Raw genomic sequence first — 120,362 nt, forward strand, 5'->3', positions numbered from 1 at the left:
CTCCCCTTCCCGGGTTCAAGTTACTCTCCTGCCTCGGCCTCCCAAAGTGCTGGGATTACAGGCGTGAGCCACTGTGCCCATCCCAGAACAAAGTTCTTTTTATCTTAAAATTTTTGTTTTTGTGGAAAGAAAATTTTGAGATTGAGTAATTAGCTGTGGAAGTCAAGATAGCTCCCAGAGGATGTCCAGATGTTGGCCGAGTAGAAAGGAGAGGATCTGCCAACCAGAACATGAGGACATAGCAAATTCAGAGGGCATGTTTCTAGGAAACTACAAATAATTTGATACGCTGGCAATAAAAGGGGAACAAGAGAGTGACATCATTGTAGAGATAGCAGGAACTAAATCATGAAAACAAGGAGTTTGGACTTGAGTCTATAGGCATATATCAGTTGAAGTGTGGAGTGCTCACTTGATTTGAGGAGCTGAAATTGGAAACAATAGACTTGAAGTAATTGAGACACGCTTGCTGAGTGTATTTACTGACAATTGCAGCAGAGGGCACAGTAGATGAAATTGAGATATTTAAGGAGACAGGATTTTGGGGGCTTGGAGAGTGAAGGAAAAGATTTGGTACTGATGCAACCATTTGAAGTAGGTACACAAAGAAGGAATGAATATTTGGGAAGAATGGAAACCAAGGTGAGTTTGGCTTTTAGATGTGTTGAGTTTCATTGGACTGTGGGACATCTGTGTCTAATGACAAGGATAGCAGTATGTCCTTTTAATACAGCAGCTTTATTTCCTGTTCCTTGTGAAGTTTTCAACTACTTTCATTAGCTAGAAATGAAGCGACTCAGACAACTAATGTCTCTCTCATCCTTGTGGTTAGATTTTTTTTCAACGGAGTCTCGCTTTGTGGCTCAGGCTGGAGTGCAGTGGCACGATCTCGACTCACTGCAACCTCCGCCCCTCCAGGTTTAAGCAATTCTCTGCCTCAGCCTCCAGAGTAGCTGGGATTACAGGCGTGTGCCACCACGCCCGGCTAATTCTTTGTATTTTTAGTAGAGACAGGGTTTCACCATCTTGGCCAGGCTAGTCTTGAACTCCTGACCTCGTGATCCACCCGCCTTGGCCTCCCAAAGTGCTGGGATTACAGGCGTGAGCCACCGCGCCCAGTCTGTTTTGGTTAGAATTTCAAGACCTTTTCTCTGACCCTTAAACCTTATTTTCTTGTTTGTCAGCTCTTCGGGAATTTCATTCTGTCACCTCACCCTGAGTCTAAAGCACCCCCATAACCAAGTCATTTATTGTCTCAGATCCCAGTAGGTAACCGAGGATTCTGAGGAATCTGAATGATCTGAGTAAGACTGTTGAAAGAAGTGGCAGAAACAAGGATCTTAGAGACTGAGACCACTATTGTTTCTTTGGAATCAAGCTAATTTCTTCAGTGGCTTTAATTTCCTCACTTATGAAGGGAGGAGGTATAGGTGAAAGGTCCCTTTTTGTGATTTGAGCATGAGAAGCACCTGTAGGCCTAGTAAAAATTCCTCATACGAGAGAGATGGTTAACCCAGAATAAGAAAGCTAAGACTGAACTATATCCATTCAACCACACAGAACTTGTAGCCCCTGGAAGGACCAAGTGAGGCCATTCACAGTGGAACTAAACCCAGATTTTCAGAACCTGATTAGGCTGGGTGCGGTGGCTCACGCCTGTAATCCCAGCATTTTGGGAGGCTGAGGTGGGCGGATCACTTTGAAGTCAGGAGATCAAGACCATCCTGGCTAACACGGGGAAACCCTGTCTCTACTAAAAATACAAAAAATTGGCTGGGCGTGATGGCACACGCCTGTAGTCTCAGCTACTCGGGAGACTGAGGCAGGAGAATCGCTTGAACCCATGAGGCAGATGTTGCAGTGAGCCGAGATCGCGCCACTGCACTCCAGCCTGGGTGACAGAGCGAGACTGTCTCAAAAAAAAAAAATAAATAATTCAAGTATAAGCCTAAGTAGTTGATCCTAAGATCACTGTCTATCCCAGTTAGAGCAGATTGCATCATTTGATCTTTATTAAAGACTTTTGGTTGGGCACGGTGGCTCGAACCTGTAATCCTGGCACTTTGGGAGGCCGAGGCAGGTAGGTCACCTGAGGTCAGGAGTTTGAGACCAGGCTGACCAACATGGAGAAACCCCATCTCTACTAAAAATACAAAAATTAGCTGGGTGTGGTGGCAGATGCCTGTAATCCCAGCTACTCAGGAGGCTGAGGCAGGAGAATCGCTTTTGGACCCTGGAGGCGGAAGTTGCAGTGAGCTGAGATTGCACCATTGCACTCCAGCCTGGGAACAGAGCGAGACTCCGTTTCAAAAAAAAAAAAAAAAAAAAAAAGACTTTTATGTTTAAACCAGCATGAGTGACTATACGATAATACAGGGCAAAGGGTTTTTTTTTAGCTTGTAGTAATCATTTTAACTTGATATCTCTGGAATTTGTCCCAACCCTGGCAGAGACCTGAAAGCACTGACTTTGTTTTCAAAGCTTTTTCAATTCAAGAGTGCCTCCAAAATGCTAAGTAGGAATGAAGACTTCCAGACGCTTCTATTCTTGCCTTTACCCAGAATTCTCTTGCTTCAGTATTTTCCCCATTTTCATGAGCCCGTGTGTGAAATAGGGTAAGGAACTGTGGAGAAGAAAGTTTTTTATTAGCCTTCCTCGGGGTATTCCATTCTCAATCTATCCTTTCTCAGTCCCAAAAGGCCTACTGAGCTGAACTGCCTAAGACATAGTCATTCACCAAATAAATTTAAGTACACATATTTAAAGAGATACAATTCCAGATGCAATGGGAGACAAAAAAGTAAAGTTGTCGGGGCCATCAAGAAGCTTTCACAAGGTGAAGGGAGGGCTGGAGTATCTCAGAACATTGTTACTTAAAGTATGGTAGTGGGCCAGCAGTATGGGTGTCACCTAGGAGATTGTTATTAATAAAAATGCATAAATTCAGGCCCTACTGTAGACCTACTGGACCCAAATGTGCGTGTTAGTAAGATCTCCAGGTGATTCTTAGGCACAGAAAAGTTTTAGAAGCACTGGCCTGGAAGTGGGAAGTACTGTGAGAATTCAGGGTAATTGTGCTTTTTAGCATTTTACATAAAATTATGTTGTTGAATTTTCATAATCCTATGAAATAGGTGCTGTTACTATCTTTATTTGACAAAGAACTTGAGATGAAGTGTCTTGCCTGGCTGGCACAAATAGAGGTGAGCCCAATTTCCAATCTCTTCTGACTAGAAGAATGTCAGAGAGGGACATTTAGTACAAAGGAATAACAGACGGAAAGTTGCAGGTGGTATTTGAAGTACCAAAAATACCACAGTTCCATAATGTGAGTGTTGTTTGTGAGGGTGAATAGTGGGAAATACAATTTGAAGTGTAGGTGAAAGCCAGGTTATTCAACTCAAACTCCACAGTCATGTGGTGCTGACATTTCTTCATTTGAGTATAGAGATGGGAAACATGCATATTTTTTTCTGTGAATAACATGTAACCTACGAAAAAGGCAAGTTTTCTTTTCTGAAAGAAACTTACTCATTTTTGTTATTTTTTGAGACGAGGTCTCATTAGGTTTCCCAGGCTGATCTTGAACTCCTGAGCCCAAGCAATCCTCCCACCCCAGCCTCCCAAAGTGCTGGAATTGCAGGCATGAACCACTGCACCCGGCCAGAAACTTCTAAAACTCAGAAAAGTTGTTCCTACTCACTTCCTACCCCAAGGTAAACTGTGATACCTCCTGGCTTTATCCTACTGATTTTATACCCTATTATGTAGAACTGTGTCTAGAAAGAGTGGCCTATCCCTCTGTGACCTTCTTGGTCTACTGCAGGAGTGGTTTCTGTGACAGACTGCATTTGGAGGTTTGATTCACTCTGGGGAAGGTAACCAGGATAGGCAAGAGATTTAAAAATCTGTCAACATGTATTTGGCAGGTATAACCTGAAAAAAAAAGACCAGAGGCGTAGGAAAGCTATCTAAATGGTTAAGAAGACAAATATTTACAAAGCATATACCATCTGCTAGCCCCTGGGTGGTAGGTGTTGAACAAGACTCATTTCCTGCATCATAGAGATTTAAGACTCCAATAAGGGACTGAGTGCGGTGACTCACGCCTGTAATCCCAGCACTTTGGGAGGCAGAGGCAGGTGGATATTTGAGGTCAGGAGTTTGAGACCAGCCTGGCTAACATGGTGAAACCCTGTCTCTACTAAAAATACAAAAATTAGCCACGCCGTAGTGGCGTGTGCATCTGTAATCCCAGATACTAGGGAGGCTGAGGGAGGAGAACCACCTGAACCCAGGAGGCAGAGGTTGCAGTGAGCCGAGATCAAGCCACTGCACTCCAGCCTGGGCAACAGAGCGAGACCCTGTCCCCCCCAACCTCTTCCCCCCCAACAAAAAAATCCAGTAGGGAAGACAGACATTAAAACAGTACAAATAATTAAGTAAAAGTGCTTTTAAACGGTGGGGGGGGGGGGGAGAGGCTTATGAGAAGGGGATCAAAAAAGGACAGCAAAAACTTCATTGAGGATAATGTTTAAACTGAAACTAAAGAATCAATAGAAGTTAGCCAGGCAATAATCTGTAGTCCCAGCTACTTGGGAGGCTGAGGTGGGAGGATCACTTAAGCCCAGGAGTTAGAGGCTGTACTGTGCAATAATCGCACCTGTGAATAGGCATTGAACTCCAAGCTGGGGGAGGAGGGGGAAGTCAGGCAAAGAACAAGAGTAATCCAATTATGTGCCAAGGCTTTGTGGTTCAACAGCTTGGTGTGTTGGTGACATTGATAAGACTACTATAGCTAGAGTTGAAAGAACAAATGGCAGAGGAAGAGAAGACTTGGTAGGTAAGCAGGGACCAGGCATTTTAGTGCCCTGTTAGCCATGTTACAGATTTTGGATTTTGTTTGAAAGGCAATGAAGAACCTATAAGAATTTTTCAAAGGCTGACTGAGTGCTATTTCTCATGCCTGTAATCCCAGCACTTTAGGACGGCAAGGTAGGAGGATCACCTGAGATCAGGAGTTCGAGACCAGTCTGGCCAACATGGAGAAACCCCGTTTCTACTAAAAATGCAGAGATCAGCCAGGTGTGGCGCGTGCCTGTAGTCCCAGCCACTCAGGAGGCTGAGGCAGGACAATCGCTTGAACCCAGGAGGCAGAGGTTGCAGTGAGCTGAGATCGCACCACTGCACTCCAGCCTGGGCAACAGAGCAAGACTCTGTCTCAAAAAAAAAAAAAGAAAGAATTTACCAAAGGCTTGAAAGTAGGCATTGCATAAGTTAGTAAGTCCTAATAGGGCATGATGTGGAAGACTACTGAATGGAAGTGACTGACAGATGAGTGGGTGGATGCCACTATTAAAGGTAAACTGAAGACCAAGTGTGGTGGTTCACCCCTGTAATCACTTTGGGAGGCCAAGGTGGGTGGATCACGAGGTCAGGAGTTCGAGACCAGCCTAGGGTGGATCACGAGGTCAGGAGTTCGAGACCAGCCTAACCAACATGGTGAAGCCCTGTCTCTGCTAAAAATAAAAAATTAGCCGGGTGTGGTGGCACATGCATATAATCCCAGCTACTCAGGAGGCTGAGCCAGGAGAATCACTTGAACCCCGGAGGCAGAGGTTGCAGTGAGCCAACATTGCACCACTGCACTCCAGCCTGGGTGACAGGGCGAGATCGAAACCCTGTCTCAAAAAAAAAAACAAAAAAAAAAACCCAGTTTATATCCTATCTCCTTGCTGGGTGTGGTGGCTCATGCCTGTAATCCCTGCACTTTGAGAGGCCAAGGCAGGTGGTTCACTTGAGTTCAGGAGTTCTAGACCAGCCTGGCCAACATGGTGAAACCCCATCTCTACTAAAAATACAAAAAATTAGCCAGGCGTGGTGGCGGGCGCCTGTAATCCCAGCTACTCAGGAGGCTGAGGCAGGAGAATCGCTTGAACCTAGGAGGCATAGGTTGCAGTGAGCTGAGATTGTGCCACTGCACTCCAGCCTGGGCAACAGAGTGACACGCCAGCTCAAAAAAATAAAAATAAAAAATCCTATCTCCTCACATTTCCATTCAACGTCAATACACCTCAGTTTTTTTTTTTTTTATTATGTGAAAACAGCTGCAACAGCTGCTGTCCATTTGAATTGTTGGAAATGTAGATCTACACTAACCTAGAGAGAAGCCACTAGCCACATGTGGCTATTTAACATTTTTGTTTTTTTAGACGGAGTCTCTTTCTGTCACCAAGGCTGGAGCACACCATCAGCTCACTGAAACCTCTGCCTCCCAGGTTCAAGTGATTCTCCTGCTTCAGCCTCCTAAGTAGCTGGGACTACAGGTGTGCACCAGCACGTCAGGCTAATTTTTGTATTTTTAGTAGAGACAGGATTTCACCATGTTGGCCAGGCTGGTCTCGAACTCCTGGGCTCAAGTGATCCACCTGCCTCGGCCTCCCAAAATGCTGGGATTACAGGTGTGAGCCACCATGCCCAGCCAAATTTAGTTAAAATGTAAAATTCAGTCTCTGCTGCACTATTCACATTTCAGGTAACTAGTGGTTACCATATTGGACATGGCAGATAAAGAACATTTTCATTATTGCAAAAAGTTGTACTGGACAGCACTATGCTAGAGCCAGAACTAGCCAAAGATCAGATAAAGCAATATGAATGAACTGAAAACCCAGGCCGGTGCCCGGTTGGTTTTGAGTAAGATTCATTGGTTGGGTGAGTGGGAAGCAAGCTGACCTTTGGAACAGTGACATCACAAAGCACAGCTCACAACGGCTCTGGAACACCTAGGCCCCCAGACCACTCCCCCTAACTCATATTTAGATTCCTGAAGCTTCTGCACATGTAGTTCCTGGAGCTGCTGCTTATTAAAATGTCAACGTCTTCATCTTCTAGCTGGGACAACCTCTTAGAGTCTCTCTCTCTGAGCACAGTATGGAATTGGATACAAGCAACTTTTTTGGGAGAGATTAGTGCACCTCAGCAAACAAGTTTGGGACTATTAGATAATTTTGCTCCGGCTGTGCAAATCATCTTGAGGATTTCTTTCTTGATTTTATTGGGAATAGGAATATATGCCTTATGGAAACGAAGTATTCAGTCAATTCAGGTTATACTCTTTTGTTACAAACATTTATATAGTTATAAATTGAAATTTGATTAGTTCTTTCCCATATTGCTGCCACCAGTTTTAAAATCATGCAGATGTGCAAAGGCGAACCTTTGTCTCTTAAGTTGGCAGAAACTAGGTTATCCTTGAAAATCTCCATCAATTAGGCTTTGGGCATAAAAATGTTCTTTCTCACAATGGTCTTTGGCTTGTCTTCTATAATAAAATAGACCAAACATGTTGGTAACCTGAAAAGACAGCCTTACCCTCAAAAATTTTTGATCACTTATTCATCTTTGAGTGCTACTGTGTTTATAGAATAGGCACGAAAGTATAGCTAGGATCACGAGTATGGCCTTTCTTACTATGCCATTGTTCTGTAACTGATAAGGAGGCATATGTATTAAGTCATCACAATGTGTTCATTATTGTGTTTTAACAAAATAAGGCTCCATAAGTATATAGGAGCTCTTTGGGGAGTAGGAATTTAACTGGCTGGGATTGTGAGAGACAGGATTTTACATACTTCTGTGTAGTCACCAATAATAATAGTTGACATACAATATAGTCGAATGCTTTGAGAATCTCAAAAATTCCACGAAATGGATGGAGGTTATTTTCACATGACAAGTGAAGAAACTGAGGTGCACTGAGGTTCACCAGAAACTTAAGGTGACAGACTTTTAAAACGGCTTTCTTAGAGTGACAAGTTTACTTGATAAATGCAGAGAGAAGTTGTTACTGGATCATTTTTTAGCATTCACTTATTTTCATATGTCACTATTGTTTAGTAATCACGGTCACAGGTCCTTTCTATTTTAAACCATCACAATCCTGCATAGTAGTCAGGGCAGAGATTATTTGCTCCATTTTGTAAATGAGAGAACTGGATTATCACCCACCCAAGTTCACATAGTTTGTAAGAGCTGACAAAATTGGAGTTTGAACTGAATTTTTAGGATTTGAAATTCAGTTCTTCTCCAAAATCTCATTTAATGTAAACCAACTGACCTAAATCTTGAACAGGAATGTGTGTGTGTGTGTGTGTGTGTACACGCACGCACATATATATGTGTATTGTGAGGATTAAAGAAGATATTGTATGTATAAATCTTAGCACATATATTCAATAAGCAGTGCTACGGTGAAACCCCATCTCTACTTAAAATACAAAAATTAGTCGGGTGTGGTGGTGGCATGTGCCTGTAGTCCCAGCTACTCAGGAGGCTGAGGCAGAAGAATTGCTTGAACCCGGGAGGCGGAGCTTGAAGTGAGCCGAGATCGCGCCACTGCATTCCAGCCTGGGCGACAGAGCCAGACTCCGTCTCAAAAAAAAAAATAAGTGGTGCTAGTTGTTATAATAAGGAACAAGATGATTTTTTTTCTTATCCTAGCAAGAATCTGTCCTACTGTACATATGCTTTTATTATTTATTTATTTATTTATTTTGAGATGAAGTCTTGCTCTTGTCCCCCAGTCTGGAGTGCAATGGCATGATTTTGGCTCACTGCAACCTCTGCCTCCCAGGTTCAAGCAATTCTCCTGCCTCACCCTCCCGAGTAGCTGGGATTACAGGTGCATACCACCACGCCCAGCTAATTTTTTGTATTTTAAGTAGAGACGGGGTTTCACCATGTTGGGCAGGCTGGTCTCGAACTCCTGACCTCAGGTGATCCGCCCACCTCGGCCTCCCAAAGTGCTGGGATTACAGGCATGAGCCACCGTGCCCAGCATATGCTTTATTTTTATTTTTTATTTTTTTTTAATGTTTTAGAGACAGTGTCTTGCTCTGTTGCCCAGGCTGGAGTGCAGTGGTGTCATCATAGCTCACTGCAGCCTCAAACTCCTGGTCTCAGGTGATCCTCCTGCCTCAGCCTCCTGAGCAGTTGGAAGCATAGGCATGCACCACCAGGCTTGGCTAATTTTCAAAATTTTTTTGTAGAGACAGGGTCTCGCTACGTTCGCTATGTTGCTCAGGCTGGTCTTTAACTCCTGGCCTCAAGCAATCCTCCCATCTGAGCCTCTCAAAGTGCTGGATGCAGTGGTCCACACCTATAATTTATTTTATATAAATAAAAAATATATATATATTAATTTTTTAAGAGACAGGGTCTGGCTATGTTGCCCAGGCTGAAGTGCAGTAGCCATTCACAGGTGCCATCATAGCACACTAACTCCTGGGCTCAAGTGATCTTCCCACCTTAACCTCCCTAGTAGCTGGGACTATATGTGTGTGCCATTGTACCCAGATCTCTCCTTGTATATTTTAAAAACCTTTTCCATGACCAAGAAATCCAGTTTTTCAGACTACTATGTCCTAAAGTGTACTTGGAATTGTGAATTTCTGGATTCCTGTCCTGGCTCTGCCACTTCCAATATATAACCTTGGACAATGACAGAGTTCAAACTGGAAGGTATATAGTTATCCAGTTGTGTTTTTTCTGCATAAATAGGTCATGCAGAGGCAAAGTAACCTCCAGACATTCAGAAAATAGTTATCTATTATTACAATCTTGATTAAATGCAAATAATAATCCTGCCTGACCTGCCTACCTCTCCAGTTTGCAGTGAAAATCAAAAGATGAAATAGGTGTGAAAATATTTTGCTAAGGCCGGGCACAGTGGCTCATGCCTGTAATCCCAGCACTTTGGGAGGCCAAGACAGGCGGATCACGAGGTCAGGAATTGAGACCATCCTGGCTAACACAGTGAAACCTCGTCTCTACTAAAAATACAAAAAATTAGCCGGGCATGGTGGTGGTCGCCTGTAGTCCCAACTACTCAGGAGGCTGAGGCAGGAGAATGGCATGAACCTGGGAGGCGGAGCTTGCAGTGAGCTGAGATGGCGCCACTGCACTCCAGCCTGGGCGACATAGTGAGACTCCATCTCCAAGAAAAACAAAAACAAACAAACAAAACATTTTTGCTAAATGGGAGACTTGTTATTGGAATGAGGAATTATTGTTACTATTAAGTTTTTGTTTTGTTTTTCTCTTATAGATAGTAAACTGTAGCAACTAACACTCAACTTCTGTTGTTCCATTTTAGAAAACGTTGTTGTTTGTAATCACACTCTACAAACTTTACAAGAAGGGCTCAGATATTTTTCAGGCTTTGCTAGCCAACCCAGAAGGAAGTGGTCTCCAAGTTCAAGACAATAATAATCTTTTCCTGTCCTTGGGTCTGCAAGAGAAAATTTTGAAAAAACTTCAGACAGTGGAAAACAAAATGAAGAAACTAGAGGGGATAATCATTGCTCAAAAACCTGCCACGAAAAGGGATTCCTCCTCTGAGCCCTACTGCAGCTGCTCTGACTGCCAGAGTCCCTTGCCCACATCAGGGTTTACTTCCCCATTTGAAATGTGATGGACTCCAATCTTTTCCAGGAAAGCACTGTTTCCCTCATGTGTGCAATGGTGTATCAATAAAGATAGAGAACTCTATTGAAATTACCCTGCAAAGATTGGCTCTCTATTTAGTAGGGCTGAGCTTCTACTTGTATGGATGGTGGGGTATAGTGGGGTATAGTGGTAGTTAAAAATGTCTCTAGGATTGTGGTGTACACTCAGCAGGCTGGAGACCATAAGCTGCCATAGATGGGAGAGGATAGCTGGGCTGGAATCTAAGGCTGTAGGAAGAGAAGGGAGGGTGGTCAGGTACATGGCCTTGAGGTCCATGCTGACGAGGTTAGACTAAATATAATAAAAAGTAAGAAAGTGCTGTTTGAGGGCCCTGCAGTGGACTGTCCTTTAGAGGTAGGCTGACCCCTGTGCTTGTCTTTGGCCTAAAGGTATACATGCAGTCCAGGAGTCTCCTGCATTAATTACTCAAAAGTGGGCAAGGGTGGGAGTAGATACAGAGTCACATAAAGGAGACTGATTTTATCCAACTTTTACTGATACCTACTCTATGCTAAGCATTGTGATAATCCCTAGGAATCTTTCCTGAGTGCTTCAGGAGCATTCAGTTTGACTGGATGGACAAGTAATTTCAGACCAGGGAATTATAATACAGTGGAGTCATAACTTTTTTTTTTTTTGAGTCAGAGTCTCGCTCTGTCACCCAGTCTGGAATACAGTGGCAGGATCTCTTCTCACTGCAACCTCCACCTCCTGGGTTCAAGTGATCCTACTGCCTCAGCCTCCCAAGTAGCTGGGATTACAGGTGTGCACCACCACGCCTTGCTAATTTTTGCATTGTTAGTACAGACAGGGTTTCACCATGTTGGCCAGGCTGGTCTTGAACTCCTGACCTCAAGTAATCCGCCCACCTTGGCATAACAAAGTGCAGGGATTACAGGCATGAGCCACCACACCTGGCCATAACATCTTGAACTGAGGAGAATTCTCCTTGGCAGGGAGGGAAGAATGGAGAGATTCCACTCAATGAGTGTGTACCCTGAGAGAGAGAGAAGGCCCACCTGGGAGGTGGCAGAAAATGGTTCTCTCAGCAGGCCTCAGATTCCACCAATCTTATAGTGTGTGCATTTTTGCCCCAATAAATGAGATCATGGTCATTTGAAACACTGTGTAACTATCTGGCACCTAAATGAAATATTTCATACCCACAGAGGAGGTCTACAGAAAAAAAAACATTTCATTTGGTATGCAGATAAAGTGATTTGTTGCCATGCTGGGGAAAAACTGGCTATGCTGCTCAAGAAGACACAATGTAAGGCTGGGTGCAGTGGCTCACGCCTGTAATCCCAGCACTTTGGGAGGCCAAGGCAGGAGGATTGCTCGAGTTCAGGAGTTCGAGACCCACCTGGGCAACATAGTGAGACCTTATCTCTACAAAAAATAAAAAAAAATAGCTGGGTGTGGTGGTGCACACCTGGAGTCCCAGATACTCAGGGGGCTGAAGCAGGAGGGTCACTTCAGCCTAGGAGATTGCTGCAGCAAGCAGCCTGGATGGCAGAGTGAGACCCTGTCTTAAAAAAAAAAAAAATAGCAGTCTCCAAAGTGGCATCTTCCTAAGGGAAGAGTAATCTTGACCATTTGTAATTTCTGCCTGATCCACTGGAGTTAAAATGCCACCCCTGGATGAGACTTCACTGTTTCGCGTACTAAATGCAAAAACAGGTGGGTGAATACAGGGTGGGGCCAGGAAAGGCTTTGAAAGGAAGTGACATTGAGGTGTCCCATAAATGATTACACAGGCAGACAAAGAAATGGAAGATAATATTCCTGAGGGGGATCATCATGGAAGTATATTTTTATTTTATTATTATTATTTTTTGAGACAGAGTTTTGCTCTTGTTGCCCAGGCCGGAGTGCAGTGGCGTGATCTCAGCTCACTGCAACCTCTGCCTCCTGGGTTCAAGCGATTCTCCTGCCTCAGCCTTCCAAGTAGCTGGGATTATGGGCGCCTGCCACCATGCCTGGCTAACTTTTTGTATTTTTAGTAGAGATGGGGTTTCACCATGTTGGCCTGGCTGGTCTGGAACTCCGGACCTCAGGTGATCCACCCGCCTTGGCCTGCCAAAGTGCTGGGATTACAGGCATGAGCCACTGCACCCTGCCCAGAAGGATATATATATACACACATATATATACATATATATATATATATACATATATATATATATATATATATTCTTTTTTTGAGACGGAGTCTCGCTCTGTTGCCCAGGCTGGAGTGCAGTGGCACAATCTCGTCTCACTGCAACCTCCGCCTCCCGGGTTCATGCCATTCTCCTGCCTCAGCCTCCCAAGTAGCTGGGACTACAGGCACCCACCACCACGCCTGGCTAATTTTTTGTATTTTTAGTAGAGACAGGGTTTCACCGTGTTAGCCAGGATGGTCTCGATCTCCTGACCTTGTGATCCGCCCACCTCGGCCTCCCAAAGTGCTGGGATTACAGCTGTGAGCCACCGTGCCCGGCCAAAAGAGAAGGGTTTTGAAGAGTGACTGATGTCAGGTAATGAAGGACCTCGAAGGTCATACCATATATACCATATATAGGTTGGGCTTTATACTATCATAAATGGACCATTATAGGGTTTTTGTTTTTTTTTCTTTTTTAACAGGGAGTAACAGAGAATTAGTAGCCTATATGAGAGACAGAACGTATGAGCTAGAAAGTAGAATGAGCTAGATGCAAAAGAAATAACAGCCGCTCTTGTAAGGGTACCCAGGCAGCAGTGCAGTGGCATGATCTCCGTTCACTGCAACCTCCGCCTCCCGGGTTCAAGCGATTCTCCTGCCTCAGCCTCCAGATTATACGCGTCCACCACCATGCCTGGTTATTATTTTTTTTTTTGTATTTTTAGTAGAGATGGGGTTTCGCCATGTTGGCCAGGCTGGTTTCAAACTCCTGGCCTCAAGTGATCCACCCCCCTTGGCCTCCCAAAATGCTAGGATTACAGGCGTGAGCCACTGCACCCAGCCAAGGGGGATCATTATTTTCTTGAGTCTGGAGCACTTATGGCTAGAGCACTTAAGGGACCTCGAATGCTTGGTAAGCAGAGAGTCAAGGCAAGATAGGGAAAAAGCTTGAGAGCAACTGTATCATTTAGGTTAGACAGGGTAGATGGACTACCCTACAGCAATGTCTATCACTCTAGGGATAATAATCTTTATCCTTCAAATTCAGCCATTTTCCTTTATTTTTATAGAGATGAAGTCTCACTGTGTTGCCTAGGCTGGTCTCGAACTCCGGCACTCAAGCAATTATCCCACCTTGGCCTCCCAAAGAGGGAGGTGTGAGATTACAGCTGTGAGCCAGCACACCCTGCCAGTCTTTGTCCTTTAGCAAAATCCTGCCAACAGCCTGTTTTGAGGTTCCCATTTTTAGACTCCACACAGGCCAGCCCTTCTATTAGTACTGTCTTTCTGAAAAGAGAAACAAGTGATTATTCACTTTCCATAATTCACTAGTTCTCCACTGCCACCACATTAGTCTGCACTACCATCTCTCACCTGGATTCTTTTTTCTTTTTTTCTGATATCCTTGGCAACTGCTGAATCACCTGGATTCTTGAAATGGCCTCCTAACTGCACTCCCTCCTTCCATTCCCCATTAAATTTATTCTCCACGTTGTAGTGAGGATTGTCTGCTCAGAACTCTGCGATGCTCAGCTCAAAATCCTGCAGTGGCTTATTCTTTCATTCTAAGTAAAAGTCTTTTAACTAAAAGACTGCATGATGGCATGGATCTGCACTCCCCCTCTTCCTTACTCTTTCCACAGCCTCTTGCCATTCCTCAGATATGATAAGCATTGGCCAATCTCCGGGCCTTTGCACTTGCTCTTCACTCTGACTGGCAGTTTCCTCAGATATCCACACAGCTTCTTCTCTCACTTTTTTGGGGGGACTCAAATGCCAGTTAATCTGAGAAGGCTTCTTTGACCAACTTATGTAAAGCAGCACCCCTCACACCAACATGCTGTATTGGCTTTTTGCTGCTTTTTCTTCATAGCACTTAACATCACTTCCACGTTTACTATTAAATATTTGCTTATTATTTATCAAACACTGCATCCACCCCAGCTAAGAATGTAAGCTCCAGGAGAGGGGCTTTGGTTCACTGCTATATCCCTGCCACCTGGAAATGCGTCTGGCATTTCACAGACATTCAGTATTTATTGAATGAATGAATTCCAGTCAGTCTTGGCTTTTTGACACCTCGGCCTCCTACTCTCCTATCTCTTCAGACACATGGTGACAGTTCAATGCTACGATGCCCTTCTCCCAAGCAGTAGCTAACCTTTATTGGGCACTCAGGGCCATCTACATTGCTAAGAGCTTTACATGAATTTTCTCATTTGATCCTAACAATACGAGAAAGTGAGTACATACTAAGTTATTCTCATTTTACTGATGAGGATCTGATGCACAGACAGATTAAAGAACTTGCTAATACATGGTGCAGCCGTGGCTGGCAATCAAGCAGCTTGACTCTAAACCTGTGCCCTTAGCCACAAAGCTTGGGTGGTAGAAGCTCCTGTGAGGCTTTGGACTCACAGACAGCTGAAGTCAAGAGTGAAGAGGGCATAGCAATGATGGCCTGACGGAGAGAAAATTTTGAAAAAGTGCTTACCCCTCATATATTTAAGTTGGTATCTAACTAGTTCCATCATAAATTCAAATAGCTGCAATGGACGTAAATTCTTGCAAATTGTAAATACTGACATTTTAAGATAAAACTGTTAAATCATTGCAACTTTTCAGGATAAAGAATTTTAAAAACTGTTAAATCACTCTTTATAATGTATCCAAGAGAATCTACATAACAACTGAATAACCACCATTATCCATTAAAATATACACTAATGAGCTCTCCAACATTGTTCTTTTATTATCTCTAACATATTTAGATTGTACTCTAACAAAAAATGTTATTCAAATGTAATACTCTGATGTTTGAACAACCTTTTATTGATCACTCCTTTGCAATAAAAATATGACATATGTAGTAAACCTTAAAAAAATTTCGTTTAACTTTATGGCTCTACGCTGGAATTCTTCTGAAGTGAGTAATCATCATGATAATCTTTAGTATATAATGGATCAAAATGACACGATTACAAATATTGATAATACACAGTTATAAAAGTTGAAATTCTATTGGGAACACATCTCTTAGTGAGATAGATGGGGCTGACCCACCAATTAATTCATTTATCTGGATGAATAGTTCCTACTGGTAGATTAACAGGGTTCATTTTCAATTATGTTGTTTTCACAGATATAAGTGCTGAGAAGTGGTTTTACATAAATAGGTGAGAATGCTAGTAGTTTTGTTGTAAGCATGTCAATCAATCGTTTGGTTTCTTTCCGAGTTGCATGCCAAAAACCAAATGGTGTTCCTTCATCAGCTGACAATTCATGGGCCACCATTAATTTTGTTGAAAGCAAAGAACTGGAAACCATCTGACTTGAAAAGAATTTGTTATCCTGTTATTAGAATCATTCACTTTCTCTAGTGACTTTTAATTATACTAACTACTCTCAGAGGCATTTAGGCAGGGTTGAGAAATTCAAGATATTAATTTCAACACATCTTTAGCATCACAATATCACAGTAATTTAAATATATTTTAGTTGTAGCTATTTAACTCACTTTATTGTAAATAATAATTATGCTAATTAGCAACGATAGTATGTTTAACCAATTAATCATCAGATTAACTTTCGGTCAGAATAATTGACTTCAACTTTTAAGTCAAAGCAATGTACAGGCGTCCCAGTCACCATATTTCACTTCTGAATTCCAAGAGAGAAATGACATTGCGCCTTACTGATGCAAATATGTACCTAGATAAAGTAAGACGCTTTCATTTCAGGTATGTCTAACCCACGCTATCCTTGCTTTGTTCCAGGGCACTCTCGCAGGGAAAACGCCGCCTCTGACTACACTTCGGGTGGTTGAGACGAGATCTTCAAATACACATTCTTAACGCTACCGTCCACCCTCTCATACGCTTGAATTCCGAACACCCCAATACTGGCTCAAAGACTCCATTTCTAATGCCTGGTCTTGCTTTTGAGGTAGCTCTAACTCAGAGGCATGATTTTCAGAGCCTGGGAAGTCGGCTGCTGTCCAGTCCTTCCTAGCCACCTCAGGCGGGAGCCGCGGCCCACTCAGTCAGTTCCGGCCCCAGCCCCGACTACCTGTCGCCTTATTGGGGGAAGGAGGGCAGATACCGCAGCCCAGTCAGGGTAAGCCGCTGACCCAGGGGATGGAACTGCGGCTCTGGAGATTAGAAAGAGGAGGACTTCGCCGCGTTCACTGGCCCAGGAGGAAAGCCAGAACCCTAGGCTGGAACCCAGCGTCAAGACGTGGGGGAAGAATGTTGATGCAACACAGCTCAGCCGGGCCCGGAACTCGGCGTCTGGGTCCCCGCCCTCTTTGGGCCGGAAGTGAGGAAGGTGGGGCTGGGGCTTTTCCTGTAGAAACTAGGAGGGACTAGGGAGAGTCTGCAAGGGGAGGAGTGTGTCTGTGACACTGCCAGCAGCGCGCAGAGGGAGGGATGGGGGGCGGGTATCGGCGTAGGGGCCCTCGGAAAGAACGGATATTGCTGTGACACCGCGGGAACGCTCTGAGGGGACGAGTGTCGGTGTGGCACCGGTGCACGCTGAAGGAGCCGGCGGAACCGGGTGGCCATGGGGATGTGGGCATCGTTGGACAGTTTGTGGGAGATGCCGGCAGAGAAGCGTATCTTCGGGGCCGTGCTGCTCTTCTCCTGGACAGTGTATCTTTGGGAGACCTTCCTAGCACAGCGGCAGGTGAGCCTAGACAGGGTCCAACCTGACCCCCATACCCGGCCAGCCTTGGACTAGCCTTGGCTTCGACCCTGAGACTCTTGGTTGCTCCAGTCCCCGCGCCAGTCTTGTCTCTGTGGTCCCTGCTGAGCCTCGTAACTTGGCCCGATGGCGGACTGTGGCTTCGAGGGGGGTCTTGGTGCGTCAAGCAGGTTTTCTGTAACGTTATCATGGGACCCAATCCCGTTAGGGCCTGGAGGAAGACTTGGGCTCTTGTGCCCTCCGTGCAGCTTCCTTGGGATCCTTGAGCCCAGACTTGGCCTCCTTTATCTTTGAAATAAGCCTTTAAAAGGATTTAGACACCCAACTTCCTCATGACGTTTTATGTAATCATGCCTAACCATAGGATTTTGCAGTCCTTCCAAGAACTTGCCCTCTTATTTCTCCTTAAAGTGCATATATTGTTTCTGCTTGAAAAAAAAACAACAAAAAGAACCAAAAAAAAACCTTCTCGGGCCGGGCGTGGTGTCTCATGCCTGTAATCCCAGCACTTTGGGAGGCCGAGATGGGCGGATCACCTGGGGTCAGGAGTTTGAGGCCAGCCTGACCAACGTGGCGAAAACCCGTCTGTACTAAAAATAGAAAAATTAGCCGAGTGTGGTGGCGGGCACCTGTAGTCCCAGCCACTTGGGAGGCTGAGGCAGGAGAATCGCTTGAACCCAGGAGGCGGAGGTTGCAGTGAGCCGAGATTGGGCCACTGCACTCCAGCCTGGGCGACAAGAGTGAAACTCAGTATCTAAATAAATAAATAAATAAAATTAAATAAAATATATTTTTCGTTTTTCATAAAATCATTATTTTAGTTTAAAATATTAAAATGGTAAAATAGAAAGTGAAAGTTAACAATTTACCTGAGATAACCATGGATTAGAGATCTGAACTTTTATTTGTTTATTTTTAATCTTTCTTTATTTATTTAATTTTAGAGTCTAGCTCTGTCACCAGGCTGGAGTACAGTGGCGCGATCTCGGCTCACTGCAAGAAACTAGAAGGGACTAGGGAGAGTCTGCAAGGGGAAGAGTGTGTCTGTGACACTGCCAGCAGCGCGCAGAGGGAGGGATGTTCAAGAGATTCTCCTGCCTCAGCATCCCGAGTAGCTAGGATTACAGGCATGTGCCACCACGCCCAGCTAATTTTTGTATTTTTAGTAGAGATGGGGTTTCACCATCTTGGCCAGGATAGAATCTTTATTTATTGTATTTAGAGACAGGGGCATACTCTGCCACCCAGGCTGGAGCACAGTAGCATCATCATAGCTGAAGGCAGCCTCGAACTCGTGGGCTCAAATGACCCCTCCACCTCCACCTCAGCCTTCTGAGTTGCTAGGACCACAGGTGCGGATCACTGTGCCCGGCTAATTTTTTGATTTTTTTGTAGAGATGTTGCCCGGGGTGGTCTGGAGTTCGTGGACTCAAGTCATCCTGCCGCCTCCACCTCCCAAAGGGCTGGGATTACAGGCATGAGCCACCATGCTCGACCTCCCCTCAGCTTTTATTGGCACACAACAATATATAGGGAAAGCATGTTGTAGTGGCCCATTATTTTGTTTGGTATCCATTCTCTGTATTACATTTCCTGGACCGAAATTACCCTTACCTTTTATAATTTAGTATAATGAGAAAGTTGATCTTTCTCCTTTTTTTTTTAAGAGATAGAGTCTCTGTCACCCAGGGTGTAGTGCTGTGGCACAATACGGGCTTACTGCAACCTCTGCCTCCCAGGCTCAAGTGATCCTCCCACCTCAGCCTCCCAAGTAGCTGGGACCACAGGTGCACACCACCACACTCTGCTAATTTTTGTATTTTTTGTAGAGATGGGATTTCACCACATTGCTCAGGCCAGTCTTGAACTCCTGGGCTCAAGGAATCCTTCTGCCCCTGTCTTCCAAAGTGCTGGGATTACAGGCATGACCCACTGTGCCCGGCTGAAAGTTGGTCTTCTCTCACAGACCTGATATGTTTCCATGTGGTGCTCCTCAAGTTTCTGGCATTTAGGACCAAATTTAATGAGCAGCCTCAGTATCTGTTCGTACTCACAGTTAGCATGTGTGCTTCTCCTTTCCATGAATTTGTTTTCCGTATTATAGGAGGTATGTAATACCCGGAATGAATAGTACATGTAACAAAGTTGTGATGTTACAACTTTGGTTTACATATACAAACTGAAGTGTGATGACAACCCTGATTATAGTTTTACCAGTCAGGTTACCTCAGGTTCTCTTGTTCTGCTTTTATTTTCCTGCATCAGTCGTTTCATGTATTTGATCAAGTGCAATATTTCTGTAGGTGTAAGGCAAATTCAACAGATACAAGTGGCAAGCCATAAACCATTCAATGTTTGATCATAAATGACTATTGTAATAAACAATCGACTGTTTCACTAAAGTGTTTTCTTTAAAATATTTCAGAGAAGGATATATAAAACAACAACTCATGTACCACCGGAGTTAGGACAGATCATGGATTCTGAAACATTTGAGAAATCTCGACTTTATCAACTGGATAAAAGCACTTTCAGCTTCTGGTCAGGACTCTATTCAGAGATTGAAGGCACTGTGAGTAATTTACTTCTTGGAGAGACTGTCTGGTTGTTTTCATTTTCATATTTTTGTAACACAAAAAAGGGTACCACACTTAGAAGTCCCAGAATGCTTTCTTAACCTTTGTTATTGATAGTAATGGCTGTTGAGCAAAAAAGACAGAAATATAACTGCTTAGTCAGTTGAAAACTATAGAATATGGGAACTATTACCCTGAACCCAGGTAGGAAAAAGATCCTCTTCCATTAGGATCCAGCTGAGATGTCATGTCTTCTAAGCAACCATTTGAAACTCCCTGCCTGACGAATGTGGATAGGGTAGCATCCTATCATTATTCCTATTGGAGTACTTATCCCATTATGTTGAATTTGCCTGGATTTTTTTTTTTCTTCTGGCACAGTCTCGCTCTGTCACCCAGGCCGAAGTACAGTGGCGTGATCTTGGCTCACTGCAACCTCTGCTTCCTAGGCGCAAATGATCCTCCCACCTCAGCCTCCCAAGTAGCTGGGACTACAGTTGCATGCCACCACACCCTCTCAGAGTGCTGGGATTACAGGCGTGAGCCACTGTACCTGGCCTGATTTGACTGTTTAATTGGCAGACTGGTAGTTCCTTAAAGAAATAGTTAAGTCTTGTTCATCATTTTATACCTAGTGCCTGGCATGTAATCAGCATATAGTTCCTATTTATTGAATGAAATAATATGGGGTTTTTATGTTGCTTTTTTTGTTTTGTTTTTGTTTTTAAGCAGTGTCTTGCTCTGTCACCCAGGCTGGAGTGCAGTGGCATGATCTTGGCTCACTGCAACCTCCGCCTCCCAGGTTCAAGCGGTTCTCCTGCCTTAGCCTCCTGAGTAGCTGGGACTACAGGCGCTGCCACCACACCTGGCTAATTTTTTGTATTTTTAGTAGAGACAAGGTTTCACCGTGTTAGCCAGGGTGGTCTCGATCTCTTGACCTCGTGATCTGCCTGCCTTGGCCTCCCAAAGTGCTGGAATTACAGTCATGAGCCACTGTGCCCTGCCACTTTTATTTTTATCATCCTGATCATCATCATCATTATTTCTCTAGAACTTTTAGATCCACTAGTACCACGAAGAGAAAGATTCCTAAATTTAAAAGAATTATGGTCAGCTACCATCATTGTTTCATGAGTTAAAGAAACTGGCTTTATGTAGCGGTGTTAAATGACAGAATTGTCTAGCTCATCACAAAGTTTTTCTTAACAAATATGGAATAATAAGACTAGTGTGGTTAGATCCAAATTATTAGGAACTGCACTTATTTCTTCAAGGTGATGGAAAATGGCAATGCTTCTAGAAGAGTTAAATTTTGGTATTTAGAAAAATTAATAAATGATTTGGAAAACAATCTCATTGGCTTTGGGGATACACAGCTATTGCTCTTAAGTAATCTTTTCAATAATGACTTGGCTTTAATTTATCCGAGCATTTCTTCTGTTAGGGACAGGTCACAAGTAGGAAATCATCCTTCAGAGACAGATGGAAGTAGAAGTGGTTAATTTAGACACTATCCTTTTTTTTTTTTTAAATAGACGAAAGAGAGTTTACTTATGTATTTATGTAATGGCCTTGGTCCAAAAAAGACTAATGGGAGCTCAAAAAAGAATTATAGTAACTTTAAAAAGTACATTAAACAAATCCAAGATCTTAAATGTATTATTCTCCCCAAAAGCTAGCTCCTTCCAAACTTGATTTAATATTTTGCATATTTTCCCTCCATTGCTTGGTAAGAGTATTTGCCTCTTCTTTCTGCAATCGATGTCTGACAGCTGAGTTTTGCTGTTTTGTCAACTGACATTTCCCCTTCTGTTCCACCAGTTCCAGAGAATTGTTGAACAACTTACAACACTACCTGAAGAAGTAATATTCAGAGTTCTTGTTCTATACTGATTAATAGCTCCCATATTTTCTTCATCTCTGAAACGTCTGAATTCTCTGTTTAATAATGACAAGGCAATTAGATGAGGTAGACACTATTCTCTTTCTGATGTTTGCTTCTTGGAAGTCCTTTGACTTTACCCACCACAGGGCCATAGTAAAATAATAGGAAAAGCATTTTCAGTCTCCTTGGTTGTCCCTGGTAAATAGTGCCAGGAAAGATAGACAGTAGCTTGGTAATTATGGTTGGTGACCATAGGAATGGCTGTTTGTTCTAGGAGATGACAGAAATAGGGAGAATACATACATAAAGTGAGTGCTTTGTAATGTACTGTGACTCAAACTAGAAGCAGTACTGATGGGCTAAGGTTGGGAATAGTAATAGTTAATAGTCGTCATAATTTTCACTTCATGCATAGTTTTTATATTTATTGTTTGACGTTTACAACAGTGAAGTAGAAAGGATAGGCATTATTATTCCCTTTTTATGAATGAGGAAGCAAAGGCTTGGATAAATTAAAGGGCTTGCATGTTTAATTGCCAAAGGACATGCTAATAAGTAGGATAACTGGGTTTCAAACTCTGTTCTGCTGAGTCTTTAAAATGACATTGAAAAAACCATTCTTGAAACTCTAAAGACTGCAACATGAATGTGCTAAATTTATCTCTGGGGATTTTCTGGCTGCATTTATGCTTGGCAGGAAGAATATTTTGGGTAACTTTGAAACCTTGTTTTGTTTGGAAACAAGTTCATTAATTTCTGTTTTGTGTTGATTAAAATTAATAGGTTTGTATGTTTTGGTCACAGAGATCAAGTGAGAAGATTAGCTTCGACTTTTTTTTTTTTTTTGCCATAGTGCTTTCTACCTGAGGGAACCTAAATAGAGTCATTGTGTGGCCAGTTATGGTTGCCACTGTTCACATAAATATGACACTGCACCCAGACAGAAAATGTCCAGCCTCTCTGAGACACTTTCTCTAATATCTCACAGATATCAATAAAGGGCCCACTGAAGAAATGGAGTGGCTGGGGAGCAGAGTAGGTCAGGGTTGAAATGTTTAAATTGTTGCTTCTCTAATTTTTGCATGTTTCTATGTGAGCAGTTTCACCTTCTTGAGCCTAAGTTTTCTCATCTTTAAAATGAGAATTGGGCTGGGTACAGTGGCTCACGCCTGTGTTCCCATCACTTTGAGAGGCCGAGATGGGGGTGGATCACCTGAGGTCAGGAGTTTGAGACCAGCCTGACCAACATGGCGAAACCCCGTCTCTACTAAAAATACAAAAATTAGCCTGGCGTGTTGGCGTGTGCTTGTAATCCCAGCTACTCAGGAGGCTGAGACACGAAAATTGCTTGAACCCGGGAGGTGGAGGCTGCAGTGAGCTGAGATTGCAACGCTGCACTCCAGCCTGGGTGACAGAGCGAGACTCCATCTCAAAAATAAATAAAAATAAAATGAGAAGTGTGTGGATGTTAAGCCGTACCTTGTATGGTTTGTGGCAAGGACTGAGTGAATGAGGTAATGTAAATGAAGCTCAATGCATAGCAATTACTTAGTCATAACCTCTCAGTTAAAGTAACCTTTCAGTTAAAGAGTTTCAGTTGCCTCATCTATTAAATAGAGATGATTATACCCTTTTCCCTGCCTGCTTTTCAAGACTGTAGTAGTGAAGCCAGGCATGATGACTCAATCCTGTAATCATAGCATTTCAAGAGGCTCAGGTGGGAGGATCACTTGAGCCCAGGAGTTTGAGACCAGCCTGGGAAACATAGTGATACCCCATCTTTGCAAAAAAATTTTTAAAAAATCAACTGAGTGTGGTGATGTGCACCTGCAGTTCCAGCTACTTGGAGGCTGAGGTGGGAGGGTTGCTGGAGCCCAGGAGATCGAGGCTGCAGTGAGCTGTGATCGCACCGCTGTACCCCCGCCTGGTGACAGAGTGAGATCCTGTCTCATAAAAAAAAAAAAAAAAGAATGTAGTGAAATAATATATGTCAAAGCACTGGAATTATTTTTTCTGGGATCATTAATTTTGCCATACGACAACCCTGGGAGCATGCTTAGTGAAATTGTCAACACAGAGACATTGTACAGTTCACCATGCTTTGTTTTTCAGTCCCCAAAGAAACGAAACAAGGTTTGCAGTATCAATTTTCAAATGCATTTACAGATCATTCAGAATTCATATTAAAACTACCCTTGATGCTTATTTAAATACTGGACTTTTAATAATAGTTGCTCTAGCCTTTACTAAAAGCATTATAAATCCTTAATTATACATTATTTATTAGTATTGGGAATTGGCTGAAAGAAATACCATCCCAGGTCAATTAGATCAACAGCTAGAGCGTATGTCAGACAGTGGTACCAAAGCATGTCTTTTGGGAAAACAAGGTTTATGTCTAAGATTGAATTAGTTGTAGTAAAGTGGAAATACCTGGAGGTAGTGTTAGGGGAGGCTTTTGAAAAACAGTTTATTGGGGCTGAGTGCAGTAGCTCACACCTGTAATCCCAGCACTTTGGAAGGCCACAGTGAGAGGATTGCTTGAGGCCATCCTGGGCAACATAGCGAGACCCCATCTGTACAAAAAATTAAAATTAGCCAAGTATGGTGGCGCATACCTGTAGTCCTGGCTACTTGGGGGGCTGACATGGAAAGATCCTTTGAACCCAGGAGTTCAAAAATCAGTAAACCATAGATCATAGATCATAGATCATGATCATAGATCATGACACCGCTCCCCAGCCTGAGTGACAGAGTGAGACTCTGTCTCTTAAAAAAAGAAAACAATTTATTAAAGCAATGATTTTCAAACTTTAGTGTACATCAGGTTTACCTAGAAACTGCTGGGCCCCACTTCTAGCTTCTGATTTGGTACATCTGGGGTAGGGCCTGAGACTTTGCATTTCTAAGAAATTCCCAGATGCTGTTGCTGCTGTCCAGAGACCATATTTGAGACCCATGATATTAAACCAATCCAATGTACTGGTAACAGTCTAAAAGATGGATAGTTTAAAGTGTGGGTGAGATTGTGGGAAAACAGAAACACTGGAGTACTGCTAATGGGAGTGTAATTTGTTATAAACACTTTAGGAAATATCCTGATAATACCAAATAAAGTTGAAGTCCACCATGGATGGATCTAAGAAAATTTACAGTATAAAAAGCTCATTTTTGTATTTCTTGTAGAGACAGGTTTCACCATGTTGTCCAGGCTGGTCTCGAATTCCTGAGCACAAGCAATCTGCCTGCCTTGGCCTCCCGAAGTGCTAGGATTACAGGCATATGCTACCACACCCGGCGGTTTAAACTTTCTAAGTTTAGTTTGTGATTTTGTTGTGGTCTTTTGACAAAAGTTTTTTTTTTGTTTTGTTTTAGAACAGCTTTATTGAGATAATTCGTGTACCATACAATTCATATACCATACAATTCATCCATATATAGTGTACAGACAAAAATGTTATTTTAACCACCTAAATTTAGTATCTCAATGGTTAGTACTCATCTAAATGCATAATTTATGCTAAATGTGAAATAGGTCTGTTTTTTAAAAAATTATTTTGTTTTGTTATTTTATTTTATTTTATTTGAGACAGGGACTCACTTTATTGCCTTGCTGGAGTGCAGTATCACAATCACGGCTCACTGGAGCCTTGACTTCCCAGGCTCAGGCAATCCTCTCACCTCATTCCCCCAAGTAGCTGGTTCTACAGGTACGCACTATCAGGCCCAGCTAATTTTTAAATTTTTTGTAGAGATAGGGTCTCAACTCACCTTGTTGCCCAGGCTGGTCTTGAATTCCTGGCCTCAAGTGATGCTTCTGTCTCAGTCTCCCAAAGTGCTGGGATTACAGGCATGAGCCACCGTACTGGCCTCTTTTTTTTTTTTTTTTTTTTTAAATAGAGAGATGATTATTTTGTCCTTTCTTTCTTTATACCATGCTTTCTCATATGATAGTTTCTAGTACTGTTCAACTGTGATCAAAGTATCTTTGTTTTATAGCTTATTCTTCTCTTTGGAGGAATACCTTATCTCTGGAGACTTTCTGGACGGTTCTGTGGTTATGCTGGCTTTGGACCAGAATATGAGGTTCGTGATTCATTAGCATATATTTGTCATGGTATTTCTTTTCTACTAAAGTTAATTTTTTGGCTTCTGCCAATGTTAGACTTGCCTCTCTGTCTGCATAGTCCTTGGTTACCCATGCTGTATTGGCATAACATTAGTTATGATAACAAATCCCAGAATATCACAGGCTTATTTGCAATGGTTTATTTCTCAATCACGTAATAGTCCAGTGTGAGTATTTTTAGTTATCAGGTGACTTTCTTCCATGTGGTAAGCCAAGAATCCAGGCTTTTTATCTTAGGGATTTGTCTATATGATTTAAGGTACCTTTCATATAGTGCCTGTGTAATAAAAAAGGAATTGTTTTGTTTCTCGTTTACTTCTCTCAAAAGTAAACTTTTTTGAAGGCAGGGATGATGTTTCAGACCTTGTGTTATCCACAGAATCAAGCATATTGCTTGGGATATAGTAAGTAGGTGCTCAGCAAATACTTGTTGATTTGTTTGCTAGTAGTTCATAAAAACTGGATTTTTGTTTTTTCTTTTGTTTAGATCACTCAGTCCCTGGTGTTTCTGCTGTTGGCTACACTTTTCAGTGCATTGACTGGTTTGCCATGGAGTCTTTATAATACTTTTGTGATAGAAGAAAAACATGGTTTCAATCAACAGGTATAATAAAGAATACAAATGTTCTCTTTTAAATGTGAAAAACTTCTGTGCTTTTATCCTGTACTGTTTATAATTTAAACATAATTTACTATTTCAGAGTATGAATTGAGAAAAAAGGAAACTACAGATTTGGTAAAGATCATAGTTGAAAGTCTTGGGGGCCACGGTGGCTCAGGCCGGTTGCTCTGGCACTCAGGGAGGCGAGGCTACACGTTTGAGGCCAACCTAGTCAACATTGATTTAAAAAAAAAAAAAAAAACTTAAGGCCGGGCATGGTGGCTCATGCCTGTAATCTCAGCACTTTGGGAGGCCGAGGCGGGTGGATCCTGAGGTCAGGAGATCGAGGCCATCCTGGCTAACACCGTGAAACTCTGTCTCTACTGAAAATACAAAAAATTAGCCGGGCTTGGTGGCGGGCGCCTGTAGTCCCAGCTACTCGAGAAACTGAGACAGGAGAATGGCGTGAACCCGGGAGGCGGAGCTTGCAGTGACCTGAGATCTCGCCACTGCATTCCAGCCTGGGTGACAGAGTGAGACTCCGTCTCAAAAAAAAAAAAAAAAAGAAAGTCTTGACTGGGTACAGTGGCTCATGCCTGTAATCCCAATACTTTGGGAGGCTAAGGCGGGAGGATCACTTGAGTTCAGGAGTTCAAGACCAGCTTGGGTAGTATAGTGAGACTTCATCTCTACAAAAAAATTCTAAAAGTTAGCCAGTTGTGCTGGCATGCACCTGTAGTCCCAGCTACTTGGGAGGCTAAAGCAGGAGGATTGCTTGAGCCCAGGAGGTTGAGGCTACAGTGAGCCATCATTGTGCCACTGTACTCCAACCTGGGCAACAAAGCCAGACCCTGTCTCTTAAAAAAAAAAAGAAATTTATGTTATAAACTCCTTTAGCACTAATGTCTATTGTTTTTCAGCTACTAATAATCATTTGTTTGTTTGCGACAGGGTCTCGTTCTGTCACCTAGGCTGGAGTGCAGTGGCAGGATCATGGCTCACTGTAGCCACGACCTTCCAGACTCAAGCAATCCTCCCACCTCAGCCTGCCTTGTATCTGGGACTACAGATGAATTATACTACACTGGGTTAATTTTTTTGTTGTTATTTTTAGTAGTGACAGGGTCTCACTATGTTGCCCAGGCTGGTCTGGAACTACTGGGCTCAAGCAATCCTCCCATCTAGGCCTCCCAAAGTGCTGGAATTACAGTCGTGAGCCACTGCACTCGTCCTCACTTAATAATGTTTAAATGAATTTTCAGCTGTAAAATGGAAGACATTTACCCATTGTCTTAAGCTGCCTAATGTCATATAATATAGTTTCACTGCATGTTAATTTTAAAAATTGCTTTAATAATGTATCCTTTGTATTTATTTATCAGTTATTTTAAAAAGCAGAACCAGTTTCTCAGTTTCTTGTGGTAATGTTTTCTTTTTGCAGACTTTGGGGTTCTTCATGAAAGATGCAATCAAGAAATTTGTCGTGACTCAGTGTATTTTGTTGCCTGTGTCTTCACTTCTACTTTACATTATTAAAATTGGGGGTGACTATTTTTTTATTTATGCCTGGCTGTTCACGTTAGTTGTGTCTCTGGTGAGTAAAATCTTTATTTCATTTTCCTTTACAAAAGTTCCTTGGTGAGATTACTGTAATCTTCATTGGCATGTAAACAGTTCTTAAGAAGCAGCTGAAATATAAACAGGTGCTTATATACATTTCCTCCCTGGTTTCTGCTTCTGATTATAGAAACAGGAGTGTTGACTGACCATAAATTTCCTTCTCCTTATGCTAACTCTTCAAGTCATAGAAACTAGTTGTTAGTCACTTTTAATGATTCAGTTGTCAGGCAGTTTTGGGTTGTGCATTTGTGAGTTGCCACCAGAATGACTAAGTGTGATAATTTAATGACTCCTGACTAACTTCCACTGCCTAAAATCATGGTTATTTTGAAGAGAAATGAGATTTAAGAGGGACAAGAGAAAGAAAGCATATACTTAACTGGCTTTCTTCTGCTTCCCTTCCCTTGCCTTTCCCTTCCCCATTAGACACTCTCTCCCTTCTTTGCCCCATCTACTTCCCCTTCTCCTTCTATCTTTTACCCATTCTTCTTCCTTTCCTTCTCCTTTGTCTTCCCTTTTCTCCCCAACTGCCACCTATTCCTGCCTCTCTTCTTCTCCTTTCCTTTTCCCTCTCACTGTTTTCCCCCTGATTTTTCCCTCCCTCACGTCTCCTATCCTCTTCTCTTTCCATACTCTCAAGTGCTTCACAGCACAAACACTACAACACAGTCAAAATGGTCTGTTCAGGGCCAGGCACAGTGGCTTATGCCTGTAATCCTGGCACTTTGGGAAGCCAAGGTGGGAGGATTGCTTAAGCTCAAGAGTTTAAGACCAGCCTCGGTAACACAGTGAGACTCTGTCTCTACAAATAATTTTTAAAAAACCCAAATGAAAAAACCCAAAGTAGTCTGTTCAGTGCACCCAGAAATTATCATCTAACAGCTCTTCAACTCCACTGATGAGGTTTATTTTATCTTATTTTAGAGATAGGGCCTCCCTATGTTGCCCAGGCTGGAGTACAGTGGCTGTTTCACGGGAATGATCATAGTGCACTACAGCTTTGAGCTCCTGAGCTCAAGCAGTCCTCCTGCCTCGGCCTCCTAAGTAGCTAGGACTACAGGTGTGTGACACCACGCCCCAGCTGAAGTTTATTTTAGTCTGAATTACGTAATGCTCATTGTTTCATTTTCCACTGATGGGATCAAGATCAGAAAATGGGCGCTAGTTGGATTTACAGGTATCTATTGTATGGCAAATTAAAGTAAGAGGAAAAAGCAAAGAAAATGCTATTTCAACCACAATGTACAATTATGAACTACAGGTAATTAATTTTAGCTGATAAGCCAAGCAAGTAACAGCACATAATCAAGTTCTACTAATTCTTTTTTAGGAAAGACTTCAGGTCTATTGTGATTACGCTAAAAGGCAGAACTGCGTGTTATGATTGACTCATGAAGCATCAGAAATCCCCAAGATAGTTTTGAAAGGACTATACTTATTACCACCTAGAGATTTTAATCACTGTTAGTAGCATTATCCTTTAAAATAAAATTCATAAGTTTACTCTGTTATCAGACTACTCATTTCAATTTAATTCATCAGACAGATATTATGCTGTTACTATCTGGTACTATTTGGGCCTGGGAATACCAGAGCAAGTAAGTTCCTTGTTCTCAAGTTTGAGGTCAACGTAATTGTTTTAATACAATTTAATCTGTATAATAAAGAATGATTTTTCTTTAAGAACATGTTCATATGTTATTCTGACATTTACTTTTCAGGTTCTTGTCACAATCTATGCTGATTATATTGCCCCTTTATTTGACAAATTCACACCTCTGCCTGAGGGAAAGCTTAAAGAAGAAATTGAAGTAATGGCAAAGAGTATTGACTTTCCTTTGACAAAGGTGTATGTTGTGGAAGGTAAGGCTACCTGGGGATAAGAAAGTTTTATCCAAGTGGTTTGTTTTATTTGATACTTTATTCTTAAAATTTTAATAAAAGAATAAATCAGTTTTTGTTTTTTTCTTTTTAAAATTTGTTATTTAAAGGCTAGGAGTTTACCTTTTGGCTTTTTAAGATTTACAGAAATTGATAACATAGTCCAGGGATAAAAACTGGTGGCTTGATGCCAAATCCTGCTCTTGTCTGCAGCTGTGTTTGTTTGGTTTTACAGTATTGTTTTAAATTTTGGGCCAAGGCTTTTTCACTCTCTGTTATATTATGTTATATATTAGACTGATTTATTCACTTCTGTTATCTGCCTAGTTCTTTTAGGTAATTAAGTTGGACTCTTGAATAGTCAAATTCTGTTTAGTATTAGTTTGGAGGCTCTTAAACAAAGCCAGTGTTATTGGCCTTGTCTCCTCCAACAAAATATCCAGTGTTCTGGAGGACTCACCTGAAGATTGATTACCAAAGACTGCGGTGCCACTGAATACTGCAGATTTGTTATACTCTGCTTTTTTGATGATTAATTTGAGATTTAAGTGGTCTCTTGACCGTTACTCAAATCTTGACTTCCCATTAACACCCAGTCTATTACTTTCTTTGAGACTTTGGTAGTTGACTATTAAAGTCTCAAAGAAGCCTACGGAGATGTAGAGAGAAACTGTTGTAAGGTTCTATGACTTCCAGAATTTATAAAGTCCATATAAATGAATGTAATAGTTCTGTCCCTGCTACTTACCAGTTATAGGATCTTGGACAAGTAACTTCACCCTTCTGGGTTTCAGTTGTGTTTCCTCTAAGCTATGGTTTCACAAATGTTTTTTGTAAAGGGCTAGATAGTAAATATTTTAGCTTTGTGGGCCACTTGTTCTCTGTTGCAACTATTCAGTGCTACTATTATAGCACAAAAGCAGCCATAGACAATACTAAACAAATGAGTGTGGCTGTGTTCCAATAAAACTTTATGAAAATAAATGGCAGATTGGATTTGGCCTGTGGGCTACAGTTTGCTGATCCCTGCTCTAAAGTCAAATATTACCAGTGAGAAGCAGCTGTGTTAGATGAAGGTATAAAAGCAGAAGCAATCACAGGGTTAGAGGAGAACAGAGATGGTCACAACTGAAAAGAATGAATCAACAGCAACTGGAAGAACGTAGAAATTTCAGACATCTGGCTGGGCGCAGTGACTCACGCCTGTAATCCCAGCACTCAGGGAGGCCAAGGCAGGTGGATCACCTGAGGTCGGCCCTTCAAGACCAGCCTGGCCAACATGGTGAAACCCTGTCTTTACTAAAAATACAAAAAATCAGCCGGGCGCATGCCTGTAATCCCGGCTACTCAGGAGGCTGAGGCAGGAGAATCGCTTGAACCTGGAGGTGGAGGTTGTGGTGAGCCAAGATCAAGCCATTGCACTCTAGCCTGGGCAACAAGAGCCAAATTCTGTCTCAAAAAAAAAAAAAAAATATGTCAGACATTTAGTGGCTCCTGAGGATATACAGCCCAACTAAAGGCACAATTGGAGTAGCTTAAAAGTCTGTGGAGAAATGGTAGAATAAGCCAGTTCATACTTACTTCTTTAGCCTCTGAAATAACTACTCTTTTTTTTGTTTTTTAGGTAATATTAAACTAGAAATTTAATCATTAATCAGTTCAACAGAATAGTCTCTAAGCTGCTTTTACTGAAGGAGCAACCTAAGTTGCTGATCCCGTAAGTTATAATCAGATAACGTGAAATAATAGTTAATGCTACGACAGTGGAGGTAGTCAATAGAATATGTGAAATATATCGGTGCTATTTTCTTTTCATCTTTTTTTTTTCCCCCTACAACAACCAGAGTATGAGAGCTATTTTCATTTTAGATAAAATAGTCAGGGAAGGCTTTATGGAAGGTTATGACCTGAGCTGGGTGTTAATGGGAAGTCAAGATTTGAGTAGGTTGGGGGCAGCATTTCAGACGTCAGGCTTCAGGGTCAGAAGGCTTGGGTTTGAATCATAGCTCTATCACAGATTATCAGTGCTGGGCTTGGTGGCTCCAGCCTGTAATCCCATCTACTGGGTAGGCTGAGGTGGGAGGTCAGGAGTTGGAGACAAACTACTTGTGTGACTTTGCGCAACTTAGCTTTGCCAAACAGCAGTTTACTCATCTATAATGTATGTTTTTATTGTTGTTAACAATAGTAACAATTCTCAGAAATATTTTGAATGAATGAATGTTGTTGCTGACAATAACAACACACATTACATGTTTGTAAATTGGTCGGGGGATTGTAGTGAAAAGCCAAGAATCTTGCTCTCAAAATACTATCAGATAGCAAGTGCTGTGCAGAGAATTAAACTAGTTTGGTCTGATAAGTTGATACTGTAGATTGGGTCATCAGATTAAGCTGAGACCTAAAGGGAGGAGCTGCCCATTTGACGTCAATGGGAAGATGTTCAAGGACCATGAAGAAGTCCAGTGTGGCTGCACCATAGCAGGAGAGTGTTAGGAGATGAAATCTGAGACATAGGCAAGAATCAGACCACATAGGCCTTTGTAAGTCAGGGTAAGGAGTTTGGATTTTAAGTTCAGTGGGAAGAGCCATTGAAGGCTTAGACAGGAAAGTGACATGATCTGCTTTGTATTTTTAAAATATCCTGGGCTAATGTATGGAGAATATATTGTAAAGAGAGGCAAGAGTCTAGGTAGGACATAATAGTAGCTTAGACTAGGATAATAGTAATTAATGGAGAGAAGTGGATACATTTGGGACAAGTTTTAGGGGTAGAGTTGATTGAATTTTCTAACTGATTGCATTGGGAGAATAAGGAAAAGAGTGACATCAAAGATAATGGCCTAGGACTTTTGACCTGAGCAGTTGGATATATGGTAGTTTACTGAGATGGAAAAAAATGGGAGAAGAGTAGGTTTGTGGGGGAATTAAGACTTCTAATGGCTATATTACATATTGAGGAACCTATTAAACATTGTATTAGAGTTCTGCAAGCAATAGAAACCAACTGTGGCTGATTTAAGCAGAAAAACTGCTTATTGAAGCAATATTTGGACCAGGCGCAGTGGCTTATGCTTGTAATCCCAGCACTTGGGGAGGCCAGGTGGGTGGATCACTTGAGGTCAGAAGTTCGAGACAAGCCTGGCCAACATGGTGAAACCCTGTCTGTACTAAAAATACAAAAAAAAAAAAAAAAAAAAAAAATTAGCCAGACGTGGTGGCGGGTGCCTGTAGTCCCAGCTACTTGGGAGACTAAGGCAGGAGAATTGCTTGAACCCAGGAGGCAGAGGTTGCAGTGAGTCAAGATCATACCACTGCACTCTAGCCTGGGCGACAAAGCAAGACTCTGTCTCAAAAAAAAAAAAAAAAAACCAGTATTTGGCCAGGCGTGGTGGCTCACGCCTGTAATCCCAGCACTTTGAGAGGCTGAGGCAGGTGGATTACCTGAGGTCAAGAGTTCGAGACCAGCCTGGCCAACATGGTGAAACCCTGTCTGTACTAAAAAATACAAAAATTAGCCAGGCATGGTGGTATGCACCTGTAGTTCCAGCTACTGGGGAGGCTGAGGCAGGAGGATCGCTTGAATCTGGGAGGTGGAGGTTGCAGTGAGCTGAGATCGTGCCACTACACTCCAACACTCCAGCCTAGGCAACAGAGTGAGACCCTGTCTCAAAAAAAAAAAAAAGAAAAAAGAAACGTTTGATATCTCACAAAATCCACAGGAAAATTAAGTTTACGAAGCTCAGAAAATGGCTGTCACATAGGAAGGCTAGGAACTTATAATCATATTGCAGAACCTGTCTGGTGAGGACAGTGGTGTGGCTACTTCAGAACACCGGATTCAGCCACTAGCACCTACAGAATTAATTCCTCACTGCTTTGCTTTTTTATGTAATTAGCCAACTATTCAGAGTCCCTAAGGGGTGCATCTGATTGACTAAGCTAGGGCATGGCGCTAGCTGCTCGGAGTGCTGGGGAAACAAATTTCTGGCCTTTTAGATTTCTCAAATGAGAAGCAGCCTCTCACGTGGTGTGACACTTCCTAAACTCTGCAAGGAGATTCTAATATTGGACAAGAAAAAAGACTACACACAAGAATACAAACAACAAATATGTCTATAAACATCCCTGTGGAGATGTCAAATAGGTAATTGTATGTATGAGTCTGGAGTTTTAGGGAGAGGTCAGCACTAAAAATACAGATTCGGAAGTATCTGGCACATAGATGGTGTTTAATGCTGTCCGTGAGGGGACTTAAGAGAAGGGGAACAGGGTCAGAGTCAGCAGAGAAACAGCTAGGAAGGAGGCTAAGGAGGAGAGGCCCTTGAGGTAGGAAGAAAACCAAGAGAAACTGGTGTCTCAAAAACCAGAAGATCGTGTTTTAAGGAGAAAGTGGTCAACTATGTTAAATGCTGCTAAGAGGTTAAGAGGAAGCATTCTAAACAAAAAATGGCAATGCCTTACATTTTTGTACAATGTTTTGGTTTTTGGAGTTCTCAAATACGTCACTTCATACCTCAAGCGATATCATTAATCCATTCAGTAAATAAGCATCATTGAATATACAGTCATGCATTGCTTAATAATGGCAGTATGTTCTGAGAAATGCGTCATTAGGCTTTTCATTGTCATGCAAACACCATTATACTCATACAAACCTAGATGGTGTTACCTACTGCATACCTAGGTTGTATGGTATATATAGCCTCTTGCTCTAGACTACAAACCTATCTAGCATGTTACTGTACTGAATACTGTAGGCAACTGTAGCATGATGATTGGCATTTGTGTATCTAAACATAGAAAAGATAGTGTGCTCTGCTACAACATTACGGTGGCTATGAGGTCACTAGGTGATAGGAATTTTTCAGCTTCATTATAATTTTGTGGGACCACTGTCCTATATGTAGTCTGTTGACCGAAATGTCATTATGCGGTACATGACTGTATGCGACATGCCAGGCACAGCGATATAAAAAGCTTACAGTACAGTACAGGGATTCTTTTTTTTTTTTTGAGACGGAATCTTGCTCTGTCACCCAGGCTGGAGTGCAGTGGCACAATCTTGGCTCACTTCAAGCTCCGCCTCCCGGGTTCACACCATTCTCCTGCCTCAGCCTCCTGAGTAGCTGGGACTACAGGCGCCCACCACCATGCCCAGCTAATTTTTTGTAATTTTTTTAGTAGAGACAAGGTTTCACCGTGTTAGCCAGGATGGTCTCAATCTCCTGACCTCGTGATCTGCCTGCCTCGGCCTCCCAAAGTGCTGGGATTACAGGCATGAGCCACCGCACCCTGCCAGGGATTCAACTTTAGTAAGTATAAAAGTCCCTCGAGAGTTTGTTAAAAGACAGATTCCTGGGCTTCATTCCCAGAGATTCTGACTTAGTAGGTGTTTCCAGTATCTACTTCTAACAAGTACCCCTAGGTGATTTTGGCGTATTCCTTGGACCACACTTTGAGATACCTGGACCGGTGGGAGATAGTAAGACATTAATTTACTTTTATTTGTGTGCATACAATCTGCTTACTTTCATAAATAACTTCAGATAGTGTTTAATAAATATTTTTAAATTAATTTAAAAATTTAGGATTAGCAGCCAGGCGTGGTAGCTCACACCTGTAATCCTAGCACTTTGGGAGGCCCAGGTGGGCAGATCACCTGAGGTCAGGAGTTCGAGACCAGCCTGGCCAACATGATGAAACCCCATCTCTACTAAAAATACAAAAATTAGCTGGATGTGGTGGCGTGTGCATGTAATCCCAGCTACCCGGGAGGTTGAGGCAGGAGAATCGCTGGAACCTGGGAGGCGGAGGCTGCAGTGAGCAGAGATCGCACCACTGCCAGCCTGGGCAACAGAGCAAGACTCCATCTCAAAAAAAAAAAAAAATTTAGGATCAGGAAAGATAGAGATAGAAGGATGGGACTTCAAAGGGTAACACAGACAAAATAAACAAACATGTTTGGCTCTTCCTGGCAACCAAACCAAAAAGAAATGTAATAATGCAATAAATAAATAATAGCTTCTATTTGTCAAAGTTTTACTACTGAACATACTGCCAAGTACTTTTCATTAGAAATATGAGTAGATAGAAAATTCATGTTTTTTGTGAAAGACTTCAAATTCTCAAGAGAAATAAATGTTTATCATTTATTTTTTGAAAAAAGTATATAAATAACAGTAGTAGTATACAGATCAGACAGCATATTAGTTGCTTCACTTAGAATATCTCATGTAATCCATAATCTAACCCAGTGAGGTAGATATTAGCCTCGCTTCATAAATAGGAAACTAAAGCTTAAAGAAATTTTGTAAGTTTTCTAAATTGACACAACTAATACATGGCAGAGCCAAGATTTGAACCCAAAGTCTATGCTCTTAATCACTATACTCAACTCACTGCACATTGTAGGACATTTAGAAATCAAAGAAGTGCATAAAGAAGAAAATAAAAATCAACCATAGTTCAGGTACTGTTAGCTGCTATTAAAAATTTTGGTATGGGCCGGCTGTGGTGATTCACACCTGTAATCCCAGCACTTTGGGATGCCAAGGCAGGAGAATTGCTTGAGCCCAGGAGTTAGAGACCAGCCTGGGCAACATAGCAAGACCCTGTCTCTACAAAAAATTAGCTGGTCACGGTGGTATATATCTGTAGTCCTAGCTACTCAGGAGGATGAGGCAGGAGGATTGATTGAGCTCAGGAGGTCAAGGCTGCAGTGAGCCATGATTATGCCATTGCATTGCAGCCTAGACGACAGAGAGAGACCCTGTCTCAAAAGAAAAAAAGGTATGTCTTCTTCCAGTCTTTATAAAAATTGCTTTAATTATAGAAGTAGGTATGCTGATTTTAAAAGTCTTTGGGAAAAGAAACAAAAATCCATAATTCTAGAATTTAGTGATAAACATTTCAATATTTTGGTATGTTTCCTAATAGACATGGGCTTATGCTTTTCTGTTAATATTTATTAGGTTGGTGCAAAAGTAATTGCAGTTTCAGACCATGAATTTTGAATCCTTGTAACTAGGCTCAAACACATCTTTATTAATCAAAAGAGGAACCATTACAATCAACACATTTTTGCCAACAAGAAATACGTTTGTTTATTCCTATAGGGTAAAACTCTGTGCTTCGGGATTTGGCAAACTCTTGGAAAGCATTTTCTGCACCCAGCTAGTTGTGAAAACATTTTCTCTTTAAAAAGTTGTTGAGATGCTTGAATAAGTGGTAGTCAGTTGGCAAGAGGTCAGGTGAATGTGGCAGATCAGGCAAAACTTCATAGCCCAATTTGTTCAACTTTTGAAGCATTGATTTTGTGATGTGCGGTTGGGTGTTGTCTTGGAGAAGAATTGGGCCCTTTCTGTTTCCCAGTGCTGGTTGCAGGCGTTGCAGTTTTCTGTGCATCTCATTGATTTGCTCTGCATACTTCTCAGATGTAATGGTTTTGCCGGGATTTAGAAAGCTATAGTGGATCAGACTGGCAGCAGACCACCAACCAGTGACCATGACCTTTTTTTGGTGCAAGTTTGGCTTTGGGAAGTGCTTTGGAGCTTCTTCTGTGTCCATCCACTGAGCTGGTCATCGCCTGTTGTTCTATAAAATCCATGTTTCGTCTCACGTCACAGTCTGATAGAGAAATGGTTTGTTGTGTAAAATAAGAGAAGACGACACTTCAAAACAATGATTTTTTTTAATTTTTATTTTCGCTTAGCTCATGAGGCACCCACTTATCAGGCTTTTTCACCTTTCCAGTTTGCTTCAAATGCCAAACGACCGTAGAATGGTCGACATTGAGTTCTTCGGCAACTTCTTGTGTAGTTGTAAGGGGATCAGCTTCGATGATTGCTCTCCATTGGTCATTGTCAACTTCCGATGGCCTGCCACTACGCTCCTCATCTTCAAGGCTCTCGTCTCCTTTGCAAACTTCTTGAACCACCACTGCGCTGTACGTTCGTTAGCAGTTCCTGGGCCAAATGCTTTGTTGATGTTGCGAGTTGTCTCTGCTGCTTTGTGACCCATTTTGAACTCAAAGAAGAAAATTGCTTGAATTTGCTTTTTTTTTGTTTTTTCTTTCTTTGTGAGACAGAGTCTCTTTCTGTTGCCTAGGCTGGAGTGCAGTGGCGACATCTCTGCTCACTGCAACCTCCATCTCCTGGGTTCAAGCAGTTCTCATGCCTCAGCCCCACGTGTAGCTGGGATGACAGGCATGCGCCACCATGCCCGGCTAATTTTTTGTATTTTTGGTAGAGACAGGGTTTCACTATGTTGGCCAGGCTGGTCACGAACTCCTGACTTCAAGTGATCCGCCTGCCTCAGCCTCCCAAAGTGCTGGGATTACAGGCATGAGCCACTGCACCCGGCTGAATTTGCTTTTTGTCTAATACAATTTCCCTTATCTAAAATAAATATAAAATAAACGGCAAGTAATAAGTCATTAGCAAAAAACATAAAGTGAGAAATGTGCAGTAAAATGATGTATAACATAACCATATTTATTTAAGAATGTATTCCAGTATCAAACAGCAAATTTCAACAATGCAAAAACCGCAATTACTTTTGCACCAACCTAATACATGTACATTTTTTCTTGACAATAATGGAACCTTATATACGTGAAGTTTTGTATCCTTCACAATATATTGGTGAGCTTTTTCTTGTTAAAATTCTTTGGAAGTATAATTTTTTTCTGGCCGCTTAAAATTCCATTTCATAGTTTTACTATAATTGAATCATTCCGTAACTGTTGGATGTTTAGGCTTTACTTATTTATTTACTGCTATAAAGCTATGATGAGCACATTTATTGGCAAAAAACAGACACTCTCCACTGCTGGTGGTGAATTATGTTGATATGGTTATTCTTCACATATTAAACGATTTGAAAATGTTAATGTCCTTTCCAGTAATTCAATTTCTAGGAGTCTCTCCAAAGGACCCCAAACTTTTTAATTATATTCCATGCTTTGAACTGTCTTTTCCTTAGGATCTAAACGCTCTTCCCACAGCAATGCTTATTTTTATGGCTTCTTCAAGAACAAGCGAATAGTTTTATTTGACACTCTACTAGAAGAGTACTCTGTACTAAACAAAGACATCCAGGAGGATTCTGGCATGGAACCCCGCAATGAGGAAGAAGGGAACAGTGAAGAAATAAAAGCTAAAGTTAAAGTGAGTTATTTTTTCCTAAGAGATTCTACCTTAGTTTTTATACACGGTTCCTGTGACAACTCAAAATAACATCAATTTCTAGGCAGTGAGTGTTGAATTCAGGGAGACTATCAAATAAAAAACCATGGCTCCTTTATAGTTCTGATATTTAGGAGAGATTACCACTATTATTACATGCTAACTACCTTGCAAGCTTTTATAGAATGTAGATATTAAAATTGGAAGCTCATAAGAAAATTCATACGATTATAAGCTATCTTTAAAACAGGAACTTGGGTGTATATATATATATGTGTGTATATATATATAATTTCTGATGTGTTTATGATCAAAGAATTCCCACCAGCAAGATAGAGAGAAGATAAACATCTAATTTTTAGCTTTATTAAGACAGTAATTGTAGGCTTTGGCAATGGAGAGACTTGGATTTGAATCCTGGTTCTGTCATTTAGTAGCTTTGTATCCTTGGATACATTGTGTAATTTAGTCTGTTTTATTTGTTTAACACACATTTATGAAATGTATACTCTGCTGAGAGACTTTACTTGGCACTAGGTACACAAAAATAAAAAGGAATACCTTCCTCTTAAGCTTACAGTCTAAAGGGGAAATAGTCATGCAATCACAGTACAATACGTGAATTGCTGCTGTCAAGCTTTAGATTCTAGATATAGTAACTGGAGCACAAGAAAAGACATTTCTCAAATCTGACCTGAGAGTCTGAGAAAGCTGCTTCTGAATCCTTTTCCTGGACAAGATTGACTGATATTGATTAGCAGAATTTAAAGTATCAAGACGAAATGGGGGAGAGGGGACAATGATAAGAAACAATACAAACTGTCAGAAACGGTCATCAGTATTCGTATGTGTGCTGGAATGTGCCATTGCCTTTGGTGTCATACAGAGATGATTTTAGATCCCTGTTCACTCATCATCTGTGTAACTCTGTGCAAGTAAGTTAAGCTTTCATTTATTTATGTATTTATTTTGAGATGAGGTCTCGTTATGTTTTCCAGGCTGGTCGAACTGCTGGCCTCAAGTTACCCGCCTGCCTCGGCCTCCCAAAGTGCTGGGATTATAGGTGTGTGCCACCGCACCCGGCCAAGCTTTCTAAATCTTTGATTTCTTAACTGAAAGATGAGGCCAGTAGGGTTTCTCAAGCTCCACACTATTTTTTTGAGCCAGATAATTTTTTTGTTGTGGGAGGTATCTTGCGCATCACAGGATGTTTAGCGGCATCCCTGGTCTCTCCCCGCTAGGGTCCATTTCCCCTACAACCTCTAAAAATTGTAACAACAAAAATGTCTCAGAATATTGCCAGATGTCCCCTAAAGGTTGGGGTGGGGCCGAGTCTCCCCTGGTTGAGAAATACTAGGCTAAAGATGCCTACATTTTAGGGTTTTGAAGATTAAATGAAATAATATATGTGAAATACCTTGTACTCTCTACCAAAATGTAGAGAGTACCAGAAAATGATTAGCATCTGAGCATCTGTTTTGACACTAAAAACAGGTTCTAGTAAAGTACCTAGCCTGTTATAGATATGTAGATGAAATAAAATTCTGTGAAGGGATTAGAAGACATCTTAAAGTCATCTTATAAATAGGAAAACTGAAGTCCAGAAAGAATAACCCAGTGATAACACTAGAGAATCATGCAAGTTTAGAAAGTTAATCTGCTTATGGTCGGGCACTGTGGCCCATACCTGTAATCCCAGCACTTTGGAAGGCCAAGACAGGTGGACCACCTGATGTCAGAATTTAGAGACCAGCCTAGCCAACATTGTGGAACCCAGTCTCTACTAAAAATAAAAAATTAGCCAGGCATCGCATGCCTGTAGTCCCACCTACTCCAGAGGCTGAGGCGGGAGAATCGCTTGAACCCGGGAGGCGGAGGCTGCAGTGAGCTGAGATTGTGCCACTGCACTCCAGCCTGGGTGACAGTGAGACCCTGTCTCAAAAAAAAAAGAAAGTTAACCTGCTTAAGAGGCATCCACATGTGGGGTGGACTACATTATAGCTAAACCTAGACATTAGCTAATGGTGCACTGATTACAAGCAAAGTACAGAAATTACAAACATTTAATGTCTATGAGAATAGTTTTCTTTGGCTACAAAAACAATTAGGTGGTCCTTTGAAGTATGTTGAATGGGATTTGACTTATTTTGCTGGCTGCTTTAGGGGCCCGCAGCCGGGTGTGGTGGCTCACACCTGTAATCCCAGCACTTTGGGAGGCTGGGGTTAGAGGATTACTTGAGGCCAGGAGTTTGAGACCAGCCTGAGCAACATGGTGAGACTTCATCTTCTCAAAAATTAAAAAAATAGCCGGGCGTGGTGTTGCGCACTTGTAGTTCCAGCCGCTCGGGAGGCTGAAGTGGGAGGATCACTTGAGTTCAGGAGGTTAAAGCTAAAGTCAGCTGTGTTTGCCCTACTGCACTTCAGTCTGGGCAACAGAGTGAGACCGTGTCTCCAAAACAAAAAGAGCCTGCTTTGCTTCATTGATTAACTACAAATATTTTACTGTCTAAATACATATTACATGACAAGATACAATAGACATAGTTTTACCCTAAAGAACCTATAGTAGAGGAGACAAATAGCCTAGAGTTTAAGGCAGGGCATGGTAAATGTCATGAGCAGTAGCTGATATAGTGTGGCTTTCAGAAATGGAGATATTAATGCAGATTCTAATGGTCAGATAAGTTTCTTAGAAGTGAGGCTATTTGTCTTTTTTTTTTTTTTTTCGAGACGGAGTCTCACACTATCGCCCAGGCTGGAGTGCAGTGGTGTGATCTCGGCTCACTGCAACCTCCACCTCCTGGGTTCAAGCAATTCTCCTCCCTCAGCCTCCCGAATAGCTGGGACTACAGGCGCGCACCATCACAGCCAGCTAATTTTTGTATTTTTAGTAGAGACGGGGTTTCACAATGTTGGCCAGGTTGGTCTTGATCTCTTGACCTCGTGATCCACCCGCCTCGGCTTCCCAAAATGTTGGGATTACAGGCATGAGCCACTGGCGCCTGGCCAGAAGTGAGGCTATTTGAAGTAGGTAGAAATGTGACTTGGGGCTGGGGTTTTTCAGGTTGAAGGCAAGGAATGAATAGAGACAAAGTTCACAATGCCTGTTCTGAAACTAATGATTAAATGGATTCTTGTAGATGGGGATAGGAAGGTAGGCCAGGACCAGTTTTCTGAATACTTTTTCCTGAGGCCATCAAGTGATTGTTTCCAGTGGCCTGGAAAGTTTAGATTAATTTGGGTAGAGGCCAAAGCTTACTTTAGGAAGATTCAATCTGATGGCAGAATATAGAATAGAGCAAAGATTGGAGGCAAGAAGACTTCTAAGAGTCTGCTGCATTAATATGACCAAGATAAGCATGAGATAATGAGGGCCTGTGCCAGAATGAGAGGTCCAAGTAAGTGCAAGAGTCATAATAAAGGATGGATTGAAAGTACAGTCATGCTCCACATAATGACATTTCAGTCAATAATGGACTGAATATGCTACCATAAGATTATAATACCATGTTTGTAACCATACTTGTCCTAAGGTTACATATGCTTAGATACACAGTTACTCACTATTGTGTTACAGTTGCCTACAGTATTCAGTATGGTAACATGATAGACAGGTTTGTAGCCTAGGAGCAATAGGCTGTACCGTAGTGTAGATGTATAGTAAGCTGTATCACCTAGGTTTGTGTAAGTGTACACTATGATGTTTATACAACCAAATCACCTCACAACACACTTATCAAAACATATCCCCATCATCAAGTGATGCATGACTATACTTAGAGATTGATATTATGGGAAGTGAAGGAGAAGGTCAAAGATTGACTCAACAAGCCGGGCGCGGTGGCTCACACCTGTAATCCCAGCACTTTGGAAGGCTGAGGCAGGTGGATCACCTGAGGTCAGGAGTTTGAGATCAGCCTGGCCAACATGGTGAAACCTCGTCTCTACTAAAAATACAAAAATTAGCTAGGCATGGTGGTGGGTGCCTGTAATCCCAGCTACTTAGGAGAATCACTTGAACCTGGGAGGCAGAGGTTGCAGTGAGCTGAGATTGCGCCATTGCACTCCAGCCTAGGCAACAAGAGTGAAACTTCATCTCAAAAAAAAAAAAAAAAAGATTGACTCAAGTTATTAACTTTATTGCTTTTTGGCACATGTACCACTGGTGAGATTATTTTAGTTACATCAATATTTTAAATTTGATTAGTTGTATATCTATTAATATATATTAGGGAAAAAATGAAACTAGTGTATCAAACTCATGATTTCATACAAATGTATTGTCATTTAGGATAAGGCTAGTTTTAAAAGTGGATTGGTTTAAAGAAATAAGTAAATAATTACGTGGAGGGTACACAGATATGGTGGAAGTTTAGGAAACAGATTTATTCAGCACTTGCTACTGAATGCCTACTATGTGCAATGCAGTAAGGGATGCAAAGATGGTGTTAGCCTAGATGGTATAGAGAACATGAAGCATTTCGTTTTTAACAGAAATTTAAAGAAAAAAACTAAAGTTACTTGAAATCCCACGCCTTAGAGATAACTACTATTAACATTTTGATGAGTGTGTCCATAATGGCTATTACATTTTAAAAGATAACTAGGAAACCTGGCTGGAATTTTACCCTTCAGAAGACCAATAGAAGAATTGGAACAACCTGTCTCAAAAGCAATTTAAGGCCAGGCACAGTGCCTCATGCCTGTAATCCCAGCATTTTGGGAGGCCAGGGTGGGAGGATTGTTTGAGGCCAGGAGTTCGGGCAACATAGCAAGACCCCTATCTCTACAGAAAATTAAAAAATACAAAATATTCAAAAGCAATTTAAGAAAATAATTTTAAATATATATAAGCTGCCCTTTTATAGAAGACAGTAAGTATTTCCCCAGTAAGTACTAGGGTTATGTGAAAGTCTTCCCAGTTGATAAATATGATAGAAAGGGTGCAGGCTCCAGAGAGATGGATTTTACCCACTACTTAGTAGCAAGACATTTTAATTTCTTTTTTTTTTTTTTTTTTTTTTTTTTTTGAGACGGAGTCTCGCTCTGTCGCCCAGGCTGGAGTGCAGTGGCGCAATCTTGGCTCACTGCAAGCTCCGCCTCCCGGGTTCACGCCATTCTCCTGCCTCAGCCTCTCCGAGTAGCTGGGACTACAGGCGCCCGCCACCACGCCCGGCTAATTTTTTTGTATTTTTAGTAGAGACGGGGTTTCACCGTGGTCTCGATCTCCTGACCTCGTGATCCGCCCGCCTCGGCCTCCCAAAGTGCTGGGATTACAGGCTTGAGCCACCGCGCCCGGCCGACATTTTAATTTCTTATCTCCTTTTCTTTATCTCTAAAATGAAGACCATACTTCCCATCTGCCCCACTTGGTGCTGTGAGGATCAAATGAGGCACTGTATGAATTTTGTAAAAAGGAAAATGCTAAGAAAACTAATAGATGGGCAATACCTATTTTTGTTCTCTTATCTGAAATTAGTGTGGGAAGAAAAGAAAATCAAGGTCTAAGAATCTTTAGTGAATAAGCAAGTCTCCTTTCGGTGGAAAGTGATCCACACTGTTTAAGCTGTAATCATTCCACATCAGCATATCTTTGAGTGTGACCATGATGCTGTTCTAAACAGCTTCCTAAACCCAGACATCAAACCAAGAGACGAGAGCATATCCTGAACAATAGAGAATTGGTTGTTTTATAAAATAATGCATAATTCATATTGGAAAGCAGGTGACTGGTGAAAACAGAAGCCTAAGGACCATGTTACTTTATGTAAAATGAGGCTATTAATACCTGCCTAATAGTAGTGAAGATTAATGAACTGTTTGTAAAATATCTAATACATACAGTGTCTGTACATAGGCAGTTAATAAATGGAAGCTGTTATCACTGTTATTATTAAACAAAAACATTAGCTATATTTTTGCTTATTATTGAAGTAGAAAAGTCAAGCCAGCATAGTGGCTCACGCTTGTAATCCCAGCTGGGAGGCCGAGGCTGGTGGATCACCTGAGGTCAGGAGTTTGAGACCAGCCTGACCAGCATGGTGAAACCCCATCTCTACTAAAAATAGAAAATTAGCTGGGTGTGGTGGCACATTTCTGTAATCCTAGCTACTTGGGAGGCTGAGGCAGGAGAATCTCTTGAACTCGGGAGGCGGAGGTTGCGGTGAGCCGAGATCGGTGCCATTGCACTCCAGCCTGGGCAACAAAAGCGAAACTCCATCTCAAAAAATAAATAAATAAATAAATAAATAAATAATAATAATAAAATAAAAATAAAAAAGTTAGAAAACATCAATAACAAAAATAATGATCCAACAAACCATAAACATCTTACTAGATATATTTCTAGTCTTCTAAACTATCATTGTTTTTACCGTTTTCCTTTTATTGAATATGCAGATTGTTTCCAATTTTTTACTGTTAAAAATGTTTCTGCAGTGAGTATTTTTGTATGTAATCCTTCAGTTGTAACTCTTAATTTTCCCTTTAGAGTAGTCTATAAATTGGTGCTTTAGTTTGTTACTCCTTCTTCATGACCATTCCCTGAAGGTACAGGTAAATGTGTGTCTCTTAGCTCTTTAAGGAACGAGGTTAGTTATGTGATTCTTTTCTCTACGAAATGTACTCTGACCCAAACTCTAAAATTTAAATAGGAAAGAGGTAATAAATGTCAGTTGTGTATTGCAAATCATTATAATTTATCCCTCTTTCTCATACAAGGGACCTAGCTTCTCTATATGTGGTCATTTTCCTTAAAAATGAGGAACTGGTGAAAGAGGGGGAAAAATGGTAGAATATCTAGATTCCAATAAATCTTGTTGTCTGTGTTCTCATGAGGCTGCATTTTTCTCAGCTGTGTGAAACAAAATCTATGCCAAGTTCATCCTTTTTTTTTTCTCTAAGTAATTTGCTCTTTTTAGTAGCTGAAGTTTATTTCAAAACATTTAGCCTGAACTTTCTGGGATATATGTTCTCTAACTGTTGCAGGGCACTGTATGTGTCCAATAGATCAAACTTGTTTATTATTTTATTCAAATATTTATATCTTTATTAATATTTTATTTGCTTGGTGTTTCCATTATTGATAGGGGTCTGCTACTGTCCTTTATTATAGTAGATTTGTCAAGTTTTCTTTGCAAATCTTACAGTTTTGAATTAATATGTTCTGAGGCCAGTGTATTAGTTACATGCAAATTTAGAATTAATGTATCCTCCCAGTAAATTGAAACTTTTATGATTGTGTTGTGGCCTTCCTAAATAATCCTTTTTGCCTTTAAGTTGCCTTTAAGTTGGCTGGGCGCAGTAGTCTATGCCTGTAATCCCAGCACTTTGGGAGGCCGAGGCGGGCAGATCACCTGAGGTTGGGAGTTCGAGACCAGCCTGACCAACATGGAGAAACCCTGTCTCTACTAAAAATACAAAATTAGCCGGGCGTGGTGGCACATTCCTGTAATCCCAGCTACTCAGGAGGCTGAGATAGGAGAATCGCTTGAACCTGGGAGGCAGAGGTTGCAGTGAGCCAAGATCGTGCCATTGCACTCCAGCCCAGGCAACAAGAGCTAAATTCCGTCTCAGAAAAAAAAAGAAAAGTTGATTTTTTTCTGCTATGAATACAGGTGTCCCAGCTTTCCTTTGGTTAGTGTTTGTTAGATGTTATCTTTTTTATTTTTTATTTTATTATTATTATTATTTTTGAAACGGAGTCTCGCACTGTCGCCCAGGCTGGAATGCTATGGCGTGATCTCGGCTCACTGCAACCTTCGCCTCCTGGGTTCAAGCGATTCTCCTGCCTCAGCCTCCCAAGTAGCTGAGATTACAGGTGCCCACCACCAAGCCCAGCTAATTTTTTGTATTTTTAGTAAAGATGGAGTTTCACTATGTTGGCCAGGCAGGTCTCAAACTCCTTCCCTTGTGATCCACCCACCTCGGCCTCCCAAAGTGCTGGGATTACAGGCATGAGCTACTGCACCCAGACTCAGAGGTCATCTTTTTACTTTAAAAAAAAAAAAATTAGTGATGGCCGGGCACAATGGCTCATGCCTGTAATCTCAGCACTTTGGGGAGGCCGAGGCAGGTGGATCACGAGGTCAGGAGATTGAGACCATCCTGGCTAACACAGTGAAACCCCGTCTCTACTAAAAATACAAAAAATTAGCCGGGCTTGGTGGTGGGCTCCTGTAGTCCCAGCTACTCGGGACTCTGAGGCAGGAGAATGGCGTGAACCCAAAAGGCGGAGCTTGCAGTGAGCCGAGACCACGCCACTGCACTCCAGCCTGGGAGACAGAGTGAGACTCCATCTCAAAAAAAAAAAAAAATATTCACATAAGATTAACCATCTTAACCATTTTAAAGTGTATAATTCCGTGGCTTATAGTATATTCAAAAAGTTATATAACCATCACCAAACCACTATCTAATTAATCCTTTACTTTTAAGTTGGCCTTATATTTTCAATGTCTCTTGAAGACAGCATGTCAATAGGTTTTATTATGGTTGTTTTTAAAGCTATACTGACAGTTACTATCTTTTTATTGACTGGTTTAGTTTATGTATGTTGTGATTACTGACATATTTGGAATTATTTTTACCATCTTATTTTATGCTGTTTGTGTCTCTTTTCTGTCTTTTCTGTTTTCCACCCTCATCTTCTCCTCACCTCAACACATACACATACACCCTCCCGCTTTTTTCTAAGAACTGATTGAAAGTTTTAAAAAAATTCCACTTGGGTCATTATTCATCTTTGGAGGTTCATGTATTACTATTCTTTTAATGATTGCCGCTAAAACTTAAGCATGCCCACATAACTGAAGATCTTAAAATACGCAGTATCTTCACTGTTTCCTGAACAATCCAGGGTCCTTAAATACTTTGAAACCATTATCCCTTTCATCTTGTATTTTAGTTTTATCCTGTTCATTGTTTATCCCCCAAATTGTCATTTTTTTTTTTGGTCTTATACAGTTATCATTTAGATTCGTCTATATGCTTATCTGTTTTTCTGCTTAACATTCCTTATTCATGTCACACCTTTTAGGAATCATTTTCCTTCTTCCAGAAGTATATGCTTTAGGAATTTCTTTTTCTTTTTCTTTTTATTGAGATGGCGTCTCACTCAGTCACCAGGCTGGAGTGCAGTGGCATGATCTCGACTCACTGCAACCTCTGCCTCCCAGGTTCAAGCGATTCTCCTGCCTCAGCCTCCCAAGTAGCTGGGACTACAGGCGCAAGCCACCATGCCCAGCTAATTTTTGTACTTCTAGTAGAGACGGGATTTCATCATGTTGGCCAAGATGGTCTTGATCTCTTGACCTTGTGATCTGCCCGCCTCAGCCTCCGAAATTGCTGGCATTATGGGTGTGAGCCACCACGCCTGGCCATGCTTTAGGAATTTCTTTGGAAAATTCTGGTTTTGTTTTTATTTTACTCTTATTCTTGGATATCAATGCAGAAATGACAGCTCTTTCTCTTACACTTTAAAGATATCATTCTGCCAGATGCTTAAACTTGTAATCTCAGTACTTTGGGAGGCCAAGGCAGGAGGGTCACTTGAGCTCAGGAGTTCAAGACTAGCCTGGGCAACATAGCGAGAACTTGTCTCTACTAAAAATAAAAATTAGCAAATTAGCTAGTTGTGGTGGTGCGTGCCTATAGTCCCAGTACTCAGGAGGCTGAGGTGGGAGGATCTTTTGGGCCCAGGAGATCAAGGCTGCAGTGAGCTATGATTGTACCACTGCACTCCAGCTTGGGCAACAGAATGAGATCCTGCCTCAAAAATAAATAAACAAATAAGATAAAGATAGCGTTCTGTTGTGTTCTGGATTTTTTTTTTTTTTTTTTTTGAGACAGAGTTTCACCCTTGTCCCCCAGGCTGGAGTTCAATGGCGTGATCTCAGCTCAGTGCAGTCTCCGCCTCCCGGGTTCAAGGGATTCTCCTGCCTCAGCCTTCTAAGTAGCTGTGATTACAGGCGCCTGCCACCATGCCCAGCTAATTTTTGTATTTTTAGTAGAGACGGGGTTTCACCATGTTGGCCAGGCTGGTCTTGAACTCCTGACCTCAGGTGATCCACCTGCCTTGGCCTCCCAAATTGCTGGGATTACAGGTGTGAGCCACTGCGCCCAGCCCATGTTCTGGATTTCTTTGTTGTTCCTGTTGAAAACATCTGGCTCTGAGCTTATTGTCTTTTTTTAAAATTATTATTATTTTTTTAATATTTACAAATTAGGATGCATTTTTTTTCCCTTTTTTTGTGAGACAGTCTTGTTCTTGTTACCAGGCTGGAGTGCATTGCACAATCATAGATCACTGTAGCCTTGAACTTGTGGGTTCAAGCCATCATCCCATCTCAGCCTCTCAAGTAGCTGGGACTATAGGCGCACACCACTATGCCTGGCTAATTAAAAAAAAATTTTTTTTGTAGAAAGTGTCTCATTATGTTGCCCAGGCTTGTCCATGACTTTTTGTTTCTTAATTTATTCCTTTATTTTGGTAGAAAACATCCTCTAGTACCTTCCTGAGAAAGATTACGTAGGTAAAGTTTTAAGTATGCTTAAAATGCCTTCATTTTTCTGTCATACTGGCTTGCTACTTAGACTGGGTATAGATTTCTAGATTGGAAATACTTTTCCTTCAGGATTGTGAAGACATTGTTTCATGGCCTGCTTGATTCCAACACTGCTGATGAATCTGAAGTCATTCAGATTACTGATCCTGGCCAGGCATGGTGGCTTACGCCTGTAATCCCAGCACTTTGGGAGGCCAAGGCAGGCAGATAACTTGAGGCCAGGAGTTCGAGACCAGCCTGGCCGACATGACAAAACCCCTGTCTCTACAAAAAAATACAAAAATTAGTTGGGCATGATAGCTCACGCCTGTAATCCCAGTACTCAGGAGGCTGAGGCACAAGAATTGCTTGAACCTGGGCGGTGGAGGTTGCAGTGAACTGAGATCCTGCCTCTGCACTCCAGCCTGGGTGACAAAGTGAGACCCTGTCTTAAAAAAAGAAAAAAAAAAAAATTGCTGATCCTTTTGTTTCTGTTTTTGTTTTTGTTTGCTTTTCTGGAAGTTTGTTAGATCTTTCTCTGTTTCAGTGTTCTAAAAGTTCACATACCTTGATGGGGATCTGTTTTCATCTACCATGTTATATGCATCACACTGTTTTCATCCACTGTGATATATGCATTAGGCTCTTTTATTCTGGAAATCGAGGTCCTATGGTTGTAAGAAATTTTCTGAAATTATTTTATTGATTTTTCTCCTCTCCATTTTTTAAATTCTGTGTTTTCAGGGCTCCTCTTACTTGAGTGCTGGATTTGTTATACTGAACTCTCCTATCTTTTTAACCCTCTTTTCCATTTTAAATATATCTCTTTCTACTTTCTGGAATTCCCTCATCATCTTCCAATCCTTTTATTGAACTTTCTTTTTTTTTTTTTTTGAGATGTAGTATTGCCCTCTTACCCAGGCTGGAGTGCAATGGCGTGATCTCGGCTCATTGCAACCTCCTCCCGGGTTCAAGCAATTCTCTTGCCTCAGCCTCCTGAGTAGCTGGGATTACAAGTGTGCATCAGCATGCCCAGCTAATTGGTTTTTTTTTTTTTTTGTATCTTTAGTAGAGATGGGGTTTCACCATGTTGGCCAGGCTGGTCTCAAACTCCTGACCTCGTGATCCACCTGCCTCAGCCTCCCAGAGTGCTGGCATTACAGGCTTGAGTCACCATGCCCAACCTTCAGCTTGGATTTCTAAGAATTTTTTTATCTGAATTTTCCATTTTACAGCATTTTGTTATTTTTTCTTAGGTGCAGTATCTTAATTTTCTAAACTTTCTCTTTATATAATTTGTTTATTTCATGTTTTTTTTTTTGTGGATCAGATCTTCTGTGTTAACAGCTTACCTCATATATCTGGTAAATCCTTGGTTATTTGCTCCTTAGTAAGAGAATGGGACTAGGCCGGGCACAGTGGCTCATGCCTGTAATCCCAGCACTTTGGGAGACCAAGGCGGGTGGATCACCTGCAGTCAGGAGTTCGAGACCAGCCTGACTCACATGGTGAAACCCTGTCTCTACTAAAAATACAAAAATTAGCCGGGTGTGGTGGCATGCACCTGTAATCCCAGCTATTCAGGAGGCTGAAGCATGAGAATCACTTGAACCCAGGAGGTGGAGGTTGCTGTGAGCTGAGATTGTGCCGTTGCACTCCAGCTTGGGCAACAAGAGTGAAACTCCGTCTAAAATAAATAATAATAACTACTTTTAATATTTGCATATACTTTCAGTCTACTTTTTATATTTGTATATTTTTATATACACATTCACATTGTTTCATAATTAGAATCATACTATATATTTTTAGTTTGTGTCTTACTTTCTTCACCTAATCATTTTCCAATGTCAGAACATAATCCTTTTTTTTTTTTTTTTTTTTTTGAGATGGAGTCTCACTTTTTCGCTCAGGTTGGAGTACAGTGGCGTGATCTTGGCTCACTATAGACTACGCCTCCCAGTTTCAAGCAGTTCTCATGCCTCAGCCTCCTGAGTAGCTGGGATTACAGGCATGCACCACCACGCCTGGCTAATTTTTTATTATTATTATTATTTATTATTATTTTTTTTGAGACGGAGTCTTGCTCTGTCACCTAGGCTGGAGTGCAATGGCGTGATCTCGGCTCACTGCAACCTCCGTCTCCCAGGTTCAAGCGATTCTCCTGCCTCAGCCTCCAGAGCAGCTGCGATTACAGGCGCATACCACCATACCCTGCTAATTTTTTGTATTTTAGTAGAGACAGGGTTTCACCATGTTGGTCAGTCTGGTCTCGAACTCCTGACCTCGTGATCCACCCACCTTGACCTCTCCAAGTGCTGGGATTGCAGGCATGAGCCACCACGCCCAGCAATATTTTGTATTTTTAGTAGAGATGGGGTTTCGCTATGCTGGCCAGGCTAGTCTGGAACTCCTGGCCTCAAGTTATCTGCCTGCCTCGGTTTCCCAAAGTGTTGAGATTATAGGCGTGAGCCACTGCAATTGGCCTAATCTTTGAAAACAAAATTTCTAATGGTTTTGTAATATAATGTGACTGTCATATAACTTTATCATGATTTAACTATTGTCCCATTATAAAGATTTCTATTTCTTCCAGTTTGTTTTTTTCCTAATCTAAGTTAGTCTAGACTGTGAGCTTTATGTAGTCTGGGAATGTCCATCTTGTTCGTCATTCTGTCTTCAGTGCTTAACCCACTGTCTCATGTGGAGCGGTGGTTCAGGGAATGTTTTGTTAAGACAATCAACAGTTTTGAATAAAACTGATTATTTCTTTAAGTTAAAATCTGTGAAGGGCTATTACTGGGTTAAAAGATAAAACTTTTTAAAGATTCTCAATAATTTATTTTTGATTTTTTTTTTTATTCAGAATAAGAAACAAGGATGTAAAAATGAGGAGGTACTCGCTGTACTAGGCCATGAACTGGGGCACTGGAAGTTGGGACATACAGTCAAAAATATCATTATTAGCCAGGTAAGTGTGGAGTGACAATTCTTTTTTTGTGGTATGGTAGTCAAATTCGAACTATGGCAGGCATGAGAGGTCATATAAGAGAGGCCGAGACAGACTCCACAGCCAGGCTACCTGGTTTCCCATCACAGCTCCCTGACTTACTACCTGTGTGACCTCAGGCAAGTTCCTTAACCTCTGCCTCTGTCCCCTCATTGAATGATAATACCTCATAGGACTGGTTAAGAATTAAGTGAGTTAATACATGTAAAGAGTTTAGACTAGCACCTGGAACATGGTGAGTACTATATAAATTATTGTTATCACCACCATCATCACCTCCAGGGAAAGAACTTGGAAGATCAAAAGGAACAAGCCTAGATAAGTTGGACATTAAAATGCTTTTTTAAAATTAAATTTAAAAAAATTTTTTTGAGACAGAGTCTCACTCTGTCACCCAGACTGGAGTGCAGTGATGTGATCTCGGCTCACTGTAACCTCTGCCTCTCAGGTTCAAGCAATTCTCCTATCTCAGCCTCCTGAGTAGCTGGGACTACAGGCACCCACCACCATCCCCGGCTAATTTTTGTATTTTTAGTAGACACAGGGTATCACCATGTTGGCCAGGCTGGTCTCGAACTCCTGACCTCAGGTGATGCGCCCACCTCGGCCTCCCAAAGTGCTGGGATTACAGGCGTGAACCACTGTGCCCACCCTAAAATGCTTTTTTTTTTTTTTTTTGAGAGGAGTTTCACTCTTGTTGCCCAGGCTGGAGTGCAATGGCGCTCACTGCAGCCTCTGCCTCCCGGGTTCAAGCAACTCCCCTGCCTCAGCCTCCTGAGTAGCTGGGATTACAGGCACATGCCACCACACCTGACTAATTTTTTTTTTGTATTTTTAGTAGAAACGGGGTTTCGCCATGTGAGCCAGGCTGGTCTTGAACTCCTGACCTCAGGTGATCTGCCTGCCTCAGCCTCCCAAATTGCTGGGATTACAGGCATGAGCCACCACTCCCGGCCTCTAGAATACTTTTTTAAAAACATTTTTTTCTTTTTCTTTTCTTTTCCATTTTTTTTTTTTGAAATGGGGTCTCTCTCTGTCATCCAGGCTAGAATGCAGTGGTGTGATCTCAGCTCACTGCAGCCTGCACCTCCCAGGCTTAAGCCATCCTCCAGCCTCTGCCTCCCTAGTAGCTGAGACCACAGGTGCATGCCACCACACCTGGCTAATTTTTTTGTATTTTTGGTAGAGACCAGTTTTCACTATGTTGTCCAGGATGGTCTTGAACTCCTAAGCTCAAGTGATCCACTCACCTTGGCCTCCCAAAGTGCTGGAATTACAGGCATAAGCCACCGTGCCCAGTCTAAAACATATTTTTCATTTAAAAATTATTATTATTATTATTATTATTTTTTTTTTTTTTTGAGACGGAGTCTCACTCTGTCGCCCAGGCTGGAGTGCAGTGGCGCAATCTCGGCTCACTGCAAGCTCCGCCTCCGGGGTTCACGCCATTCTCCTGCCTCAGCCTCTCCGAGTAGCTGGGACTACAGGCGCCCGCCACCACGCCCGGCTAATTTTTTTGTATTTTTAGTAGAGACGGGGTTTCACCGTGGTCTCGATCTCCTGACCTCGTGATCCGCCCGCCTCGGCCTCCCAAAGTGCTGGGATTACAAGCGTGAGCCACCGCGCCCGGCCATCATTTAAAAATTATTGCCGGGCGTGGTGGCTCACGCTTGTAATCCCAGCACTTTGGGAAGCTGAGATGGTGGATCACTTGAGGTCAGGAGATTGAGACCAGCCTGGCCAACATGGTGAAGCCCCATCTCTACTAAAAATACAAAAATTAGCCAGGTGTGGTGGCGTGCACCTGTAATCCCAGCTACTTGGGAGGCTGAGGCAGGAGAATTGCTTGAACCCAGGAGGCAGAGGTTGCAGAGAGCTGAGATCGCCCCAGTGCACTCCAGCCTGGGCGACAGAGTGAGACTCCGTCTCAAAAAAAAAAAAAGAAAAAGTTACTATATATTCATTGGAAATTGTAGAAAATACAAAAAGAAAGCAATTCCAATAATGTTCCTCCTCTGGGTTCTAGAACCTCTAAACCAACAGATGTTTAGGCTTTGGGTGAAAAAGCACTATATCGTGCTGACTAGTTCTGAGCATATGTGGCCTTAACTGAATCTTCAGTGGGTTTTCAGACCTTTAAAAAAGCTGGCTGAGCGAGGCATGGTGGCTCATGCCTGTAATCCCAATGCTTTGGAAGGTTGATGAGGGAAGATCACTTGAGGCCAGGAGTTTGAGACCAGCCTGGGCAACATAGTGAGATCCCCTTCTCTCCAAAAGGTTAAAAAATTAGCTGGGCTTGGTGGTATGCACCTGTAGTCCCAGCTACCTGGGAGGCTGGGATGGGAGGATGGCTTGAGTGCAGGAGATCAAGGCTGTAGTGAGCCGTGATCACACCACTGCACTTCCAGCCTGGGTGACAAGGAGACCCTGTCTCTAAAAAAAATTAAAAAGGCCAGCTGGTTCTGGGTGATGGATTACATGGGAAGACTTGTGAACTCCTGTAGGCACTTTCCTGTATCTTTAGGTATAGAAATGCATTCCTTGGCTTGAAGCTATGTTGTGTGGATACGTGACACTGAGTAAGATTAAATAAGTCCAGGTCCAAGTTCAATTGAGTTTTCAGTCTAATAAGGAAAATCACTGCCCCTTCCATGAGGGAAGGGCTCCAGTGGAATCAGCCTACCACAAGCTGGTTAAATGGTCCCTGAGATGTGGTACCTTATCAAGGCTGGGATTGATTGCTTCTCTGGACACATTGGGCATATGGCATGCGCCAGTGAGGAGGGTGTCTGTGTTGACTAATACATTAACTCCATCTTTGTCACTGTGGCCACTCTATTCATAAAGTCCCTTGACCAAGTCATGGAGTGGCTACAGAGAAAGGCTAGCTGACCTTCACAAGAGCAGGTGTCTTCCTCACTTGACCAAGAGCCTCCTTGACCTGGGACTCTTTGGGTGAACAATATTAGGCCAACTATAGTCAAACTCTGCAGTAATTTTGGAAGTTTTTCACATACCTCTTTTCCAAATCTCCTTGTTAGCCATCCTCTACTTTTTTCCAAGGCCCTAATTATCCGGCTGAACCATTTTTTTCCCACTGCCAATGAATTAGGATATATATCCTTGCCTCAGGCTCCCTCTCCTCCCAGGCTGAGTAGACAGTGAGATATACACCTTAAAGTTCCCCTCACCGAGAGTAATTCCCTTCACCACTGCCTTCCAAGACCATCCCTGAGTGGCTCTATAATGCCACAGCAGTCCACTTACATCTGGTGCCAGCATATTGTATTAAGTTATTTGTAAAATAGGCTCTGATTTTGTTCCTGTTCAACTAATTGATTATAGGGAATGCCATATGAGTAAGGGTTGGTTGAGGGTTGTTGGTGGCAGGAGTTGGTGTACTAGAGTATGAGCCATCTGCTTATTTAACTTACTGGTGCCTTCTTAACTTGCTTCATTTCCACTCTTATATCTACCACTTGTCCTTGATGATGAAGTGCTTCTGGGCATAGTGGTTTCCTGGCTAGACAGATTAACATATTAACATAGCATCCAGTTCAGGAGGGATAGTTCAGTTTGCAGGATCATGGTATCCCATGGCCAGGAATTCAGTCTGTAGTAGGGCCCAGTAGCAAACCAAAAGTTGTTTTTCAAAAGGACAATGGTTACTTGACAAAAGTGGATGCATAGATTATAAGTATAGGAGACTTCACTGAGTTTTCTGTTGGAGCTTGTCATATTGGATCCACTGAGTTATAAGGATGAGTGTTGAAGCTGCTTGTCCTGGGGCAGCTGGTGAGCCTTCTTATGCTCTGAGCCCCATTCTAAGCTGACAGCTTCTTGGGTCATCTCGTTTGGGTCAAATGGTTTGGAGCAACACACTTAAATAAGGTACATGTGGCCTCCAAGATCCTAATTTGCACAGAAAAAGAATGTTGTGTGTTCTCCAACCTTACTCCAAGAGGTTGTATTTTGGTATAGATTTTTTATTTTTTTCCCCTCTCATTTATTGATCAAGATGGATCTACTTTTTCCCCTGACCTTTCTAACTATTCGGTACAGCTCCAATGAGCCTAGAGAGGATTCAAGGGAAGCCTGTTTCTTTGGAGCCTCCACTTCAAAGTCAGGTGGGAGGTGTTGTATCTGATTACAGTGTTATAAAACAAGGTCAGAATCCATTCTAGCCCTTCACCCTTTTACAGAGAGAAAATATCCCATTGCTATTGACCACTTCAAACCCTCAATGATAGGAGCCTCAACTTAAGCTTGCCCTTATAGAAAATGATACAGTTTATACATTTGAGAACATTTTATTTTACTTTTGAAATAAAAGTGAAACTAAAAACTACTGGCGGGGCAGGATGGTTCATGCCTGTAATCCCAGCACTTTGGGAGGCTGAGGTGGGCGGATCATCTGAGGTCAGGAGATTGAGACCATCCTGGCTAACACGGTGAAACCCCGTCTCTTCTAAAAATACAAAAAATTAGCCAGGCGTGGTGGCGGGCACCTGTAGTCCCAGCTACTTGGGAGGCTGAGGCAGGAGAATGGCGTGAACCTGGGAGGCAGAGCTTTCAGTGAGCCAAGATCATGCCACTGCACTCCAGCCTGGGCGACAGAACGAGATCTGTCTCAAAAAAAGCTACTTAAATCATTTGTTCTGTGATCACACTAATACCTTTCTTAAAATCACACTATGATTTTTTTTTTTTTTTTTGAGATGGAGTCTCACTCTTGCCCAGGCTGGAGTGCAGTGGCATGATTTCAGCTCACTGCAAGCTCCGCCTCCCGGGCTCATGCCATTCTCCTGCCTCAGCCTCCCGAGTAGCTGGGACTGCAGGCGTCCACCACCACGTCCAGCTAATATTTTTTGTATTTTTAGTAGAGATGGGGTTTCACCGTCTTAGCCAGGATGGTCTCGATCTCCTGACCTCGTGATCCACCTGCCTTGGCCTCCCAAAGTGCTGGGATTACAGGCGTGAGCCACCACGCCCGGCCACACTATGATTTCTTATACTTTATGGATGCTACTGATCCCATAGTGAAATCGGCTTGGTAATAACTTAGAAATTTCATGTCCTTCTTTCTAGATGAATTCTTTCCTGTGTTTTTTTTTATTTGCTGTATTAATTGGTCGAAAGGAGCTTTTTGCTGCATTTGGTTTTTATGATAGCCAACCCACTCTTATTGGACTATTGATCATCTTCCAGTTTATTTTTTCACCTTACAATGAGGTAATGTATGATCTTTAAAATTATCACACATATGCTCTTGCCTGCTTCAAATCTAGAGCTTTCAGGATAGTGAAAAAGGAAATAGAACAGTACAGTTTTAACAAATAGATGAAACAAAGTCTTTTAGTCCCCTGATTCACTGGTCAGTATGACAAAGTAGCAGAAAAATTCAAGCCCAAATAAATAAACGTTTGCATACTCTTAGGAAAATATAAGTAGAAAATTAGACTTCAGTGGTGAACACCTAAAAGGACTCGGTAGATGGAGATTAACTATTTGAATGTTGTGTCCTAAGCCACATGTTCACCAGTGTTTGGGTAAAAATCTTATGTGTATGAGGGGACAAAGCAAACACTAATTGAGTCTGTGTACGGCTCAGTAAGGGAAGCTTAGTGACTGTTCCTCTCCTCCGTGACCACCTGCCTCCATATAGCCTGAGGGATCCACCCAAACCCACAAAATCAAAATCTAGTATTTTGTGGTAAATGAAACTTAAGAACATTGCTCTGTGTTAGCTCATTAGGGGTATTCCGTGTTAGTGATAATACATAGGTTAATAAGACTATATAACACACCTGACAATGGCATCATTTCATGATGTTTGGTAAGGCTTCCAAGTTAAGCTAAGAAATAATTTTGAAGATCTTGAGGTATCTCCATTCAGAAGAATTCTTTCTTGGGATAGATTGTAGAGTTAAGATGAGCTAAATGAATTACATTTTTCTATTATGTATGGTGGGGACACCAGGAAAGAAAAATGGAGGGGCATAGATCATATTCATATAGCATTGTCCACATAAACAAAATAAATTTGGCAGAGAACTGAGATGTATTATCTTAAAACTCTTTTTTTTTTTTTAAGATGGAGTCTCACTCTGTCACCCAGGCTGGAATGCAGGGGTGTCATCTTGGCTCACTGCAGCCTCCGCCTCCCGGATTCAAGCAATTCTCCTGCCTCAGCCTCCTGAATAGCTGGGATTACAGGCGCCCATCACCAGGCCCAGCTAATTTTTGTATTTTTACTAGAGACAGGGTTTCACCATGTTGGCCAGGTTGGTCTCGAACTCCTGACCTCAGGTGATCCACCTGCCTCAGCTTCCCAAAGTGCTGGGATTACAGGTGTGAAGCACCACCCCCGGCCTGAGCATGACTTTTGAGTCTCATGTCAGCACTCCAAAGTTTCAGATTTTGGAACATTTCAGATTTCAAGTTTTTGGTTAGGGATGTTCAACTTTTATATGTGTTTTTGGCCTGTTTGCTTGGGAGAAAATAAGGCTCAATTTATAATTTCCTCACCCTAGGTCCCCTAAATATTAGTGATCGTTCTTTTGTCCTGCCATTCCTCTTATCCCAAGCCAAACTTCCTCTACAGTCTCAGCTCATGGAACCTTCAGTAACAACGAAAAGGTGGACAGTGGCTAAAACGCTTCCATTTTCTTTTTCAGGTTCTTTCTTTTTGCCTAACAGTCCTAAGCCGCAGATTTGAGTTTCAAGCTGATGCATTTGCCAAGAAACTTGGGAAGGCTAAAGACTTATATTCTGCTTTAATCAAACTTAACAAAGATAACTTGGGATTCCCCGTTTCTGACTGGTTGTTCTCAATGTGGCATTATTCTCATCCTCCACTGCTAGAGAGACTTCAAGCTTTGAAAACTATGAAGCAACACTGAAATGCCCAGGGTCTGTGACTGAAGACATTTCTGATTATTTCTGTCCTGGCAGCATGTTCCAGCTCTTGATGTTTTTAAACTTTTTTTTAAAAGAAAAATTAAGTACAGAAAAGCCCAGATTTAAATACATTTAATATGTCATTTCAAAAATGATTTTAATGATTCATTTCTTAAAACACTGAATGAATTTTGAAGCTTAATGTTTTTAAAGGCATAGTTTTATCTTTGACGTCTAATTTACCATCAAGTTGTAAAATTATCTGGAAAAATACAGAACTTGTTTTATTTGTATACTTATATGGAATCTGCATGTGAGGTGTTTGAGGGCATATGTTTGAAAGAGGGAGCATCACCACGGGAATCCTTTCTGTGAGGCGGAAACAGTGGTCCTGAATCATTGTGCTCATACTTAACTTGAAATCTGGTCTTACTTTCATGCTGTTGTGATTTCACCTGGTGAATCAGTGTTTTAAATAAGAAAGGTAATAGTTGGTAAGGCCAATGTTATTTAAATGAAAGTAGTTAGAAAAATGCTCTCCTATTCTACCAAATTTTAAATTTCCCTCTTCCCTCTCTTGCTACACAGTGATCAAGAGTTTCTCATAGTGCTTTGAAGTTAGAAATTATGTATAGGATATTTTAAATCATTGAGTTTTGTGGGGTTTTTTTGTTTGTTTTTGTTTTTTGGAAAATCCCTGTCTTTATCTTTTTTCCCACATGGTAGATATGATCCCATTGGGAGTAAATTGTAGCTTTTTCTCATTCATGCAGTAAATAATACATCCTTTCACTTAGCAGAGATGGCCATATTAAACACGTTTTGCTATGTTAAAAGTGGCAGAACAGGAAAGACAAATTAAAAATAACATTTTTTAAGCGACATAAGGGTGAAATACTGATGAATCTCTATGACATTACAGGGAAAAATATATAGTTTTCTATCTCTTTCAAGGGCAGAAGAGTTTTCATTTTTATTTTTGTAATTTTATGTGTAAGTCATAAATACTACTTAATCAGGCCTGATTCTACTTTTGAAAATTACAGTTCTTGAAATGCAGATAATGTTTACTTTGAAAACAAATGTCATGAAAGATTTCCAGTTTTTAAAGCTATGTGTTTCACTGCTTCATATCTCTGTCCACTTTCTGAATGAGAACTTATTTTGTGCCTAGAGCTCTCACTCACTGATAATGCTTACCTTCTGGGCATTTATTCCAAAGTGGGATCGACTGTACGCCTTTGGTATCTGACCATAAAGTCTTTTGCTCCGCTGACATTTGGGTGATGTTTTCACATGGAAATATAATAAAAATTAAAATCTAGTTTAGTACTGCAGTATTTCTTTTCCTAAGGCTAAAGAGGAGCAGTCCTATGCCTTTTATTCAGCATCCTTTATCTGTGACATCATGCTCTGATAACTGCCTTTCCTTCCTTCTGTGCCTTTGAATACAAATTTCAGTTCTACAGAAGTGAAACATTAAACATTGCCAATGCAAATGTATGTACTTTGTCTTTAGTTTGATATTTGTGTATCATTTGTTTAATTTGTGTATCATTTGTTACCTGAACATATGTTTATTACCCGAGAGGAACTGGGTGCTAGCGATGAAGAGCAGAATGAAGAAATAGCCCTAATGATGAGTGGTGTCAGCACCACCACTGTGCTTTACACAGTCTCTTCAGTGTCTTGCTCCTGCTCTGCTCCAGAGTATCACCTATTCTTGCAGATATTTCCTTGGAAGCTTCATTTGGAATCATTCCTTCTCCATTTTTATAACCTCAAATTGTTGAGCCTGCCTGATCTGCTCCAGCTGCCTCTTTGGTTTTCCTTACATATGGTGGCAGTAATTAGCTTTTAAATATGTGACTGACTTAGTCACCCACACTTTATGGATGGCAGAGGCATAGGGATGGGTAAAAGGATACTGGTAGGTTCCTAAGAAATTGACCAATCAAGGGAAGAGTAAATAGGCCCACCAAAGAAGGAATAGATGGCACTCTGCACCCTAAGAAAGACTTGGTGGATGTGCAGCAGGGGCAAAATTGAGTAGGTCAAGGCCTTGGGTAAAATGGCATAACTCCAGCAGAGTTAAGCTCTGAGTCTAAGGTAGAATCTCTGTTGTGTGTATATACTGGCTTTATCTGAGTTGGCCCTTTGCTGAGGTCTGAGAACTGCTTGTAAATTCTGCCTCTGTTTAGGATAGGAGAATTCCCAGGATCAGTTCAGTGGTTTTAGTACCAGATGATGGTCCCAGCTTGCCCTTATACTTTATATGCTCACTGTTACCCCTGATCCTACATGTGATATTCCCCTCCCTGTGGAAACCTTCTACTTGTTGTTGTTTTTTTTTTGAGAAGGAGTTTCTCTCTTGTTGTCCAGGCTGGAGTGCAATGCCCTGATCTCAGCTCACCGCAACCTCCACCTCCTGGGTTCAAGCGATTCTCCTGCCTCAGCCTCCCGAGTAGCTAGGATTACAGGCTTGCGCCACTACGCCTGGCTAATTTTTTGTATTTTTAGTAGAGATGGGGTTTCACCATGTTGCCCAGGCTGGAGTGCAATGGTGCGATCTCGGCTCACTGCAACCTCCACCACCCAGGTTCAAGAGATTCTCCTGCTTCAGCCTCCTGAGTAGCTGGGATTACAGGCATGTAAGCCACCACATCCGGCTAATTTTTGTATTTTTTTCTTTTCTTTTTTTTTTTAGACTCTCTGTCGCCCAGGATTGAGTGTAGTGGCGTGATCTTGGCTCACTGCGACCTCCATCTCCCAGGTTCAAGTGATTCTTCTGCTTCAGCCTCCTGAGTAACTGAGATTACAGGCATGGGCCAACACACCTGGCTAATTTTTGTATTTTTAGTAGAGACGGGGTTTCTCCATGTTGGCCAGGCTGGTCTCGAACTCCTGACCTCAGGGAGTCCGCCCGCCTTGCCATCCCAAAGTGCTGGGATTATGGGGTGAGCCACCGTGCCCAGCAAGTTTTTGTATTTTTAGTAGAGACGGGGTTACTCCATGTTAGCCAGGCTGGTCTCGAGCTCCTGACCTTGTGATCTGCCTGCCCTGGCCTCCCAAAATGCTGAGATTACAGGTGTGAGTCACCACACCTGGCCATGTTCTTACATACTTTCTGTATCTTTGATGGTTTTGAGTATTCTGCCATCATTAGCAGAAAGCTAACTACCACTTAAGGGCCTTACGTTCTATCCTAAGGGCAAAACAAAACTACAGATAATTTGTAATCCAAAACTTTTATCCAGAAACATTTTAAGACCACAGTGATGTGAGCAAGTAACTTGAATGATGTGTGCCAGGCTGAGTTCAGTTTTGTGGGAAGGCAAATGCAATCCATCGTGGAATGGGATAGTCCCATTTAGACAATATGGATAAGGAAATCTTGGGTTCTTCTCTGTTATCCAGGATGATTTCCAGGGAGGAGGATTTCCTAAACAGTTTGACCAGAAACAGCTAGGAAGATACCTCTGTGTGTTCTAAAAACCTGTGAAGCCGGCACCGCCAATACTCAGGAAGCAGATTCGCCTTACTCTGCCCTTGGCTGAGTCAGAGCTCCCCTCTGGCTCTCTGGATGATGATGAGTAACAGGTAAAGTATTAGGATTAAGCCTGGGGCTCTATAATCCAATATGCCACTTACTAGTAAGACTTTGGGTAAGAAACTTGACCAAGACTGTATTTCTCCATCTGTCCCAACTCTAACAAGCGCCGCTCTAGGTGATAGGGAATACATGGTAAACAAAAGGTACAAAAATCCGCCACCTCTTGGAGTTTACATTCTAGTATCAGGGAGACAGACAACTAAAATGTATTTACATGGTGATACATGTTTTGGAGAAAAAAGGCGGGGGGCTGAGGTGTTTGGGTGGGGGTGGGAGCTGCAATTTTATTTTATTGTCTTTTATTTTTTTGAGATAGAGTTTCACTCTGTTGCCCAGGCTGGAGTGCAGTGGCACGATCTTGGCTCACTGCAACCTCTGCCTCCCGGGTTCAAGCGATTCTCCTGCCTCAGCCTCCCAAGTACATCCACCACCACACCTGGCTAGTTTTTGTGTTTTTAGTAGAGATGGGGTGTCACCATGTTGGCCAGACTGGTCTCGAACTCCTGACCTCAAGTGATCCACCCGCCTTGGCCTCCCAAAGTTCTGGGATTACAGGCATGAGCCACCGTGCCTGGCCAGCAATTTTAAATAAGGTGGTCACAAAAAGGCATCACTGAAGGTCACGTTTGAACCAAGACCTGAAGGAAATGAAGAGTGAGGTGTTCTAGGGAGGTATCTGGGGGAAGAGCATCCCAGATGCTAGATTTTGCAGGACCTTGTAGGCCATTGTAAGAATTCAGGCTTTTCCTTGAGTGTGGTAGGAAGCCATTGTAGAGTTTTAGGCTAAGGAGTGACATGATCTGAATTTTTAATAGGACCACTCTGGCTTCTATGTTGAGGAGCAAAGGTTGAAGCAAGGGACCAGTTGGGAGAGGCTTGCAGTCCTTCCTGCAAGAAATAATGGTTCTAGACTGGAGTGGTAGTCAGGAGGTGGTAAGTGGCTGGATTCTGGATATATTTTTAAGACTGAGCCAACAGGATGTGCTGATGGATCAGATGTGGGGTCTAAGAGATAAAGTAGGAGTGGAGGATGACTCCAGTGTATTTGGCTTAAGTAACTGAAAAGATGGAGTTGCCCTTGGGTGAGATGGGAAAGATCGCAGGAGGGGGGATTCTGGAGGGGAAGATCAGGAATTGTTTTGGACATGTTAAATTTGAGATGCCCATCAGACATCGAAGGGGAGATGTTGAGTAGGCAGTTGGATCAATGGATCAAGTTAAGCAGCGAGATCTGGACTGGGGATATATAGCTAGAGTTTAAAGCCATGAAACTGAATGAGATATGAGAGGAGCCAGAGAAAAAGATGTGGTCCAAGGACCAAGTGACTTTCAGATACTGGAGACGTGAGAAATCAGCGCAGGAATCTGAGAACAGTGTGGTGAGCTAAAAGCCAAAGTGAGACCAACCCTTCCCATAAAGGGGAGCAAAGATTTGGGATAGTATCTACAGGTGGGATTGAGACAGAGATTTTATTTTTTAACATGGCAAATGGGGTAATACCTACTTTACAGGGCTGTGATAGGGATAGTATGAGGTAATGTTTGCAGACACTTAGCACAGTATCTAATAATATAAGAGCTCAACAATTGATACTTGTGGGTGATATTAATAATTCACCCTAATTGCTATGAGGTAAATAAGCACAAAATTAAAATGTTTCTGGGCCAGGTATGGTGGCTCAAGCCTGTAATCCTAGCACTTTGGGAGGCTGAGGCGGGTGAATCATGAGGTCAGGAGATCGAGACCATCCTGGCTAACACAGTGAAACCCCATCTCTACTAAAAATACAAAACAATTAGCCGGGAGTGGTGGTGGGTGCCTGTAGTCCCAGCTACTCGGGAGGCTGAGGCAGGAGAATCACTTGAACCGGGAGGTGGAGCTTGCAGTGAGCTGAGATTGCACCACTGCACTCCAGCCTGGGTGACAGAGTGAGACTGTCTCAAAAAAAAAAAAAAAAAAAAAAAAAATGTTTCTGACCCAGCTGGCCTTTAGGGTGAGGAGAGGATTGCCAGAGAGATGAAGTTTGAAAGAGGAGTCAGCAGCAGCAGGTGTGGGACTCTCCTCACAGGCTGCATTCTAGAGGTGCGGTTTGGTGTTGAACCTTTGCAAAGGGGCTGGGCTGTCTTGGTGCAATGCCCTTTCTGTTAAGCTTCTAAATCCCCGTTTTCCTAATTGTAAACAGGGGAATTGAGTTCCTTTTTTTTTTTTTTTTTTTTTTGCATCAGACTGTTGCCTCCCAAGATTCAACTGTCAAAGGGCAGGTCCCTGTTCTCAGTAGGTGAGGGAATAAAACTTGGACACCGGGCCATCTCAGAACACATCTCAGCCGCACACAAATGGAGACCAGATCCCTTCCTTCCTGGTTTGTTGATTGGTGGGATCTTCCTCTGAGCATCCTGAACATATTCATTTAATAAATATTTATTGAGCACCTGCTGTGTGCCAGGCACTGTCTGATGTGCTGCAGAATAGAACAGCAAATAAGAGCAAAAGTTTCTACCCTCGTGGAGCTTATATTCTAGTGCTTTATTTTGAATAGTGCTAAGTATGGAAGAGAAATAATAAAGCAGAATGGTATTCTGGATATCAGGGTAAGGATGAGGTCAGTTTTGAATAAAGACCTGAAGCAAGGTCACTGGCAGTGATATTTTGGGGAAGAACATTCCAAGCAGAGGGCATGGCTTGTGTGTTGTGCACGTGTTAGAGGAACAGCAGAGGCCGGTATGGCTGCAGTGGAATGTACCAGAGTCTAAGCACAAAGGTGAGTTTAGAAAGGCACATAGGAGATTCGTAGATCACAGCAAATGGTCTGAGTGAAATTCACCCACCAGGGAGTCTTACATAGGCTACCAACCACTGGTCCTTAGGAACTAGCCCCCTTTCAGCCCCTTCAAATTGCTGTCAGAAGGAATGAGGTGTAACTGCATGCGATTTGTGAATCATCAGCCTCTCTGTGGTGCTGAAACCCTCCAGTGGACCATCTCTGGGAATGTTGCAGAGAGGGATAAGGAAAGGGCCCCAGGGCAGGTGCATCAAGAGACTTCAAGAAGTAGAGTGGCTCTCTAAACGTAAGGTTCCAGGCCCTAGGAGCAAGTGAGGGATCCAGCCCAGGGAAGGGAGAACCGTCCTCCCCACCAGGTATGTAATACCTAAGAGCCTGCCCAAGGCTTGGCTTCAGCTGCCTCCTGCAGCTCGCATCCTCTCCCTTCCTCTTCTGTGCCCTGCACTCCAGGGGGCCCTTGGCGGCTACAGTAGCAGCATGGCCTTCTCTGGGGACTGAGATGCTGTAACTTGGGAATTGCCCAAGCACTGAGGGTGAAGCCACATCAGTGGCCCTCAGTCTAACCCCACCGTGTCCCTCCTGTGTCCCTGGATTGGAGTAGGGGGGCTGAGATGTCACTAGTGATAAATGTGTGTTGAGAGGAGGAGGGAGGAGGGAGGATGGGCTAGTGGAGGGTAGTGGGTAGAAGGAGGAGGGCAAGGATGCGTCAGCATAGAGGGGACTTGGAGCTAAGTTTGTGGTAAGGTGAGAGGGCCTAGGCTTCCGCACATGCTTGGACTTCAGGCTGGAGTCCCCGAGCCTCAGCCCCTTCCCCTCCTCTTCCTCCTTGAAGGCCTACAGAGCTATGGGCTGGGAACCCCCAGGTAGTACAGATCAGATCTGAGCTAGTCTCTCCTGGACTTTTTTCATCCAAGTCCATATCTGTTTCTCTGATGAACCTGGAAACCCCTGGAAGGCAAGAACAAGGTCTTCCAATCTTTCACTACCAGCTCCTACCCCAGGGCCAGCACACCGTGGGTGCTGAAACTCACAGAGGACCTTCCAAGTGGCAGACCCTGGCAAGACACTGGGTGTGCTATACTGGGATGAACAAGATACAGGTGAGTCCTTGCCACAGTTGTACAAAGGCTCAAAAGGGATTCACCCAAAGTTACACAGCAGGTCAGCACCCTGCCTCTATCCCTAGGTTCTTCCCACAGATGTTCCTCAAAACTGCCATGCCATCCTAATGCTCAGAATTCAGGTGCCCAGAGAAAACGCCCCATCCTGCCCTCCCCCTCTAGAGCCTCTGTCCTTCCTGCCTGGGCAATGGAGGCCCAGCAACAACTGCCCCATCCACAAGAAGAGAAGCCCAACAACTCCTCTATCCTGGTTAACTCCGGGATAGAGTAACTCCAATATCCTGGTTTGTACCCAACTTGGGAGCTTTTATTTACAGAAAGGCCTGGGTGGATCTGGGGAGAAAGGGGTAGGGAGTTATGCGAGAAACAGAAGGGAGATGATGTTTAAATACTGAGTTGGGAGGCAGGGAAGGAAGTCGTGGGGCTGGCTTAAGGGTATAGCCACCTCAGGGTAGTCACCCAGCAGCAGTCACCTGGTAGGTCCAGAGAGTGAGATGGGATCAGGAACTGGCAGAGACCTCAGTCATTAGTCCTCGAGCTGAGGTGTGGAATTGTAGCTGGGCAGGGCCCAGGCCTCCCGGGGTGCCCACGTCCCACTGACCCGAGGACAAGATGGCCAGTGGAGAATGGTACAGATTAAGATGTTTGTTTTGGTAACGGCCGAATGATGCTCCCTGGAAGGAAAGCCGCCCCATTCCTTCAGCACTTCGACTCCATTGACACCACTTGCCCCGTGTGTTGGCCTCACTTTTTCACCCATCAGTGCTCTACCTCCCCTTCCCCCATGTTTTAGAATTCCTTTTCCTCAGGACTCCTGGGTCCCAGACAGAAGGTCCTGGGGGAGATGGTTTCCTGGGTTGGGGATGGGTGCATATCCACCCAGAGGGGACCTGGTCCTTCCCGCCAGGATGCCTGCCAGGCTCTGTCTGGGCCTGATGCTCAAGGCCCCTTGATGGATCCGGGCTCTGTAAGGCGGGCAGAGGCATAGGCCGAAGCTCCAAGGCAGGCTGCAGGTTCACAGAAGCCTGGCAGCCCCACAGGGCCTGGAAGACCAGGTCGACCTGCCTCTCCTGGAGCCCCTGGGGACCCTCGATCTCCATCCTTGCCATTGATTGCCTGGCCAGGCTGGCCAGGGAGTCCTGTGAACAGGAGAAAGTCAAGACATTAGGGGCACCTCTTGTCTCAGGCCCAGAATTTTGAAGGTGGGGAAATTTTTCAGATGGAGAAAATGAGGCCACAGGAGAAGGGACTCTGCCCTAGAGGCAGAGATTCTGTGATTGTCCCCTACCCCCAGCTCCCAATCTGTGAGTTTTGGGAGCAGACATCCCTTCCGTCACCTCTGTGAAGTGATGGTGGTGGATCCTGGGAAGTCCTGAGAGGCCCAGCTTCCAGAGCTGGAACCACCCAGAGACTCCAGGGTGCTCCAAAGGGGTGCAGAAGCTGGGTATCAAGGACTGAGCTGGCTGAGCCTGAGGCCGCCATGGAGGAGATCCCGGTGTCCATGCATCATTAATTCCCAAGCTGAGGAACACACTGCAGCTGGGCAGGGCCAATGGCTTACCTGGGATCCCTGGGGGCCCAGGCATCCCGGGGTGTCCCCGTCCCACTTCTCCTGGATCACCCTTCTCTCCACGTTTTCCTGTAGACAAAAAAGGGAATCTTCGTTTTTCAGAATTGGAAAATGCTTTTCCTCTATTTTTTGCTACGTTTCACACACAGAAATTCTTCCTGTTTTGTGCTAGTTTGTAATAGAGGAAAGTTGGAAATGATCATGCAGGGCTTGTTAAATAAAGGAAGGTGCAGACAAAGGATGGAAGATTATGTAACCAATACATTTTATCACAGGAAAGTAAGCATAACAATATCTAGCATTTATTGTGTCTCAAACAGTGAACTAAGATGAACTCTGTGTAAACTACTCTAAGGATAGTCCTCATTGCCACACGATGAGGTTAGTACTTTCAGTGTCCCCATTTTACAGATGGTAAACCAAAGGCCCAGGGAAATTAGTAGGTAACTCGTCTGAGAGCCACGATGAGAAAGGGGAGTCTGGATTCACACCCGTGTATGGCCCCAGCCTGCCTGCTTTACTGCTCTGCTGGTCTGCTGCCCCACCTCTATTGACATGGAAAGATGCTTATGGGGTACCACTAAGCACATTCAAAAACAAACCCCAGAAACCCCGAGTGATAACATAGTACATTCATTGCCATCCGTTTGCTACTGGGAAAGAGCCCAGGAGTGTCTCCTGGACCATGTGGCTGAGGAACCGGGGAAGGGTCTGTATGTCATCCTGGGAAGGGAATGGGGAAATGGCCGGCCCAGACAAATCCTCACTGCCTGGCCCCCATGCCCACTGCAGAGGAGCACTCACCCTTGGGTCCCGTGTTGCCGATCTGACCCACGGCTCCCACGATGCCAGGAACGCCCCGAGGGCCAGGGTGCCCATGGGGTCCCTGCTTGCCTGGGTACCCAGGGGGCCCAGGAGGTCCTGGGGGACCCATCATGCCCACCGCACCCAGGGCTTCCCGCTTGGCACTCACGGCGACCTCTGCCAGTTGCTCTGGAGGGAGGGAGAGGGAGGTCTATGAGATGGGTGTCAGCAGTAACACTAGGGGAGGCAGAGCATCCCGATGGGCCCTGGCCCCTAGGTTTGCAGACAGAAAAGCACCATGTTTAAGTTCTCCCTCCCGTGGGCTCTGTTTTGTGGAAGTCAAAGGCCCAGAGTGACTTATTCAAGGTCCCGAAGCCCTTCAGAGACTGGACTGGAAGGAGCCCCCAGGACTCCAGATTTTCAGACAAGTGAACAGGTGGAGGCTCCGGGAGGGGGTGAGGGGGCGGCGATGCCCTCGGACGGACTGTGGGGAGGGGTTGCTGCCCCTCACCTTGCAGCATCTTCAGCGCCACATCCACGATGTGCTGGTCAGTGGCATCCCGGCCCTGAAAGCAGAGGCCTTTCAGGAAGAAGCCCCCGGCTACAAGGGCCCACCGCTCCTGTCCCACCTGGCTGAGCATGAGGCCGCCATGGAGGAGCCTCTGGTGTTCGGAGTCATTAATTCCCAAGCTGAGGAACAGACTGCACCTGGGCAGGGCCAAGGGCTTACCTGGGAAGGTCGCGGGGTCATCCCTCAGGCTGCACTCGCAGCCTTCCTGTCTGCTCTGGGGCTTGGAACCAGTCTCCGGGAAGTCGGTGAGTCTCTGGGAGCCCCTAGCCTTTGGCGGGTAAGCCGCACCCCAGAACAGATCTACCTAGAAGAATCACCTCCTACCCCGGGGCCCAACTCACCGCCACGCCCTGTCTCCCAGGCTGTCCTGGCACGCCTCGGTTCCCGGCCAGTCCTCGAGGGCCCGGGGGACCAGGGTAGCCCTGAACCCCTGGGGCGCCCGCATCCCCGCTGGGGCCAGGGTAGCCGGGTTCTCCACGTACTCCTTGCTGCGGGGGGATGGGGTGGGAGCAGAGCCGGGTGAGAAGGCGCCCGGTGGGGTGGGCGAGAATTGGGGGTAGGGGTCGAGGAAGGGGGTGACGCCGGGAGAAGGAAGGGGCCGGGAGAGTGGAGGTGCCAGGGCTGCCCAGGAAAGTCGGAGAACGCCGGGAGGGGAGGACTCACCTGTCCCTTGGGCCCAGGCTCGCCGGACTCGCCCTGCAGGCACAAGGAGCCGCGGTCACGAAGCCCTGGGGACCCCGGGGCCAGCCGCTGCTCCCCGCCCTTCCCCAGGCCGCGCGCTCACCTTCTCGCCTTTCTCTCCGGGGAGGCCGGCCACCCCCCGGTCACCCTGCAGAGAGAACCACGGGTCAGACGCGCGGTGGCGGCGGGGACGCGGAGCAGGGTTGGGGGTGGCTGGGAACAGGGGTGCTGGGACTCACCACTCCGCCTCGAGGCCCGGTCTTCCCTGGGGAGCCCTGGAGAAAGCGGGGAGTGAGGGGTTTGGCGAGTTCCCCCGTCCACGGGGTCCCCCGTCTAACTTTCGGCCACACCCCTCTTTCCAACTCCGCCTCGCCGACCAGACCAGAACCCTGCCACCCGCAGGTTTGGAGGCTCCAGAAAGATCTGAGTCCTGCCGGCCCCACTCCCCCTGTTTTAGGGCCCCTTTCCCAGGTGTTTCCCAGACCCATCTGGCACCTTGTCTCCTTTGACGCCTGGCAAGCCTTGGGGCCCTGGAATTCCAGGGGGGCCCTGCTCTCCCTTAGGGCCCTGAGGAGAAAAGAAACCAAAGGAATAAATGGAATGAGGGGCCTGGATATGACGCCCTGCCCACCTCAGCTGGCCTGCACTCACCTGCCTTCCCTGAGGGCCTGGCTGCCCCACTGGACCCCTCTCCCCTTGGTCACCCTGAAATGGAAAGAGAAGGTCACACCTTCAGCAGCTCTCAGCAGGGGTGGCCTCCCGCACCCAGGCCTGGCACCGCATGGCCAGGGTGCCCTCCATTCCTGCTGTCACTGGCAGGGGGTCCTGTGCTCCATTTGGCAGACCAGCAAAGCAAACCCAGGCCCTGCCTGGGGAGGCATCTCACAGGCTGGGCTGCACGGAGCAGGTGCTGTATCCAGCAGTGCCAGCTGCTGCAGAGGCCCCCGGGGAGGGGCCACTGTGCCAGGCACTTACCTTCTGTCCCATGATGCCCTGGGGACCAATTTCTCCTCGAGGCCCTGGCTCTCCCTGAAGGAAGGAGAAATTGGGGCTAAGCGTTTGACCTGGTGGAACCCACCCTTCCACACCTGGCCAGCCCCTCCCTACCCTTGGGTCTCAGCTAATTTGCTTCATCAGGGAAGGTTTCCCAGACCGCCTGTTCCATGCTTTTGGGTCCCTGTAGTTTTCCTTCAAAGGACTCAACACAATTTGAATTACTTACCATGTGATCAGTTATTTATTTATTTATTCATTCATTTATTTATTTATTTTGAGACGGAGTCTCGCTCTGTCGCCCAGGCTGGAGTGCAGTGGCGCGATCTCGGCTCACTGCAAGCTCCGCCTCCCGGGTTCCCCGCATTCTCCTGCCTCAGCCTCCCAAGTAGCTGGGACTACGGGCGCCTGCCACCACCCCCGGCTAATTTTTTGTATTTTTAGTAGAGATGGGGTTTCACCGCAGTCCGGATCTCCTGACCTCGTGATCCGCCCACCTCGGTCTCCCAAAGTGCTGGGATTAGAGGCATGAGCTACTGCGCCCGGCGTGATCATTTATTTCATGTCTATTTCTTCCATTAAACTATACCCTCCATGTGAGGAGGAGACTCATAGTTGCAAGTGTTTAGTGAATGTTTATTTAATGAATAAATGAATGAACAACTCTGCCTGCTGGATTCCCAGCCCGTCAACTTGGCCATCTAGGAAGGTCACACTCCAGAACAGAGCCAGTCCCCACCCTCCCTGCAATGTACATAGGGAAACGGGCCCAGGGAGGAGAAAGAGCTTCCCCGGGTCATTGGGTCAGGGCAGAGCCAGACTAACTCAGAGCTCTCCCTATGTTAGGGCTCCACCCCACGGCCTCACCCTAAAGCAGGAACCCTTGTGTCAGTGGAGGGGGCATTTACCTCTTTCCCAGGGGGACCAGAGAATCCAGGAAGGCCCTGCGGGCCCGGCTCACCCTGCAGGAAAACAGTTCTCAGGTCAGTCTGGATGGCCCAGTCAGGCCCTTGGCCTCAGAGAAACCCAACGAAGCCTAAACAGAGCCTGGAACCAAATGAGTTGGGGAGGGAGAGAGGGTATTCTTGGTTCAGTCATCTTGGCTCCTGATTTTTCTGTTTGTTTCTCCTCTGGATTTAAAGCCATGCCATCCTATCTGCACTGAGGCAGGCTGAGGAGTGCATGATAGGTGGGAGGTGGCAGGAGGGAGGTGGTTAGGCCCAAGGGGCTTATGTTCTGGCTGAGCCTCTGAGACTTGGCTGAGGCCTGGGCCTTGCTGTCTTCCTGGCCCCAGACTTCCTTGCTCAATTCTGTCCCCAGCTTGGGATCGCCTCACCTGGTCTCCAGGGCCTCCTTTTGTCCCAGGCTGGCCTGGCACACCCTGCAGCAAGAAGTTGAAGTCAGTTTCTGCCCTGGCATGGGGGAGCCCCATGCACCTGCTGCTTTGCCTCCCATCCCCAATCCAGATTTCCCCCACCTGTGGGAGCTGAATGACAGAAGGCCTAGCCACCACATCATGAACTTAACTGTACTTTCCCACAGTGGTGGCAGAGGAGTGGGGCACAGAGAATGGCCTGTCTTCCAAGACCTAGGGTCTATGGGGAAAAGACGAGTATGTGCTCTCAGGTGCCTGAGCCCATGTGAGTGCATGCAGGAACACAAGTCTGCATGTGTGCACAGAAACAGGTTTGGCCACTCCGTACCCCCACAGGGAGGGAGGGCAGGCTCCCATGGACTGGACTCCAGGAGGTATGGAATGGAGATGGCCCTGAACGATGAGAAGGCACAAAGAGACCAGAAAGTGCATTTCAAACAGAGGGACCAGCAAAGGCCTAAAGGTGTGGAGGCAGAAAAGCCAAGTCCTGTTGAGAAGGGAAAGGACAGAGAGGGGCCATTGCTGATATGGCAGGAGGGGCAGGTTGGGGTCGGATTATGGTGGTCATTGAATGGTAAGATGAGCCATGAGGACAAAGACTGCATCTGTCCTGTTTATAATTGTTTACCTGCCACTTAGTATACCTCAGATACTCAATAACTTTTTTTTTTTTTTTTTTTTGAGATGGAGTCTTTCTTTGTTACCCAGGCTGGAGTGCAATGGTGTAATCTTAGCTCAGTGCAACCTCCGCCTCCTGGGCTCAAGCAATTCTCCTGCCTCAGCCTCCTGAGTAGCTGATTACAGGCATGAGCCGCCATGCCCAGTTAATTTTTGTATTTTTAGTAGAGACGAGGTGTCACCACATTGGCCAGGCTGGTTTTGAACTCTTGATCTCAAGTGATCCACCCGCCTGAGCCTCCTGAAGTGCTGGGATTATAGGCATGAGCCACTGCACCTGACCTCAATAACTACTTATTGAAGGACTGGACTGAATGACCTTTTCCTGGAGGCGGTGGGGAGCCATGGAAGGTGCTATAGTGTGGAAATTGTCAGATCCCATTTAGCCAACATGGAGGACTGAAATGGCCAAACAGAAGGCTAGAGTAATTGTCCAAGTGATGAAGCCTTCGCCAGGCCAGGGGCCACAGAGTTGGTCATGAGGCTGGAGGTGGTGATTGAGCAAGAGCCCCGGGTGTGTGTGGATTCTAACCTCATCAGCCACTAGCCCCTGGCCAGCCCCTGTGGCTCCACCTGACACTTACCGCTAGGCCCTGGTGGCCTGGACTTCCTGGCCGTCCCGCCTGTCCTGCACTGCCCTGGGATAGACAGATAACCAGAGATACAAATTAAAGCTCCAGCCAGAGGGCCATGGCTTCTACCCAGATGCAGGTAGGGAAATTGAGATCCAGAGGTAAGAAAGGGCATGTCCATGACAGACCTGAGGACCCCAGGCTCTTGGTGTCTAGAATCCAGGACTCAAGGCCCTGCCCCTGCCCCAGTCCCATCAGCAGCCCCACTCCTACCTTCATGCCAGGCGTGCCTGGGGTCCCATCCTTGCCGTTGATGCCTGGGGGGCCCTACTCAGGAGGAAAGTTCAAGGGAGAGTGACAATGCGGAGATGTCTGGGGTCCGGCCACCCACCCCTGTTCCTCTGTGACAGCTGCAGTGTGCAGGCAGGGAGTGGCTCTGTTCATCCCGGGAAGCCCCACCAGCCAACTGGGGGAGGGGAGCTGAAGTGGGAAGGGGATGAGGGTCACAGAACACAGTCCTTCCCTAGTGTGGAGGGTGGTGTCCCCGACTGCTGCAAGCTCCCCATGACCTCCTCTATGTCATCACCCCTGTTTATAGGTGAAGAAACTGAGGCACAGAAAGGGAGGCATTTCCTGAGGTTACAGAGCCAGCCCGCCAGTTGCAGAGTTCAGACTAGCATCCCAGGCTTCTCTTCTGGGGGTTTGGACAAAGCGACTGGGCCCTGGCCTCTGCCCTGGTGGGCCTAGGCCTCTGGCACCCACCGTTGCTCCTTTCGGGCCTGTGATCCCCTGGGGTCCACGAATACCTGGGCTGCCCTGCAAAGCGGAGACAGATCAGGTCACCTTCAGGATGTCGGGCCCCTGTCTGGCTGTGCAGAGAGGGGAACCACTGAGAACAGCGGCCTCTGGGTCCCAGAGTTCCTCTGGCACAGGCCACACCGTGCAGGGGCTGGAGGAGAGACCCTTGGTAGTACCCTTCCTGCCCTGGCACCAGCAGGAGGGAGGAGAAGTCAGTGCCAGGAGGCCAGGCTGGGCTGAGCCGGAGCAGGGGTGGGAGCCAGCATCCACTGAGACCTTGGCCAAGGCCCCACACTCCACTCAGCCAAAGGAACACAACAACCGAATGCAGTGTGTGGATGCTATGTGAGTCCCAATTTGAACAAGAACCAGGAAAAGACATTTTTGAGATAATTGGGAAAAACTGAACAGAGACTGGCCATTAGATGATGTTAGGGAGTCCTTGTTTATCTTCTCCGTTGTGATAATGTGATTATGTGAGAAGGAGTACTTATTGTTTAGAGATATGTACAAAAGTATCTAGGGCTGAGATGATAGGATGTTAGGATTTACTTGAAAACATCAGAGCAAAGCAATAACACAAGCAGAGGAAGGAGGGGGCTGGGGGATAGAGGACACAAGAATGACAAAATGTTAATAACTGAATTGGAACGTGTGATAGGTACATGGAGATTCTTTATATCACTCTCACTGGTTTTCTGTATAGTTTAAAAATTGCATTAAAAAACTAGGTATGGCTGGGCGTGTTGACTCACGCCTGTAATCCCAGCACTTTGGGAGGCCGAGGCAGGTGGATCACTTGAGGTCAGGAGTTCGAGACCAGCCTGACTAACATGGTGAAACCCTGTCTCTACTAAAAATACAAAATTAGCTGAGCATGGTGGCGCATGCCTGTAATCCCAGCTACTTGGAAGGCTGAGGCAAGAGAATCTCTTGAACCAGGGAGGCGGAGGTTGCAGTGAGCCGAGATCGCACCATTGCACTCCATCCAGCCTGGGCAACAAGAACAAAACTCCATCTCAAAAACAAAACAAAACAAAACAAGACAAAACAAAACAAAACAAAACAAAACAACTGGGTGATCTCTGCTGTCTAATAGAAAAATAACAGTATAAGAATTTTTTAAATTTTAAAAAGAAAAGAAAATAATAATTTAAAAAACTAAATAATAATAACAGTTGACTGTGTTTTCTGCTCCATTTTTCTGTAAACTTAAAACTGCTTCCCCCAACAGGTCTATTAATTAGAAAAAAAAAGAAAAAGAGTTAAGAGAACTGGGATCCAGACCAAATCCCATTAGCCCCATGGCTGATTTGCTGGAATCTCATTGTCTGGCCCCAGTGGCCATGGGACTGGATCCCAGGGCTTCTCCTAAAGTCTGAATTTGGGCTGACTGGGCTCTTGGCACAGATGGTCCTCCCCAGCAGGTCACCCACTTGTGCAGACACACACACTCTCACACTCACTCTCACACACACACACTCACACTCACACACACATACACACACACTCAGAGATATCCTCACACACACATACACACACTACACACACAGCCTCACACATACACACTCTACACACTTATATACACACAGTCTACACTCACATACACACATACACACACACTACACATTCACATTCACACACCACTACACATTCACACTCACACACACTCACACACTCTCACACACACACAGCCTTAGGGGGAGCTTTGTCCTGCCCAGTACTCCCCAGGGGCCCTGACTGAACAACGGGTGCCCGAGGACTCACCACGTCACCCTTCTCCCCAGCTCGGCCTGGCGGTCCCCTAGGACCTTCCTCACCCTGGCAAGAAAGACAAGCAGGAATCCAGGTCACACAGGCTCAGGGGGAGCCATGGGCCCACTCTGTGGCTGTAGCCGTAGGAGCTCCAGCCTCGGGGGTAGGGGAGCAAAAGCAGGCTTACCGGTGGCCCAGTGGCACCGACGGCGCCCACCATGCCTTTATATCCATGAGGGCCCTGGGGAGAGGAAAGGATTGCAGGTCAGTCCTGGCTGAACTCCAGGGGTCAGAAGGCAGCTCCTGGAAGCTCTTGTAGAACACCCCAAGATTCACTTACCATCTCTCCCTTGGGCCCTGCCATGCCCGGGTAGCCCCTGATGCCCTGGGGACCCTGTTGAGACAGAAAAATGACAGCAATGGCAATTGCAAGGCCCACTTCATGATACCTTGTCTGATGCCCACCTTCAATCTTACAGTGCCCTTTTGAGGTAGGCAGCAGAGTCTCTGTCTTGTGGATGGGACATTGCGGTTCAGAGATGAGGAGGGACTCACTGCATTACTCAAAGGGACAGTGGCAGACCTGGACCTCTGCCTGGGCTTCTTGCTGACAGCTCTGGTTCCTGTCCCTCATTCCTGACAGTTTCAGCCTCCCTCTCCCCATCCAGAGATGCTCCCAGCTAGACACAGGTGTCTCTTTTACAAGCTAGAGGCCTGAGCAGGGGAATGACTCTATTAAGGGCTCCTGGGGTGAGGGAGAAGAGGGCCACTGAGGCAAGGTGTTCCTTACCGGTGGTCCAGGGATGCCTTGCTCTCCAGAGGCACCCACATCTCCCTTGGGACCCTAAAGGGCAGGGATGAGCTGTAAGACGGGCAGGCAGATGGAAAGACACATATACAGACAAACAAAGATACCACTTCTTTCCCCCAGCACAAGCAGACAGGAAGGACTCCTACAAACCCTACAGTCCCGTGTTACAGATAGAGAAAGGCCAAGCAAGGAGACATGACCAGAGACATGCCAACCTGGAGCACAGGCCTCCAGCCCCCGGCTCAAGGCTCTGTCCCCAGAACCCACAGGGGAAGGGGAAGGGGAAGGGAAAGGGATGAAGAAGGGGACAGAGCCCTGTAGGACCATCTCCACGTATCCCTGACCCACAGCCCTCAGCCCTTGCACTCACCGGCTTCCCCTGGCGGCCAGGATCACCCAGAACCCCGCGTTTGCCCGCATGCCCCTGAAGGGAAGGAGAGAGCTCAATACGAGGTCCCCTCCTGTCTACCTGCACCACCCTCCCAAGATTCAGGTCAGGAGCTCTCACCTTCACTCCCTGCAGACCTGGGGGACCTTTCATCCCGGCTGGACAGTTGGTTGGACACTGGAAAAAGAAAATCCCACAGGGCCCTGTGATCAGCTGGGCAGTGCGCCCCCATCTCTCCAACTCCCGTGCTCTCCTCCGCCTCACCTGGTGGAACCCCTGCACTGCAGCCCCTCCCCATCTCTCCCGACACCCTCATCTCCGGGGCCCCGCCTCCCCCATCTCCGTGGCCCCGCCTCCCTGCATTAGCCCCGCCCCAGACATCGCCTCTCACCAGGAAATCCGCACTGCCTTCCAGACCCTGGATGGTTCCTGGGCGACCCTGAGACATGAAGATGGAGCTTGGCCTGACCCTTTCCCTCCTCAGGCTTGCTCAAAGACCCTTCTCCTTCCCCTGCACTTTGCCATGTCGGGGGTCTGGGGACACTTACAGGTTTCCCAGGGGGTCCTGGGGGCCCCGATGGTCCATCTGGTCCAGGGTCCCCCTGGAAGCAAAAGAAGCCCAAATCATACCCCTGACCAGCCCCTACCAGCTTACCCTAGTGCCCTCCTCCAGGTCCTGCCGCTGCCCTCTCCACCCTGTCTTCCCGGTCACTTCGTGAGATCCACCGTCTTGGGAGATCAAGGCCTGATTGACAGGGGATGGGGCCAGCCCTTGGCATCCCTAAAAGACCTAGTGCCGGATGGGCTCATAGGAGAGGCTTCTGCCCCAGACCTGGAGGAGTTTCCCAGTGGCCAGGAGCAGGCCCAGGAACTTCCAGAAAGACCACCCAGCTTGCCAGCTTGGAGATAGAAGGCAGGAGGCAGTGAACAGAGGGTGGCTGGGGCTCACCTTGGGGCCTCGGATTCCAATCTCACCAGGGAGGCCGACAGGTCCAGGCGGCCCCTGGGGAGCAGAGAGTTGATGGTCAGGATGCCTCAGAGGGTCAGATACCCTGGGCATGAAGGTAGAGACAGGCACCCAAAGCCCGTTTCTCCACTTTTACTTTTTTTTTTTTTTTTTGCCAACCCCAGAGAGACTGACAGACTGAGGCTTTAAGGACCAGAGAATTGCAGAGCCAGTGGACAGGCCCAGAGTGGGCTGGCCCTGGGTCTCTGGCAGGTCCACTTATTGCTGACACTATCACAGCAAGCTGGCTCCTCCCCATGGTAGCCATTCCCTCGAAGCCTTTCTGTTGTCCCCTCCTTCCCTGGGAGTTCTGGGGACCCTGCCCCATCTCTGAGGACTTACAGGAGGTCCAGCAAAACCAGGGCCCTGGAACAGAAAGAAAGAAAATTGGCTTCATGGCTCCCTCTGCAGGTCCCCTCTCCCCCAAGAGTCCCTCGAAGCCCTTGCAGGTTGTACTCACTGGAAGGCCAGGAGGACCAGGAAGACCAGGCTGGCCCTGCAGGAGCAACAAGAAAGGCTCAGAGACTGGGGTTTCCCCGGCTCCTACTTCCTCTCCACAGCCACTCCCAAACGCTGGCCCTAGATTGCCCATGTGAGGCCCCAGCAGGCCCCTTACCTTGACTCCAGGGATCCCCATGGGGCCAGGCTCCCCCTTGGCTCCAGTTAAACCCTGGGGAAGAATGAAAATGTAGGATCAATGAGGGCCAAACTGCTCCCTGACCCACAGAGCAGGGCAGGTTCAAGGGTCCCTCCTGGGTGGGCTGAGGCTCCCTTTCGCCATACCTCATGAAGGCCTAGGAACCCCGACACCTTTCTTTCCTTCTCCCCCGTTCCCATAGTAACCCTGGAGGCAGGCAGAACAATTCCCTTCTTTTGAAAGATGAGAAACCAAAGCCCAAATATTTGGCTTCATGCCAGGCCCAGGCTTCAGGCCTCCGGGTTCAGGAGTCTAGAAGACCTAGCCATGGATCAAGATTGGTCATTTGCTTGATGTCCTGCCTTGGCAACTTTTTCATTTTCTTTTCTTTCCTTTCTCTTTTCTTTTTCTTTCTTTCTTTCTTTTTTTTTTTTAAATTGAGACATAGTCTCACTCTGTTGCTCAGGCTGGAGTGCAGTGGTGCAATCTCAGCTCACTGCAACCCCCGTTCTTCCTGGGTTCAAATGATTCTTGTGCCTCAGCCTCCCAAGTAGCTAGGACCACAGGCATGTGGGTAATTTTTGTATTTTTAGTAGAGACGGGGTTTTGCCATGTTGGCCAGGCTGGTCTTGAACTCCTGACCTCAAGTAATCTGCCCACCTTGGCCTCCCAAAGTGCTGGGATTACAGGCATGAGCCACCATGCCTGGCCATTGGCAACTTTTTCTGAGCCTTAGTTTCTCCTCTGGGTGCCTCTCTGGGTGGATGTGAGAACCGATGCAATGCAGAAGGCAATATGCCTTGCAATCGTTGCAGGGTGTGGAGGAGTTTGAAGGGGCCCTGGTGACTGTCCCGGCCCTGGTCACACCTCATGAGATAGCAGGGCAGAGGCAAGTCATGGGGTTTCTCCTTTCTCTCATCTTTCAGTGACTGACCCAGTGTAACCCCCACCAGATGTTGTCCTAATGCCCCTGGGGCTGGCTGTGTTCAGGAGCCTGTGACCTTGGGGGCCCCCTGGGAGGTCTGTGCTATCAGCTAAATGATGTTTCTTTCCTGAGTCACGACTCTGTGAGAGTCGTGGGGCTGTGGGCAGGGGTTGGGGGAAGAGCGGAGGAAAGGACAGGGCACACAAGGACAGCCGCACCCAACATATTCAGCCTGATCCTTGGAGGCCAGAAATGTGAGACTAAGTCCTGACTGCTGCAGGGGAGCAGGAGGAGCCTGCACCTGCCAGAAAGCAGACCCTCTCTCTGGACCCCGGTTGCCCGCAAATCAACGCCCCTGGGTGGGTGTGAGGTTCTAGGAAGGTCACAAGTTATATCAAGGTGAGGGGGGCTCACAGCTGGAGAATCTCCATCCTGCTGCCCATCTCTGAACAGATCAGTGAAGATGCCAGAGCCAGGCCCTGGAGGTCAATTGGCAGAGCCCTACCCTACCCCACCCCACACTCAGCTACTCACATCAATCCCGGGCTTCCCGTCTGGCCCATCTGGCCCGGCTTTGCCAGGCTCACCCTTGGGTCCCTTGAAAACAGAGATGGAACAAACATGAGCCAGAGGAGGGCAAGAGCAGGAAGGGTCAAAGGCCAAAGAGGATAAAGCACTCACCGGAGGGCCAGCTTTTCCAGGGGGCCCCTTGTCACCCTGCAAGATACAAGTTGGTGAGACAGCATACTATGGCTCATGCTACCCCAAGTGGGCACACACAGGCCCTGGCAGGCCGCTGCCAAAGGCTCTCCTTCTCACTCTCCTCTCTTCTGTCCAGGTCCCCTAAGCCTTGCAATCTTTAGGAAAAGAGCCCCCTTTTCCTCAAAAATAAAAACCAAAAACAAATCATAGGAGCATGAGAATAACCCTGGCCGGGCTGGAGAGGGTGACAGCAACATGCAAGAAGGTACAGACATGCCGATGTCATGAGATGCCAGCTGTGAGACCCACTACCAGGGCTGGGGGCTCCAAGCTGATGCCTCTTGGATTTGGGCACGTGTGGGAGGAAGGTTGGGGCTTTTGGAGAAACGTGAAGGGGGATGAGCGAGGTGGGCAGCAGCTCTGTTCCAGACTGTAGGGCAGGAGAACGGGAAGCTGAGCCAGTGGCAAGGACCAAGGGGGACTGTAAGGGGGAAATTCAGTGTTCCCAAGGAGGGAAGGACCTCCTTCCAGTGACAAAGGACACTTGGTGGTGGGCAGGCAGGGCCGGTGAAGTCCGATTCAGCCCCAGAGAGGCCTCCAGGCATTTCAGAGCCCTCAGCAGCCAGGGCCTGGCCGGGGGCCCAGCATCCTGTGTTTGGGGGGTGGGGGCACCAGGTTGAATAGAAGTCTGTCCAGACTGGTAAACATCAAGTGGCCCTCCCGCGGGAGCTTTCAGAATGAGGTATTTAACCCTCACCCTGCAGGGAGTAAGCCCAGCTGATTCTAAATCGGGGAGAGAAAACCGAAGGGAAGAGACAGGAGTCTGGCCCAAGCTGGTTGGTGGTCTGGCCAAGGCTCCCAAGCGACCCTGAAGAAGCGTCCAGATGTGCCAGAGGCAGGGTGAGGGGTTGAGGCGCCACCTACCCCACAAGGAGGGGAAAGGAGAGGAGGGGGGTGAGGCCTCGCCGTGAGCTGCAGCCGGCGGACTGAACAGCAGCTCCTTGTCCGTCGGCGGCTATAGCCGGCTCCGCATGTCAGGGCTGGTTTGAGGTTTTTGCAGAACAAACGGCGTCCTTGTGGTGCGGGCCGGCGCCGCCTACTGGCGACGAGGGGCACTACATCTCCGGGCACCCCAGTCCCCACCCCCACCACAGAGCTCACAAAGTTCTCCTTTGTCTGCCGCCTCCCTCCCGCCCTGGTCCCAGGTTAGAGACTTACGTCGATGCCGTCGGATCCAGGCACTCCCGGCGGTCCCGGCGGTCCCGGTGGCCCCGGGGGGCCCCGCTCTCCCGGTGGACCGCTCTGAAAAACACACACGGGGTGGGGCAGTCCTCAGACAGTGCAGGAAGCTGGGCGTCCCCGGGGCTGCAAGCGACCCTGGGAGCGGGGTCCTAGGGGCGCACCTCCTCCGCGAACTCCCACGTATTGAGAACCTTCTGCATAGCAGGCACTGTGTGCCATTACATGCATTCATTATCTTACAGAGTACTCAGAACCGGGAGGTGGGCGCTATTACAGGCCCCAGTTTGCAGTCGCAGAAACTGGCTCAGAACATGAAGGGTCCATGGTCACTGAGAGTGGGCGGCGGCGCCAGGACTCCGCCCTGGATCTGCCCGACTCCTTCCACTGTGCCAGGTTGCCCTTGCGCGGTCGCGGTGGGGAATAGATGGAGACGTGGACAGCTCAAATAAATCACAGATGGAATGTAAGGTTGTGCCTAGCAGGCTGCCGGCCCTCAGTGAGCGGTGGCTCGGGTTATTGTTCTTACGTGAACGACAGGCACAGACAGCGCCTCCTCCTCTCCCCATGGTGCAGGAAAACCCGACGGGAAAGTGGGGGAGGCTCAGAGAAAGGAGGTGTAGGGAGGTGAAGCGGGTACTATCTTCCCACTCGGAGCGCCCCTTCGGCAGCACAGCTGCCCGGTAAGTCCTGACTGCTGCAGAGGAGCAGGAGGAGCCTGCATCTCCCAGAAAGCAGACCCTGTCTCTGGATCCCGTTCGCCTGCAATTCAGTGCCCCTTGGTGGATGTGAGGTTTCAGGGAGGTCACAAGTCATATCAAGACGAAGGGAGCTCACAGCTGGAGATGCTCCATCCTGCTGCCCATCTCTAAACAATCAGAGATCTTAAAAGGCGGCCCTTTTAAGAGGCCAGCTCGGACTCAGGCAGGGGTCCCGGTGCCCAAGAGCTCCCCAGGCCGCGAAGTGCCAGGCTGGCGCCCCGCAGGCGAGCTCGGAACCACACCCAGCACCCGACGGGGCCCCTTCTCTGCCCTACCCGAGCGCCCGCAGCTCCCGGCGGCCCTCGGAAGGGAGACGTGGGTTGGCGGGCAGGGCCAAGAGGCCGCCTCGGGGCGACAGCGGCGTCTGGTTGGAGCCGGCGCCCCCTGGGAGGCGGCGGGGGCGGAGGCTGCGCAGCGGGTGAATGAGCACCATTGTATGCCCCGCCACCTGGGCTCCCCGGGCTGCCAGGACCGGGCGCCAGCTCCTGCCCCACGCTGCCTGTCCTGGGCAGGGCCGCGCGTCTCGTGACGGGTCCCCTCTGACTCTCCGGCTCAGCCACCTCCATTCACAGTGCCGCGATGGGCACCATGTATGCACCCACCGAGGGAACCTGCCCGCGGCGCTGTCCTCAGGTGGCCTCTCGGGATAGGGGTGTCAGTAGGCGCGGGACACAGGCAGATCTCCTCCATCCCGGACTCCAGACCCCGCACCCTGGACCCTGGCAGCGGAGGGGCTGCGAGACTTACGATCTGCGCCAGAGCGAGCACTAGCACCTGGAGGAGAACAAGGAGGCTGCGGGGGGAGGCCGCAGCGGCGGCCATGGCGGGCGGCGGGGTCACGGGGGACTGGTGCGGGTCCGCGCACCCACCGACGGCAGAGTCTCCCGGCGCTCCTCCGGCGCTGGCTGTTCGCGGGCGGGGTGGTCAGGGGCTCCTGAATATGCGGGGGGCGGGGCGGGGGCCGGCGTGAGCTGTCACCTGAGAGGACCGGCGGGGTTGCGGGGAGGGAGGCTGGCGCCAGGCATCCAGCTCCGCCCCGCTCGGTCCAGCCTCCTGCGCCCACCCTCTGTCCTCTGCCTGGGCTTCCCGGGCGCCTCAGCCTGGTAATCCGAGGGGCGACCGGGGTGCGGGACGGAGATGATGGTCCAGTTTCTTTGTGAGAAGGCATAAGGCCGTCTGAGGTCCCCCTCGGGACCTTCAGGCCCCAGCACCTTCCCCCTGACGCACAGCCGGTGCCCCATCACTTACCCCACGTCCTCTCCAGGGCCCAGGCCGAGAGCGCCTCGGGCTCTGCAGATCTTGCTGCAGGCTCTCCCCAGCTCCTGCCCACCTTGCTCCCCTCTCCTCTGGCTCCTTCCTCTCCAAGCACAAACAAACAAGCCTTTTCCATATTAATATGCCACAGTCCTTCCTGGATCAGCCGTCTCATGAATACTCCATCGGCCTCTTCCAGCTCTTTAGTGGAGCTGTGTGCACCTCCCCCACCCCCCAACTTCCTCACCTCGCTTTCACCTCCCTACCTCTGTCCCAACAAGCAGATCTGTCTCCTGGAGGTCTCCAGCGAAGCCCACCCTTCTTCAATCCTCCAGGCAGGAAGCTGTTGGCATCTTCACATGCCCTTGAAGTCTTCCCCATCCGAGCTCCTGCCATCCAGCTCCCCTTTTTCTATTGCCTTTAATTCTCTGCAGCTGCCTTAAGCACTGGTGTGTTTAGGATTGGGCCTTCTCACTCCATGTTCATAGAAACAACTACCACTTTATTCACCAGTTTCCAAACCCCACTGTCCAGCATAGCCTGACTCCAGAGAGCCTTCCCTTCCCTCCCACTCACTTAGCCAATATTGGTAAAATGCTTTGGAATCTGACTTTGTCACAATTGTAGATACGATCACAGGCACCTAAAACTCTATGAAGTCTCAGTTTCCTCATCTGTAAAATGGGGATACTAATAGTCCACATATATATATATATGTATATTTATATATATATATTTTTTTTAAGACAGAGTCTTAAAAAGCTCTGGACTGCAGTGGCGCTATGTCAGCTCACCGCAACCTCGCCTCATGAGTTCAAGCGATTCCCCTGCCTCAGCCTCTCGAGTAGCTGGAATTACAGGCATGAGCCACAATGCCTGGCTAATTTTTATATTTTTAGTAGAGATGGGGTTTCTCCATGTTGGCCAAGCTGCTCTTGAACTCCTGACTTCAGGTGATCTGCCTGCCTCAGCCTCCCCATGTGCTGGGATTACAGGCATCAGCCACCGTGCCCAGCAAATAGTCCTTATCTTAAAGGGTTTTTGTGGAGATTGAAATGAGATGACTCATGCGAGGCATTTAACCTTGAACCAGCACATAGTAGGTGCTTGAGACATCTTAGCTTTCCTTATGATTTATGGATGACTGTTTTACTAGGTTGGCGTCCAGTGTGGGGAAGCTGGCCACAGGCAGATCAGCTAAAATGATGAACCTAGTTGAAGCTAGAAAAGTCCAACTCCACTGGGCAGGTTAGCAAAGGGCTCTGGATTTTGAAAGGTTGTTCTGGAGCTGAGTTTGGGAGAAAGAGCTTGAGAGAAAGTAATTGCTCTGCCTAACAGAGTGAAGAAGAATTTGAAGTTTGTTGGAAGATGAGAGCAGGAGGAGGAGGATGTAAGAGAGGGATGGTGGGCATTGCTCGGGGTGGGTGGGGTAAACCTATAAAGGATTTTTAGAACTGGGATGTCCAAATTCAATTTTAAGTTGTTGGTTTCACATCATTTATCTTTTCATCTTTTGTGGGTTAACTACAAAAAAGGCCTTGTGTGAGTAAGTTTTCTTTTTGTGTGTGGAAATAATGGAAAGGGGATGAGTTTCACAGTCTGGATAGCACACATTGGTGTATTAATTACCTGTTGCACCACGACAAATCACCCTAACATACAGCAGCTTAAAATGACAATTTCTCTGGATTAGGAATTTGGGAGTGGCTCTGCTGGTTCTGTCTGGCTTAGGGTCTGTTACGAGGTCACAGTCAGATGGTGGCTGGGCCTGACGTCACCTAGAAGGCTTCTTCACTCACATGTCTGATGTCTGTACTGGGAAGTCTTCAACCGCTGGGGCTGGAACAGCTGGAGTTGCTTGGACAGTTCTCTCCTTTATCCCTTTGTGGGCTTTCCATGAAGTTTCTCCAACATGGCAGCTTCAAGGTAGCTGAACATCCTCTATAGCAGCTAGAGGGAGTAGGAGAGCACCAGACTGAAGAGAACTGCCACTCAGGACCCGTCCTTGGAAGTCATGCAGTGGCACCTTCACCACATTCTTACTGTTGAGGCAATTACAAAGGTCTGCCCAGGATCAAGGGGAGGGAACAGAGACCCCACCTCAAGGATGAATGTTAATGTCACTTTTTTTTTTTTTTTTTTGAGATGGAGTCTTGCCCTGTCACCCAGGCTGGAGTGCAGTGGCACAATCTCAGCTCACTGCAACCTCTGCCTCCTGGATTCAAACGATTCTCCTGCCCCAACCTCCCGAGTAGCTGGGATTACAGGCGTATGCCACCACGCCCAGCTAATTTTTGTATTTTTAGTAGAGACGAGGTTTCATCATGTTGGTCAGGCTGGTCTCGAATTCCTGATCTTGTGATCTGCCCGCCTCATGACCTGCCCGCTTCGGCCTCCCAAAGTGCTGGGATTACAGGTGTGAGCTACCGCACCCGGCCAATGTCACATTTTAAGAAGAGAATGAGGGATAAAATTTATTTATTTATGTATTTATTTCTTTCTTTTGAGACAAGGTCTCCCTCTGTCACCTAGGCTGAAGTGTAATGGTGGAATCACCGCTCACTGTAGCTTCAAGTTCCTGGGCTCCTGATCCTCCCACTTCAGCCTCCTGAGTAGCTGGGACTACAGGCATGCACCGCTGCACCCAGCTAATTTTTTATTTTATTTTATTTTGTGACAGAGTCTTGCTCTGTTGCCCAGGCTGGAGTGTAGTGGTGCGATCTTGGCTCACTGCAACCTCCATCTCCTGGGTTCAAGCAATTCTCTTACTTCAGCCTCCCGAGTAGCTGGGATTACAGGCTCCTGCCACCACACCTGGCTAATTTTTGTATTTTTAGTAGAGACAGGGTTTCACCACATTGGCCAGGCTGGTCTCGAACTCCTGACCTCAAGTGATCCGCCTACCTCAGCCTCCCAAAGTGCTGGGATTACAGGCGTGAGCCACCGCGGCCGGCCATGCACTCAGCTAATATTTTATATTTTGTAGACACAGGGTCTTGTCATGTTTCCCAGGTTGTCTTGAACTCCTGGGCTCAAACAGTCCTTCTGCCTCGGCCTCCCAAAGTGCTGGGATTGCAGGTGTGGGCCACTCCACCCAGCCTGGGGATGCAGTTTTTATTATTGATGCAACCATCTTTGGAAAATACATCCTGCCACACTTGGGGTTATAAACTAAACCAATCCAGTGGTAGCTGAAGCTTAAAGCTGGAGCCAATCAAGACAAATTTTAGGCCAGGCACAGTGGCTCACGCCTGTAATCCCAGCACTTTGGGAGGCCGAGGCGGGCAGATCATTTGAGGTCGGGAGTTTGAGACCAGCCTGACTAACATGGAGAAACCCCATCTCTACTAAAAATACAAAACTAGCCAGGCATGGTGGCGGCATACCTGCAATCCCAGCTACTCGGGAAGGCTGAGGCAGGAGAATAGCTTGAACCTGAGAGGCGGAGGTTGCGGTGAGCCAAAATCGCGCCACTGCACTCCAGCCTGGGCAACAAGAGTGAAACTCTGTCCAAAAAAAAAAAAAAATATATAATATATATAAATATATATATATATATATATATATAAAATATAAACTTTAGGGAAGGCTTTGGGCCACAAGACATGGACTGGAGGTTCCAGCCAATTGCATATGGGTGTTTGTTTGTTTGTTTGTTTTTGGAAACAGGCTGGAGTGCAGTGGCACAATCTTAGCTCACTGCAGCTTTGACCTCCCAGGCTCAAGCAATCCTCCGACTTCAGCCTCCTCAGTATGTACTTCGTGCATAGGACTCTTAAGGCCCAGGGAGACCCTGAATAAGTGGAGAGTCATATATCTACATTTCTGTGTAAGAAAACTCCATGTTGGCCGGGTGTGGTGGCTCATGCCTGTAATCTCAGTACTCTGGAAAGCTCAGGCAGGAGAATCACTTGAGGCTAAGAGTTCAAGACCAGCTGGGGCAACACAGTGAGACCCCTTTCTCTACAAAAAAAAAAAAAAAATTAGCAGGGTGCAGTGGTGTCTCCCAGCTACTTGGGAGGCTGAGGTGGAAGGATCACTTGAGCCCCGGAGTTTGAGGCTGCAGTGAGCTATGATTGAGCCATGACATCCTAGCCTGGGTGACAGAACAAGACTCTGCCTCTAAAAACCCAAAAAATAAAAATAAAAACGTAAAAACAAATGGCCAGGCATGGTGGCTCATGCTTGCAATCCCAGCACTTTGGGAGGCCGAGGTGGGAAGATCCCTCGAGCCCAAGATTTCAAGACTGGGCAACATAGATGTGTATATATAATATTTGAAATCTATGATGAAAGTATATATATTTAGTTTATGATAAAGGTTAAATTCAAGAGCAGTGAGGAAAGGGTAGACTAGATGTTGAGGTAATTGGCCATATATTCAGAAAAAAATTCAACTTAGATTTCTGTATCAGCATACCAAAACTATATTCTTGAACAAATTAACTGAGGGCCTATATATAAAGATAGCAAATTATAAAAGGCGTAAAAGGAATTTTAAAAATAATTTTGTCATGGAAAACATTTCTGGGCAGTACACAAAATCTAAAAAAGATAAGAAAAAATGCTTAAAGTTGACTTTATCACACTTTTTTACACTTTATCGCACTTTTTTAGCTTTGTTTACAATAAAAATTACAGATAAAATTAAAAGTCAGAAAAGTGGAGAGTCATATATCTACATTTCTGTATAAGGAAACTCCATGTTGGCCGGGTGTGGTGGCTCACACCTGTATTGTAATGTAGATTTACAATTACATATATATATTACATACACAATTACGTATCTAAATATATATATTTATATAATATATATTATATAAATTATATTTTACAGTATACATTACAAGACAAAGCATTAATATGGAAAACATACAAAGAACTCTTATAAATCAATAAGACAAGCTCTACGAAACACTTAAAAGAATATCTGGCAGGGCGCGGGGGCTCACGCCTGCAATCCCAGCACTTTGGGAGGCCAGGACAGGCGGATCACCTGAGGTCGGGAGTTTGAGACCAGCCTGCCCAACATGGAGAAACCCCATCTCTAGTAAAAATACAAAAAATTAGCCGGGCGTGTGGTGGGCACCTGTAATCCCAGCTACTCGGGAGGCTGAGGCAGGAGAATCGCTTGAACCTGGGAAGCAGAAGTTGCAGTGAGCCACTGCACTCCAGCCTGGGTGATAAGAGCGAAACTCCTTCTCAAAAAAAAAAAAAAGAATATCTAATTCAAATATTCTACAAACTTTTTAGAGAATAGAAAAATAAAGAACATTCTCAAACTCATTTATGGGGCTGACACAAACTTGATACCCAAACCAGTGATAGGCAGTAAGAGAAAGTAATATTAAAGGCCAATCTATTTTATGAACATAGATGCAAAAATCCCATATAAAATATTAACAGATTGGGCTGGGCGCGGTGGCTCACGCCTATAATCCCAGCACTTTGGGAGGCTGAGGCAGGTGGATCACCTGAGGTCAGGAGTTTGAGACCAGCCTGGCCAACATGGTGAAACCCTATCTCTACCAAAAATACAATAATTAGTTGGGCATAATGGTACACACCTGTAGTCCCAGCTACTCAGGAGGCTGAGGCAGGAGAATTGCTTGAACCTGGGAAGCAGAGATTGCAGCGACCCAAGACCACGCCACTGTTCTCCAACCTCAGCAACAGAGTAAGGACAGAATGGTTTCAAATGAGAAAATCTATTAATGCAAAGAGTTTAAGATCATATCAAGATACACACAAAAAAGCAACTCAAATGTCTGTTTTTGCTCCACCTACCATAGAAATTTTTTTCTGCTGGAACAAGCCTGAAAATGAGGACCTAAGAGGCCAGGTCCCCGACCAGGAGGGAGCATAGACACCGTGCCCTCCCCAGCCTCATCCCTTCTCCCAAGGAACAATTTACAGAACCTGGACACACCCTCCTAGGGACTAGAGCAAAAAATAGGAAGAAGGTAAGTGTCCCTTCTGTTTTCTTTTTATTAGAATTAACTCAGGATTTCTCTTCTTTCAATACAATTTTAAGTTGTAGTCATAGAGATATTTTATATTTGAACAGAGACCGAATCTGATTCATCCCCTGTGCTCCCCAATCACAGAAGTCCTTCGATTTTGTTTTAAAGAGACAGGATCTCATTATGTTGCTCAGGCCAGACTGGAACTCCTGGGCTCAAGCAATCCTCCCACTTCAGGCCCCTGAGTAGCTGGGACTACAGGCATGTGCCACGGAATCAGCAAGTAACAGATCACTGAATCAACCCCCAACCCACACTAGGCTGAGCCTTACTTAAGGACCTTCCCTAACTGTGCCCTTCTCTCTCAGGGGCAGGTTCTCAGAGCTCAGCTTGGAGCTCACGGACTAAATCTTCTTACACCTTGCCAAATGCACCAGGCTCACATCATTTCCTTGATCATCTCCCAAAATCTCTCTCCTTGCTGTTCTGTTTTCCCTCCCCTGACCCAGCATCCAAGTTCTCGGCCAGTCTCCCATCCTAACCTTCGCACGGTGTCTTCTGGGACATGGGTTCAACAATCAGCCAGCTTCCTTACTGTTCTCAATTTCCGGGAGCCTCCAAGACACAGAACTCAACATGATCCCTGACAACAGTCCTCCCCTGCAGCCTTCTTACCCGGAGGCTGATTATCCTCTCACACCACATCCCTCAGGGACAGGGGGTAGAATCAGTGTCCACATTGTTTCTTGTTAAAAATTATATATTTATTTATTTTGAGACAGGATTTCACCCTGTCACCCAGGCTGCAGTGCAGTGGTGCCACCAGGGCTCACCGCAGCCTCGACTTCCTGGGCTCGAGGACTCCCAAGTAGCTGGGACCACAAGCGTGCACCATCACACCTGGCTATTTTTTATTTTTTTTGTAGTGGGGCTGGTGGGGTGGGGGGTCTCCCTATGTTGCTCAGGCTGTCCTCAAATTCCTGGACTCAAGCCATGCTCCTGCCTCGGCCTTCCAAAGTGCTGGGATCATAGGCGTGGGCCGGACTGCACCCAGCCTCCACATTGCGTCTTTAGATATTTTTCCAGACACCTGATTGTAGAAATCCCTACTCTCTTAGGCATATACCAACTGATTCTTTTTTTTTTTTTTTTTTTTTTTTGAGACGGAGTCTCGCTCTGTTGCCCAGGCTGGAGTGCGGTGGCATGATCTTAGCTCACTGCAACCTCCGCCTCCTGGGTTCAAGTGATTCTCCTGCCTCAGCCTCCTGAGTAGCTGGCATTACAGGCATGTGCCACCATGTCCAGCCAATTTTTGTATTTTTAGTACAGATGGGGTTTCACCATGTTGGTCAGGCTGGTCTTGAACTCCTGACCTCATGATCTGCCCGCTTCGGCCTCCCAAAGTGCTGGGATTACAGGCGTGAGCCACTGCACCCAGCTGTTATACCAACTGATTCTATCATCCCTCCTTCTTGTTGCCATCATCCTCTTTTCCCTGGGTCACTGTCTCTCACTCACTAGTGATTTGTGTGCCTGGATCATATCTTCCCCACCTCTCAGAATCCTGCCATCACCTGATGCACTTCAACAACTTTTTTTTTTTTTTTTTTTTGAGATAGAGCATAGTGGCATAATCTCAGCTCACTGCAACCTCCACCTCCTGGGCTCATGCAATCCTCCCACCTCAGCCTCCCAAGTAGCTGGGACTATAGGCATGTGCCACCATGCCCAACTAATTTTTGGTATTATTAGTAGAGAGGAGATTTCTGCCGTGTTGCCCAGGCTGGCCTCAAACTCTTGGACTCAAGTGATCCACTCACCATAGCCTCCTGAAGTGCTGGGATTAAAAGTGTGAGCCACCACACCCGGCCTCAACCACTTCTTTTTTTTGTTTTGAGACAGAGTTTCGCTCTTGTTGTCCAGGCTGTAGTGCAATGGTGCGATCTCAGCTCACCGCAACCTCTGCCTCCCGGATTCCAGCAATTCTTCTGCTTCAGCCTCCCAAGTAGCTGTGATTACAGGCATGCCCCACCATGCCCTGCTAAATTTTTGTATTTTTAGTAGAGACTGGGTTTCTCTATGTTGATCAGACTGGTCTCGAACTCCCGGCCTCAGGTGATTCGCCCGCGTCGACCTCCCAAAGAGCTGGGATTACAGGCATGGGACACCATGCCCGGCTGTCAACAACTTCTTTAACAACCCATTCAACAGCCTGCGTTCTCAGTTTCTTGACTACTTCATTTCTAGTGACCATCTCCTCAACCCTTCTTCGGCAGTATTTTTAAAGAAGGCTACGCCTGGGGTTTGATTTCCTCCAGAAGTGTCTTACCTCTGAAATATTAAAATCAAACAAGAGCCACCATGTAAGACATCTGACAGCTGTGTCGGGGAAACCACATGGAGAGGCCCTGAGACTACACGGAGAGGGAGAGAGGCCAAGCTGAGCCCTGCCTTCCAGCTGTCCCCACCAAGGCACCAGCCATTTGACTAAAGCCATTTTGAACCTTCCAGACCAGCTGCATCACCAGCTAAATACCTCCGAAAGCCTGAGTTGACACCAAATGGAGAGAAAGGATCGCCCAGCCAAACCTTGCCTAAATTCCTGATCCACAGAATAGTGAGGTATTAAAAAATGTTTTTAAGTTTTTATTTTGAACTAATTATAGATTCATAGGAAGTTTCAAAAATAGTACAGAAAGGTGCTACAGACCTTTTATCCAATTTGTCTCAGTGATAGCTTCTTTCATAACTGTAGAGCAATTACAAAACCAGGAAATTGACAATACAATCCCCAGACTGTATTCAGATGTCACCAGTGTTACATGCATTCATATGTGCTTGCATGCATGTACAGTTCTAAGCAATTTTATCACATGTGACATTAGTATAGCCACCACCACAATCAAGACACAAAACTATTCCATTTCCACAAAGATCCCCCATGCTACCTTTTTCTGGTGGCAACTCTTTCTCCCCCACTTGCCCCTTAAACCTTGGTGACCACTACTTTGTTTCTATCTCTATAGTTTTGTCCACTATGATAATATTACAGAGATGGAACTGTACAGTACACATCCTTTAGAAACTGGCTTTTTTCACTCACCATACTTCCCTTGAGAAACACCTAACTGTCGAGTGTATCAATAATTTGTACCTGTTTACTGCTGAGTAGTATTCCGTGGTATGGATGTACCACAGTCTGTTTAACCATTCACCCACTGAAGGATATTTGGGTTGTTTCCAATTTGGGGCTATTAAGAATCAAGTTGCTATGAACATTCATGTACATATTTTTGTGTGGACCTAAATTTTCATTTCTCTGGAATAAATGCCTGAAAGTACAATTGTTGGATCATATGGTAAGTGTATATTAAGTTTTTTGTTTTTGTTTTTGTTTTGTTTTGTTTTGTTTTAGACAGGGTCTTGCTCTGTCACCCAGGTTGGAGTGCAGTGGTGCAAACACAGCTCACCGCAACCTTGACCTCGCAGGCTCAAACAATCCTCTCACCTCAGCTTCCTGAATAGTTGAGACCCCAGGCATGCACCATCATGCCTGACTAATTTTTTTAATTTTTTCTGTAGAGACATGGTCTCACCATGTTGCCTAGGCTGGTCTTGAACTCCTGGGCTCAAGTGATCCTCCAGCCTTGGCCTCCCAAAGTGAAAGTGCTGGGATTATAGGCATAAGCCACCATGCCCAGCCTATATTGTTTTTTTTTGTTTTTTTTTTTTTTTGTTTTTTGAGATGGAGTCTCACTCTGTCACCCAGGCTGGAGTGCAGTGGTGAGATTTTGACTCACTGCAACCTCCGGCTCCCTGGTTCAAGTGATTCTCCTGCCTCAGCCTCCCAAGTAGCTGGGATTACAGGCCTGTGCCACTACGTCCACCTAATTTTTGTAGTTTTAGTAGAGACGGGGGTTTCACCATGTTGGCCAGGCTGGTCTTGAACTCCCAACCTTAGGTGATCTGCTCACCTTGGCCTCCCAAAGTGCTGGGATTACAGGTGTGAGCCACCGTGCCTGGCCTATATTAAGTTTGTAAAGAAACTGCCAAAATGTTTTTCAGAGTAGTTGTGTTATTTTATATTCCCACCAATGATGTATAAGAGATCCAGTTTCTCCATATATTTGCCAGCATTTGTTGTTCTTACTATTTTTATTTTAGCTGTTCTATTCTTTTATTTTATTTTTGAGACAGGGTCTGGCTCTGTCACCCTGGCTGGAGTGCGGTAGTGTGACCTTGGCTCACTGCAACCTCTGTCTCCTGTGTTCAAGCTATTCTCCTGCGTTCAAGCTATTCTCCTGCGTTCAAGCTATTCTCCTGCCTCAGCTTCTCAAGTAGCTGGGACTACCGGCACGCGCCACCACACCCAGCTGATTTTTGTATTTTTAGTAGAGACGGGGTTTCACAATGTTGGCCAGGATGGTCTCGAACTCCTGACCTCAGGTGATCCACCCGCCTTGGCCTCCCAAAGTGCTGGGATTACAGGCATGAGCCACTGTGCCTGGCCTCGTTCTATTGTTTTAAATGTGTGATAATATCTTGCCATGATTTGAACTTGCATTCTCCTAATGGCTATTAATACTAAACATCTTTACAAGTGCTTATTTTCCATCTGTATATCCTCTTTGTTTGAAATGTCTGTTTATGTCTTTGCCTATTTTCTAATTGGATGCATTTGTGACTTCTTTATATATTCTAGATATGAGTCCTTCGTTAGATGTATAGTTTGCAAATATTTTCTCCTATTCTGTAACTTGGCTTTTTATACTCTTAAAAATCAGGCCTTTGGCAAAGCAAAAGATTTTAATCTTGATGAAGTTCAATTTATTGATTTTTTTCTTTAACATATTTTGGTTTTGGTATCATGTCTAAGAACTTGCTGAGCCCTATGTCCAGAAGATGCTCTCTGTCTTAATAATTTATAGTTTTAGGCCGGGTGCAGTAGCTCACACCTGTAATCCCAGCACGTTGGGAGGCCGAGGCAGGAGGATCACCTGAGGTCAGGAGTTCGAGATCAGCCTGGCCAACACAGGGAAACCCCGCCTCTACTAAAAATACAAACATTAGCCAGGCATGGTGGCGGACGCTTATAGTGCCAGCTACTTTGGGAGGCTGAGGCATGAGAATCACTTAAACCTGGGAGGCAGAGGTTGCAGTGAGCCTAGATTGTGCCACTGCACTCCAGGCTGGGTGACAGAGTGAGACCCTGTCTCAAAAAACACCAACAATAAACAATGGTTATATATATGGGGAATATCATCTAGTCTGTGGCTTGTCTTTGTGTGCTATCTTTTTAAACTTGTTATATAGAAGTAACACATTTTAATACAGTCAAATCTAAATATTTTCCCTTATGGTTTGTGCTTTTCTGGTCTTATTAAGAAATTCTTAGCCGGGCGCGGTGGCTCACGCCTGTAATCCCAGCACTTTGGGAGGCTGAGGCAGGCGTATCACCTGGGGTCAGGAGTTCGAGACCCGCCTGATCAACATGGAGAAACCCCGTCTCTACTAAAAATACAAAATTAGCCAGGCATGGCGGCGCATGCTGGTAATCTCAGCTACTCAGGTGACTGAGGCAGGAGAATCACTTGAACCAGAGAGGCGGAGGTTGAGGTGAGCTGAGATCGCACCATTGCACTCCAGCCTAGGCAACAAGAGCAAAACTTCGTCTCAAAAAATAATACTACTAATAACAATTTATAGTTTTACGCTTTACATTTGAATTATGATCCTTTTGAGGTAAATTTTGTATAAAATATGAGGTTTATGCCATGGTTCATTTTTTTGCCTATGGATATCCAATTATCCTTCAATCACTAAATTATTTTTCAATTTAAATGGATCCCAGTGGTAGATGGATCTCAAGGTAGGCAATTCCTCCCACTTTGTCATTTTCCAACTGGCTTTAGATATTCTTTTTTTAATTATTCTTTTTTTTTTTTGGTTTTAGATATTCTAGTTCCTTTTTGCCTTCCTATATAAATTTTAGAAAAACCTTGTCTGTGTTTACAAAAAAAATCTTGTCTTGATTTTTGATAGGAATTGTGTTAAACCTGTAGCTCAACTGGTATCTTTACTATATTGAGTCTTCCAATTCATGGACATGGTAGATCTCTCTATTTATTTAGATTTTCTCTGATTTCTCTCACCAGCATTTTGTAGTTTTCAACATATCAGTCCTGGACATTTTTTTGTTAGTTTTGTCCCTAAGTATAGCATTTTCAGTGATTATGATGGTATTTTAAATTTTGTTTTCCACATGTTCATTGCTAATATACAGCAAGAAAATTGATTTTTGTATGTTGATCTTGTGAGGTTTTTGTTTTGTTTTGTTTTGCTTTGCTTTTTTTTTGAGACAGGGTCTCATTCTGTCATGCAGACTGGAGTGCAGTGGTGCAATCACAGCTCACTGCAGCCTCAACTTCCCAGGCTCAGGTAGTCCTCCCACCTCAGCCTCCCAGGTTGCTGGGACTACAGGCAAGCACCACCATGTCCAGCTATTTTTTTTGTATTTTTAGTAGAAATGGGGTCTCACTATGTTGCCTAGGGTAGTCTCGAACTCCTGGGCTCAAGCGATCCATCCACCTTGGCCTCCCAAAATGCTGGGCTAACAGGTGTGAGCCACCACACCTGGCCATTTTCTGTTTTTTTGATAACAGCCATCCTAATGGGTGTGAGATGGTGTGTCATCATAGTTTTGATTTACACTTCCCTGACAGTCTACCTAGAAGTAATATTATGTCACCTGATACATAATGTAAGAACCTTCCAACAGTACTATTCCATTGGCACTCCTCGTTCATTGCACTGTTTCGGTCATATATTTTATTTCTCTATGTGCTTTCGAGCCTACAATACAGTATTAATATTTCTGCTTTAAAGAGTCCATTGACAATTTTTAAAAAGAAATAAACAAAAATGCTTTATTTTTACAGGAACCTATAACATTAGTATTTTTAGAATTAAATCCCAATAACACATTTAATACTGTCTTCTATTCCCATTTCAGCATGGCTACTATTGGTTTTGTGCTTGCCTGGAATACCATGATTCCTTAAGTTGTTTCTGGAGTCCTCATAAAGGCTTTTTGGACTATATGTTGTTGTTAACTCAGTATCTCTATGGGAGAATGAAGTCTGGGGCTTCCTATTCCACCATCTTGCTGACATTATGCCCCAAGAGTCCACTGACTTTTAAAGAATTTAAGAAAGTAAAGAATAACATCTTTCACATCAACCTATGTACTATTTTCAGTGTTCTTCCTTCTTTCCTGGAAATCCAAAGTGCTATTTGGTGTAATTTTCCTTTAAACCAAAGTCCTTTCTTCATCATTTCATACATTTGGTTCTGCTGGTGACAAATTCAACTTTAATTTATTTGAAATTTCTTCATTTTGTCTTCATTTTTGAAATACATTTTCACTGGATATTAAGTTCTAGGTTTGCAGGTTTTTGTGTTTGTGTGTGTGTGTGTGTATGTTTTTACTTGAGCACTTTATTTTATTTTGTTTTATTTTTTGAGAAAGAGTCTCACTGTGTCACCCGGACTGGAGTGCTGTGGTGCAATCTTGGCTCACTGCAGCCTCTACCTCCCAAATTCAAGCAATTCTCATGCCTCTGCCTCCTGAGTAGCTGGGATTACAGATGTGCACCACCATGCCCAGCTCGTTTTTGTATATTTAGTAGAGACAGGGTTTTGTCATGTTGGCCAGGCTGGTCTTAAACTCCTGGTCTCAAGTGATCCTCCTGCCTCAGCCTTCCAAAGTGCTGAGATTACAGGTGTGAGCCACTGTGCCCAGCCTACTTGAGCACTTTAAAGAAATTGTTCCAGTGTTGGCTGGGCTCCACTGTTTCTAGTGACAAGTCAGCTATTATTCATATGTTTGGTTTCCTGTAGGTCTTCTATCTCTGGCCACTTTAAAGTTTTTCTTTTTTTCTTTTTTTTTTGAGACAGAGTCTTGCTCTGTTACTCAGGCTGGAGTGCTGTGGCACAATCTCGGCCCACTGCAACCTCCACCTCCTGGATTCAAGCAATTCTCCTGCCTCAGCCTCCTGAGTAGCTGGGATTACAGGCACACACCACCACGCCCGGCTAATTTTTGTATTTTTAGTAGAGACGGGGTTTTACCATGTTGGTCAGGCTGGTCTCAAACTCCTGACCTCGTGATCCACCCGCCTCAGCCTTCCAAAGTGCTAGGATTCAGGCATGAGCCACCGCACCCGGCCTAAAGTTTTTCTTTATCCATAACAGTTTGACTCTTCTGTATCCCAATATGGCGTTATTTGTACTTATCAAATTGTGGGTTTCTGATCTTCTGGTCTATAGATTGCTGCTTAGAAAAAATCAAAATTGGAAAATTTCAGCTAGTATTTCCTCAAATATTTGTTGTTCTCCACAATCTCTTTCTCTTTTATCTTTGTGGAACTCCAATTATACATATATTAGATCTTTTAACAGTGTCCAATAGGCCATAAAGATTGTGATCACTTTTTTTTCTTCGATTTTTTCTCCCTCTGTGCTTCAGTTTGGTTGATCCTATTAACCTGTATTTACACTTATGGGTTATTTCTTCAATTATGTCAAATCTACCCTTAATACATCCAACACATTTTAAATTTCAGATATTGGCTGAGTGTGGTGGCTCATGCCTGTAATTCCAGCACTTTGGGAGGCTGAGGCGGGTAGATCACAAGGTCAGGAGATTGAGAACAGCCTGGCAAACATGGTGAAACCTTGTCTCTACTAAAAATACAAAAATTAGCTGGGTGTGGTGGTGTGTGCCTGCAATCCCAGCTACTTGGGAGGCTGAGGCAGGAGAATCATTTGAACCCGGGAAGTGGAGGTTGCAGTGAGCCGAGATTGTGCTATTGCACTCCAGCCTGGGCGACAGGGTGAGACTCCGTCTAAAAATAAATAAATAAATAAATACATAAATAAATAAATTGTAGATATTATATTTTTCCTTTTTAGGATTTTCATTTGGTTCTTTTCTACTACTTTCAACTCTCTCGATAGTCTTCATTTTTTTATTTTTGTAAATTATTTTATTTCTTCCTTGATGATTTAGAGGCACTATCTTCAAACCAGTACAAATATTTCATACATGATACCTGGCCATTTTCTAACCAATTGAGTAATTTGTTGCACAATAAGCTACCTCACGTCTTTCAGCAAGAAATACATTAAATTTGAATAGTAAAGACATTGCATAATGAATTAGGACACAATTAAAATTTGCTTTAAATATTTCTTTGGGGGAGAGGACACCACACTTCTGCCCAGTGAAGAGAAACATTTTTACAGTCCAGAGGTCTTCTATTTTTTTTAACTCCTATTATGCCATGAATTCATAGGGAATAGTTTCCAGCAGCTCAGGCTCCTTCTCATTGGTTCTCACAAAGTGTGCTTCTCTGGGTGGAGCAGGCTGGCGCTTCAGTTGAACCCAGGTACCTTTCTCTTTGGCTTCTTTTTCTGACCATTTTCCTTCAAGCGTTTCAGGAAAGCTGTCTCGGCTTTTAGAGTGTTTAGTGTGCTCAATACACACATTAATTCTCTTGGTAAGAATCTTGCCCTTAACGTGTTTGTTTACAACAATGCCAACAGCCTGCTGGGGAACATTGCAGACTCTTCAAGTTTTGCCATGGTGACACTTGTGGGACATTCCTTTTTGAACAGTACCCATTCCCTTGATGTCCACAATATCACCTTTCTTATAGATTTGCATATACGTGGCCAAAGGAACAACTCCATGTTTTCTCAAAGGCCTAGAGAACATATATCCGGTGCCTCTCCTCTTTCCCTTTGTGTTCGTCATTTTGGCGAATTACTGGAAGATGGCAGTTCCAGCAGAAAGGCTTATATTCTTCATTTTTTAACCCAATATAACCATCCTTTCCTGTAGACTCTTGACATTTGTCATGGTTACTTTAAACTTTTTGATTCCGAATTCTGATATTTGAATTGTCTGTGGCTCTGTTTCTATTGACTTTTTTTCTCTTGTCTATGGAACACATTTTTTTTTTTTGTGGTGGTTGTTGTATTGCATGTCTAATAGTTTTTATTGCACATTGACCATGAGTGATATGTTACAGAGATTCTGAATTCTGTTATACTCCTCTGAATAGTGTCTTTTTTTTTTTTTTTTTTTTTTTTTTTTTGCCAGCAGTTAAATTACTGGTGGATCATCTCAAACTTGTGGGTGTTTGATTTTACTCTTTGTTAGAATAAGTCTATTTATTTATTTATTTATTTATTTATTTATTTATTTATTTTGAGACAGAGTTTCACTCTTGTTACCCAGACTGAAGTGCAATGGCGCGATCTCGGCTCAGGGCAACCCCCATCCCCTGGGCTCAAGCGATTCTCCTGCCTCAGCCTCCTGAGTAGCTGGGATTACAGGCGCCCAACACCATTCCCTGGCTAATTTTGTATTTTTAGTAGAGATGGGGTTTCACCATGTTGGCCAGGCTGGTCTCGAACTCCTGACCTCAGGTGATCCACCCGCCTTGGCCTCCCAAAGTGTTAGGATTATAGGAGTGAGACACTGCGCCCGGCCTAAGTCTAGTTTTTATTTTGCTCCTGGTCATAGGCTATATCTTTTAATCTCAGGATACAGGGTTTTCTCCTTAGGTATAGTCCTTTTGGGGTTTTGATGGACTGTCTTTTACCAAGCCCTGATAATGTGGCAGAATTTCAACTTCAAATTGTCTTCCTTGCAGTGAGCAGCAGCTAAAATCTTTGCTTAGTATTTTCATCCTTCCAGCTATTGGTTTCCCCCCTGAGTGACTTGGAGTCTTATTTGTGCATGTGCGATTCAAGGCTTAGCTCAGGATTTGAGGAAGTTTATGAGCAGATTTTTGGTTATTTTCTCTGGATCTTTTGTTTCTGGGGTTTCTCCCTCAATTTTCAGTCACTGTAACGGCCTGAACTCTATCCTCTGATTTAATTGACAAATTAAGTTCTGAATTTCTGCTCGAATTCTAGCTTTCTGTTCTGTGAAAACTGAAGAATTTTCCTTGGTGGAAAACCCATATAAATGTGGATCATACCCAGTGTGGTTCCCTTATTTGAAACACTGAATCTACTTCCAGCTTATGCCTGGTTTTCGTCACTTTACTATGCCTTAATTCAGTTTTTATTTTTTATCATTGCCAAATATTTTTAGCAGAATTTATAGTTGTTATCTATGGGAGGGTTAGTCAGATACAATCTACTCTGCCATTACCAGAACTAGAACTCAGCCCAATTTAGGAACTAACGAAATTTAGTGAGCACCTTCTTTGTACTAAATATGTACAACATTGGTCAAAATAGATACAGCCCGTAGCTTCACAGAGTTCACGCTTGGAGTAGGGGTTCAGATAAGACAGAAGTGTGCTGACAGCTACATTAGAGGAAACCTGTGGGACTGTCAGGATCTAAAGTATATTGATATCACCTCTCTAAGAAACATTTTGGGCCAGGCGCGGTGGCTCACACCTGTAATCCCAGCACTTTGGGAGGCTGAGTTGGGTGGATCACCTGAGGTCAGGAGTTCAAGACCAGCCTGGCCAACACGGTGAAACCCCGTCTCTACTAAAAATACAAAAATTAGCTGGGTGTGGTAGTGCACACCTGTAATCCTAGCTATTCAGGAGGCCAAGGCAGGAGAATCGCTTGAACCTGGGAGGTTGTAGTGAGACGAGATTGCGCCATTGCACTCCAGCCTGGGCAACAAGAGCGAAACTCTGTCTCAAAAAACAAACAAAAAAAACACATCTTGCTAGAAATCCTATTTGTAGCCTGTCTCAGAGATCCTTAGCCCAAATTTAAAACCGACCTCGATGAGTTTCAAGTGAAGGCTAAGTTTTAAAGGAAAAAATCTTAAGGTTTTTGTTGTTGTTTTGTGTCTTTTTTTTTTTTTTTTTTTCTAGAGATAAGGCCCCACTATGTTGCTCAGGCTGGTCTTGAACTCCTGGGTTCATGTGATTCTCCTGCCTTGGCCTCCCAAAATGTGGGGATTACAGGTGAGCGTGAGCCACTGTGTCAGGCCCTTCTTGAGCTTTTCTTTCACTCCTCTTTTCTTCCTCTTCCTTCTTTTCTCTCTTCTCCCTTTCCTTTCTTCCTCTTTCCCTTTCTTCTTTCCAAAATGTTTACCGAACACTTTCTCTGTATCTAGGCACTGTTCCGTTTAATATAGAAGGTGCAATTATCCTCAGCAAACTCCTGTTGATCCTTAAAGACACCACCTCCAGAAAGTCTCCCCAGGATCAACCAGCTGGATTAACAGAGAACATGACTGAAAACTATTTTTATTTTTTTATCCTACAAATATTTGTTGAGGATGTTATGTGTCAGGCCTGTAGTGTGAGAAGATAATTAAATGATGTCATCATGAAGGCGGCAGCTAAGAACTACCATTTATTATTATTACTACTATTATTTTCATTATTTGGGGACCAAATCTCACTCTGTTGCCCAGGCAGGAGGGCAATGGCACGATCTCGGCTCACTGCAACCGCCACCTCCTGGGTTCAAGCAATTCTCTGCCTTAGCTTCCCAAGTTGCTGGGACTACAGGCCTGCACCACTATGCCTGGATAATTTTTGTATTTTTAATAGAGATGGGGTTTCACCATGTTGACCAGGCTGGTCTTGAACTCCTGATCTCAGGTGATCCACCCGCCTTGGCCTCCCAAAGTATTGGGATTAGAGGCGTGAGAGCCACTGTGCCTGGCCGAGAACTACCATTTATTATTAATGGTGATCATTAATTTTTTTTTTTTGAGACGGTGTCTTGCTTTTGTTGCTCAGGCTGGAGTGCAATGGCGCGATCTCGGCTCACTGCAACCTCTGCCTCCTGGGTTCAAGCAATTCTCCTGCCTCAGCCTCCCGAGTATCTGGGACTACAGGTGTGTGCCACCAAGCCCGGCTAATTTTTTGTATTTTTAGTAGTGATAGGGTTTCACCGTGTTAGCCAGGATGATCTGGATCCCCTGACCTCGTGATCCGCCTGCCTCAGCCTCCCAAAGTGCTGGGATTACAGGTGTGAACCACCGCACCCGGCCTATCTTCAGAACTTCTATCAGATTATTTTGAAGATGCGTGAACATATTTTTGTTTGTTTGTTAAACCTTGAAGGTGGATTGGATTTGAGAAATAGCTACTAGTTGTTCAAGACCAAGTTGGGTGAAAGATAATGGGTCAGAAATTATAATCTGGCAGTCCTCAATTTTCTTTGATTTGCTTATAATGTTTTTTGAGATGGAGTCTCACTCTGTTACCCAGGCTGGAGTGCACTGGTGCGATCTCGGCTCACTGCAACCTCTGCCTCCTGGGTTCAAGTGATTCTCCTGCCACAGCCTCCAGAATAGCTGGGATTACAGGCACCCGCCACCATGCCTGGCTAATTTTTTTTGTATTTTTTGTGGAGACGGGGTTTCCCCATGTTGGCCAGGCTGGTCTTGAACTCCTGACCTCAGGTGATCCTCCCGCCTCAGCCTCCCAAAGTTTTGGGATTACAGGCGTGAGCCACCACGCCTGGCAGTGACTGTTAATTTTGTGTACTGATTTTACGTGTCATCTTGACTGGACTAAGGGATGTTAACTGGTAGAACATTATTTCTGGGTGTGCCTTTGAGGGCGTTTCTGGAAGAGTTAACATTTGAATCAGTAGACTGAGAGCAAAGAAGATCCACCTTCATTTGTGTGAGTAAGCAGCATCCAATCCGTTGAGGGCTTGAATAAAAAGGCAGAGGAAGGGGGAATTCTCTCTGTCCTTGAGCTGGAACATCTATTTTCTCCTCCCCTTGGACATCAGAGCTCCTGGTTCTTGAACCAGTTTCCCTCGCCAACCCCACTCTCAGGCCTTCCACTGGGGACTAAATTACACTACCGGCTTTCCTGGTTCTCAGCTTGCAGACGGTTTATCATTGGACTTCTTGGCCTTTGTAATCGCATGAGCCAACACCCATAATAAATTTCCTCTTACGTATCTATATATATCCTATTGGTTCTGTTTCTCTGGAGAATCCTGACAAATACAACAGTGTTTATCATTTAAATATTTATATTATCATAATTATTGTGTTTATAACAATATTTATTAAGCACTTGCTATATGACAGATATTGTATCAGTGTGGTACATGCATTTTGTCTTTAACTCCTCACAACCACTCAACGAAGTAGGTCCCTTGATTATCCTCATTTTATTTAATTAATTAATTAATTTATTTATTTATTTTTGATAGAGAAGAGATCTCACTATGTTGTCCAGGCTGGTCTTGAACTCCTGGGCTCAAGCGATCCTCCCACCTTGGCCTCCCAAAGTGCTGGGATTACAGGCGTGAACCACCGTGCCAGGCCTATCCTCATTTTATTTACAAGAAGACTGAAGCTTAGAGGCGTGAAGTGATTTCCCCAAGGACACACACCTGTTTTCCCACAGTTTCCAGCTCTGGATAGGTCTCAGTAACATACAATTCCCCCATTTTCCACTAAGGCCACAGCGTAGGGTTGTGTATTTTAGAATCTGCACAAAAAGGGAGGACAGAGGAGTGGTGCTGAGACTCAGCCTGGTGACGTTTGCCACAATATTTTATTTTGCTGGTTGTAGCCTTTCTCAGAGAAGTCTTAGGATCTTCTGTTTGACTTGAGCCCTGGGCTGCTCCAGTTTACACGCCTCAGATCTCTAAATTTATTTATCTACTTACTTATTTATTTATTTACTTTTGAGACCAGCTCTGACTGTTGCCCAGGCTGGAGTGCAGTGGTGCCATCTCGACTCACTGCAACCTCTGCCTTTTAGGTTCATACCTCAGCTCCTGCCTCAGCCTCCTGAGTAGCTGGGACTATAGATGTGCACCACCACTCCCGGCTAATTTTTGTGTTTTTAGTAGAGACGGGGTTTCACCATGTTGGCCAGGCTGATCTCCAACTCCAGGCCTCATGTGATCCACCTGCCTCTGACTCCCAAAGTGTTGGGATTACAGGCGTGAGCCACCACGCCCGGCCAGATCTCTAATTTCTAACCTTCCAATATTCCAGTCGTTTCTTCCCACCTCCTATAGGAAGGAGAGGTGGGCTGGAGGGCAAGAAGAAAAGGCCCGGCTCCCTTCCCCACCAGTTGCTCCTTTAGACCGACTCCAGGTGAGAAGTAAATCAGGCTGGATGGTGCTCTGGCGGCACCTAGTGGTCCTCTGCGGCAGCACACCATGATGACAGCTTGACAAGACGAATTAAAAGCCCCGTTCTCCAGGAGCTCCTAGCCAGATGAAATAGGGATAGAGGCAGATAAAGCACTGTGGGAACCCAGCGAGGGAGCAATCGTGGTTTCTGGGGAATTCGAATTTGGATTCAGCTAGACTTGGATCCTGGTTCTACCACATACTGACTGTGACCTTGGGCAAGTCATTTCATCTCTTTAAGCCTCAGTTTCCTCAGTTGTAAGATGGGAAGAATATCAGTGCCTCTTGATGGCCATGAAGTACTTAGCACAGTGCCCGGAACGCTTTGGATATTTGTTTTTGGCAGAAGGAACTTTGTTTTGTTTGTCTGAGACGTAGTTTCGCTCTTTCGCCCAGGCTGGAGTGCAGTGTTGCAATCTCTGCTCACTGCAACATCTGCCTTCTGGTTTCAAGCGATTCTTCTGCCTCAGCCTCCCGAGTAGCTGGGATTACAGGCGCCCGCCACTACACCCGGTTAATTGGCAGAAGGAACTTTGTAAGAAAGGCAGGGAGTGGAATGAATGTTCAGAAAACAGAGTAGGTGACAGATGATCCCCCTTCCCTGCTAGAGAAGAGCAAACACAGCTGGTCAGTCCCGTGGAGCAAGTTGGGGCAGGGGCTGAGTCTCTTAATTACAGCACAGTGAGAGGACCTGGAACCCCTTCCTGGGAACAGCTGCCCATTCTGGGCTGAGCCGGATCCCTAAACAGGTTTGTTCACCTGGCCTCTGGCTGCCCTCATATGCCTGACAGAAAATACCAACCATCAGCTTCCCACAGGTGCTTCTCTCTCCAGCTAGAACAGAGTGCCTCCAAACTCCTCAGAACTGCCAATCCTGACCCTGGTTTCATCTGACCTCCCACTTGTTCCATCTGCTTCCTTCCCAGTGCTGGTCCAAGACTGATAAGCTTTAGTGTCCGCTTACATGAGCTACACTCTCCTGGCTTTCCTCCTACCTCTACCTTTCTCAGGCCCCTGGCAGATTTCTTTTCTCTGCACACCCTTACTTAGCACTCTACAAGGTCCTGTCCTATCTTCTTATTCTTCATACTCTTCCTGGGCCATCTTATCCATTGGGTTGACTCTAACTACTACTTATATGTTTTCCCGAGTCTCAGACCTGCTTATCCAACTGCTTCTCAGATGTTCCACAGGCACCATCAACCTGACATGTCCCAAATGAAATTATCTTCTTGCCCACAAACCTGTTCCTCTTCCTGTGTGGCCTACAAAGCCAGTGGTCCCACCCTCTGCCCTATTGCATAAGCCAAAACTATGGATGTCATCCTGGAGAAGAGACTTCCCTCTCTCCTCCCTGAGAAATATTATCTCCTCGTCCCAGTGACTATACCTTATAGGTGTTTAATCCATCCACCTCTCTCCATCCCCATTGCACCTTACCTTATTCAGCATACCATCCTCTTTTGCTTGGGGTATTGCAACTGCCTCTTATTTTAACTCCTTGCTTCCAGTTTTGCTCCATTGTTTTTCCTCTGTGTTCCTTTCTGGAGGCTCAAGGAGATAATTCATTGCACAGCCTTTCCCACCTTCTAGAGGCTTCCCACATTTCTTGGCTTCCCCTTCCTCCATCTTCAAAACCAACAAAGTTACATCTTACTGACCATACTACAGTAAAATCTCCGTGTGCTTCTCTCTTCTGTCTTCCCCTTCCTTTTTTTTTTTTTTTTTTTTTTGACGGAGTTTCACTCTTGTTGCCCAGGCTGAAGTACAATGGCATGATCTCGGCTCACTGCAACCTCTGCCTCCCAGATTCAAGCGATTCCCCTGCCTCAGCCTCCTGAGTAGCTGGGATTACAGGTGCTTGCCACCACGTGTCTGGATAATTTTGTATTTTTAGTAGAGATGGGGTTTCACCATGTTGGCCAGGCTGGTCTTGAAATCCTGACCTCAAGTGATCTGCCTGCGTCAGCCTCCCGAAGTGCTGGGATTACAGGCATGAGCCACCGCGCCCGGCCCCCTTTTCCACTTTTAAGGACGCTTGTGATTATATTGGGCCTATTAGGTAATGTAGGATAATGTCCCTGTCTCATAATCCTTAATCAATTCTTCAAAGTCCCTTTTTGCCATGTAATGTAACAGATTCACAGGTTCTGGAGGCATCTTTGGTGGGTCATTATTCTGCCTACCACAGACCATTCTCTGGCCCCAGTATTCATACCTGTCTCACAAACAAAATGCATTCACCTTATTCCAAGGTCCCTAAAAGTCTCAGCCCATTAAGGTATCAACTCAAAGTTCAAAGTCTCATTTAAATCTCATTAGCTCAAGAGTTTCAAATTTATCATGGATATTATCTAAATTAGGTACTGGACGAGACTCAGCATAATCTATCCTGGGGCAAAGTTTCTCTCCATCTGTGGACGTGCAAAACTAGAAAATAAGCTTCTGCTTCCAAAATATGATACTGGGTCTAGCATAGGATAACACTAATAGACATTCCCATGTAGAAAGAGAGAAAGGAAGAAATAGAGGGGTCACCAGTCCCAAGCAGTTTCAAAATTAAGTTAGACAAACTCCATTAGTTTTCAAAGCCTGGAAATAATACTTTGTGGCTCAAGGCTCTGCCCTGTGGGCTCCCAGCTCTGTCCTCTGAGTCATTCTTCCTTTTTCATGAAAGGTTCAGCACATGGCTGCAGCTGGGTGGTTTTATCAACTTGTTTCCTGCCTGTAGAACTTGGCAGGATCTTATAGCCTTCTTTCATTTCATACCCTCTCTATCCTGTTCAGTCCAAGCTGTAGTGTTTCTGCTGGTATAAAATTCTCAAGAACCCTATGGGTCTCTCATGTATGTCACTCCATTAGACAAAATGCTCCTTTGCAGATCTTCGCTTGATAAGCCCGTTTCTATTTCTGTCTTCTGTTGAGGTAGCTGAGGGGATATATGAGTCTCACACTTAATCTCTTCAAAAAACCTCTTATGTGACAGAACACTCTGAACTTTTTTTTTTTTTTTTTTGACAGTGTCTTGCTCTATTGCCCAGGCTGGAATTCAGTGGTGCAATCACAGTTCACTGCAGCCTTGACCCTCCAGGCTCAAACAATCCTCCCACCTCAAGCTCCCAAATAGATGAGACTACAGGCACACACCACCTACCCAGCTAATTTTTGTTGTTGTTGTTGTTATCTGTAGAAATGAGGTCTCCCTATGTTTCCCCAGGCTGATCTTGAGCTCCTGGGCTCCAGCAATCCTCCCTTCTCAACCTCCTAAATTGCTGGGATTACAGGCCTGATACTCTGACCTTTTGATCTTTCTGAGGTATTAGCAAAAGGTTGTCCAGCCACGTCCTTGGCTTTTTCTCTAAAGCACACTTTCCTGACAGTGAATTTCATCATTTTAACATCTTTTGCAATCTGAATAGGCTGAGAATTCCCCCAGTCATCAAGTTCTGGTTCATTTTTTATTGAACATTTCTCTCAAATTATCTATTTCCTCTCACATTTTACTATAAGCAGCAAGAAGAAACCAGACCACACCCTGCAACTCTGCCTGGAAATCTCCTTAGCTAACTACCCAACTTCACTGTTTTTTTTTGTTGTTGTTGTTTTCTTTTGTTTTGTTTTTGAGACAGGGCCCCACTCTGTCACCCAGGTTGGAGTGCAGTGGCATGATCTCGGCTCACTGCAACCTCCACCTCCGGGGTCCAAGCAGTTCTCCTGCCTCAGCCTCTCTAATAGCTGGAACTACAGGTTCCTGCCACCATGCCTACCTAATTTTGTATTTTTAGTAGAGATGGGTTTTCTCCATGTTGGCCAGGCTAGTCTTGAGCTCCTGACCTCAGGTGATCCACCCGCCTCAGCCTCCCAAAGTGCTGGGATTACAGGCGTGAGTCACCAAGCCTGGCCTCAAGTTCATTGTTTATATAAGTTCTGTGTTTCATATAACTTCAAGGAACTGGCTAAGCTTTTTGTCACTATGTACCAAGGATCCTCTTTCCTCCAGTTTCCCCTAACATATTCCCCATTTCCTTCTCAGCCGTCACCCATAGCACCTTTAACAGCCATATTTCTTCCAAGTCCGTTCATGTTCTCCAAATTGGTTGATATATTCTTGACTCTGCTCATTACCGATTTCGGAGTCCTCACTGTCCAAGCTGTTAGCATTCACATTTCTCCCAGCAGTCTGATCAAGGCCATACAGGCTTTTCCCATCATGCTCCTCAGTGCTTTTCCTGCCTCTTCCCAAAGTTCAGTTCCAAAGCCACTTCTACATGTTTAGGTATTTATGACAGCAGTAACATCATCTGTATTTGTTTTCTGTTACTCCTGTAAGACATTACCACAAACTTAGTGGCTTAAAACACTACAAATTTCTGGCCGGGTGTGGTGGCTCACACCTGTAATCCCAGCACTTTGGGAGGCCAAGGCAGGTGGATCACAAGGTCAAGAGATCAAGACCATCCTGGCCAACATGTTGAAACCTCGTCTCTACTAAATGTACAAACATTAGCTGGGCGTGGTGGTGGGCACCTGTAATCCCAGCTACTTGGGAGGCTGAGGCAGGAGAATCGCTTGAACCCGGGAGGTGGAGGTTGCAGTGAGCCGAGATCATGCCACTGCACTCCAGCCTGGTAACAGAGCGAGACTCCGTCTCAAAAACAAAACAAAACAAAACAAACAAAAACCAACCAACCAACCAAAAAAAAAAAAAACCCACAATACGAATTTGTTACTTCTAGCTCAGTAGGTAAGAAGTCCAAATGACACAGGGCTAAAATCAAGACGTGAGCAGGGATGCATCCCTTTCCTGAGGCTCTACAGAAGAGTCTGTTTCCTTTCCTTGTCTCTTTTCTAGAGGATTTCTGCATTCCTTGGCTTGTGGCTCCCTTCCTCCATCTTCAGAGTTAGCAATGTGACATCTCCTTGACCACTCTTCCACAGTAAAATCTCCTTTCCCTCTCTCTTCTGTCCCCACCTTCCACTTTGAAGGACCTTTGTGATTACATGGGGCCCATCTAGTTAATTCAGGATAAACACCTCATCTCAAAATTCTTAATAACACCTGCAAAATCTCCTTTGCCATGTAAAGTAGCATATTCATAGGTTCCAGGGATTAGGGTGTGGTCATCTTTAGGGGGGTCATATTTCTGCTTACTGCACCCCTCTAAATCTTGTAGCCAATGTGGTCTGTCCAAGCAAACTCAGTCTTGTTAGCCTCCTGCTTAAAACTCTCCAGTGGCTTTCCATGGACTCTAGGATGCAGAACAAATTCTTACCGTGGCTGTTATAAAGCAACGTTTGTGAGTTGGGCCTTCTTTCCTGTGGAGCATCATGTCTCTCCTTTCTCGTCTCTGCTGCCTCCAGCATCCTGCATTGCAGGCATACTAAACTGCCTGCAGCCTCACGGTGTCAAGGCTGCCATCACCTCTCCTTTCTAATATTGCCCCTACTTGCTCTTCATCTAGTTCTCTCTTACTTGTTCTTAGATGACATCTAAACTAGACATCTAAGCTAGACATCTAAACTCTTCTGGAATCCTGCCGTCACTCTCCCCCGAGTCCTCTGGTCCCAGTCTGGCTATGTGCCCCCTCCAATGTGCTCCTGTCAGGGTGTATTGTATGCTACTGGAACGACCCATTTATTTTTCAGTCTCATCTACTAGATTATAAACTTTAAGAGGGCAGGGACTGTATCTGCCTCACTGCTGTATCCTCAGTTGCTTAGCAAGGGTCCAGTATGAAATAGAAGCTGAGTATTTGCTGAGAAAATAAATGGGCAAGATTCCTTCAAGTTCACACAGTCCCTTCTGTGAACCCTCATTGCATGATTTGCTGGAGGATTATGGCAGAGACGTCCAATGCAATCATGATAGAGGAAGTGACTTGGAGCTCAGGGTGGGGGCGGCAAAGGGAGAGAGTCGAGCAGCCAGACCATTGCCTCACTAGTGAACGGCAGTGATTCCAGTTCATTCCTAGCTCAGAAAGCAACGTTTTGAGCCACAACTGTCACAACTCCAGGTTAGTCCCTAAGGAGATTTCTTTCTTTCTTTCTTTCTTTCTTTCTTTCTTTCTTTCTTTCTTTCTTTCTTTCTTCTTTCTTTCTTTCTTTCTTTCTTTCTTTCTTTTTTTCTTTCTTTTTTTTTTTTTTTTTTTTTTTTTTTTTTTTTTTTTTTTTTTTTTTTTTTTTTCTTTCTTTCTTTCTTTCTTTCTTTCTTTCTTCTTTCTTTCTCTTTCTTTCTTTCCTTCTTTCTTCTCTTTCTTTCTTTCATCAGGTGTGGTTGTGAGAGGAGTCCCTTCCTTCTATTGATGCAAAAGAGACAACTCAGCTCTAAAGACTGACATTTATTTGCTTTTATTTTTTGTTGTCATTTGTAAAAAGCAAAATAAGGGCTAGGCATAGTGGTTCACACCTGTAATCCCAGTGCTTTGGGAGGCCAAGGCGGGAGGATCACTTGAGACCAGGAGTTTAACACCAGCCTGGGCAACATAGCAAGCTCCATCTCTACAAAAAATTAAAAAATATACCTGGGCATGGTGGCACACACCTGTAGTCCTAGCTACTCCCTGGAGGCTGAGGAGGGTGGAACAGTTTGAGGCTGCAGTGAGCCATGATTGTGCCACTGCACTCCGGCCTAGGCAACAGCAAGACCTTGTCTCTAAGGAAAAAAAAAAAAGTAAACAGCATCTACACTTCCATCTCTTAAGAACATTCTATCAATTCATCCACACACACCCCCACCACACACATGCACAATTTTCATTTTTCTTTTCTTTTCTTTTTTTTTTTTGAGATAGGGTCTCACTATGTTGCCCAATGCCCAGGCTGGTTTTGAACTCCTGGGCTCAAGCAGTCCTCCCACCTCAGCCTCCCAAAGTGCTAGGATTATAAGCGTGAGCCACTGCACCCACCATTTTATTTTCATTTTTAAATCTTTTTTCACAATTTTCTTTTCTTCAACATATCGTGAATTTATTTCCTGATCAGCATATAAAGATCTCTCTCATTGTTTTTTAATATTTTATTTTAGAATACGTCTATTGTGTATTATAATATAATGTTAAATTTGCATCTGGCTGGAGGAGAAAGGAGGGGAAAGTATTATGCTGGAGTTTCTTTTCTATATTATATTATATTATATTATATTATATTATATTATATTAGTCTTCAGACCTGGTATTTCTATCACCTTTTTTCTTTAAGAGATAGGTCTTGCTATGTTGAGACCCAGGCTGGTCTCAAATTCCTGAACTCAAGCAATCCCACCTAGGCCTTCCAAAGTGCTGAAATTGCAGATGTGAGTCACTGCACCTGGCCACAATATACTTTTAAAATCACTTTTATATCTGTTAGTAGCTGATATGCCCACCAGAATCAAGGAGCTAGATGATGATGAAAATGCAATTGGTTTCCCTGCTCTCACCCTTAACCCCTATATAAATACATTATTTAACCAGCCCCTTTGTTTACAAAAATATGTATAATGCTGTGAAGAAAGTTACTACACATAATGCATTGGGCATTTATTAAATTGTGTCCTTTGGACACTGCTAGAATAGGTTCTCAAAGACAAGAATAGGATTTTTTTTTTTTTTTGAAACAAAGTCTAACTTTGTTGCCCAGACTGGAGTGCAGTGGCATGATGACAGCTCACTGCAGGCTCAACCTCCTGGCCTCAAGTGATCTTCCTGCCTCAGTCTCCTGAGTATCTGGGACTACAGGTGTGCATGACCACACCTGGCAAACTTTTTAATTTTTTTGTAGCCATGGGGTCTTGCTATGTTGCCCAGGCTAGTCTCAAACTCCTGGCCTCAAGGGATCCTCCAGTCTCAGCCTCCCAGAGTGCTGGGATTACAGGCATGAGCCACTGCACATAACCAAAAGTGTGATTTTTAAAAAAAATCATTTAATATATTGCTGGTGTTTTTCAGAAAAAAAAAATTTTAACCAATTTAAACTTCAAAGTATATGAAAATGCATAGTTCCGTGTATACTCAACAACATTAGGTATTATAACTAAACTTCTTTTGCTGGTTTGATAAGTTTTTTAAAATCTCGTTTCATTTATTTGTAATTTTTTTAAAGAGACAAACTGTTGCTCTGTTGCCCAGGCTGGAGTGCACAATCATAGCTCACTGCAGCCTGGGACACTTGGGCTCAAGTGATCCTCCCGTCTCAACCTCCCAAAGTGCTGAGACTATAGGCGTGAGCCACCTGGCCTGGCTTAAAAATCTCTTTATTTATTTATTTATTTTTGAGACACAGTCTCACTCTGTTGCCCAGGCCGGAATGCAGTGGCACTTTGGGATCTAGCTAACCTGGATCTAGAGTCTGTTCTGAGTATAAATTTATTCTGGTGATGAATGCAGAATACAATGATTAACTCCTTGACTCCTTAAAGAAATGATTCTTTCATTTTTATTTATTTATTTATTTTTCGAGATAGAGTTTCACTCTTGTTGTCCAGGCTGGAGTGCGATGGCACGATCTTGGCTCACTGCAACCTCTGCCTCCCGAGTTCAAGCGATTCTCATGCCTCAGCCTCCGGAGTAGCTGGGATTGCAGGCATGCGCCATCACGCCCGGCTAATTTTGTATTTTTAGTAGAGATGGGGTTTTACCGTGTTGGTCAGGCTTGTCTTGAACTCCTAACCTCAGGTGATCCACCCACCTTGGCCTCTCAAATTGTTGGGAGTACAGGGGTGAGCCACCGCGCTCAGCCTATTTTTATTTTTTTTTTAATAGAGACATGGCTTTACCATGTTGGCCAGGCTGGTCTCGAACACTTGGCCTCAAGTGATCTGCCGCCTCGGCCTCCCAAAGTGCTGGAATTACAGGTGTGAGCCACCGCACCCAGCCAGATTCTTAAGCTTCTTTGGGTTATGCACATCCTTGCAAATCTGGGGGCCCTCTCTCCCCAAGACTGCACACACTCACACATCCATGAATTTTTTTTTTCTTTTTGTAAAGTGAAAGCAAGTTTATTAAGAAAGTAAAGAAACTAAAGAATGGTTACTCCATAGGCAGAGCAGCTCCATGAAATTTTCCTTACAATTTCAGGGGGTTGACATTATAAATAATGTTTAAAATAAATAGTGTTGGTAAGGTGCCAAAATCCATCTGTGGACCCAGGATAAGATGCCCTCCAAGCTTTAATGATATTAGGAAAAGGGTGGAGTTCAACCTTCTCAGCACAGCATACAAGGCCTTTCATGATCTGGCCCTCACCCTCTGTCCAGCTTCTCCCAATGCTTGCCACATGTAACCTCTCTAGCAGCTCACAGTTCTTTCTCACTTCCGCGTTTTCATGCATATTAATCTCTCTGCCTGTAATGTTCTCCTCCTTGATTGCTCGGAAAAGAACTCAAGTCTGTCAAGGCAGACTTCGTCACTTCTTTCTCTTCTTCCTTCTTTGTTGTTTCCCTTGCTCATTTTTAAATATTTTAATTAAAAAGGTTTTTTTATTTTATTTTTTTTTTTTTACTCTTAAAGACAGGATCTTGCTCTGTCATCCAAGCTGGAGTGCAGTGGCATGATCATAGCTCACTGCAACCTTGAACTCCCAGGCTCAAGCAATCCTCCCACCTTAGCTAGGACTACAGCAGCAAGCCACCATTCTCTGCAAATTTTTAAAAAAGTTTTTAGAGACAATGCCTCGCTATGTTGCCCAGGCTGGTCTCAAACTCCTGGCCTCAAGCAGTCCTCCCTCCTTGGCCTCCTAAAGCTCTAAGATTACAGGTGTGAGCCACCACGCACAGCGCCTCCTGCTCATTTTTGATGGGAAAGGATTCTTTTAGCATGATGAGTAATGATCTCGACCACGATTGATAGATATTAACAACAATGAAATTTCTATGTCTAGGTACTCCCATCTGAAGAATCTGAAAGTTCTAAGACTATGTTTGCAGATGGAGTCAGGCATGACGTTTTCCATGGTCCTGACCACCATGGACTCTATGGCAGACATTGTCCGGGGCTGCCCACAGCCATGTCTGGCACCCATCTCTCTTGCTGCCTCCTGCCATAGGGGCTTTCCTGGTGTCTTTTGCAGTTAGAGACTGAGCCATGCAACCTGGTTTTGGTCAAGGAGTCTTAAGGGAAAGACTGCTGTGAGCTTCTGGGAAAACTTAAGTTTTCCTGATAAAAGAAACAGCTAAGATTGGGGACATTCCTTTTCTCTTCTTCCTTCATTGGAAGATGACGCGATGTTTAGAGCTGTGGTGACCATCTTGTAACCATGAGGTGATTTGCATGAGCAGCAGTTCTCAAACTTGAATGTGCACCAGAATAATCACCCAGAGGGCTGCTTTATTTTTTTGAGGCAGAGTTTTGCTCTTGTTGCCCAGGCTGGAGTGCAAAGGCATGATCTTGGCTCACAGCAACCTCCGCCTCCCGGGTTCAAGCGATTCTTCTGCCTCAGCCTCCTGAGTAGCTGGGACTACAGGCATTTGCCACCATGCCCGGCTAATTTTTTGTATTTTTAGTAAAGATGGGTTTTCACCATGCTGGCCAGGCTAGTCTCGAGTCCCTGATTTCAAGTGATCCACCCTCCTTGGCCTCCCAAAGTGCTGGGATTACAGGTCACCACGCCTGGCCCAGAAGGCTTCTTAAAAGAGACTGCTGAGCCCTATCCTCAGAGGTTCTGATTTATACATCTAGAGTGGGCTGGGAATTTGCATTTCTCTCTTTCTTTCTTTTTTTTTTTAACAGACAAGTATCTTGCTATATTGGCCAGGGTGGTCTTGAACATCTGACCTCAAGCAATCCTCCCGCCTCAGCCTCCCAGAGTGCTGGGATTACAGGTGTGAGCCACTGTGCCTGGCCAGAATGTGCATTTCTAACAAGTTGCCACGTGACACTGATGCTGCTTGTCTGGGGACCACACTTTGAGAACCATTAAACATCAGGATAAAAATACAATAGTTGAGGATGGCAAAGCAGAATGATAAAGCCTGGGTGTTGATGGCATTGTCCAGTATCTGAATCAATGTAAACCACTACCTTGCCTCTGGATTTCTTGTTCAGTGATAAAATAAACCACTCTTTAAGCTACTGTTAGTTGGGTTTCTCTTGATTCTCATTCAAAGGCCTTCTGAACTTACAGAGAGCTGGGCTCTGTAGGAAGGGCACGAGCAGAGAAAAATCAAGAGGGATGCTCATCCAAGGGTGACTTCAAATGGAATAAAGCCTGCCTCAACAGGAAATGTCTCAAATTATCTCCTAGAGTCCATGGGTGTTGATAATAGTAAGATTGTGAGTTTTTTTTTTTTTTTTTTTGAGACGGAGTCTGGCTCTGTCGCCCAGGCTGGAGTGCAGTGGCGCAATCTCGGCTCACTGCAAGCTCCGCCTCCTGGGTTCACGCCATTCTCCTGCCTCAGCCTCTCCGAGTAGCTGGGACTACAGGCGCCCGCCACCATGCCCGGCTAATTTTTTGTATTTTTAGTAGAGACAGTGTTTCACCGTGATCTCGATCTCCTGACCTCGTGATCTGCCCGCCTTGGCCTCCCAAAGTGCTGGGATTACAGGCGTGAGCCACCGTGCCGGGCTCCTATTTTTAGTTTTTTGAGGACCCTCCAAACTGTTCTCCATAGTGGTTGTCTTAATTTACATTCCCAACAACAGTGTACGAGGGTTCCCTCTTCCTCACGTCCTCTCTAGTGTTTGTTATTGCCTGTCTTTTGGATAAAAGCCATTTTAACTGGGGTAAGATAATGTCTCATTGTAGTTTTGATTTGCATTTCTCTTATGATCAGTGATGTTGAGCAACTTTTCATATACCTATTTGACCTTTGTGTGTCTTCTTTGGAGAAATGTCTGTTCAGATTTTTTGCCCATTTTTAAATCAGATTATTAGATTTTTTCCTATTGAGTTATTTGAGCTCCTTATATATTCTGTTTATTAAGCCCTTGTCAGATGAATGGTTTGCACATTTTTTTCTCCCATTCTGTGGATTGTCTCTTCATTTTGTTGATTATTTCCTTTGGATTGTTGAGTATTTCCAATGGACCCCATTGTCCATTTTTGCTTTGGTTTCCTCTGCTTGTGAGGTATTTCTTGAGAAATTTTGGATCACCTGAGGTCAGGAGTTCGAGACCAGCTTGGACAACATGGTGAAACCCCATTTCTACTTAAAATACAAATATTAGCCAGGCATGGTGACGTGTGCCTGTAGTCCTAGCTACTCAGGAGGCTGAGGCAGGAGAATTCCTTGAACCTGGGAGGCAGAAGTTGCAGTGAGCCGAGATCACACCACTGCACTCCAGCCTGGGCCACAGAGCAAGATTCTGTCTCAAAAACAAACAACAACCACACACACAAAAAAAGAAGGAAATCTTTGCCCCATCCAATGTCCCAGAGAGTTTCCCCAGTGTTTTCTTTTAGTAGTTTCATAGTTTGAAGTCTTAGATTTAAGTCTTAGATCAAATTTTGGTTTGATTTTCGTATATGGTGAGAAGGGTCTAGTTTCATTCTTCTACATATAGGTATGCAGTTTTCCTAGCACCATTCATTGAAGAGACTGTTTTTTCCCCAGTCAATATTCTTGGCATCTTTGCTCAAAAAGAGTTCACTGTAGGTGTATGGATTTGTTTCAGGGTTCTTCATTTTGTTCCATTTGTCTATATGTCTATTTTTGTGCCAATGCCATGCTGTTTTGGTTACCATAGCTCTGTAGTATAATTTAAAGTCAGGTAATGTGATTCCTCCAGCTTTGCTCTTTTTGCTCAGGATAGCTTTAGCTATTCTGGGTCTTTTGTGGTTTCATATAAATTTTAGGATTGTTTTTCCTATTTCTGTGAGGAATGTTATTGGTTTTTTTTCAATAGGGATTGCATTAAATCTGTACATTGCTTTAGGCAATATGAATATTTTAACAATATTTATTCTTCCAATTCATGAACATGAAATACATTTCAATTTTTTGTGTCATCTTGATTTATTTCATCAATGTTTTATAGTTTTTATTGTTAAGATCTTTCACTTCTTGGGTTAATTCTTATGTATTTTACTTAATTTGTAGCTATTGTAAATGGGATTACTTTCTTGATTTCTTTTTCAGATTGTTTGCTGTTGACATACAGAAATGCTACTGATTTTTGGCTGGGTGCAGTGGCTCACACCTGTAATCCCAGCACTTTGGGAGGCCAAAGTAGGCGCATTACTTGAGGTCAGGAGATCGAGACCAGCCTGGCCAACATGGTGAAACACTGTCTCTGCTAAAAATACAAAAAATTAGCTGGGTGTGGTGGTGGACACCTGTAATCCCAGCTACTTGGGAGGCTAAGGCAGGAGAATGTCTTGAACCCAGGGGGTGGAGGTTGCAGTAAGCCAAGATCGCACCATTGCACTCCAGCCCAGGCGACAGAGCAAGACTCCATCTCAAAACAAAACAAAACAAAACAAAACAAAAAACACACAAAGTGCTGGGATTACAGGCATGAGCCACTGCACCTGGTCTTGAATTTTTAAAGACTTATTTTATGGCCTAACATATGCTCCATGAGAATGGTCCATGTGCTGAGGAGAAGAATATGTATTCTGCAGCTGTTGTATGAAATGTTTTGTATCTATTAGGTTCATTCGATCTTTAGTGCAGATTAAGTCTGATGTTTCTTTGTTGATTTTCTGTGTGGATGATCTGCCCAATGCTGAAAGTAGGGTGTTGAAGTTTCTAGCTATTAATGTATTGAGTTCTATTTCTCTATTTAGCTCTAATAATATTTCCTTTATGTATTTGGGTGCTCCAATGTTGGATGCAGATATATACATCCTCTTGCTGAATTGATTCCTTTATCATTATATAATGACCTTCTTTGTCTCTTTTTATAGTTTGTATCTTGAAATCTATTTTGTCTGTTATAAATATAGTTACTTCTGTTCTTTTTTATTTTCATTGACATGGAATATCTTTTTCCATTCCTTTATTTTCAGTCTATGTGTATCTTTTTTTGTTTGTTTGTTTGTTTGTTTGAGACAAAACCTTGCTTTGTTGCCCAGGTTGGAGTGCAGTGGCACTATCTCAGCTCACTGCAACCTCTGTCTCCCAGGTTCAAGCAATTCTCCTGCCTCAGCCTCCCAAGTAGCTGGAACTACAAGTGTGTGCCACCATGCCTGGCTATTATTTGTATTTTAAGTAGAAATGGGGTTTCCCCATGTTGTCCAGGCTGGTCTTGAACTCCTGACCTCAGGTGACCCACCCACCTCGGCCTCCCAAAGTGCTGGGATTGCAGGCACGAGCCACTGCACCCCATTTGTGTCTTTATAGGTAAGTTTCTTGTATGCAAATGATAACCAGCCCTTGTTTTTTCATCCATTCAGCCACTTTATGTCTTTTCATTGGAGAGTTTAGTCCATTTACATTCAGTGTTATTATTGGTAAGTAAGGACTTTTTTTTTTTTTTTTTTGAGACAGAGTCTTGCTGTCGCCCAGGCTGGAGTGCAATGGCGCGATCTCGGCTCACTGCAGGCTCCGCCCCCCGGGGTTCACGCCATTCTCCGGCCTCAGCCTCCCA

General features: G+C 44.8%; 3 protein-coding genes and 1 long non-coding RNA gene across 6 annotated transcripts; 3 read left to right on the plus strand and 1 right to left on the minus strand.

Moving 5' to 3' along the window:
• The first annotated feature begins 6,778 nt into the window (after positions 1-6,778).
• On the plus strand, positions 6,779-10,557 carry TMCO2 (transmembrane and coiled-coil domains 2). The gene is made up of 2 exons (XM_003273322.3): positions 6,779-7,108; positions 10,157-10,557. Exons 1-2 carry the CDS (start codon positions 6,872-6,874, stop codon positions 10,472-10,474), a joined length of 555 nt encoding a protein of 184 aa, XP_003273370.1. The 5' UTR covers positions 6,779-6,871; the 3' UTR covers positions 10,475-10,557.
• Positions 10,558-16,992: 6,435 nt separating this feature from the next.
• Positions 16,993-61,193, plus strand: ZMPSTE24 (zinc metallopeptidase STE24). Its single transcript, XM_003273323.3, has 10 exons — positions 16,993-17,338; positions 19,782-19,928; positions 25,817-25,903; positions 26,434-26,550; positions 27,989-28,141; positions 29,889-30,030; positions 39,034-39,218; positions 52,647-52,751; positions 57,879-58,022; positions 59,468-61,193. The coding sequence occupies exons 1-10, from the start codon at positions 17,216-17,218 to the stop codon at positions 59,690-59,692; spliced, it is 1,428 nt and encodes a 475-aa protein (XP_003273371.2). The 5' UTR covers positions 16,993-17,215; the 3' UTR covers positions 59,693-61,193.
• A 1,713-nt stretch (positions 61,194-62,906) lies between these two features.
• Positions 62,907-65,797, plus strand: LOC115837515. The gene is made up of 3 exons (XR_004032531.1): positions 62,907-63,290; positions 65,286-65,386; positions 65,530-65,797. It is a non-coding gene; the product is annotated as an uncharacterized LOC115837515 (long non-coding RNA).
• A 1,655-nt stretch (positions 65,798-67,452) lies between these two features.
• Positions 67,453-84,384, minus strand: COL9A2 (collagen type IX alpha 2 chain). Of its 3 annotated transcripts, XM_030823564.1 has the most exons (32): positions 84,221-84,384; positions 82,692-82,775; positions 81,453-81,488; positions 81,306-81,368; positions 79,826-79,879; positions 79,670-79,705; positions 79,552-79,575; positions 79,153-79,206; positions 78,752-78,805; positions 78,595-78,642; positions 78,324-78,380; positions 78,186-78,239; positions 77,795-77,848; positions 77,345-77,398; positions 77,192-77,245; positions 77,017-77,070; positions 75,214-75,267; positions 74,725-74,778; positions 74,464-74,517; positions 73,163-73,207; positions 72,735-72,788; positions 71,809-71,862; positions 71,485-71,538; positions 71,329-71,400; positions 71,073-71,108; positions 70,937-70,981; positions 70,816-70,848; positions 70,494-70,640; positions 70,093-70,147; positions 69,582-69,770; positions 68,769-68,846; positions 67,453-68,346 (listed from the first exon to the last, which is right to left on the minus strand). In XM_030823564.1, exons 1-32 carry the CDS (start codon positions 84,293-84,295, stop codon positions 68,147-68,149), a joined length of 2,079 nt encoding a protein of 692 aa, XP_030679424.1. In that variant the 5' UTR covers positions 84,296-84,384; the 3' UTR covers positions 67,453-68,146. The 3 variants fall into 3 exon arrangements, with proteins under 3 accessions (XP_030679424.1, XP_030679425.1, XP_030679426.1); XM_030823565.1 differs by lacking the exon at positions 84,221-84,384 and adding an exon at positions 83,749-83,835 and having other exon boundaries at positions 67,487-68,346; positions 79,153-79,575; XM_030823566.1 differs by lacking the exon at positions 84,221-84,384 and adding an exon at positions 82,956-83,031 and having other exon boundaries at positions 67,487-68,346; positions 79,153-79,575.
• Between the last annotated feature and the right edge of the window lie 35,978 nt (positions 84,385-120,362).

The sequence above is a fragment of the Nomascus leucogenys genome, chromosome 12, assembly GCF_006542625.1.
Source record: "Nomascus leucogenys isolate Asia chromosome 12, Asia_NLE_v1, whole genome shotgun sequence".
Taxonomy (NCBI): domain Eukaryota; kingdom Metazoa; phylum Chordata; class Mammalia; order Primates; family Hylobatidae; genus Nomascus; species Nomascus leucogenys.

Bases quoted from the DNA above. Each gene is read 5' to 3' on its own strand.
- COL9A2 (XM_030823564.1), bottom strand. From the start codon at position 84,295: ATGGCCGCCGCTGCGGCCTCCCCCCGCAGCCTCCTTGTTCTCCTCCAG. The intron at 77,849-78,185 runs GTGAGTGCAAGG...CCTGCCCTTTAG, and splicing joins CTGGCCGCCAGGGGAAGCCG to GGTCCCAAGGGAGATGTGGG. The intron at 72,789-73,162 runs GTGAGGCGATCC...GTTTTCCTGCAG, and splicing joins AAGGAGGCCCTGGAGACCAG to GGTGAGCCGGGCCCGCAGGG.
- ZMPSTE24 (XM_003273323.3), top strand. From the start codon at position 17,216: ATGGGGATGTGGGCATCGTTGGACAGTTTGTGGGAGATGCCGGCAGAG. The intron at 25,904-26,433 runs GTTCGTGATTCA...TCTTTTGTTTAG, and splicing joins GCTTTGGACCAGAATATGAG to ATCACTCAGTCCCTGGTGTT. The intron at 30,031-39,033 runs GTAAGGCTACCT...TCTTTTCCTTAG, and splicing joins AAAGGTGTATGTTGTGGAAG to GATCTAAACGCTCTTCCCAC.
- TMCO2 (XM_003273322.3), top strand. From the start codon at position 6,872: ATGTCAACGTCTTCATCTTCTAGCTGGGACAACCTCTTAGAGTCTCTC. The intron at 7,109-10,156 runs GTTATACTCTTT...GTTCCATTTTAG, and splicing joins GAAGTATTCAGTCAATTCAG to AAAACGTTGTTGTTTGTAAT.